Source organism: Staurois parvus, unplaced genomic scaffold (genome assembly GCF_062004578.1).
Source record: "Staurois parvus isolate SC_StPar_1 unplaced genomic scaffold, SC_StPar_1.0 ptg001930l, whole genome shotgun sequence".
NCBI lineage: Eukaryota > Metazoa > Chordata > Amphibia > Anura > Ranidae > Staurois > Staurois parvus.
This window is the reverse complement of record NW_028319726.1, coordinates 67,282-211,460: the sequence shown is the minus strand read 5'-3', so window position 1 is coordinate 211,460 and position 144,179 is coordinate 67,282. Positions and strand designations below refer to the sequence as shown.

The following is a 144,179-nucleotide window of genomic DNA, read 5'->3' as shown; positions in this document are numbered from 1 at the left end:
TCAAACTATATCATGCAGCCATATTAAATGGTACAAGTAAATGCCTGTTGCATTGAAAATGTGGTTGACCTGAGGGAGAAAAGGAAAACCAATGCAGACACTAAATCTAAGTACTGTCCACAGACATGTTCCCTGGACGGATTACTGCTACATAGTGGAACCCAGCTCGCCCAGAGGGATAGCACCTACCAGGAGCACACAGGGGGACTCCTAGTGGAAGAGACCACCAGCCTCATACCAAACAAAGGGAGGACCACCCACTATCAGATGACATCTGGATTTTTTTTATACACAAAAGCGCATTTAATATGCGCGTCTGGTGAGTGCGCATTGCCTTATCACTACCACAGGGATACCCGACTCCTATGTCACCTGAGCACTTTAATCCTCATATTAATTTCCTGGACTATTTCTTCGTTTTTGAACTTATATTTATTTATATAGGATCAACCTTCATTCCAATACATATATTTGTTTTTAATACCGAGCGCTGCACTTTATATGTACAATATTTACAACCCGTCCATAAATTTACAGACATTTGCCAGCCCTGCCTCCAATGTAGAGGGATCAGTCATGGGGCAGCTAATAAAATCTGCGAGGTCAATTTTTTTTAGGTATGATAAATTACACTTTTACAGATTTCACTTTCAGCTCCAAATTTGTTTTGTAAGGTGAATTAGTTCACACAATTGTATTTCAACTGTGTATTCAGCAGTTCCCATATAATTTACCCGGTAAATGAAGAGTAACCCTCTTGTTTTTGGATTTGAGAATATTTGAGTGCTTTCTGTTTTAGGAGGCAATGCTGTACTCATAGATTGAATAAACTCAAAACTTTTTTTGCAAATAACCTTATAGACTTATCTTATAAAATAAAAAAAAAAACACCAGTTGGTAGAAAAAACATTTTTATTTAGAAAAAATAAAGAATTTAATATGTGCATGATTACAAAAAAAAAACAACACTGATAAAAAATACAAACTTACATTTTTTTTGGTTGCACAGAAAATGGAAATTAGCACTGAAATACGTGGTACCCTATACAGGGTGTGGGATTTTCAAGGGTCTTTTATTCTGATTTCCTAGGTCTGTCTGGCAGAGGGGAGATTAACACGGTCAGAATACACTGATCAGCATTGCAGGCTATAGCTTCAGTGGTGATCAAGTGGGGAAAATTTTGACAAAGCAGATCGGTAGATCGAGTTCTGTGCAACCACAGTGCCATACGTAGATCGAAATTTAGCTGGTTCCTTCTAAACTGGCCAAATTTCGATCTATGTATGGCCAGCTTTAGTTTTGTCCAGTAAATGCCACTATATCTCCAGAACCACTCCAGAGAGTCCAGTGTTATCTCCAGAACCATTTTCTCCTTGGTTATTTCTTAACAGTCCTGTGTCATCTCCAGAAGTTCCTCCTTGGTCCTTAAAAAATCAGTCCTGTGTCATCTCCAACACCAGCTCCCTGGTCTCCTCCTCCCACGCAGGACTTTTCCAGGACTTCCCCATCCTCTAGAACTCACTACCCCAATCCATCAGACTGTCACCTACCCTCCTCACCTTCAGGCGCACCCTGAAAACCCATCTCTTCAGGGAAGCCTACCCCACCCTCACCTAACAGCCGATCTCCTCCACTCCTCCTACCACTCCATCCCCCACAGCCACTTCCTCCTGTACCTCTATCCCCTCCCTCCTAGATTGTAAGCTCGAAAGAGCAGGGCCCTCGAACCCCTCCTGTATTGTATTGTTACTGTCTTGTCTCATGTTCTGTCCCACTATAATGTACAGCGCTGAGCAAACGTTTTGCGCTATTTAAATACTGTATAATAATAATAATCATCTCCAGAAGCCTCTCCTTGCTCCTTAAAAAAAATTAGTCCCGTGTCCCCCCCCACCCTCTCCAAAGTCCTAGGTGTCACCCTGGAGTCAAACCTGTCCTTCCTACCCCAATCCATCAGACTGTCACCTACCCTCCTCACCTTCAGGCGCACCCTGAAAACCCATCTCTTCAGGGAAGCCTACCCCACCCTCACCTAACAGCTGATCTCCTCCACTCTTCCCACCACTCCATCCCCCACAGCCATCTCCTCCTGTACCTCTATCCCCTCCCTCCTAGATTGTAAGCTTGAAAGAGCAGGGTCCTCGAACCCCTCATGTATTGTATTGTTACTGTATTGTCTCATGTTCTGTCCCCCACTATAATGTACAGCGCTGAGCAAACGTTTTGGCGCTATATAAATACTGTATAATAATAATCTCCAGAAGCCTCTCCTTGGTCCTTCAAAAAATCAGTCCCATGTCCCCCCCCCCTTCCTCTTTATCACGACCAACAACGCCACCATCAATCCCACCCCACAAGCCAAAGTCCTAGGTGTCACCCTGGACTCAAACCTGTCCTTCCTACCCCAATCCATCAGACTGTCACCTACCCTCCTCACCTTCAGGCGCACCCTGAAAACCCATCTCTTCAGGGAAGCCTACCCCACCCTCACCTAACAGCCGATCTCCTCCCACCACTCCATCCCCCACAGCTATCCCCTCCCTCCTAGATTGTAAACTCGAAAAAGCAGGACCCTCGAACCCCTCGTGTATTGTATTGTTACTGTATTGTCTCATGTTCTGTCCCCCACTATAATGTACAGCGCTGAGCAAACGTTTTGGCGCTATATAAATACTGTATATAATCATCTCCAGAAGCCTCTCCTTGGTCCTTAAAAAAAACTAGTCCCGTGTCCCACGCCCCCCCCCCCCCACCCTCTCCATCACAACCAACAACGCCACCATCAATCCCACCCCGCAAGCCAAAGTCCTAGGTGTCACCCTGGACTCAAACCTGTCCTTCCTACCCCAATCCATCAGACTGTCACCTACCCTCCTCACCTTCAGGCGCACCCTGAAAACCCATCTCTTCAGGGAAGCCTACCCCACCCTCACCTAACAGCCGATCTCCTCCCACCACTCCATCCCCCACAGCTTTTCCTCCTGTACCTCTATCCCCTCCCTCCTAGATTGTAAACTCGAAAGAGCAGGACCCTCGAACCCCTCGTGTATTGTTTTGTTACTGTCTTGTCTCATGTTCTGTCCCCCACTATAATGTACAGCGCTGAGCAAACCTTTTGGCGCTATATAAATACTGTATAATAATAATAATTATCTCCAGAAGCCTCTCCTTGGTCCTTAAAAAAATCAGTTCTGTGTCATCTCCATCACCAGCTCCCTGGTCTCCTCCTCCCACGCAGGACTTTTCCCATCCTCTGGAACTCACTACCCTAATCCATCAGACTGTCACCTATCCTCCTCACCTTCAGGCGCACCCTGAAAACCCACCTCTTCAGGGAAGCCTACCCCAACCTCAACTAACAGCCGATCTCCTCCACTCCTCCCACCACTCCATCCCCCACAGCTATCCCCTCCCTCCTAGATTGTAAGCTCGAAAGAGCAGGGTCCTCGAACCCCTTGTGTATTGTTTTGTTACTGTCTTGTCTCATGTTCTGTCCCCCACTATAATGTACAGCGCTGAGCAAACGTTTTGGCGCTATATAAATACTGTATAATAATAATCTCCAGAAGCCTCTCCTTGCTCCTTAAAAAAAATTAGTCCCGTGTCCCACGCCCCCCCCCACCCTCTCCATCACAACCAACAACGCCACCATCAATCCCACCCCGCAAGCCAAAGTCCTAGGTGTCACCCTGGACTCAAACCTGTCCTTCCTGCCCCAATCCATCAGACTGTCACCTACCCTCCTCACCTTCAGGCGCACCCTGAAAACCCATCTCTTCAGGGAAGCCTACCCCACCCTCACCTAACAGCCGATCTCCTCCACTCTTCCTACCACTCCACCCCCCACAGCCATCTCCTTCTGTACCTCTATCCCCTCCCTCCTAGATTGTAAACTCGAAAGAGCAGGGCCCTCGAACCCCTCGTGTATTGTATTGTTACTGTATTGTCTCATGTTCTGTCCCCCACTATAATGTACAGCGCTGAGCAAGCGTTTTGGCGCTATATAAATACTGTATAATAATAATCTCCAGAAGCCTCTCCTTGGTCCTTAAAAAAATCAGTCCTATGTCCCCCCCCCTTCCTCTTTATCACAACCAACAACGCCACCATCAATCCCACCCCACAAGCCAAAGTCCTAGGTGTCACCCTGGACTCAAACCTGTCCTTCCTACCCCAATCCATCAGACTGTCACCTACCCTCCTCACCTTCAGGAGCACCCTGAAAGCCCATCTCTTCAGGGAAGCCTACCCCACCCTCACCTAACAGCCGATCTCCTCCACTCCTCCTACCACTCCATCCTCACAGCCACTTCCTCCTTTACCACTATCCCCTCCCTCCTAGATTGTAAGCTCCAAGGAGCAGGGCCCTCGAACCCCTCGTGTATTGTATTGTTACTGTATTGTCTCATGTTCTGTCCCCCACTATAATGTACAGCGCTGAGCAAGCATTTTGGCGCTATATAAATACTGTATAATAATAATCTCCAGAAGCCTCTCCTTGGTCCTTAAAAAAAATTAGTCCTGTGTCCCGCTCCCCCCCCCCTTCCTTTCTATCACGACCAACAACGCCACCATCAATCCCACCCCGCAAGTCAAAGTCCTGGGTGTCACCCTGGACTCAAACCTTTCCTCCTACCCCAATCCATCAGACTGTCACCTACCCTCCTCACCTTCAGCTGCACCCTGAAAACCCATCTCTTCAGGGAAGCCTACCCCACCCTCACCTAACAGCCGATCTCCTCCACTCCTCCTACCACTCCATCCCCCACAGCCACTTCCTCCTGTACCTCTATCCCCTCCCTCCTAGATTGTAAACTCGAAAGAGCAGGGTCCTCGAACCCCTCGTGTATTGTATTGTTACTGTATTGTCTCATGTTCTGTCCCCCACTATAATGTACAGCGCTGAGCAAGCGTTTTGGCGCTATATAAATACTGTATAATAATAATCTCCAGAAGCCTCTCCTTGGTCCTTAAAAATCAGTCCCGTGTCATCTCCAGAAGCCTCTCCTTGGTCCTTTCCAATCAGTCCAACATCTCCAGAACCATGTTCTTCTATGACTTCATTATTGGTACCTTATAGTAGAGAAAAAAACGTTATTAATTTGGATGGAAAATCCTTGTTACACACACACACACACGTTTTCATGTTCGGTAATAAAATTGAAATGCTGCAGTCATCTTCTTTACAGCAAATCCACAGGAGGAACTGTTTCTGGTACTGAATAATGGGCAAAGGAGGCCACCGGTTGCTGATCTGTAAAATGCTACAGCACTACAACGCTTTAATCAATAGAAAACTAAGCTTAATGGCCTACAGGACCAACTGGACATCAACTTGAGGCGAGGAGTGCAGGAAAGGAGAAGGGAAATCTTAATTGTTTTAGTTCCATCTATTGGATGTCCTCGTCAACCCAACCAGTCAAAAGGTTACTTTCCATGGTCATCTTACATTTAATGATGGGTGTATGTTTGAGTCAAATGTTAGTTCGACTCAAAGATTGGCCATTCATGAGAGAGAGAGAGAGAGAGAGAGAGAGAGAAAGGGAAGAGAAAGAGAGAGGAGGAGAGGGAAGAGAGAGAGAGGAGGAGAGGGAAGAGAGAGAGAGGAGGAGAGGGAAGAGAGAGAGAGAGGAGGAGGGGGAAGAGAGGGGGGAGAGAGAGAGAGGAGGAGAGGGAGAGAGGGAAGGGGAGGGACAGAATATTAAGATGACGGAAGACTCTGGATATCATATTGCCGATTGAGTTAAAAATACACAGTTGAGAAAATTAAAAAAAATATATATTTTTTTTTTCTACAACTTCCACTAAAATGAAATATGGTTGCTAGAAGAAACACGCAGACTTATCCAATGAAGAGTGCATGGAGAAGTGTGCCGAGTGCAGTACACCCATAGGGGGCGATTTATTAAAAGTGGAGAGAGGAAAGTCTGGGGCGGCTCTGCATAGGGACCAATCAGCTTCCAGGTTTTATTACCAAAGCTTAATTGGAAAATCTGATGTTAGAAGTGGATTGGCTGTCATGCACAGCTGCGCCAGATTCGGAGTGCTCCAGTTTTAGTAAATCTCCCCCAAAATAAACCAATCAGAGCTCACTTTACTGCAGTCACATGAATGAATGGGGGATCATCTGCCAAGGAGGCTTTTCAGACAGGCTGCACAGTGCCCATGTGTATGAAGTGGGACAGGAACAATTATTTGAAGAGCTATATGTAATGTGCCATGGAGGCTGGGTTTCAGAATCTGTGCATGCGTAGAAACGGTAAGGTCCTCTGTCAGAGCCCCATGACATGCCTACACATGCGTGGGGGAGGGGATCCAGCACATGCCAAGATACTCTAGCAGAGACCTGCAGGGCATCTACACTTGAGCTGGATCTCCCATCAAGGTGGAAGTGCTAAGAGCAGAGTGGACCCATGGGATCTTCACCTACAAGAAGACAAGGCTGGATTCCATGGACTACCAAATACTTTTTTTTATATTTTCATACAAAAACAATTTATAGGGATTTTAATTTTTATACAGGATATCTAGGGTGGGGTTCCTCTGCTAGCAACAGTTCTGGAGATGCATGCCTTTGTGTAACTTACCGGGATCTGTTAGGTCAGTCATTACTAGCGCATATGATGGGTGTGTCCACGGGAGAGTCCACTAGAACCCTCTCCTCCTTCCAGTCTGTTTTATCTCCAGAATTATGTTCTTCCATGATTTCAATATGGACACCTTATAGTAGAGAAAAAAACTTGTTATTAATTTGGGAAGAAAATCCTTGTTACACACACACACACGTTTTCATGTTCGGTAATAAAACTGAAAGATGCTGCAGTCATCTTCTTTACAGCAGCTCCACAGGAGGAACGGTTTCTGGTACTGAATAATGGGCAAAAAGGAGGCCACCGGTTCCCGATCTGTAAAATTCTACAGCACTACACCGCTTTAATCAATAGAAAAGTAAGCTTAACGGTCTACAGGACCAACTGGACATCAACTTGAGGCGAGGAGTGCAGGAAAGGAGAAGGGAAATCTTAATTGTTTTAGTTCCATCTATTGGATGTCCTCGTCAACTCAACCAGTCAAAAGGTTACTTTCCATGGTCATCTTACATTTAAAGATGGGCTGTATGTTTGAGTCGAATATTATTTCGACTCAAAGATTGGCCGTTCATAAGAGAGAGAGAGAGAAAGGGAAGAGAAAGAGAGAGGGGGGAAGAGAAAGAGAAAGGGAAGAGAGAGAGGAGGAGAGGGAAGAGAGGGGGGGAGAGAGAGAGGAGGAGAGGGAAAGAGAGGGAGAGAGGGAAAAAGAGAGGGGGGAAGAAAGAGGGAAAGGGAGAGAGGGAAGAGAGAGGAGGAGAGGGAAGAGAGGGAGAGAGGAAAAGAGGGAGAGAGAGATAGAGAGAGATCTTCACCTGCAAGAAGAATCTGCGCATGTGTAGAAACGGCAAGGTCCTCTGTCAGAGCCCCATGACATGTCTACACATGCGTGGGGGGGGGGATCCAGCACATGCCAAGATACTCTGGCAGAGACCCGCAGGGCATCTACACTTGAGCTGGATCTCCCATCAAGGTGGAAGTGCTAGGAGCAGAGTGGACCCATGGGATCTTCACCTGCAAGAAGACAAGGCTGGATTCCATGAACTACCAAGTACTTTTTTTATATTTTCATACAGAAACAATTAATAGGGATTTTAATTTTTACACAGGATACCTAGGGTGGGGCATGCATGCCTTTGTGTAACTTACCAGGATCTGTTAGGTCACAGTCATTACTAGTGCATGATGGGTTTTTCCAGGGGAGATGCTGAAAGGGAAGGACAGAATATTAAGATAACAGAAGACTCTGGATATCCCATTCATATTGCCGGTGAGTTAAAAATACACAGTTGAGAAAATTAAAAAAAATTTTTTTTTTTTTTTTCTACAACTTTCACTAAAATGAAATATGGTTGCTAGAAGAAACACGCAGACTTATCCAATGAAGAGTGCATGGAGAAGTGTTCCGAGTGCAGTACACCCATAGGGGGCGATTTACTAAAAGTGGAGAGTCTGGGGCGGCTCTGCATAGGGACCAATCAGCTTCCAGGTTTTATTACCAAAGCTTAATTGGAAAATCTGATGTTAGAAGCTGATTGGCTGTCATGCACAGCTGCACCAGATTCGGAGTGCTCCAGTTTTAGCAAATCTCCCCCAAAATAAACCAATCAGAGCTCACTTTACTGCAGTCACATGAATGAATGGGGGGGATCATCTGCCAAGGAGTTCAGACAGGCTGCACAGTGCCCACGTGTATGAAGGGGGACAGGAACACTTCTTTGAAGAGTGATATGTAATGTGCCAGGGAGGCTGGGATACAATACATGGGGGATTTTTTTTTAAAATGGCCAATGAAGGGGGAACTATCCCTTTAAATTGTAAACAGTTTAAGAAGTCTTAAGGGTGGAGTAACAGCCACAGGTGACACAAAATAGACAAATCTGCATTCTATAACTTCTACAATTAAAGAACTAAAGGCATTTTTTAAAAAACAGCTTGAATTAAACAAAAAAAAAAAAATTGGCAGTGCTCAAATATACCATAACTTCTACAATTAAAGTAGAACTAAAGGCATTTTTTTTAAAAAACTGCTTGGATTAAACAAAAAAAATTAAAAATAAAATTAAAGATTGGCGGTGCTCAAATATACCATAAACAATTAATTAAAGTAGAACTAAAGGCATTTTTTTAAAAGACAGTGCAAATTAAATGAAAAAAAAAAAAAAGAAAAAATTGGCAGTGCTCAAATATACCATAAACAATGTGCCAGGGAGGCTGGGATACAATACATGGGGGATTTTTTTGAAAATGGCCAATGAAGGGGGAACTATCCCTTTAAATTGGAAACAGTTTAAGAAGTCTTAAGGGCGGAGTAACATAGCCCCAGTTGACACAAAATAGACAAATCTGCATTTTATAACTTCTACAATTAAAGTAGAACTAAAGGCAATTAAAAAAAAAAACAGCTTGAATTAAATGAAAAAAAAGTTAAAGTAGAACTAAAGGCATTAAAAAAAAAAAAAAGAAAAAAAAAAGGCAGTGCTCAAATATACCATAAACATATTTGTAGCCTTATATCAAATGAAGCTCACTTGTATAATTTTATATATAAATGAGGTTCACATGATATAAGGTTACATACACATTTATGAAATATTTGAGGGCTGCATTATTATTTTTTTTCTAGGGATAAAAACCTGACAGGGGTTCTAATCCCTCTCCAAAAGAGTTTTGCCATTAATTATACTTAAAAAAAACAGCAAAAGTGTGTATGCCCGTTTAAAACATCTCTGCTTTTTAAAAAAAAAAAAAAAAAAAAGAATAAAAAAAAGAAGAAATATGAACTACACAGGATTATAGTAACTTCAATGTAATTAAAATCCCCACAATTATATGTGAGAGAGAATTTTATTAATATTACATTGCAATACGTATCTATATAGAGAGAAGTAAAAAAAAAAACAGATCAAAGTGAGAGATAAAATAGGGAATACAGAAGAATCCAAATTCACCATTTCATTTGCTACGCTGTGAACAATAATACAGAATAGATGGATGAGAAGTGGATTTACCTGGCCGACATAGAACTTGAGAGATGCAGCACAAAATGATGAGCAGAATGACCTTCATCCTGATGGCAAGCTGTGAGCAGGGGCGGACTGACCATTTGGAAACTCGGCCCCATGAGATGTCCCTGGTACCTTTTTCATAGGCTTTTTTGAGCTTGGGGAAGGACACAGGGGCCCCATGATCCTCTATTGCCCGGGGCCCCATGAGTTGTCAGTCCGCCCCTGGCTGTGAGTTCAGGTAATGGGTATGAGAGCAGAAGGTGATGAGGGTCTTTATATAGGACAGACCACCTCTGCATTATCTGGGTGGATTTACAGAAAACAATGAAGTCTCCTCCCTGATATTTGCATTTAGATAGCAAACCCTAATGTAAAAAAAAAAAAAAGGTTGTTTTACAATTTGGGGCCCCATGTCTGTGTGTGGGGGAGGGGGTGGGGGGAAGGGGGGCTGATATTACTTTCTGTTGAAACCAACTTTATTTTTACTTTATCACAAGTGTAATAAAAGCGCCACACCCTTAATACTTTAAAGCAGCAATTCCACCTCAAAGAAACCAAATAAATTTCTTAGTGCTATAACTTAAATCAAGGAATGCGCTAAAACCACAAACTATTCCTAATTTAGTGTAGAAACATTAGTGCAAAAGATATATATATCTATTATCAATTAATATCAAAAAATATCAAAATTATGTGCAAAACATAAGTAATTTAAATAATTAAATTTGTGAATATAAAAAAAAAAAAAAAAAAAATGTCCAATTCTGAATTTCTTCAAATGTCCAAACAAATCCTTTCCAAATTCAGGTGCTCTCAAAGAAATTGTGCCAAAATCCACCACCAAAAGTAAAGTTGGGTAACTCACCAGAGCTCCATGCTGATCAATCTCTAGATCAGCAAAAAACGCTCGTGACTTAATTTTCTCCACAAACGTCAGCATGGCTTACTGGATGCTGACGTTTGTGGAGAAAATTAAGTCACGAGCGCTGTAGTGAGTGTACGGGGAACAGGAGACTGTTATACCATTTGCTGTTTTATGCTGTTATACTGGTGTCGGTGAAGACACCCTTTTTGTGAGTGTAAATCTTTATTAAATTGTTGGATACTTTTATAAAAAAACTGGCTGCACCATGATTTTTCTCTTTCATTCCCAAACATGACCTCGTGGAGAGATATAAAAAGAGAGAGTGATATAATGCTCCTGGAACCATTATATTGAGTGGTGGATACCTACCTTATGGATGATTGTGTAGCTATTGATCATCACACCTGAGAAGTTGATTCATTGCATCTGCTCCCAGAGCAAAAAGCGTTTTTTGCTGATCTAGAGATTGATCAGCATGGAGCTCTGGTGAGTTACCCAACTTTACTTTTGGTGGTGGATTTTGGCACAATTTCTTTGAGAGCACCTGAATTTGGAAAGGATTTGTTTGGACATTTGAAGAAATTCAGAATTGGACATTTTTTTTTTTTTATATTCACAAATTTAATTATTTAAATTACTTATGTTTTGCACATAATTTTGATATTTTTTGATATTAATTGATAATAGATATATATATCTTTTGCACTAATGTTTCTACACTAAATTAGGAATAGTTTGTGGTTTTAGCGCATTCCTTGATTTAAGTTTATTTTTACTTTATTGATATACTTTATTTTTTCAAAATAAAGTAGAAAATAATGAAATATTTTAAAATCTGCTGATTCTGACCATATAAAAATGTAAAAGACAGGGCACATTTATAAGTTTTTTTTTTAATAATAATGCATAACAATGCAAAATTTGCCTTTTTTATTTTATTTTAGAAATGATTAAAAAAACTATTTTCTGTTAATTTTGGCCATTTAAAAATGTAAAAGACAAGGCACTGTGGGTTTATTTTTCTAAAATATTAGATTTTATTTACATAAAAATGAAATCCATTTTTTTAAATGTAAAACAAATTGTGAAAATTATAAAAAAAACTAATTTCTGTTGATTTTGACCTCATAAAAAAATGTAAAAAAAAAGCACGGTGTTTTTATAAATAATTGTATTAATTTGTCTGGAATAAAACAATATTGCCCGCTTTTTTCAAGTTATGAGGAAAACATAATAGAGTACAAGGGTGGACTGACCATTCGGATACTCGGGCATTGCCCGAGGGCCCAGGGTCAGTAGGGGGCCCCATGAGATGCCCCTGGTACCTTTTTCATAGGCTTTTTTGAGTTTGGGCAAGGACACAGGGGCCCCACGATCCCCTATTACCCGGGGGCCCCATGAGTTGTCAATCCGCCCCTGATAGAGTATTATATTTTATATACAAAGCTTTTTGCCTTTTCCATGACTTTAAATTATATACTTTATTTATAAATTTTTTTTAGAAATGAGAAAAATTTTAAAAAATTATGAAAATAAAAACAGTTTTCTGCTGATTTTGACCACATAAAAATGTAAAAGGTAAAGCACAGTGTTTTTTTCTTAATTTCTTTTTTTTAATTTTGACTGGAATAAAACAATATGAAATTTGCCTGTTTTTTTTTTTTAATTTGTGGGAAAAACATATTTTATTATTATTATTACAGGTGCTTATATAGCGCTGTCACCTTACACAGCTCTTTACACACTCATATATATATATATTGTACTTTCACATCAGTCTCTAACCCTCAAGGAGCGTACAATCTAAGGTCCCTACCTCACAGTCATACCTGCCTTAATTATTTATTTTATTTTTTTCAGGTACTTATATAGCGCCATCAATTTACGCCGCGCTTTACATATATATTGTACATTCACATCAGTCCCTAACCCTCAAGGGGTGTACAATCTATGGTCCCTAAATCACATTCATACATACACATACTAGGGACAATTTGGACAAGATCCAATTAACCTTCCAGCATGTCTTTTGCAGTGTGGGAGGAAACCGGAGTACCCAGAGGAAACCCACACAGACACAGGGAGAACATGCAAACTCCAGGCAGGTGGTGCCGTGGTTGGGATATGAACCAAGGACCCTAGTACTACCAGGCAGTAGTGCTAACTATTTAGCCACTGTGCTATGTATTCGGTAGCTTTGCACATGTATGGCCAAATCTAAGATCAGCCAACCAAGAATATGAGTTAGTCTAGGGGTGTCAAGCTGGCGGCCCTCCAGATGTTGCAAAACTACAAGTCCCATCATGCCTCTGACTTTGGGAGCCATGCTTGCATCTGTCAATCTTGCAATGCCTCATAGGACTGGTAGTTTGGGTAGTTTGGTAGTTACATAAGGGGGGATATGATCTCCATGTATAATACATAAAGGGGATATGATTACCATGTATAATACATAAGGGGGGATATGATCTCCATGTATAATACATAAGGGGGGATATGATCTCCATGTATAATACATAAGGGGGGATATGATCTCCATGTATAATACATAAGGGGGGATATGATCTCCATGTATAATACATAAGGGGGGATATGATCTCCATGTATAATACATAAGGGGGAGGATATGATCTCCATGTATGATACATAAGGGGGGTATGATCTCCATGTGTAATACATAAGGGGGATATGATCACCATGTATAATACATAAGGGGGGATATGATCACCATGTATAATACATAAGGGGGGATATGATCTCCATGTATAATACATAAGGGGGGATATGATCTCCATGTATAATACATATGGGGGGATATGATCTCCATGTATAATACATAAGGGGGAGGATATGATCTCCATGTATAATACATAAGGGGGATATGATCTCCATGTATATTACGTAAGGGGGGATATGATCACCATGTATAATACATAAGGGGGGATATGTTCTCCATGTATGATACATAAGGGGGGTATGATCTCCATGTGTAATACATAAGGGGGATATGATCACCATGTATAATACCTAAGGGGGGATATGATCACCATGTATAATACATAGGGGGGGGGTATGATCTCCATGTATAATACGTAAGGGGGATATGATCTCCATGTATGATACATAAGGGGGATATGATCTCCATGTATAATACATAAGGGGGGATATGATCTCCATGTATAATACATAAGGGGGGATATGATCTCCATGTATAATACATAAGGGGGGATATGATCTCCATGTATAATACATAAGGGGGGATATGATCTCCATGTATAATATGTAAGGGGGGATATGATCTCCATTTATAATGCATAAGGGGTGGATATGATCACCATGTATAATACATAAGGGGGGATATGATCTCTATGTATAATACATAAGGGGGGATATGATCTCCATGTATAATACATAAGGGGGGATATGATCTCCATGTATAATACATAAGGGGGATATGATCTCCATGTATAATACATAAGGGGGGATATGATCTCCATGTATAATACATAAGGGGGATATGATCTCCATGTATAATACATAAGGGGGATATGATCACCATGTATAATACATAAGGGGGGATATGATCTCCATGTATAATACATAAGGGGGGATATGATCTCCATGTATAATACGTAAGGGGGATATGATCTCCATGTATAATACATAAGGGGGATATGATCACCATGTATAATACATAAGGGGGGATATGATCTCCATGTATAATACATAAGGGGGGATATGATCTCCATGTATAATACATAAGGGGGGGATATGATCTCCATGTATAATACATAAGGGGGATATGATCACCATGTATAATACATAAGGGGGGATATGATCTCCATGTATAATATGTAAGGGGGGATATGATCTCCATTTATAATGCATAAGGGGTGGATATGATCACCATCTATAATACATAAGGGGGGATATGATCTCTATGTATAATACATAAGGGGGGATATGATCTCCATGTATAATACATAAGGGGGGATATGATCTCCATGTATAATACATAAGGGGGATATGATCTCCATGTATAATACATAAGGGGGGATATGATCTCCATGTATAATACATAAGGGGGATATGATCTCCATGTATAATACATAAGGGGGATATGATCACCATGTATAATACATAAGGGGGGATATGATCTCCATGTATAATACATAAGGGGGGATATGATCTCCATGTATAATACGTAAGGGGGATATGATCTCCATGTATAATACAGAAGGGGGATATGATCACCATGTATAATACATAAGGGGGGATATGATCTCCATGTATAATACATAAGGGGGGATATGATCTCCATGTATAATACATAAGGGGGGGATATGATCTCCATGTATAATACATAAGGGGGATATGATCACCATGTATAATACATAAGGGGGGATATGATCTCCATGTATAATACGTAAGGGGGATATGATCTCCATGTATAACACGTAAGGGGGGGGGGATATGATCTCCATGTATAATACATAAGGGGGGATATGATCTTCATTTATAATACATAAGGGGGATATGATCTCCATGTATAATACATAAGGGGGGATATGATCCCCATGTATAGTACATAAGAGGGGATATGATCTCCATGTATAATACATAAGGGGGATATGATCTCCATGTATAATACATAAGGGGGGGATATGATCTCCATGTATAATACATAAGGGGGGATATGATCTTCATTTATAATACATAAGGGGGATATGATCTTCATTTATAATACATAAGGGGGGATATGATCTCCATGTATAATACATAAGGGGGGATATGATCTCCATGTATAATACATAAGGGGGATATGATCTCCATGTATAATACATAAGGGGGATATGATCTCCATGTATAATACATAAGGGGGATATGATCTCCATGTATAATACATAAGGGGGGATATGATCTCCATGTATAATACATAAGGGGGGATATGATCCCCATGTATAATACATAAGGGGGGATATGATCACCATGTATAATACATAAGGGGGGGATATGATCTCCATGTATAATACATAAGGGGGGGATATGATCACCATGTATAATACATAAGGGGGGGATATGATCACCATGTATAATACATAAGGGGGATATGATCTCCATGTATAATACATAAGGGGGGATATGATCCCCATGTATAATACATAAGAGGGGATATGATCTCCATGTATAATACATAAGGGGGGGATATGATCACCATGTATAATACATAAGGGGGGGATATGATCACCATGTATAATACATAAGGGGGATATGATCTCCATGTATAATACATAAGGGGGGATATGATCCCCATGTATAATACATAAGAGGGGATATGATCTCCATGTATAATACATAAGGGGGGGATATGATCTCCATGTATAATACATAAGGGGGGATATGATCACCATGTATAATACATAAGGGGGGGATATGATCACCATGTATAATACATAAGGGGGATATGATCTCCATGTATAATACATAAGGGGGGATATGATCTCCATGTATAATACATAAGGGGGATATGATCTCCATGTATAATACATAAGGGGGGATATGATCACCATGTATAATACATAAGGGGGGATATGATCTCCATGTATAATACATAAGGGGGGGTATGATCTCCATGTATAATACATAAGGGGGGGATATGATCTCCATGTATAATACATAAGGGGGGGATATGATCTCCATGTATAATACATAAGGGGGGGGATATGATCACCATGTATAATACATAAGAGGGGATATGATCTCCATGTATACTACATAAGGGGGGATATGATCTCCATGTATAATACATAAGGGGGATATGATCTCCATGTATAATACATAAGGGGGGATATGATCTCCATGTATAATACATAAGGGGGATATGATCTCCATGTATAATACATAAGGGGGGGATATGATCTCCGTGTATAAATACATCAGTGGTTCATATAGTGAACTCGGTGTAGAGTTATTCCCCCTGAGGTCATCACAGAGGACAAGGGGGCATTCTTTACATCTGGAGGAAAAGAAATTTAATCTCCAAACATTGAAAGGTTTCTTCACAGTAAGAGCTGTGAAAATGTGGAATAGACTACCTCAAGAGTTGATTTTGGCCAGCTCAGTGGATTGCTTTAAAAAAGTCCTGGATTCTTTCTTGGATACACAGAATATAACTGGATTTAACATTTATAGGTAAAGTTGATTGAAGGAATATCTGATTGCCTCTCGGGGGATCAGGAAGGAGTTTTTTCCCCTGCAGGAGCAAATTGGGTAATGCTTTGCTGGGTTTGTTTTTACCTTCCTCTGGATCAACTGGGTAAAAGGTTATCATTTTTCTTCTTCCCTTTTATGTTTGAACCAGAAGTACTTTTTTCAGCCAGACTAACTATGTAACTACAATATTTTGCCAAAAGTCGTAGTCGGCCTGCCTTTCCATGCACCTGAACTTTAATGGCCCCCCAGTCTTAGTCTGTAGGGTTCAATATTGAGTTGGCCCCGCCCTTTGCAGCTATAACAGCTTCAGCTCTTCTGGGAAGGCCGTCCACAAGGTTTAGGAGGGTGTCTATGGGAAGGTTGGACCATTCTTCCAGAAGCACATTTGTCAGGTCAGGCACTGATGTCGGGGGAGGAGACCTGGCTCACAGTCTCCGCTCTAATTCATCCCAAAGGTGTTCTATGGGGTTGAGGTCAGGACTCTGTGCAGGACAGTCAAGTTCCTCCACCCCAAACTGGCTCCCCATGTCTTTATGGACCTTGCTTTGTGCACTGGGGGGGCAGTCATGTTGGAACAGGAAGGGGCCATCCCCAAACTCTTCCCACAAAGTTGGGAGCATGAAATTGTCCAAAATGTCTTGGTATGCTGACACCTTAAAATTTCCCTTCACTGGAACTAGGGGGCCAAGCCCAAGCCCTGAAAACAACCCCACACCATAATCCCCCCTCCACCAAACTTTACACTTGGCACAATGCAGTCAGGCAAGTACCATTCTCCTTGCAAACGCCAAACCCAGACACGGCCATCAGATTGCCAGACAGAGAAGTGTGATTGGTCACTCCAGAGAACATGTCTCCACTGCTTTAGAGTCCAGTGGCGGCATGCTTTACACCACGGCATCCGATGCTTTGCATTGCACTTGGTGATGTAAGGCTTGGATGCAGCTGCTCGGCCATGGAAACCCATTCCATGGAGCTCTCTACACACTGTTGTTGGGCTCATCTGAAGGTCACACAAGTTTGGAGGTCTTTAGCTACTGACTCTGCAGACAGTTGGTGACTTCTGCGCACTGTGCGCTTCAGCATGCGCTGACCCCGCCCTGTCATGTGACGTGGCCTACCACTTGGTGGCTGAGTTGCTGTTGTTCTCAGTTGCTTCCACTTTGTTATAATCCCACTAACAGTTGAGCGTGGAATATTTAGTAGGAGGGAAATGTCACGGTTGGAATTATTGCACAGGTGACCACCTATCACGGGACCACGCTTGGAGTCACTGAGCTCCTGAGAGCGACCCATTCTTTCACCAATGTTTGTAGAAGCAGTCTGCATGCCTAGGTGATGATTTTATACAGCTGTGGCTATGGAGGTGATTGGAACACTTGAATCCAATGATTTGGAGGGTGGGGCCAATACTTTTGGCAATATAGTGTATAAATGCTGCCAAATATGACTTTTTTTGCTTTCTTTTCTTTTTCTAGAAGTTATAACATGTTGGAAACCATTTCTAGCAATAAGCCCTTCATCGGCCTACAAATCTGTGTTTTTTGGCTTGATGAAGAGGTCTGTGTTTTGGCCTGATGATGGGCTTATTGCTCATAACTGTGGCCAACATGTTTTGAAACTCTTTGGGATTTAGGATAACATTTTATAAGATGCAAGCCATTCTCAGATATACTGCTAAATATTGAGCCTGAAAGGCAGAGCTGTTCACCTTCTCACCCTCTCTCCTTAAAAAGATATAAATGAATATTACAAAATATTTGATAAAATATATTAATGTAAAAATATATATATATCTGTACAGTTTGTAGTTGGATAGAAGTCTCTACTCACTGCACTTATCTTTTAGAGTCTCCAGTCTACAAATAATGGGCTTTGTCTTCAGGGCAGTTTCTGCAATCAGGTCCTGTTTATATGATAATGAATTAGCACATCAATAGGTTGGCATTAAAGGGAAAAGAACAATATAGTGATGTTTACAATAGATAGGTCTGATAAACTGCCACTCCGTTTACATAAGATAGCAGACAACCCAAACTTTTGAACCTACATTCTGTGTGTCTATCAAAAACTCAGATAATGTAAGTGGAACCATACAAAGGAGCACTAATGATGGCCAATCAACCCATACACTGCTCTGATCTACAGTGCCTTGGTAAAGTATTATTACCCCTTGACGTGTTTGTCATGTTACAACCAAGAAGGTCAATGTATTGTACTGGGATTTGTGGTGATAGACTAGGGGTCTCCAAACCTTTCAAACAAAGGGCCAGTATACTGTTCTTCAGACTTTAGGAGGGCCGGATTAGGAGGATAGAAAATGTCCTGGTCCCAGCATCAGTGAGAATAAAGATGGCCTCTGGGTTGTTGGTCAGTAGGATTAGTGCCCCACCATTGGTATTAGAGGGAAGAATAGTGCCCCAAGGGCCAGACAAAGGGTAGCAAGGGGCCACATCTGGTTGTCAGGCCGCAGTTTGGAGACCCCCGTGATAGACCAACACAAAGTGGCACATAGTTGTGAAGTGGAAGGAAAACGAGAAATGGTTTCCAACATGTTTTACAAATAATAAATCATTATATGTGTGCCCATAGATATTATAGGACAGTTTTGGATGTGTCAGGAGACAATGCAAGGTCTACCGTCCACCAATATTATGGTTTCCATTGCAGATCTACTGTCCACCCAATATGACGGTTTCCATTGCAGATCCACCGTCCACCCAATATGACGGTTTCCATTGCAGATCTACTGTCCACCCAATATGACGGTATCCATTGCAGATCTACTGTCCACCCAATATGACGGTATCCATTGCAGATCTACCGTCCACCCGATATGACGGTATCCATTGCAGATCTACCGTCTACCCAATATGACGGTTTCTATTGCAGATCTACTGTCCACCCAATATGACGATTTCCATTGCAGATCTACCGTCTACCCAATATGACGGTTTCTATTGCAGATCTACTGTCCACCCAATATGATGGTTTAGATTGTAGATCTACTGTCCACCCAATATGACAGTTTCCATTGCAGATCTACTGTCCACCCAATATGACGGTTTCCATTGCAGGTCTACCGTCCACCCAATATGATGGTTTCCATATGCAGATCTACTGTCCACCCAATATGACGGTTTCTATTGCAGATCTACTGTCCACCCAATATGACGGTTTCTATTGCAGATCTACTGTCCACCCAATATGACGGTTTCTATTGCAGATCTATTGTCTACCAAATATGACGGTTTCCATTGCAGATCTACCGTCCACCCAATATGACGGTTTCCATTGCAGATCTACCGTCCACCCAATATGATGGTTTCCATTGACAGATCTACTGTCCACCCAATATGACGGTTTCCATATGCAGATCTACTGTCCACCCAATATGACGGTTTCCATTGCAGATCTACTATCCACCCAATATGACGGTTTCCATTGACAGATCTACTGTCCACCCAATATGATGGTTTCCATATGCAGATCTACTGTCCACCCAATATGACGGTTTCTATTGCAGATCTACTGTCCACCCAATATGACGGTTTCCATTGCAAGCGTGACATCATTGGTATCATTGGGAGGAACTGTGCCCCTTTGTTGGTGTCAGAGGATAAAATATTGCACCAAGGGCCAAATAAAAGCAAGCAAAGGGCCCCGGACCAAATCCAGCCTCCGGACCACAGTTTGGAGACCGCTGTTATACATCATTGGTGTCCTACTGAGACATCTCAGCCCCTCTATACCCACCGCCTTGACTATTCAGCAACATCTATGTGTTTTTAGTCGCTGCGTCTTTTGGAAAGAGTCTGGAACTTTCTTCCCCGCAACGGATTGCATTTTTGGTGTGATAGACTTCAATGGCACCTCACCAATAATGCCAGTGTTGTGTTTTGTGTTTTTTTTTACCAATAGTAAAGTATTGAGTGTGACGCTGATGCGACTTTGATGCAACTTTACACTCTCGGGTACTCAAGTTGCGCCCATACAAAGCCGCATCAAAATTGCACCCATCCAAAGTCACTCTCGTCCAAAGTCGCATCAAAGTCACATCCATCCAAAGTTGCATCAAAGTTGCAAAGTTTTTTTCTTTGAACAAAATCAAAGGCAAAATACCTGAAAAACACGTGTTCAAAATACGCCGGAAAACCACACCAATGGCATCATACACAGGCGTGAACCTCGCGTGGAAGACAATTCCTTTTTGTAGTCAATCATTATTTCCCCGGGATTGCACACATGGGTGATATAAAGTATCCAGCGTGCTGGAAGATTTCTGTGAATTAGATTTCATTGCTTCTTATTTTATCATTTTTTAAATGAATTTATTTATTTCAGGTCCTTATATATCACCAATTTATGCCGCGCTTTACTTATATATTGTACATTCACATCAGCCGACTTCTGACTTAGATTCTTCAGTCTAGGTTCACACTTGTGCGGTGTGGGAGACGGCATGAGATTTGTATGGGAATCGCACGGCATGAGATTTGCGCAGGAATCGCACGGCATGAGATTTGCCCGGGAATCGCACGGCATGAGATTTGCCCGGGAATTGCATGGCATGAGATTTGCACGGGAATCGCACGGCATGAGATTTGCACGGGAATCGCACGGCATGAGATTTGCACGGGAATCACACGGCATTAGATTTGCACGGGAATCGCACAGCATGAGATTTGCATAGGAATCGCACAACATGAGATTTGCACGGGAATCGCATGGCATGAGATTTGTCCGAGAATCGCACGGCATGAGATTTGCATAGGAATCGCACGGCATGAGATTTGCATAGGAATCGCACGGCATGAGATTTGCCCGGGAATTGCATGGCATGAGATTTGCACGGGAATCGCACGGTATGGGATTTCTGCGGGAATCGGCCGGCATGGGATTTGCTCGAGAACCGCACGGCATGGGATTTGTACGGGAATCGCACGGCATGAGATTTGAGCGGGAACCGCACGGCATGGGATTTGCGCGGGAACCGCACGGCATGAGATTTGCACGGGAACCGCACGGCATGAGATTTGCGCGGGAACCGCGCGGCATGAGATTTGCACGGGAATCGCGCGCCATGAGTTTTGCCCGGGAACCGCACAGCATGAGATTTGCCCGGGAATCGCACAGCATGAGATTTGTATGGGAACTCACTGGAACTGCAATCACTGATGTGAACTATGACACTGACAACCATACAGCCTACTTTCTGTGCGCTGAAGCAACTGAAACGCATGTCGTGTGAACTGGCCCTCAATGTGAACGCAATCTGGCACTACCTAAGTGAAGGTAAATCTAAGCCCGGGATCACATATATGCAATGCAGTATATCGCATGTGATGAACACAGGAACCGCACCGCATTCCTGTGCCAATCACATGCTATTTGTGTGCGGTGCGGTCGGAGTCGTACATTTTGTATGGCTCTAATCGCACCAAAAACATGCACGATCCTTTTTTTGGGTCCGCACTAGAATCGGATGGCGAGGGTATTCACACTCATGCGATCCGATTCTGCACATCGCACCTCGTTTTGCGCACCGCTTTCAGGGTGTTGTTAATGTAACATACACACCCGCTGCGGTTCACATGAATGGGGTGCGATTCTGATGCGGAGCGGAATTCACACAGAAAACACTGAGAATTCCTCACCACATCAGTGTGAACCCGGGCTGAAGGAAATTGGACAGGAAAATTGTATAACGTACGGCCAGCTTGAGGTTGGTGATAGATGAACAGAGGACTTGCCGAGGAAGATGAAAAGTTAGGCACCTCTACCCGTTTTCGAACCTGATGGCACCCGGTGCGATGCAGCATGTGACACATCATGGGAATGATGGATGGGCTTTGAATCCCTGGACCTCCATAAGTAATAACCAGCATTTCCATCGACCAGAAGGCCTCATCCCTGCCCCCTACACAAGCCCCACATGGCCTAATCCTTGGCCCACCATCAGACTGGCTCCTTCCATTAGAGCGGAGTCGGGATGTCTGGGGCCCCTCAAGGACAATATATCAAGGCGGGGTCCTGTAGAGCTTCACAAACACACAATTAGCACTTTTTTTTGCATATGCAAGCCATTGATTGTGCAGAAACCAGCATTTCCAGCTATCAGAGGTGCCTGTCCCTCCAGCCTGGGACAATGGGACAAGGACTTTTCCAGCAGTCACAGCATTAGCACTTTTTGTATATGGATGACACTGAGTTTGTTTTTGGAATGCTAATCAATGGATTCACTTCAAATGTTCCTTTTGTCCCTCAGCTGTATGACTGCCAATTAGGTGATAAGATTAGGAACTGGCTTCTCTTTATTACTATAGACCCACGCGCTCCTGCACCTCCCGTTCCCATGCCACCTTCCTCACCCTCCTCCTTCTCCTAAGCACCGGTGACATCTCCCCGAACCCTGGCCCCCCATCTCCCCACTCCCCCTCCCGGCACCCCCCAACTCACGCCAACCACCGCAACCCGTTCAATCTCATATCTGTCCCCCTCCTCCCCACATCCACCCCTCCCCTCGCGGTTGCACTCCTGAATGCCCGCTCGGTTTGCAACAAGCTCACCGCCATCCACGACCTCTTTGTCTCCCACTCCCTCAACCTCCTAGCAGTCACCGAAACCTGGATCCAAGCCACTGACTCCACCTCCCCTGCTGCCCTCTCCTATGGAGGTCTCGTCTGGACCCATTCACCTAGACCGAGCGGGCGCAGAGGCGGAGGGGTCGGTATGCTCCTATCACCGCTGAGCACCTTTCCAGGTCCTCCCTAACCCCCCTCCCTATCCTTCTCCTTTGAGGCCCACTACATCCGGCTCTTCTCTCCCACCGCCCTAAGGATTGTGGTAATCTATCGGCCTCCTGGTTCCGCAACCCCCTTCTGGCTTCCCTTCTTCCTCTCCTCCGAGCTACCGACCATCATCCTAGGCGACTTCAATATCCCGATCAACGCCAACAGCCCGGCGACTTCCCAACTCCTCCTTCTAACCTCCTCCTTCGCGCTCACACAGCACACACAGTCCTCCACCCACTCCAATGGAAACACCCTGGACCTCGTTTTCTCCCACCTCTGCACCCCCCACGACTTCACTAACACCCCCTTCCCCCTCTCTGACCACCACCTCATCACATTCTCCATCTCTCCCTCCCTCAACTCCCCCCTCCCCCGAAGCGTCTAGCCATCACCCGCAACCTCCGCAATCTGAACCTGACCCATCTCCACCCGGCAGCTGACCGTCTGTATGACAGTATCCTCCCTCTGTCATGCCCTGACCTGGCCACTACTGCATACAATGACTCGCTGTCAGCTGCCCTTGACTCCCTGGCACCCCTAACCACATGTAGCATTAGACCCCGACCGCTTCAACCCTGGCAAAACGACCACACAAAATGCCTCAAACGACGCAGTCGTGCGCTGGAGCGCTTATGACACAAAACCCGATCCCCTCGCTCGTTCTCCCTCTATAAAGCCGCCTACCTCGCCTACACCACCTCCCTCCACGCCGCCAAGCAAGCCTATTTCATAACCCTTATCCACACCCTCTCCACCTATCCTCGCCGGCTCTTCTCCACTTTCAAATCCCTGCTCTCTCCCCTCCCACCTCCACCCAGTACCTCACTCACAGCCCACGAGATTGCCAATCACTTCCAAAACAAGATTGACGCAATCCGTAAGGACATTGTCAACTCACAATCCACCTCTCCACCCAGCCTCCCGCCCTCCTTCAACCCCTCAACCGTCCCCTCCCCCGACCTCATAGTCGCACTACCCCCCACTATACCCACACCCCATCACCTCCCCAACACTCCGCTCCTTCAGCCCAGCTACCCCTGAGGAGGTCTCTAAGGTCTTCACTGAAGCCTGCCTCACCACCTGCCCCCTGGACCCTATCCCCTCACAGCTCCTCCAGTCACCCCCCCTCCATCATTCGCTCCCTCACCCACATCTTCAATCTCTCCCTCTCCACCGGCACCTTCCCCTCCCCTCTAAAGCACGCACACATCACCTCCATACTCAAAAAACCCTCCCTTGACCCCACTAACCTTAACAACCTTAGACCCATCTCCCTGCTGCCTTTCACGTCCAGGCTCCTTGAGCGCCTGGCCTACAATTGCCTAAGCACCCACCTCACAGATAACAACCTCCTTGACCCCCTACAGTCTGGCTTCCGTCCCCTACACTCCACCGAAACCGCCCTACTTAAAATCACCAATGTCCTGCTAACCGCCAAAGCTAATGGCCACTATTCTATCCTCCTGCTCCTCGACCTCTCCGCGGCCTTCGACACTGTTGACCACCCTCTCCTCCTTGCCAAACTGCACTCCCTTGGCATCAAGGACGCTGCTCTCTCCTGGTTCTCCTCCTACCTTTCCCAACGGTCCTTCAGCGTCACCTACAACACTGCCACCTCCCCCTCCCTCCCCCTCTCTGTCGGGGTTCCCCAAGGCTCTGTCCTCGGGCCCCTCCTCTTCTCCATCTACACCTCCTCCCTTGGCAAACTTATTCACTCCCACGGCTTCAATTACCACCTCTATGCCGACGACACCCAAATTTAGCTCTCCACCCCCCACCTCACCCCCTCAGTCTCTGCCCGCATCGCCCACCTCCTAAACGACATATCAGACTGAATGTCGCTCCATTTCCTCAAACTTAACCTATCCAAAACCGAGCTCCTGGTCTTCCCCCCACCCCGCGCTTCCCCCCCATCCTCTCCATCACTACTAACAACACCACCATCTCTCCCACCCCACACGCCAAAATCCTGGGTTTCACCCTGGACTCCCACCTCTCCTTCCTACCCCACATCCAACTGCTATCTAGATCTTGCAGGCTCCACCTCCGCAACATCTCCAAGATACGCACATTCCTCACCCCAGACACCACCAAACAACTCGTACACTCCCTCATCATCTCACGCCTGGACTATGGCAATTCCCTTCTCACCGGCCTACCCAAACAAACGCTATCCCCACTCCAGTCGATCCTAAACTCAGCGGCTAGGCTCATCCACCTCACCAACCGCTCCACATCTGCCTCCCCCCTCTGCCAATCCCTTCATTGGCTCCCGATTGCCCAACGCATCAAATTCAAACTGCTAACTCTGACCTACAAAGCCCTTCACAATGCCGCCCCGAACTACATAACTGACCTGATACCCAAATACTACCCTACCCGTGCCCTCCGCTCCTCACAGGACCTCGTGCTCTCTAGCTCCCTGGTCTCCTCCCACGCCAGATTGCAGGACTTCTCTAGGACTTCCCCCATCCTCTGGAACTCCCTACCCCAATCCATCAGACTGTCACCTACCCTCCTCACCTTCAGGCGCACCCTGAAAACCCTCCTCTTCAGGGAAGCCTACCCCAACCTCACCTAACACCTGACCTCACCTAACAACTAACCTCCTCCACTCCTCCCACCACTCCATCCCCCACAGCCATTTCCTCCTGTGCCACCTTCCCCTCCCTCCTAGATTGTAAGCTCGAAAGAGCAGGGCCCTCGAACCCCTCGTGTATTGTATTGTTACTGTCTTGTCTCATGTTCTGTCCCCCACTATAATGTACAGCGCTGAGCATACCCTTTGGCGCTATATAAATACTGTATAATAATAATAATACTATCATTATCATTCTGCAGGATTTATATAGAGACAATACAGCAACAATACAGTTCAATACAAGAGGGTTCCCACATGGAAGAGAAATATATTTGAAATATATTATAAAAATATTCTTACAAAATATATTGCTATACCTTTGAAGTGCTACAATTTTGGCCATATTCAATAAATATATATGTATACTTATTTATATTTCAGGTACTTATATATTGCTGTCAATTTACGCAGCGCTTTACATATATATTGTACATTCACATCAGTCCCTAACCCTCAAGGGGTGTACAATCTAAGGTACCTAACTCACATTCATACATACACATACTAGGGCCATCTTAGACAGGATCCAACTCACCTACCAGCATGTCTTTGGAGTGTGGGAGGAAACCAGCATACCCAGAGGAAACCTACGCAGGCACAGGCAGAACATGCAAACTCCAGGCAGATGGTGCCGTGGTTGGGATTTAAACCAACGACCCAAGTACTGCCAGGCGGAAGTGCTAACCATTTAACCACTGTGCTCCCCATATACAGTTGCAAGAAAACGTATGTGAACCCCTTGGGATTACGTGGAGTTTTGCATGAATTGGGCATAAAATGTGCTCTGAACGTCATCTAATTCACAACAATGGAAGAACACAGTCTGCTGAACATAATACTACACAAACATTAGATGTTGCCATGGTTTAATTGCACATAACATGTAAACATTCACAGTGCAGGGAGGAAAAAGTATGTGAACCCTTGGACTTAATAACTGGTTGACCCTCCTTTGGCAGCAATAACCTCAACCAAACGTTTCCTGTAGTTGCAGATCAGACCTGCACAACGATCTGGAGTCATTTTGGACCACTCCTCTTCACAAAACTGTTTCAGTGTAGCAATATTCTTGGGATGTCTGGTGTGAATCGCTCTCTTAAGGTCATGCCACAGCATTTCAATCGGGTTGAGGTCAGGACTCTGACTGGGCCACTCCAGAAGGCATATTCTGTGCTGTTGCAGCCATTGTTTTGTTGAATTACTTGTATGCTTTGGGTCATTGTCCTGTTGCATCACCCATCCTCTGCGGAGCTTCAGTTGGCGGACAGATGATCGTACGGTTTCCTGCAAAATGTCTTGATAAACTCTGGAATTCATTTTCCCATCAATGACAACAATCCGTCCAGGCCCTGAGGCAGCAAAGCAGCCCCAAACCATGATGCTCCCTCCGCCATGTTTCACAGTGGGGATGAGGTTTGATGTTGGTGTGCTGTGCCTTTTTTTCTCCACACATAGTGTTGTGTGTTCTTCCCAAACAACTCAATCTTGGTTTCATCTGTCCACAGTATATTTTGCCAGTAGTGCTGTGGAACATCCAGGTGCTCTTTTGCAAACTTCAAACGTGCTGCAATATTCTTTTTGGACAGCAATGGCTTCCTCCGTGGTGTCCTCCCATGTACTCCATTCTTGTTTAATGTTTTCCTTATTGTAGATGTGTCAACAAAAATGTTAGCATGTGCCAGAGATTTCTGTAGGTCTTTAGCTGACACTCTGGGATTCTTCTTTACCTCATGCAGCATTCTGCGCTGTGCTATTGCAGTCATTTTTACAGGACGACCACGCCTAGGGAGAGTAGCAACAGTGCTAAACTTTCTCCATTTGTAGACAGTCTGTCTTACCGTGGACACATGAACATCAAGGCTTTTGGAGATACTTTTGTAACCCTTTCCAGCTTCATGCAAGTCAACAATTCTTGATCGTAGGTCTTCTGAGAGCTCTTTTCTGCGAGGCATGGTTCACATCAGACAGTGCTTCTTGAAACCAGTAAACCCAAAACAGGTGTGTGTTTTTTAAGGGCAGGACAGCTGTCAGCAACACATCCAATATCATCACACTGATTGGAGTCAAGGTTGGCTCACTCCTGGCTCCAATTAGCTCTGGGAGAAGTCATTAAGCTAGGGCCTCACATACTTTTTCCTCCCTGCACTGTGAATGTTTACATGTTATGTGCAATTAAACCATGGCAACATCTAATGTTTGTGTAGTATTATGTTCAGCAGACTGTGTTCTTCTATTGTTGTGACTTAGATGACGTTCAGAACACATTTTATGCCCAATTCATGCAAAACTCCACGTAATCCCAAGGGGTTCACATACTTTTTCTTGCAACTGTATACACGCACACACATATATATATATATCTATATACACACACACACCAAAAAATTAACCGTTTATAAAAGCTTTTATCATCAACACCATAAAGCAGAAGTCGCCCACAAGGTGGAGCTGTGACTCCAGATGATTGAATTACATTATAACTATTTGTTTCTGTAAATTACAATAAATACTGAAAATAGTATTCCCGTCTAATTCCTGCTCTTGTATCCACCCAAAAATATTTTTTTAGTTCTAGATGGAGCAGGGAATGATGAGAACGGTTGGGTTTTTCTTGCCATCTGCACCGCCGCTGGGGGGGATCATCCTATTTGTCCTGCAGTCTAAAACTTCAAAGCTGTCACTGAAACAAAAATGCGAGGGGAAATCTTCCAATGGGTTCACCTGTTCTGGTGAGGACGAGTTTTTCTGCCCAAAAGCTCCTCTCCAGAATGCAATTTTGGTGCATTCAGATTTCTGCCCTAAATGCCCCGCCTCTAAACCCCTATGTGAAAAGTGGATGGGAACTGATGAAAAATGGATGGGAACTGATCCATTTTTTTCTTGGAAAAAAATGTGACTGAACTGATTAAAAAAACGGAATGCCAGTGTGAAAGGGGCCTAAAGCAGTGTGCATGGACACAGAGGAGAAGACTGTTTAGCTTCTAGGAGCTTAAAAAAACATTAGTGTGCATGGAGCCTTAGGGCTCATGTACACTGCAACTGATAAACTCACGTTCAGGAGCTTTTCTGCATTTTTTTTTCAGCAGCCCCTGAACTCTCCCTAATGTTTTCCTATGTGTCCATGTACAGGTGAAACTAAAAAAATTTGAATATGGTGCAAAAGTTCATTTATTTCAGTGCAGCAACATAAAAGATGAAACTAATATATGAGACTCATTACATGCAAAGCAAGATAGTTCAAGCCGTGATTTGTCATCATTGTGATGATTATGGCTTACAGCTCATGAAAACCCCAAATCCACAATCTCAGAAAATGAGAATATTACATGCAATCAATAAAACAAGGATTGTACATAGAACAATATCGCACCTCTGAAAAGTAGAAGCATGCATATGTACTCAGTACTTGGTTTGGGCCCCTTTTGCAGCAATTACTGCCTCAATGCGGCGTGGCATGGAAGTTATCAGCCTGTGGCACTGCTGAGGTGTTATGGAAGACCAGGATGCTTCAATAGCGGCCTTCAGCTCTTCTGCATTGTTCGGTCTCATGTCTCTCATCTTTCTCTTGGCAATGCCCCATAGATTCTCTATGGGGTTCAGGGCAGTTTGCTGGCCAATCAAGCACAGTAATCCCACGGTCATTGAACCAGGTTTTGGTGCTTTTGGCAGTGTGGGCGGTGCCTGCTGGAAAATGAAGTCAGCATCCCCATAAAGCTCGTCTGCAGGAAGGAAGCATGAAGTGCTCCAAAATCTCCTGGTAGACGGCTGTGTTGACCCTGGACTTAATGAAGCACAGTGGACCAACACCAGCAGATGATATGGCTCCCCAAATCAACACAGACTGTGGAAACTTCACACTGGACTTCAAGCATCTTGCAGTGTGTGCCTCTCCATTCTTCCTCCATACTCGGGGTCCTTGTGCCTCTCCATTCTTCCTCCATACTCGGGGTCCTTGGGCCTCTCCATTCTTCCTCCATACTTGGGGTCCTTGTGCCTCTCCATTCTTCCTCCATACTGCAGGTCTTTGTGCCTCTCCATTCTTTCTCCATACTCGGGGTCCTTGGGCCTTTCCATTCTTCCTCCATACTCGGAGTCCTTGGGCCTCTCCATTCTTCCTCCATACTTGGGGTCCTTGGTTTCCAAATGAGATGCAAAAGTTGCTCTTATCAGAAAAGAGGACTTTGGACCACTAAGCAACAAATCAGGTCTGTTTTTCTTTAGCCCAGGTAAGACATTTCTGACGTTGTTAGTTGTTCAGGAGCGGCTTGACAAGAGGAATACGACATTTGAAACCCATGTCCAGGATTCGTCTGTGTGTGGTGGCTCTTGATGCACTGACTCCAGCCTCAGTCCACTCCTTGTGAAAGTCCCCAACAATTTTGAATGGCCTTTTCCTGACAATCCTCTCCAGGCTGTGGTTTGGGCCCCTTTTGCAGCAATTACTGCCTCAATGCGGCGTGGCATGGAAGTTATCAGCCTGTGGCACTGCTGAGGTGTTATGGAAGACCAGGATGCTTCAATAGCGGCCTTCAGCTCTTCTGCATTGTTCGGTCTCATGTCTCTCATCTTTCTCTTGGCAATGCCCCATAGATTCTCTATGGGGTTCAGGGCAGTTTGCTGGCCAATCAAGCACAGTAATCCCACGGTCATTGAACCAGGTTTTGGTGCTTTTGGCAGTGTGGGCGGTGCCAAGTCCTGCTGGAAAATGAAGTCAGCATCCCCATAAAGCTCGTCTGCAGGAAGGAAGCATGAAGTGCTCCAAAATCTCCTGGTAGATGGCTGTGTTGACCCTGGACTTAATGAAGCACAGTGGACCAACACCAGCAGATGATATGGCTCCCCAAATCAACACAGACTGTGGAAACTTCACACTGGACTTCAAGCATCTTGCAGTGTGTGCCTCTCCATTCTTCCTCCATACTCAGGGTCCTTGGGCCTCTCCATTCTTCCTCCATACTCGGGGTCCTTGGGCCTCTCCATTCTTCCTCCATGCTTGGGGTCCTTGGGCCTCTCCATTCTTCCTCCATACTCGGGGTCCTTGTGCCTCTCCATTCTTCCTCCATACTCGGGGTCCTTGTGCCTCTCCATTCTTCCTCCATACTCGGGGTCCTTGTGCCTCTCCATTCTTCCTCCATACTCGGGGTCCTTGGGCCTCTCCATTCTTCCTCCATACTTGGGGTCCTTGTGCCTCTCCATTCTTCCTCCATACTCCAGGTCTTTGTGCCTCTCCATTCTTTCTCCATACTCGGGGTCCTTGGGCCTTTCCATTCTTCCTCCATACTCGGAGTCCTTGGGCCTCTCCATTCTTCCTCCATACTTGGGGTCCTTGGTTTCCAAATGAGATGCAAAAGTTGCTCTTATCAGAAAAGAGGACTTTGGACCACTAAGCAACAAATCAGGTCTGTTTTTCTTTAGCCCAGGTAAGACATTTCTGACGTTGTTAGTTGTTCAGGAGCGGCTTGACAAGAGGAATACGACATTTGAAACCCATGTCCAGGATTCGTCTGTGTGTGGTGGCTCTTGATGCACTGACTCCAGCCTCAGTCCACTCCTTGTGAAAGTCCCCAACAATTTTGAATGGCCTTTTCCTGACAATCCTCTCCAGGCTGTGGTCATCCCTGCTGCTTGTGCACCTTTTTCTTCCACACTTTTCCCTTCCACATAACTTTCTATTAATGTGCTTTGATACAACACTTTGGGAACATCCAACTGCTTTTGTAATTACCTTTTGAGGCTTTCCCTCCTTATGGAGGGTGTCAATGATGGTGTCAGGTCAGCAGTCTTTCCCATGATTGTGATTCCTACTGAACCAGACTGAGAGACCATTTAAAGGCTCAGGAACCCTTTGCAGGTGTTATGGCTTAATTAGCTGATTAGAGTGGGACACTTTGAGCCGAGAATATTGCACCTTTTCACAATATTCTCATTTTCTGAGATTGTGGATTTGGGGTTTTCATGAGCTGTAAGCCATAATCATCACAATTGTGACAAATCACGGCTTGAACTATCTTGCTTTGCATGGAATGAGTCTCATATATTAGTTTCACCTTTTAAGTTGCTGCACTGAAGTAAATGAACTTTTGCACCATATTCTAATTTTTTGAGTTTCACCTGTATATGTAAAAATATATGTTAAAATGACTTTTTTTATATGTTAAAAAAAAATCTGAAGAATCTATTACATGTACAATACATATAAAAAAGTCATTTTAACATATATTTTTACATATATTTGTAATGCATTCCAAAGATGTAGATTTGTATTTTTAAAGACATACAGTGTATTTGAAATGTATTTTTGAAAATATTTTTCATATATTTTGTAATAAAACCCCATTTCAACATGCAGCGTGTGTATATATGTATGTATACATATGTATTTTTTTTTTATTTAAAAAAATATTTTTCAGATATTTTGTAATATATAAAAAATGCATTTCAACATGCAGTATATATATTGAATATGGACAAAATTGTAGTATTTCAAATATATGTCAATATATTTGGGAAGGATATTTTTAAAATATGTTTCAAATATATTTTTCTTCCATGTTGGTTAGCTCAGGCATGCAGACAGGAGGGTGTGCTTAGAGGAAAAAGTCCCTCCTTCAGTTGATAGAGAAGTCCTTTCTCCCTTCCACCTGATGAAAGAGAAAAAATGCCCATGAAGACTCCTGGGATGTAGGACATCATTTTGGATTAGGCCAGATACCGTGGAAGTAACTGAGGAAATGTAAAAACAATTTACTAATCTAGCAGCATAAGGATTTAAAACAGTTCATGTTGATGCAGCAAGTTTCGTTCTGCTTTAAGGTGTTGGAAGACTGCTGAGTCTTGGCCTGTAGAGTTTGCATCCTATGTTGGGTCATCTGTTTGAGACGTTTCTTTTACTAATGTTCAGGTCTTTGTGTTCCTTTCTACACCGCAGTGCATATACCAAGTTATTTCTCATGTGGTGGGGATGGAATATCTTCCCAATGCTCATTAGAACCGAAGACGTGACTCAGAGAAGCTGCAAAATATCTTTAACATTACACAATTCCAGCTAAATGTGACTATATCCTGTATAATAATGACCATCTATTACTAGCTATACTTTTGGCTGCTTTTTTTTTGTTCCAGTTTAATAATAATATCCTGTTCAGGTTTTAAAAATTCAGTATTTGACAACCTCAGCAGTTTCTGCTAACCTGAAATAAAATACGGATGAGGTCACAGTTCCATTTTTGTGGTATTACTCCAAGGACATTAGCCAGTTTGTGGTTGATGACTGCAGCTTTGAAGAACGATGGTGGACATCTGTGTCGTAGTAGGTTTGGTAAGATTGAACACGGTCCTTTTGGATTTAATGGATCTCACAGGAGCTTCCAAAACAAATCCAGCCCTGCAGTAGGCAGTCTCAGTGCTGCCATACTGTAAGTATAATGGAGTACCTGATTTTTTAGTAATGGGCGTTGCCGGTCTATTAAGGAACTGTAAAGTTTTATATCCTCCCGGTGCACTATACAGTAAGGCAGGGATCCCCAAACTTTCTAAACATAGGGCCAGTTTATTGTTCTTCAGGCTTTAGGGAGGCCAGACTATGACCATTTGGAGTAGAAAACACCCTGCCATCAGTGGGAGTAAACAATGCCCCATCATTGGTTTTAGTGGGAGGAATAGTGTCCCATTGTTGGTATCTGGTGCCCCATCTGTATCTGTATGAGGAATGGTGCCCCATCATTGGTGTCTGTGCATGGAACGGTGCCCCAAGGTCCTGATAAAGGCAAGCAAAGGATCAAAGTCAGCCCATGGGGTGCAGTTTGGAGACCAGTGCAATAAGGGAAAATGTGGGGCTCCAAAAGCACGAGGGCATAGGGCAAATGTCAACACTTGCCTCCTTGTCCACCCTTACCAACTGCATAGAGAGCTGGGAGGAAGTGAGCACTGCGCTGGTGCTCTATACATAGGGCAGTAATACAAAAATTATTATAAAAGTAACAAAAATCATTTTTATGAAGAGTAACCATTTATACTGACAACCTGGGAGCACAGCATTTCTAAAGAAGTTTTTAAGGCTTTTAAGTTTATTAGGTGTCTGTCACACTCACATTTTCTCCAATCCAGCACTGAGTCTCCTCACTTCTCGGCACGTCTGAGTTTCACCTGGGATGCCAACACTGTGGCCAATCAGAAGACAGTTCTCCTTGTTAGAGCCATTTGGTTTTGAATTGTGCAGCAATGTGTGGCTTGGTTGAGTCCTCTGCTGCCGTACGTTTTCCTGTCCTCCATGTCTGCCTCCTGTATTGTGTCCTCCATATTTCTTCAGCATCCAGTGTGCCCCATGTCTTCAGTGATCCCTAAGCATACTGTGTCTCCAACGTTATATTTTATTTTGTATTAGCTGAAATTCGTTACTATTGTAATTCAGAAATCTGGACACATCTGAATCTCCGAATAATGAAAATTTTGTCAGAAGTTCGAATTTAGATTTTGAACATCTATTTTCTTTTCTATTCTATTTCTTTTTTTTCTATTCTATTCTTTTGTCTATTCTATTTTATTCTATTCTATTGTATTTTTTTCTTTTATTTCCCATTATATTTTGTTCTATTCTATTCAGCAGCCAAAGTAGGAAGCATCATCTTCTTTCACTTTTATACCGTACTGTATTTATTGCAATGTCATTTTCTAATTCAAATGCATTTTTTAATTTGGATAATTCGTTTCGTCATATTTTATTTTAGATTAGTTGAAATTCGTTACTGTTGTGATGCAGAAATTTGGATACATCTGAATCTCTGAATAATGAAAATTTTGTCTGAATTTCAATTTGTAACTAAACGAAACGCACTTGTCTATTGACCTGAATTGACAAGGTGGAGGTGTCTCTGGTAAATGGTGGGTGAAACCTTCAGTTACCTGCAGAGCTGGAAGCACCAATGACACTCAGCCATGTATGTAACAGCCGGTGGGAGGAAAAGCTGTCAACCTGGACCAGAATGAATCCTTCTCCTATCTGTATCTATTTCACTTAGCATATCCCTAGGAAGCCTAGCTCTGAACGAAGCCTCATATCCAGTAACTGGACTTGTGCCTGTAGGATTTGTAAATGTGAGCCATTCCCCGGTGAGGTCCTTGTCCCCCCCTGCTAAGTACATTGCTCATCTACTTTCCATCTGCTGTCTGCAAAACATTTCCCAGCTTAGCCTCTGGAAAAAAGCTGCAGATATATCACAGGAGGAACATGTGAAGAGATGCCAAGGATTAGTCATGGAAATATCTCCTTCAGGTTTACCAAATGACGTTAGGAGTAGATGAGCCAGACAGGGTTCTCCTGAACTCCAGCTATAAAGAAGGACCTCAAACAAAAGCCAGCTTCGGCTCCACATGTTATGTTCTGGTATGTTAACACGCTCAGTATTGCCTCACTTAATGTGGAACTATAGGCAACATTGAAAATGACATACGACACAGCTTGGCACCAGAATATATACAGCACAGTTGGTTGTCTGCATCCTCCATAACATAATTTTATTACCTTTTTGATCCTGCCAGTAGAACTGATATTTTTTCCACTTCCTCTAAGAGATAATGTTGTGTCCCTCAGGTTTAGCAAGGGGAAGCTAGTCAGGTTTTTAGGTGGAGGCTGAATAGCAGCCTGGGATGGTCAGCTAGGTTATTTTAGGTCAGGGCTGAGGGCTTTGCAGGTCAGTTCCTTGATACCTCCCCCTGCTCTAGAAGCTTGAGAAGTTTCTAGAAGGCAGTGGGAGAGGGGGAGGAGGGGCTGATCTGCATGTTTGAGGTTTCTTGATCAATCCCCAAGCAGGAGACTTGGCATGGGGTCAGGACAGCCCTTAAATATGAGAGAGCCTGGTCAACAGGAGGAGCAGTGTCAGGTGGAAGATAGAGTAAAGGCTGGAGTATGGAGCCTGGGTGGGGCCTACCTATGGGCTGGTGGTGGATAAAGGTATCTCCCCTGTACCTTTGTCTTCCTGGAATGACAGCCTGAACAGCAGGAAAGGAGCCAGGCCAGCGAAAAACCTGAAGGCAGCCAACTACCCATTGAGCTATCAGGAAGAAGAGTGTGAGTAACCGTACACCCCCTGGGCTGGATAAGGGAAGAGGGCAGTCAGGTAGAGAACCCAGCAAGCTCTTCATCTGGGACTGTTTCTTAAGTTGGCATTTTCTGGTTCCTCTTGCTCAGGGAAACCCTCAGGCAGCTCAGTGAAGAGGATTCATCTGAGGAGGAGGGTTCTGAGGAGGTACATCAAAGAGCTCTTTAAAGGAGAGACTTTTTGTCCACGGACTTGTACATAGTTGCTAAGGAGTTTGTCTTCAAGTTTGCTGTTCCACTGGGAATCCCGTACACCCCTCAACCCCATCCAAGTTCAAAACCCCTTAATAAAATCACAAAACCAAGTTCAAGGACTGTTTACTGACTCCAGTGTGCGGGTGTGGAAGAAAATGAGTGTTGCCTGGCTGTGGGAGCATGAAATTGCCCAAATTGTCTTTGCAGCTGATGCCTTAAGAGTTCCCTTCACTAGAACTAGGGATCCAAGTCTGAGAAACAACCCCACACCATATTCCCCCCTCCACCAAACTTTACATTTGGCACAATGCAGTCAGGCAAGTACCGTTCTCCTGGCAACCGCCAAACCCTGACATGTCCAGAAGCGTGACTGGTCACTCCAGAGAACACGTCTTCATTGCTCTAGAGTCCAGTGGCGGCATGCTTTACACCACGGCATCCGACGCTTTGCATTGCACTTGGTGATGTAAGGCTTGGATGCAGCTGCTCGGCCATGGAAACCCATTCCATGAAGCTCTCTATGCACTGTTGTTGTGGCCACACCAAGTTTGGAGATCTTTAGCTATTGACTCTGCAGACAGTTGGTGACTTCTGTATACTGCACACTGTGCGCTTCAGCATGCGCTGACCCCACTCTGTCATGTTACGTGGCCTACCACTTGTGGCTGAGTTGCTGTTGTTCCCAGTTGCTTCCACTTTGTTATAATCCCACTAACAGTTGAGCGTGGAATATTTAGTAGCCAGGAAATGTCACGGATGGACTTATTGCACAGGTGGCCACCTATCACGGGACCACGCTTGGAGTCACTGAGCTCCTGAGAGCGACCCATTCTTTCACCAATGTTTGTAGAAGCCGTCTGCATGCCTAGGTGATGATTTTATATGACTGTGGCCATGGAGGGGATTGAATCCAATGATTAGGAGAGCTGGCCCAATACTTTTGGTGTGTGTATCTCCCTCTCTCTCTATATAATTTTATTATATTTATAAATTTTTTTATCATTATTATATTTTATATGTATTCTATGTTCTATATGTATTGTCTGGCCCAATACTTTCGGCAATATAGTGTACATTCAGCACTGGCGGTGCCAGAACTGCGTTCTCTTTTACGTCTTCAGGGCTAATAATATCTCAAATCTTATTCAAATAATGCCACAAATATTGTTCCGATTTTTTTTTAATAAATACTCTTTCTCTATAAACAATTTAAAAAACAAACAAATTCTATCCTTTTGGATGAACAGATGCTGTTCCCTCAGTCCCATCCAATCCATTATTCACAGTGTTCTCTGTTGGCCTCCACCTGTGCGATCTCCTGCGAGCTTAGTAAATAGGTGTCGATGAAAATGAAGAGCTCGTCCGATGTTGTGGGTTGCCGGTAACGTTCGCGATCCACACCGTACTTGTCCAGCAGAACCATATTGAAATAGGACTTTGTGATACGCAGAGCCTGCCTGCAAGCAGAAAACAAAATGATTTGAGAAGGATGGAAAATACTGTATGATAGTACATAGGTCTAATACAACACTGATCATCAACATTTTTTATACAAATATTTACAAAATGATTGAAAATACTATATGCATACTGTTAGCAGCTTTGCCTTCCAGTGCTGTTTCGAATCCCAATCAGGACACTATGGGGTGTATTGCATAGCAATTTATCTGGTGAAAGTGCATGTACATCCGTTCTGCGTGATGGGGAAAAACGAATGTCATTAGGCTATTTCCTGTGCTGGTTGAATGTTTTTCATTAATTGAAAATACAGCATTTGGCCACTAGTGCCAAAAATGATTTTTTTCTAAGATAAATTTATAGGATACTTAAAGCCATCTAGTATCCAAATGCTGTATTTTCCATTTTAAATCAACGAAAATTTTTGACCGGCACAGACAGTAGCTCAGTATGAATGGCTCCGTTCATACAGAACAAATGTACATACACTTTCATTGGGTGAATTGCTATGCAAATGTTTCATAAATATTCAGCATGGGGTTTACACGTTCTCCCTGTGCTTGCATGGGTTTCCTCTGGGCATACCAGTTTCTTCCCACACTTTAAAGACATGATGGTAGGTTGGTTGACTGCTGTCTAAATTGGTTCTAGTATGGGACTATAAAGACCTTAGACCACATGTGTCAAACTCAAGGCCTGTGGGCCGAATTCACCCCGCCAGGTCCTTGCACCTCTCCTGCAGCTACGGCAACCTCCTTGTCTCAGTCACAGTAGAGAGGAGGGCAGTACTCCTTCACAAAATCCTGCGCTTCTCTGTGCAGCTGCAGAGAGGCTCATCCCTGCCCCTCCACCCCACTCCAGCAGTTGGCAGCAGAGAGGAGGTCAGAACTCCCCCTACAGATCCTGCACCTCTCTGTGCAGCTGCAGTACTTCCTCTCCTCCCCTGGTATCAGCATTCAGCAGATTTCGGCAGGTGACTCTAGTCCTCCCCTGATCTTCCTCCAGACCCGGCACTTTCTGCTTCCCAGCTCTGCAAACCAGCTTCTTCCCAGCAGCAACACAAGGTAAGGGGGTGCACTGTGATATAGGTGAAGGTGGGGGGACTCTTGACATTTGATGTAAGGGGGGGCAGGGGTGGACTGACAACTCATGGGGCCCCCCGGGCAATAGGGGATCATGGGGCCCCTGTATCCTCGCCCACACTCAAACCACACCCAAAAAAGCCTATGAAAGGTACCAGGGGCATCTCATGGGGCCCCTTACTGACCCCGGGCCCTCGGGCAGTGCCCGAGTTTCTGAATGGTCAGTCCGCCCCTGGGGGGGGAGGGGTGCTTTGGACATCTTGTCTTACAGATACGACCAGCCCCTTGAGGGCAACCATAATGCTGATTCGTCCTGTGATGAAATTGAGTTTGAAACCCCTGCCTTAGACTGTATGCTCCTTGAGGGCAGGGACAATATGTAAAAAGCACTCCATAAATTAATAGTGATATATAAATACCTGTAATAATACAACAAGGATTGCTCACATAATTCTTACGTCAGTAGCACCTTCCCCATGTCTACTAATTCATCCACTGGGTATGTTGTCTGATTACTTCTACCAGGGCCGGGCCGAGGGGAGGCAGAAGAGGCAGTTGCCTTGGGAGCCTCGGGAGAAGGGGGCACCAAAAAAACAGCCTATTCTGCTGATGTAGTTCACAGCTCATGGAAGAGGACACACTTTGATCTTCCTGCCTTGGGTGCTAAAGGACCTTATTCCAGCACTGGTGGCTGCCAAATGGGTCGTTCCTCCAGCTAATGCAGTGCGAAGTATTACATGTCAACTGCAATGGCTGGAATGGATCAATCAGTGTATAGTGTAAATATAGGTAAATACTCCTGTATAAATAAAATATAATTTATTTGATAAAGAAGAGCTTTAAAATGGGGACAAAGATACCTTAGTTGTTCAATGAGATCCACCGAGAGTTGCTGAGACCTGACCCGTCCCACTTCCCTTGGCTCCTCTCCAACCAGCTCCACCACTACGACATGTCTCTGATCCAGGCCGCAACTCGCCCCCTAGGATTAAATACATGACACTGAGGAAACGGTAATGTCTCAGTTCTCTGGCTGGACACTTGATGTCAAAGTTGCTATGCTATGAGCTCAGATTTGGAAAACCTTCTTCAAGATTTAATCAGAATTTAGACCATGAAACAAAGTAATGTAACTTTGTAAACTAGGGTGAAATGACACATTTTATCATTTTTATAATAATTTTTTCATCCGGGACCACTGGTTTCTACTATGCTGGTGGATTTCTGGTGACTAGCATTAAAGAGGACCTGTAATAGCAAAGCTGTGCCTGAAAAAGACACATAGAGGGAATAGGACTAGTCACCAATATTACCTGTGATCTCCCTGCAGCTGAACTTTTACCATTACGGACTTACCATGTCTTGTCATGTGTTGTGAAAGAGATCATTTTATTCGATGAGGACGGCTTTGCTTCCTCAGGTTGGAGCTCCCCCAGTGACTGGTGAGCTAATATTCAAGAATCAGCAGGAAAGGTAAAGGAAGGACAGATCCACAGAATAGATGAAAGAGAAGCAGGGAGATCCTTGCGCTGCAGGTCTCCCAGGTACAGCTTCCTCTCCGGCAAGGAGGACAGTGAACAACACAGTGGTGACATCACCCAACTTGGTGAGCGTTGCAGTCAGAGGCAGCAGTGCTTTGGATGATCTCACACTGTAGATATAATCATGAGGCTACAGAGCAAGAGTGCCTTGGCACAGGAAGGGCTCTGCTATTTCTCAGGCTTTGCTTCCTCAGGTTGGAGCTCCCCCAGTGACTGCTGAGCTAATATTCAAGAATCAGCAGGAAAGGTAAAGGAAGCACAGATCCACAGAATAGAGGAAAGAGAAGCAGGGAGATCCTTGCACTGCAGGTCTCCCAGGTACAGCTTCCTCTCCGGCAAGAAGGACAGTGAGCAACACAGTGGTGACATCACCCAACTTGGTGAGCTTTGCAGTCAGAGGCAGCAGTGCTTTGGATGATCTCACACTGTAGATATAATCATGAGGCTACAGAGCAAGAGTGCCTTGGCACAGGAAGGGCTCTGCTATTTCTCAGGCTTTGCTTCCTCAGGTTGGAGCTCCGCCAGTGACTGGTGAGCTAATATTCAAGAATCAGCAGGAAAGGTAAAGGAAGCACAGATCCACAGAATAGAGGAAAGAGAAGCAGGGAGATCCTTGCACTGCAGGTCTCCCAGGTACAGCTTCCTCTCCGGCAAGGAGGACAGTGAGCAACACAGTGGTGACATCACCCAACTTGGTGAGCTTTGCAGTCAGAGGCAGCAGTGCTTTGGATGATCTCACACTGTAGATATAATCATGAGGCTACAGAGCAAGAGTGCCTTGGCACAGGAAGGGCTCTGCTATTTCTCAGGCTTTGCTTCCTCAGGTTGGAGCTCCGCCAGTGACTGGTGAGCTAATATTCAAGAATCAGCAGGAAAGGTAAAGGAAGCACAGATCCACAGAATAGAGGAAAGAGAAGCAGGGAGATCCTTGCACTGCAGGTCTCCCAGGTACAGCTTCCTCTCCGGCAAGGAGGACAGTGAGCAACACAGTGGTGACATCACCCAACTTGGTGAGCTTTGCAGTCAGAGGCAGCAGTGTTTTGGATGATCTCACACTGTAGATATAATCATGAGGCTACAGAGCAAGAGTGCCTTGGCACAGGAAGGGCTCTGCTATTTTTCAGGAGGAATTCAAGACAAAAAAGGTAGCATTTTCAGAATATTGCTTAGAGATACTTAACATCCCTAGATGTTCCCTATAAAACAGCAGATCTTTACTTTTTGAGATTAGGTCCACTATAGAGATTACCAATACTGATTACAGCTACTGGTCCACCATTTATGGCAAAGTTATTAGGAACTGTGGCAGGTACAGAAACATAATGGCACAATTGTACAGGACTGCCGATGGCACCAGGAATCCATTCATGTCTCTGTTGTTTGGTACACAGTCTGATCTCGGATAGATAAGCATTAGCGATTCTCAAAGGACTAGCAAAGACAATAATTAAATCACAGCTCATGGCTTTTTAATAATACTATGTAATACCTACATTTTAGCATGCAAAGTTTACCTACCTGCAGAGCTGTGCTCTGGAGTCGGTAGTATCGGTCAGAGGAGCTGGGAGCAGAGATTATCAGCAGTCGCTGCTTCTCAAAGAACTGATCCACAAACGCGCCAGCTGAATTCAAATTGACATTGATCTGCATAGCTGGAAAAAGACAGGTTGTACATTATGCAGGCATGGTACAGCTCTCCACAGTTATCAAAAGCTGGCTACAAAATATTGTTGTAGAAGCACTGAGCCTTTTGTAAGTTTAAATTCTGATGATCCACAAGGCAACCTAGGCAGGAGCCCATTGACAACCTTCATACACCTGCAGTAAGCCAGGAGGATGAGCTATTGGGCCAAACTTTGCACCAGCTTGTCACTGCACAATGGATGATTCACTTTTAGGCAGTTTGTATCTGGTGGGGTAGACCCTACCAATACAGACAATTCAAATTGAATGGCTTCTCTGGTGTGTGGTGGGGTGGACTATACCAGTATAAACCGTTCAAATTGAATGGCTTCTCTGGTGTCTGACTGGGTGGACCATACCAATACAGACAGTTCAAATTGGATGGCTTATCTGGTGTCTGATGGGGTGCACCATACCAATACAGAGAGTTCAAATTTAATGGCTTCTCTGGTGTGTGACGGGGTGCACCATACCAATACAGACAGTTCAAATTGAATAGCTTATCTGGTGTCTGATGGGGTGGATTATACCAGTATAAACTGTTCAAATTGGATGGCTTCTCTGGTGTCTGATGGGATGCACCATACCAATACAGACAGTTCAAATTGAATAGCTTCTCTGGTGTCTGAAAGGGTGGACTATAACAATACAGACAATTCAAATTGAATGGCTTCTCTGGTGTCTGATGGGGTGGACTATACCAATATAAACTGTTCAAATTGAATGGCTTCTCTGGGTCTGACTGGGTGGACCATACCAATACAGACAGTTCAAATTGGATGGCTTATCTGGTGTCTGATGGGGTGCACCATACCAATATAGACAGTTCAAACTTATTGGCTTCTCTGGTGTCCGAAAGGGTGGACCATACCAATACAGACAGTTCAAATTGAATGGCTTCTGTGGTGTGTGACGGGGTTGACTATACCAATATAAACTGTTCAAATTGAATGGCTTCCCTGGTTTCTGACGGGGTGCAACATACCAATACAGACAGTTCAAATTGAATAGCTTCTCTGGTGTTTGTTAGGGTGGACCATACCAATACAGACAGTTCAAAATGGATGGCTTCTCTGGTGTCTGATAGGGTGGACCATACCAATACAGACAGTTCAAAATGGATGGCTTCTCTGGTGTCTGAGTGGGTGAACCATACCAGTACTGACAATTCAAATTGAATGGCTTTTCTGGTAACTGATGGGCAGACTATAACAGTACAAATTGTTCAAATTGGATGGCTTCTCTTGTGTCTGAGGTGGTGGACCCTACCAATACAGAAAGTTCAAATTGAATGGCTTCTGCAATGTCTGACGGGGCGGACTTTACCAGTATAAACTGTTAAAATTGGATGGCTTCTCTGGTGTCTGATGGGGTGGACCATACCAATACAGACAGTTCAAGTTGGATGGCTTCTCTTGTTTCTGATGGGGTGGACCATACCAATAAATACAGTTCAAATTGGATGGCTTCTCTGGTGTCTGACAGGGTGGACCATACCAATAAATACAGTTCAAATTGGATGGCTTCTCTGGTGTCTGACAGGGTGGACTATACCAGTAAAAACTGTTCAGATTGGATGGTTTCTCTGCTGCCTGCTGGGCTGAACCATACCAGTACAGACAGTTCAAACTAGATGGCTTCTTTGTTCTCATTTTTATCCTCACGTCACTCAAAGGGATCGGGGGCAAAGCTGCTACCTTACCTAGAGTTCCATTCTAGGTAAGGTAGTGAAATTGGTATGCTTGGTGGTAAGCGGAGGTTCTCTTTGCTTTCCATCTCATCCAATCAGAAAATGCATTACATTCATTGAGGAAATGCAAAGCATTCTCTGAATAGTACCCATGCCCAGCGGCCAATCTCCTTTATTCAAAAGGCAACAGGGAAGCTGCTCAGCACGGGACTCGGAATCAAGTGTATATAACCGGTGTAGTGATGTTCAGCTTCCAGAGGGCTCCCACAGTTATGGTATATGCAAAGTTGCATTGGTCTGAGTTGGACCAACCTAACTACGTAAAAATATCCATACCTGGAATTCATCGTTAACCCCCGGTTCATATCTATGTGGCCGTGCGGGCCGCATTTTGCATGGGCACGAGAGCACATTCATTTGAATGGACTCCTGTGGCCGTGACACGCAGGGAAGAAGTCCCGGCATTTCTTTGGAAAACTCAGCTCGCACGGGAACCTCGGTTCCAAGTAGGGTTGCGTTTTCCAGTGTGGGTGGCGTGCCATTAGAACTAATGGCACCCGCCCACAGGTCCACATTCCTCTGTGAGGGTGGTGCGACTGCATGGATTTTCGTGCGGATCTGCAGCGGCACCACCCGCACAGATGTGAACTTAGGTTAACTCTAAGATAATCAAATGAAGGTCCTGAAAATGAAACTTTGCTAATAATATTCCACAGGTTTAACCCCTCTCCTACAGGACACCTATACCCCCTTCCTGCCTACAGGACACCTATACCCCCTTCCTGCCTACAGGGCACTTCTACCCCCTTCCTGCCTACAGGGCACTTCTACCCCCTTCCTGCCTACAGAGCACTTATACCCCCTTCCTGCCTACAGGGCACTTATACCCCCTTCCTGCCCAGGACAATTTCCAGCTTTCAGCGCTGTCACACTTTGAATGACAATTGCGCGGTCATGCAACACTGTACCCATATGACATTTTTATAATTTTTTTGTGACAGATAGAGCTTTCTTTTGGTGGTATTTAATCACCTCGGGTTTTTTTATTTTTTCTTAAACCAAAAACCACTGAAAATTTTGGAAAAAAATGTTTTTCTTAGTTTTTGATATAAAATTTTGTAAATAAGTGATTTTTCTCCTTCACTGATGTGCGCTAATGAGGCTGCACTGATGGGCACTGATAGGTTGCACTGATGCACACTGATAGGTGGCACTGATGAGGAGGCACTGGTAGGTGGCACTGATGGGCATTGACAGGCATCACTAACGGGCACTGAAACGGGCAGCACTGACACATGGCACTGATATATGGCACTGATAGGCAGCACTGATAGGTGGCACTGACTGGCACTGATAGGCGGCACTGACTGGCACTGATAGGTGGCACTGATTGGCAGCACTGATTGGCATTGATAGGTGGCACTGACTGGCACTGATGGGTGACACTGAAAGGCAGCTCAGATGGGCACTGATATGTGGCATTGATGTGCACTGGTAGGCACTGATATGTGGCACTGAGTGGCACTGATGGGCACTGGCACAAGGCACTGACAGGTGGCACTGCTGGGGCTACACTGATCATCAGTGCCCTGATGATCAGTGTAGATGTCCCCTCCGCGGAAAGCCGATTACCGGCTCTCCTCTCCTCTGTCAGTGTGACAGCTCGAGAGGAGAGAAATGCCGATAACCGGCATTTCCCTGTTTACATGTGATCAGCTGTGATTGGACACAGCTGATCACATGACCAAGCCAACATCTTCGGCTCTTTCCATAGATCGGTGATCCGCTGTGTCCGAGGGACACAGCACATCACCGATCGTCGCGCTGCACGCTCCCTGAGCCGCGCATGCGCAGTGAGAATGGGAGGACGTCATATGACGTCGTCCCAGAAGGAGAGAACCACCTTGCGCCCGTCATATTACTATATGGCGGGTGGGAGGTGGTTAAGGCCAGTTTAGAAATTTAGGGGACTAATTAGATTACTTGTGACAACAGAATAAATAGGCAATCCTTGAATTTTGGGCAGGATCATTAGGTATTTTTTGCATTTATTGAACAGTTATAACAAAATATTTCAATAGTTTCTAAAACAGAAAATTGGCAATAGCATTACAATGTTTTACACACCAAATTCTTGTGGCAATATTGTACGCCATATATTGGATGGAAAAAGAACAACTAATAAAAGCTCTAAGTGCACGGCTTTGAAAAGTGTTTTTATCTTATCTGAACTGCTCTATAAACATTGGCGCTAATCCCTCCGAAAGCCGTGATAATAGGAAACATGGAAGGGGAGCGCTACGCCGAGTGTGCCATTACTGCGGCCTCCTGGGGGATTAGGTGGACAGCTGGAGGAGCACTTCATCTATGAATTACATTGTTGGCTGAAGGACCACAATTCGTTAACCGCTATTCTAGCTCAGCATTTAATTCCCAGAAATCCCTGCAGATGACAGCACCTCCTGGAGAAGGACATGGGCTTTTCCTGTAGGTGCTGCAATTTCATCATTGCTACAAATCAGTGATCTTTGAGGGTTACAAATTGTGACTTCCACCCTGAACCAGGTGATACTTTGGTTTTGGTCTGTTAACCACTTGCCCTCCAGAAGATTTACCCCCCTTCCTGACCAGGCGGCGCTGTGTTACTTTGACAATTGCATAGTCATGCAACACAGCACCCAAATGAATTTACTAAATCTTTGTTAAAAAAAATCCCAATACGTATAAATTAATTGGTTTGCGTGAAAGTTATAGCGTGTACAAATGGCGGTATATACAGTATCTCCCAGTTGTTTTTGAAACCGTTGCAAAGCAGGAATAAGAAACATAGAGATCTGTTAGTAAAAGCAGCACACATTATACATATGACACATTGTTGGGCACACATTTAACCCTTTGATCGCCCTAGATGTCAACCCCTTCCCAGCCAGTGTCAATGGTACAGTGTATAATATTATCATTCATCACTTTATTAAAGTCACGGGTGATGTCAGTGGCAGTTAGCCAGCCCCCCCCAGTGTTAGCTAGTGTCAAATTGCCTGCCACACTATCACAGTCCCATCATAAATCACTGATCACCACCATATTGGGAGCAGGACATATACAGTATCTCCCAAAAGTGAGTCCACCCCTCACATTTTTGTAAATATTTGATTCTCTCTTTTTATGTGACAACACTGAAGAAATGACACTACAATGTGACGTAGTCAGTGTACAGTTTGTATAACATGTAAATTTGCTGTCCCCTCAAAATAACTCAACACACCGCCATTAATGTTTAAACCGCTGGCAACAAAAGTGAGGCCACCCCTAAGTGACAAGGTCCAAATTGGGCCCAATTAGCCATTTTCCCTCCCCGGTGTCATGTGACTCATTAGTGTTACAAGGTCTCAGGTGTGAATGGGGAGCAGGTGTGTTACATTTGGTGTTATCGCTCTCACTCTCTCATACTGGTCACTGGAAGTTCAACATGGCACCTCATGGCAAAGAACTCTCACGAGGATCTGAAAAAAAGAATTGTTGCTCTACATACAGATGGCCTAGCCTATAAGAAGATTGCCAAGACTCTGAAACTGAGCTGCAGCACGGTGGCCAAGACCATACAGCGGTTTAACAGGACAGGTTCCACTCAGAACAGTCCTCGCCATGGTCCACCAAAGAAATTGAGAGCCCGGGGTCAGCGTCATATCCAGAGGTCGTCTTTGGGAAATAGACATATGAGTGCTGCCAGCATTGCTGCAGAGATTGAAGGGGTGGGGGGGTCAGCCTGTCAGTGCTCAGACCATACGCCGCACACTGCATCAAATTGGTCTGCATGGCTGTCGTCCCAGAAGGAAGCCTCTTCTAAAGATGATGCACAAGAAAGCCTGCAAACAGTTTGCTGAAGACAAGCAGACTAAGGACATGGATTACTGGAACCATGTCCTGTGGTCTGATGACACCAAGAGCAACTGAGTTGGTTTAGATGGTGTCAAGCGTGAGTGGCGGCAACCAGGTGAGGAGTGCAAAGACAAGTGTGTTTTGCCTACAGCCAAGCATGGTGGTGGGAGTGTCATGGTCTGGGGCTGCATGAGTGTTGCCAACACGGGGAGCTACAGTTCATTGAGGGAACCATGAATGCCAACATGTACTGTGACCAGGGGCAGACTGACCATTTGGAAACTCGGGCACTGCCCGAGGGCCCGAGGTCAGTAGGGGGCCCCATGAGATGCCCCTGGTACCTTTTTCATAGGCTTTTTTGAGTTTGGGCAAGGACACAGGGGCCCCATGATCCCCTATTGCCCGGGGGCCCCATGAGTTGTCAGTCCGCCCCTGACTGTGACATACTGAAGCAGAGCATGATCCCCTCCCTTCAGAGACTGGGCTGCAGGGCAGTATTCCAACATGATAACGACCCCAAACACACCTCCAAGACCACCACTGCCTTGCTAAAGAAGCTGAGGGTAACGGTGATGGACTGGCCAAGCATGTCTCCAGACCTAAACCCTATTGAGCATCTGTGGGACATCCTCAAACGGAAGGTGGAGGAGCGCAAGGTCTCTAATATCCACCAGCTCTGTGCTGTCATCATGGAGGAGAGGAGAGGACTCCAGGGGCAAACTTTGAAGCTCTGGTGACCTCCATGCCCAAGAGAGTTAAGGCAGTGCTGGAGAATAATGGTGGCCACACAAAATATTGACACTTTGGGCCCGATTTGGACCTTGTCACTTAGGGGTGGACTCATTTTTGTTGCCAGCCGTTTAGACATCAATGGCTGTGTATTGAGTTATTTTGAGGGGACAGCAAATTTACATGTTATACAAACTGTACACTGACTACGTCACATTGTAGCAAAGTGTCATTTCTGTAGTGTTTTCACATGAAAAGATAGAATAAAATATTTGCAAAAATGTGAGGGGTGGACTCACTTCTGGGAGATATTATCTGATCCTCCCCTTCTTCTACTGTCCCCAATCCATCTGCTGATAGAATGGAGACTTGGGGGCAAACTGCACATGCTCAGTTTGGTGTGTATTGTTAGAGATTTTTTTTTATCTTTGGGACTGTGCATGTGATCAGCACAGGGCCAATCAGCACTGTTCAGACAGAGGGTCAGGGGTCACGCAGCCTCATAGGACAATCAGATTAGAATGAAAGCTCCTCCTACAAGATTAACTGCTGTGCATTTGCATTTTCATAATGTGTGTACTGTGGGAGACCGGAGAATGCAGGGTCCAGGGAGACCGGATTTAGTGAATGCAGGGTCCGGATATAGTGAATGCAGGGTCCGGGGAGACCGGATATAGTGAATGCAGGGTCCGGGGAGACCAGATATAGTGAGTGCAGGGTCCCGGGAGAGCAGATATAGTGAATGCAGGGTCCGGGGAGACCGGATATAGTGAATGCAGGGTCCTTGGAGACCGGATATAGTGAATGCAGGGTCCGGGGAGACCGGATATAGTGAATGCAGGGTCTGGGGAGAGCGGATATTGTGAATGCAGGGTCCTTGGAGACCGGATATAGTGAATGCAGGGTCCGGGGAGACCAGATATAGTGAATGCAGGGTCCGGGAAGAGCGGATATAGTGAATGCAGGGTCCGGGGAGACTGGATATAGTGAATGCAGGGTCCGGGGAGAGCGGATATAGTGAATGCAGGGTCCTTGGAGACCGGATATAGTGAATGCAGGGTCCGGGGAGACCAGATATAGTGAATGCAGGGTCCGGGAAGAGCGGATATAGTGAATGCAGGGTCCGGGGAGAGCGGATATAGTGAATGCAGGGTCCTTGGAGACCGGATATAGTGAATGCAGGGTCCGGGGAGAGCGGATATAGTGAATGCGGGGTCCGGGGAGAGCGGATATAGTGAATGCAGGGTCCTTGGAGACTGGATATAGTGAATGCAGGGTCCGGGGAGACCGGATATAGTAAATGCAGGGTCCAGGGAGACCAGATATAATGAATGCAGGGTCCGGGGAGACCGGATATACTAAATGCAGGGTCTGGGGAGAGCAGATATACTGAATGCAGGGTCCGGGGAGAGCGGATATAGTGAATGCAGGGTCCGGGGAGACCAGATATAGTGAATGCGGGGTCCAGGGAGAGCGGATATAGTGAATGTAGGGTCCGGGGAGAGCGGATATAGTGAATGCAGGGTCCAGGGAGAGCTAATATAGTGAATGCAGGGTCCTAGGTTTAGTACCCCTATAGGTGTGAGGGAGATGGTAAGGGATAGGTGATAGTTGGGGAGGAAGGTATGGGTACTTACAGTCACATTTATACACTCAATCTCCTGTTCTCAGATGTGGTGCTAGGGGTCTAACAGACTTTCCATTCTTCCAGTTCACAAGCCTTGCAACCCTCTTGGGATTACGGGTGCTCCTTCATGTGCTGCACTACAAAACAACAAAAAGAGGGTGCACCAGCCGCTCTTCTTCACAGCCCTTGCCCATCGAAACGCATAAACCCTTTTGAGCGGCGCCATTAGGCTTCACATTGGACATTCTGTGCATGGTAGCCAATCAGCATCTGGCTTAATTTTCTTCAATCAAGCTTTGGCAGTAAAACCTGGAAGCTGATTGGTTTCTATGCAGAGCGCCACCAGATTTTGCACTCTCCAGTTTTAGTAACTCAACCCCAGTGTAAGGCGCTAGGCCGGTGCGCCCTCATTTTGCTGTTTTGTAGTACAGTCAAATTTAGCCCTTTTTTTGCACCCCTTAAAGGTCCATTGCTGGGTTCCTGAAAAGTAAAGTTCCCCCTAAAGGAGAATAGAGCTGCAGAAGGCATACAACTTCGACCAACAGTTGCATAGAGTACTTACGGGTACAAGTAGCTGGAACTCCTGCCCACTGCCCGCTGAACTGGCACACCCGGAGCGCCGGCCCCTGCCGTTCATAGCTCCCCTCGCAGTGATACTCGCAGTTGGCTCCATAATTATTTCCAGCACCACTACAGGTAATGTAGGCATGGAGCGGAGGACTGAGCACCGGGCATCTCTTTACTGTGGGACAAAGAAAGCCACCGAAATGAATATGACAATCTTCTTCACAATCATTTTATGACATTTTTGTAAGGCCCCTTTCACACGGGCGTTCCGTATGTCCGTTCTTCATCTATCTGTTTACGGATAAAAATCAGACCCCCATGTATTTCTATGGACTAGCAGATGTAAACAGATGATCACCTGTTTACATCCGTTATTGTCCGCATCCGATAACATCTGTTTTTTTAATGGAAGAAATCCCTATTTTTCTTCTGTAAGAAAGAAACGGAACAGATGAAAAACGGATGTAAACGGACATACGGTATGTTTTTGCATTGATAAATGATGTAAAAAAATGGATATAAACTGATGAAAAATGGATGTAAACAGATGAAAAACTGATGTAAACTGATGAAAAACAGGAGTAAACGGATGAAAAACAGATGTAAACGGATGAAAACTGATGTAAACTAATGAAAACTGATGTCATTTAATGAAAAACGGATGTGAACAGACATACGGTATGTTTTGGCATTGATAAATGGTGTAAAAAACTAATGTAAACTGATGAAAAATGGATGTAAATGGATGTAAGCTGATGAAAAATGAATGTAAACGGATTAAAAAATGGATGAAAAACGGATGTAAACAGATGAAAAATGGGTGTAAACTAATGAAAAATTTATGTAAACGGATGAAAAACAGATGTAAACGGATGAAAACTGATGTAAACTAATGAACACCGGATGTAAACTAATGAAAACTGATGTAAATTAATGAAAAACGGATGTGAACAGATTAAAAAACGGATGAAAAATGGATGTAAACGGATGAAAAAGGATGTAAACGGATTACAAATGGATATAAACGGATGTAAACTGATAAAAAACTGATGTAAACTGATTAAAAAGTGATGTGAACTGATCTGTTTTTTTCTTGGAAAAAACGTGACTGAACTGATGAAAAAAAACTAAACGCCGGTGTGAAAGGACCTTAACTAGTATTATAGACAAGCACACTGAGATATATAGCTGTACCCATATGCAGGTCATCAGGTGAAAACAGGGGGGAGATAGCCAAGGACCATATCTAATATTTGGTAAGCTGCAATGTATTACATTAGTGGTTTGGGGTTTAATACAGCATTCATTTTGATACACCGCTCATATTATGCCCCACCCCTATCACGTATGCACCCCTAATATTAAACCCCACCCCTATCACTTATACACGCCTCAAAATAAGCCCAACCCCTATCATTTATACACCACTCATGTCAAGCCCCACCCCTATGACTTATACACCCCTCATATTAAGCCCCACCCCTATGACTTATACACCCTCATATTAAGCCCCAACCCTAATATACACCCCTCATATTAAGCTCCTCCCCTATGACTTATACACCCCTCATATTAAGCCCCACCCCCATGATTTATACACCCCTCATATTAAGCCCCACCCCTATGACTTATACACCCCTCATATTAAGCCCCACCCCCATGATTTATACACCCCTCATATTAAGCCCCACCCCTATGACTTATACACCCCACATATTAAGCTCCATCCCTATCACTTATACATTCCTCATATAAAGCCCCACCCCTATGACTTATACACCCCTCATATTAAGCCCCAGCCCTATGACTTATACACCCCTCATATTAAGCCCCACCCCTATGACTTATACACCCCTCATATTAAGCCCTACCCCTATCACATATACACCCCTCATATTAGGTCCCATCCCTATGACTTATACACCCCTCATATTAGGCCCCATCCCTATCACTTATACACCCCACATATTAAGCCCCACCCTATCACTTATACATTCCTCATATTAAGCCCCACCCCTATGACTTATACACCCTTCATATTAAGCCCCACCCTATCACTTATACATCCCTCATACTAAGCCCCACCCCTATGATTTATACACCCCTCAAAATAAACGCAACCCCTATCACTTATACACCCCTCATATTAAGCCCCACCCCTATGACTTATACACCCCTCATATTAAGCCCCACCCTATCACTTATACATTCATCATATTAAGCCCCACCCCTATGACTTATACACCCCTCATATTAAGCCCCACCCCATCACTTATAAATTCCTCATATTAAGCCCCACCCCTATCACTTATGCACCCCTCTTATTAAGTCCCACCTCTATCACTTATCAATCCCTCATTTTAAGCTCCACCCCTATCACTTATATACCCCTTAAAATAAGCCCCACCCCTATCACATATACACACCCCTCATCTTAGGCCCCACCCCCATCGCTTATACGCCCCTTGCTAAAGCAGCATTTAAAGTAAATGTGTAAAACAACCAATTCAGTTTAAAATAGAAATGAAAGGCAAAACATTTATGTATACTGAACATATGAAAAACATAGAAATATCTTTTTTTCTCTTTTTTTAATAAGTGATCACCCTCCATTCTCAGCTGCATAAGTAACTTAGAGAGCTAGGGGAGGAGAAACAGCGGGATGCTGATCTTCCCAGTGAATGGAGATGCAGGGGGGGCATGTCAGCACAATCTGCTCATTGGAGGAGAGCAGGCTGAGTTCACAGCACAAGTAGAGAACTGACCACGCTGTGCTCTCTTGCCTACCGTGGTCAGTTTTTGATAGGACAGCAGGAACACCAGGGATTTCACACAAAGGAAGCAATACAAAGAACAGGAGACTTCTTTATACAAGTACAGCAGGCACATATCAGGGATGGGAGAGGTTGGGTTTTCACCCATTCACAGAACTCTTTAAGTTTTGCAATCAGAGGATTAGCAAGACAAGAAGATAAGCATCCCCTTCACATAGAAGTGGACAGTGTGAAACTATGCCCTTGTCTCTGTTCAAATGGGGAAAAAAAATCACCCGTCCCTGGGTGGGCTTGAACCACCAACCTTTCGGTTAACAGCCGAACGCGCTAACCAATTGCGCCACAGAGACCTGTGGACTCTGAGGCCAGTACTTTGCTTCTTGTTCACAAAGCTCGGTGTCACCATGGTCCTATTTATTGACAAGATTTGGGTGGAATATGCAATTATTTCTATTCATTCTTAAAACTATTAACAAAATGTTATCATTGTACCTGCAGTGGTTTAAAATATGTTGCCGGGTATAAAATGACATTTACTACAGAGGATGTTAGATATTGCACTTAGTGACGCACGTGGGAAACTGTTGGTGCAATATAAAGCCTGAATAATAAGAATCATCACAAATATTAGATTGTGAGCTCTAAGGAGCACGGCCCTCTGCATCCTCCTGTGTTTGTACTGTAATTGTACTGTCATTGTACTGTAATTGTACTGTCTGCCCTTATGTTGTAGAGTGATGCGTAAGCTGTAGGCGCTATATAAACCCTGTATAATAATAATAATATCCCAATTACATCACCAATCTTGTCTCCAAATATCACCCAAACCGTACTCTCTACTCCACGCACGATCTCCTGCTCTCTAGCTCCCTTGTCTCCTCCTCCCATGCTCATCTCCAGGACTTCTCTAGAGCTTCCCCCATCCTCTGGAACTCTCTACCCCAATCTATCAGACTATCGCCTACTCTGCTCACTTTTAGGCGATCTCTGAAAACCTCTCTCTTCAGGGAAGCCTATCCTGCCCTCAGCTAATAATAGAATCTTCTATTCCTCCTATCAGCCCATCCCCCACAGTTATTACCTTTTGTACCACCAGCCCCTCCCACTTAGATTGTAAGCTCCCAGGATCAGGCCCTCCTCACCCTCTTGTATTGAACTGTATTGTTGCTGTATTATCTCCCGTTATATTGTAAAGCGCTGAGCAAACTGTTGGCGTTATATAAATCCTGTATAATAATAATAATAATAATAATATAAACTAAAGATTTGAGTAATTATTCTTAGGTATATTAAAGCCAAAGATTAGGTAAAGTTTACATATACCCAGTGAAGTGACTGGCCTCAGGTGATACACAGACATCAAACAAATCGTCCTACATACGTTGTACCTGTTTATCTGCAGCCATCTCTCCTTTACATCCATTCAAAGGGCAGAATTTATGCAGCTTGTCTGAGGTTTCATAAAACAGGGGGCAAGAAGCTGATGTTACACTCTGCAGAGCTCAGTGAGGGGAGCTCTGAGCGATGATTGGAGGGAAGGGACACACCCCCCTTTACGCATCACACAGGAACAGAGCTGAGGCTGTCAATCATCCAGAATGCAGGGGGCAAGCAATCAAATCTGCAGCCAGTAAAGCCCTGAACAGCCAGTCCAAAGCAATCACAGGCTGCTCAACGGATTGCAGGAGACCCACGAGAACTACATTTGCCTAACCTAACTAGCAACTTATGTAGGAAAGTGCAATTCCCTGTAATAGCTGTTTTATTGTGTAAGAAATCAATGCAGAACTTCAAACTGGGCAGTAAAATGAGATATACGTTATAATGTACATCGGGGGTCCTGAACCAGAACTCATGGAGGTCCAACCAGTGAAGTTTTCTTCTAACAGAAGTCCGAACCGCATTTGTTTTTCAGCCCTCTCCTCCTGTATATCACAAGCCCTATACGTCAGTGTCCTCAGTCCCCCCCCCCCCCCCCCCATATACATCACAGTCCCCAACTTCACATCAGTTTTATTATTATTTTACAGGATCTATATATTATTATTATCATTATACAGGATTTATATATTATTATTATACAGGATTTATATATTATTATTATTATTATTATACAGGATTTATATATTATTATTATTATTAATATTATACAGGATTTATATATTATTATTATTATTATACAGGATTTATATATTATTATTATTATACAGGATTTATATATTATTATTATTATTATTATACAGGATTTATATATTATATATTATTATTGTACAGGATTTATATATTATTATTATTATTATACAGGATTTATATATTATTATTATTATTGTACAGGATTTATATATTATTATTATCATTATACAGGATTTATATATTATTATTATTATTGTACAGGATTTATATATTATTATTATTATTATACAGGATTTATATATTATTATTATTATACAGGATATATATGGCGCCAACAGTTTGCTCAGCGCTTTACAATATAAAGGGAGACAATACAGCAACAATACAGTTCAATACAAGAGGAATAGGAGGGCCCTGATCCTGGGGACTTACAATCTAAGAGCCTTCACAGTAGTGTTCTCATGCCCCCTGCACATCACCCCCACCCACCCCTTTACGGTACACCCCCATTAGTTTCAACAGTCCTCAATCCCCCTTCAAATCATAACCCCCCCCACCCCACACTACTGTCCTCTGCCCCCTTCACATCTTCCCCCCACAGTACTGTCCTCTATCCCTTCACATCACCCTGTAAGGGAATTGAGATGGCTGGCAAATAGACGTACGCATGTGCACAGAAATGCGCGATCGCGCACACGCACGGTGAAGATTGGCACCAGACTGACTATTTAAAAGGTGCCTCTGCTTGTGCTGAGTGCTGACTGGTCTTCAGCTGTTCCCCGTTTCCTGCTTGTTCCTGTGTGATTTCCTTGTTGCTGACCTGGCTTGTTCCTGACCTGACTCAGATTACTCTCCTGCTTGATACTTGTTCCTGACTTCGGCTCTGCTCCTGACTTTGGCTTGCTTGTGATTTGGTACCTCGCTGTCCGCCCGTTGATGACACTGCTCCTGGCCCCCATCCCAGCTTCCTGCCTTGCTCTGGTGCACACCTGGCGATCTACCATATCAGCTCTGCATATCACTACTGATCCTGAATCGGAGGTTCATCAGTCTTCCAAAGTCTCCAACTGCAAGAGCTGCAAACAACATCTGCTGGCGCTCTTGTCCCTCTGGTCCCTAGACACCCTCTGTTCCACTTCCAGTGGGGTCAGTGCTAGTGACACAAGTGAGGTTGACCCAGGGGCGGACTGACCATTTGGAAACTCGGGGACTGCCCGAGGGCCTGGGGTCAGTAGGGGGCCCCATGAGATGAGATTTTCATAGGCTTTTTTGACTTTGGGCAAGGACACAGGGGCCCCATGATCCCCTATTGCCCGGGGCCCCATGAGTTGTCAGTCCGCCCCTGGGCCGACCTCGTCATTTCAGTCTCCAATCAGGTATGTGACACACCCCCAGCAGAACTGTGCCCCTTCCCATCCCCCCACAACCGTACCCCCTTTACATATCCCTACCGACAGCATTGCCCCCCCCCATACATCTCTCCCAACAGCCCTGCCCCACCCCCTCACATCACAAATCTCCCCCCCCAACAGTAGCGTTCTCTGCTCTTTTTACATCAACCCCCCTCCCCTTTGCACACACAGCACTGCCCCTTCACACCCCACTCCAGTAGTTTACTCTGTCTTCCTCACATCAACTCTACCCCCCACTTCACATCCCTGCCCCTTCACCCCCCCACCACAACACTGCCCCCCTTAACATCCACAGCAATGCCCCCCTCCTTGCATTACAAATTCCCCCCCAACATTAGTGTTCTCTACCCTCCTCACATCAACCCCACCCCTCGCTTCACATCCCTACCCCAGAGTACTGTCCCCCGCCCTCTGCCCCTTCACCCCCCCCCCCCCACCATAACACTGCCCCCTCCCTTTACATCTCCCTCTCAACAGCAATGCCCTCCTCCTTGCATCACAAATCCCCCCCACCCAACAGTAGTGTTCTCTGCCCTCCTCAGATCAAACCCCCCCACTTCACATCTGTACACCATACTGTCCTCTGCCCCTTCACACACTGCCCCCCCCCTTTACATCTCCCCTCCAGAGCAATGCCCCCCTCCTAGCATCACAAATTCCCCCCCCCCAACAGTAGTGTTCTCTGCCCTCCTCACATCAACCCCACCCAGGGGCGGACTGACCATTTGGAAACTCGGGCACTGCCCGAGGGCCCGGGGTCAGTAGGGGGCCCCATGAGATGCCCCTGGTACCTTTTTCATAGGCTTTTTTGAGTTTGGGCAAGGACACAGGGGCCCCATGAACTCCTATATCCCGGGGGCCCCATGAGTTGTCAGTCCGCCTCTGACCCCACCCCCCACTTCACATCCCTACCCCACAGTACTGTCCTCTGCCCCTTCACACCCCCCCCCCCACCACAACACGGCCCCTCCTTTACATCTCCCCCTCCACAGCAATGCCCCCCTTCTTGCATCACAAATCCCCCCCTCTGTGTTCTCTGCCCTCCTCACGTCAACTCCCCACCCCCCATACTACTGGCATTGTGATGAATTTCTATCCTTTCTGCTCTATTACCTTCAAAAAACTATGTGTCCCCCTCCCTCCATTACTATGGCTGAATCTTACCTTGCACTTTTATTACAAATTTGCAGCTTGCCCGGTTGTGCGCCCGATCATAGGCGGTGTAGCGGATGATATGTTCCCCTTCTGGGAATTCAGAGCCGGGTTCTGGGCCTCGGCGAAGGACTCTGGAAATATAAAACAACATTAACCCCAAGGAATAAACAGAGCGTCGTTTTTAAATAGCAGCCCAGAAATCCCCATTTACCTACCTGTCGTATGGAGATAGTAAGATAGTTAATGGTTTGATCTGACAGAAAGATCTGTGGGTTTACAGAATACATGTGATGGTGTCAGACATAATAATATAAGAATGATGCCACCAGCTATGAGTTGCATGTGTGTATTCAGTGGCGTATTTACCACAAGGCAAACAAGGCATTTGCCTAGGGTGGCATTTTTCAGGGGGCAGCACTGCCCCCCAGAAGAAGGAACACATGCCACATGGGGACCAAGTGGGATCCAAGAGAGGCTTTAAGCTGCTTGATGGCATATGCAGAACCCGACTCTTGTTCCCGGGGATTTCCGGAGCTCTTGCTCTTGTCGGGGGGGGGGGAGGCAGTGGTAGTGGAAGGCTCTCTCGTTGTCCAGGGGGGAAGGAGGTGGTGTTGGTTGGTATCAGGTTCTCCATTTTGGGGGGGTGGGGGGTTCCTGGTTGGTGTTATGCTCTCTACGTGCTTGGGGGGGGGTGTTGTTGGTCGGTGTCAGGCTCTCTCCTTTGGGGGGTTGTTGGTCAGTGTTATGCTCTCTCTATGCTTGGGGGGGGGGGGGGTTGTTGGTCAGTGTTATGCTCTCTCTATGCCTAGGGCAGTACAAAACCTAAATACACCACTGTGTGTATTGTTCATGATTGCCATTTGGGAAAATAGACAGCCAGAAAGATTGCTTGTCTGATGGAAGCTATTGTAGATCTACCCTGCCAAGGACCGCTGGGTTTTTTGGGTCCCATTAAGCTCTACACAGGCAGACAACATGCATTTTCCACACTTTCATCCAAAGTCAGTAAACAGCCCATGAGCTTGGTTTTGGTTGTTTTATTAGAGGTTAATAACTTTGACGGGGTCTAGGGATATATGGGATGCCCAATGGAACTGTACAACTTTGGAGGACAAACGTCTTAGCAAAAAGGACAACAAATCTGTGCACGGTCTTAGTAAGGAGCATTTGGTCCCCTTAGTGAACCTCCTCAGACCCCAGGTAAACATTTCCTCATCCACCTGGCTTTTCTTGAGAATGTCCCTGAGCAAGGGATTCCAAGACGTACAAATTAAGTAGTCCCAGGGAGACCTAGTTGGGAATTGTACCTGGCCACCCTCTCCGTTCTTTGGCCCAGGGGGTGTAGAAGTACTCACACTGTCCTTTTCCTGTAGCTTAATGGGTTGCAACTGCTTTCAGGCCTTACACTGAGCTGGCTCCTTCTCTGCTGACAGTTTCCTAGACTGTGGGACAGTGGAGGTCCTTCTGTCCAGCTTCAGCCTGTAGGCAGGCCCCCCTCATCTGGGGCCCCCTCCCAGGCTCTACACCAGCAGCAGCTTCCTCACTCCATCTTCCCCCCAACTCAAACAACAACCCCTGCTGATCAGGCTCTCCCATATTTAAGGATTGTCCTAGCCACCATGCCAGGCCTCCTGCCTGGGAATTGGCCAAGTTCCCTCAAACATGCAAATCCACGCCTCTTTCCCTCCTCCGCCCCTCATCTAGAAACTACAAGCAGTTTCTAAAAGGGTGGGAGGGTTTCAGAAGCCCTGACATGTAGAGCCTCTGAGACTAACCTGAAGTGACTTTGCTGACTCACTCCCAGGCTTCTAGCAAGCCTCTAACTAAACACAAAAATCCTACGTAAACTGGAGGGTGCTACACTATCAAAAATTGTAATTTACAGTATCTCCCAGAAGTGAGTCCACCCCTCATATTTTTGTAAATATTTGATTCTATCTTTTCATGTGACAACACTGAAGAAATGACACTTTGCTACAATGTGACGTAGTCAGTGTACAGCTTGTATAACATGTAAATTTGCTGTACCCTCAAAATAACTCAACACACAGCCATTAATGTCTAAACCGCTGGCAACAATAGTGAGTCCAACCCTAAGTGACAAGGTCCAAATTGGGCCCAATTAGCCATTTTCCCTCCCTGGTGTCATGTGACTCATTAGTGTTACAAGGTCTCAGGTGTGAATGGGGAGCAGGTGTGTTAAATTTGGTGTTATTGTTCTCACTCTCTCTACTGCTCACTGGAAGTTCAACATGCCACCTCATGGCAAAGAACTCTCTGAGGATCTGAAATAAAGAATTGTTGCTCTATATAAAGATGGCCTAGGCTATAAGAAGATTGCCAAGACCCTGAAACTGAGCTGCACCACGATGGCCAAGACCATACAGCTGTTTAACAGGACAGGTTCCACTCAGAACAGGCCTCGCCATGGTCCACCAAAGAAGTTAAGTACCCGTGGTCAGCGTCATATCCAGAGGTTGTCTTTGGGAAATAGACATATGAGTGCTGCCAGCATTGCTGCAGAGGGTGAAAGGGTGGGGGGGGTCAGCCTGTCAGTGCTCAGACCATACGCCGCACACTGCATCAGATTGGTCTGCATGGCTGTTGTCCCAGAAGGAAGCCTCTTCTAAACAAGCACAAGAAAGCCCACAAACAGTTTGCTGAAGACAAGCAGACTAAGGACATGGATTACTGGAACCACGTCCTGTGGTCTGATGACACCAAGATCAACTGATTTGGTTCAGATGGTGTCAAGCGTGTGTGGCGGCAACCAGGTGAGGAGTACAAAGACAAGTGTGTCTTGCTTACAGTCAAGCATGGTGGTGGGAGTGTCATGGTCTGGGGCTGCATGAGTGCTGCCGGCACTGGGGAGCTACAGTTGATTGAGGGAACCATGAATGCCAACATGTACTGTGAAATGCTGAAGCGTGGCATGAGCCCCTCCCTTCGGAGACTGGGCCGCAGGGCAGTATTCCAACATGATAACGACCCCAAACACACCTCCAAGATGACCACTGCCTTGCTAAAGAAGCTGAGGTAAAGTTGATGGACTGGCCAAGCATGCCTCCAGACCTAAACCCTATTGAGCATCTGTGGGGCATCCTCAAACGAAAGGTGGAGGAGCGTAAGGTCTCTAACATCTACCAGCTCCGTGATGTCGTCATGGAGGAGTGGAAGAGGACTCCAGTGGCAACCTGTGAAGCTCTGGTGAACTCCATGCCCAAGAGGGTTAAGGCAGTGCTGGAAAATAATGGCAGCCACACAAAATATTGACACTTTGGGCCCAATTTGCACATTGTCAATTAGGGGTGGACTCACTTTTGTTACCAGCGGCTTAGACATTAATGGCGGTGTGTTGAGTTATTTTGAGGGGACAGCAAATTTACACTGTTATACAAGCTGTACACTGACTACGTCACATTGTAGCAAAGTGTAATTTCTTCAGTGTTGTCACATGAAAAGATAGAATCAAATATTTACAAAAATGTGAGGGGTGGACTCACTTCTGGGAGACTGTATATGTCCTGCTCCCAATATGGCGGTGATCAGTGATTTATGATGGGACTGTGATAGTGTGGCAGGCAATTTGACACTAACTGACACAGGGGGGGCTGGCTAACTACCACTGACATCACCCGTGACTTTAATACAGTGATGAGTGATAATATTATACACTGTACCATTGACACTGGTTGGGAAGGGGTTGAAATTTAGGGCGATCAAAGGGTTAAATGTGTGCCTAACAATGTGTCATGTGTATAATGTGTGCTGCTTTTACTAACAGATCTCTATGTTTCTTATTCCTCCTTTGCAACGGTTTCAAAAACATGTCAAACCATCAAATGACTGGTGTCATAACTGATCACATGTACGGCACCATGGCAGTTGCAGATCAGAGAGAAGCTAAAATGGCATGCTCCTTACAGTGGTGGTCAGAATGTCACTCTCAGCCCTGGTTCACACATATGAGATTCTGGATGCATTGTTAAATTATTTCAGATGAGACAGTAATATTTATCAGCCACATGAAGACTATTCCTGGTTGTTGATTCTGAACTAGAAATGCGAATTGAAAGAGCTGATCACACTGGCCTCTCCTCTACTTCAGTGTAGGAGCCAGACCTCTGTAGTGAGATCCTAATTCAGCATACCATTGTCTAGGTGTGAATTCCCATTCACCTTTTGTTTAGATCACCCAGCTAGCTAACCTAATTAACTTACTGTTTAGAGTGTTAAGTTTATTTCTGTATATAGCTATGTTCAGACAGACATCTAGTCTTGTATGGTCGGCTGTGGTGTCTGTTGTCAGTGTTGTCGGTGTTCGGACGGGGAAGTGGTATTCTAATGGAAGTACTCAAGCGCAGCCTGGGTCGGTTCCGTTACAACAGTCAAACCCAGACATGTCCATCGGATTGTCAAATAGAGAAGTGTGATTGGTCACTCCAGAGAACATGTTTCCACTGCTCTAGTGGCAGCGTGCTTTACACCACGGCATCCGAAGCTTTGCATTGTACTTGGTGATGTAAGGCTTGGATGCAGCTGCTCGGCCATGGAAACCCATTCCATGAAGCTCTCTACGCACTGTTGTTGTGCTAATCTGAAGGCCACACCAAGTTTGGAGTGTGACGATCGTACGTCAGACCCCCACCCTTCTCACCAAACTCGTGACCAAAGGACTAGCCAGTCTGAAACCACAATGCCACAAACCCTGCACAACAATTTTCCAGCTAATGAACCACAAATCGATGTACCGGCAGCCTGGGAGCAATTGTTACTGGGTCAGGTTAATTACGCAATTAACCCTTCACACTGCCACCACCTCCTTTTTGTACAGAGAAAGAGGAAACTCGGTAATATCAGCAATAACACTATGATGGTTAGATAATCGTCTGTACACCACTGTCACCACAGACAGGTTATACAGAGGTTTAAACACACATAGTAGCGCTCTTCAGCGGCAGGAATTCGTAAGTTGCATTAACGAGCTATAGAAACAGTTCAATACTTTCAGAAAGAAAGATTTATTTCCAAAGGGTCAAAAGGGTGCAATAAAAATATTTACAGAAAAAAGATGTAACCAATATATATATAAATATACAGAGAACAATAGCACAGCAAAGAGGTAACAGAAAGGAGGTTAAAGGGTTAAAGTACTTGCCAATCAGCCTTGGTTTAAGCAGATCAAGTTTAGGAGCACCGTCTCCCAAGTTGGTTCTGATGTTAAATGGGAGAATTCTTCAACTTCCACTCTTAGGCCTGACAGCTTATTTTGTTGTCCCCCAGCAGGGGGTGTCTCTGAAGCCAAAGACCAATGCCTCATTTGGGGAGGGGTTGTCTGGGCGGAGACCCAAACTAGAACCAAAATCTTTCCTATTTTGGCAAATAACTTTTCCTAGGCACAAGTACCATTCCACCTGCTGGTAGATTAATATGCAGACGCATCTGAAGAACGGTTAGATATGAAATATAAAATACAGACTTGAATGGTTCAAGAGATGTAATTTTCTGCTTTCCTATATATTCCAGCCAAGGAGAGTGACATATCAAACTGTTTGTCTTCTCGTGGCCAATCTGAAGATATGCCTGGTTTTTATGTAAGTCTCTCATATTCCAAGATATTAGACATAGGGGAAAAATGGATTTAAAAGTGTTATCTAGTTTCTTACTCATCTGGAATGTCTTTGAACTCAGGGGAATGCTTGGGTTATCCTTTTACGAGGTGCCAGATTGCTCAGCTTCTTAGACCGCCCGGCACTCAGCTCAGAGATGTTTTTTGCCCTGGCCTGCCTGTGACACTTCCAACACACACACCGACCAAATGTCACTGTGGCTTTCAGAGAGGGAGGGGATGATCCAAGAAGGGGAGAAGGATCTACAAGATGGAGGGTTTGGAGCAAAATGGTCGAACCGCGTCCATCTCTGTGGGCACACTTGCTACATGGAGGTCTTTAGCTATTGACTCTGCAGACAGTTGGCGACTTCTGCGCACTGTGCGCTTCAGCATGCGCTGACCCTGCTCTGACGTGGCCTACCACTTGGTGGCTGAGTGGCTGTTGTTCCCAGTTGCTTCCACTTTGTTATAATCCCACTAACAGTTGAGCGTGGAATATTTAGTAGCCAGGAAATATCACGGATGGACTTATTGCACAGGTGACAACCTATCACGGGACCACGCTTGGAGTCACTGAGCTCCTGATAGCGACCCATTCTTTCACAGATTTTTGTAGAAGCAGTCTGTATGCCTAGGGGCTTGATTTTATACACCTGTGGCCATTAGAACATCTGAACCCAATGATTTGGAGGGCGGGCCCAATACTTTTGGCATTATAGTGTATGTATACATATACCGTACAGTATATATATATATATATATTGCATATATTGTATATAAAAAACCTCCATATACAAAACCCTACACCCACAGTTGATCCAGAGGAAGGCAAATAAACAATAAAACATGGTCCAACACCAAATAACAAAGTAATAGTGTAGTGTAGTTCTATTCTTGTTTTGATTGTCGGTTCCTACCTTGTGATAGCTCCATCAGCCGTATCCTTAACCAATGGGCTTCCCCAGTACACCACAGCCGTCAGCTTTCCTGGCTCAGCCACTTTTGTTCGGGAAGGTGGACACTGAATTTTAGGTGGATCCACATCTGATGGAACACAAATAAACAGTGGCATAACTACGGTAGAACCTTCAGGTCCCCGGTAAAACAAACCATGAACGCCCCCTGATCCCTGGCCAGGGCCTTTCTTTCCGAGCCTGGTGGTGCAGTACCAGGGCTCAGTTGCAAGTGTGACCTTTGTGACCCTGGTAGGTCCACCACTGGTGTCATTATTTTTTATTATCTTATTTTTTTTTACTATTTTCATACCATTTTTTTTACAATATCATTTTTGAATTATCTTTTACAATTTTTTTTAGGAGCCCCGTTAGGGGGCTTTGGTGGAATATCAGGGGTCTAAACAGACACCTGATGTTCCACCTTTGGGACAGATAAAGGAGATTGAGGACATGGCCCTCAATCTCCATCTCTGCAGCCTCAGCTGCTTAATGAACAGGAATACCTCTGTACAGAGCTTCCCCTCCATTCATAAACTGAAGCGTAGTAAACACAAGTTTAGTCAGACTCAAAAAGTGAAGAGCATCTAGAAATGTTAATTGCACATAAGCAGTACTCTGAAAAATGTTTTTGTTCCATCTGAAAATTTTTTGTGTGTCTGTAGTGTTAGAATTAGGTCACTGTTGTCTCTGACTGCTAGTCTAGATGTCATTACAGTGCTGCTCACTGTTCTCCTTGTTGGAGGTTGAAGTAAAATTGTGCTAGATTCAACTTCTGTATCTTATTGAAGAGTTAAGCTGCCTGTGGATGGTGCCAAGTCAGCAGATGACCATACTGTCTGGACAGACTGGGTCTAAGGAGGTAAGTCAATGCATAAACATATGAAACAGAACAACAATTCCCACTCTACAAGCTGGCTCCACTTTTAGAAACACCAATTTTGCTACATCCTTGAAATTGTCCAAAAAGAGGGACCATTCAAGCTACCAAGTTTATAAAACTTCTATACAAATCTGCAGGTGATTTACAGTGTTTTGTGTAGGATGCAAATCATCAACAAATGTAGTGCTTTGTACTAACCTTACTAGGCATGGCCAGATCTTGGGGTGGGGGTGGGGTACAGGAGTGGGATATACCCCCCCAGATTTTACTTTTAATTTACTCCCCCCAAGCCAACCCTAACCTGCCACCATACTACCATAATCTGACACTAATCTGATACTTTACCACTCTAGTTTGACACTATACTGATCTTGTGTGGGGAGGAAATCCTCTGCTGCCTGTGCCCAGGCTGTGTGCAGTGCAGGGATGGGAGAAGGAGCTGTACCCTGTCCTCTGGCCTGCCAGCAGTGACCCCTATCCTCTGCCCTTCCAGCAGTGACCCCTGTCCTCTACCCTTCCAGCAGTGACCCCTCTCCTCTGCCCTTCCAGCAGTAACCCCTGTCCTCTGCCCTTCCAGCAGCGACCTCATTCCTCTGCCCTTCCAGCAGCGACCCCTGTCCTCTGCCCTTCCAGCAGCGACCCCTGTCCTCTGCCCTTCCAGCAGCGACCCCTGTCCTCTGCCCTTCCAGCAGTGACCCCTGTCCTCTGCCCTTCCAGCAGTGACCCCTGTCCTCTGCCCTTCCAGCAGTGACCCCTATCCTCTGCCCTTCCAGCAGTGACCCCTGTCCTCTGCCCTTCCAGCAGTGACCCCTGTCCTCTGCCCTTCCAGCAGTGACCCCTCTCCTCTGCCCTTCCAGCAGTGACCCCTGTCCTCAGCCCTTCCAGCAGCGACCTCAGTCCTCTGCCCTTCCAGCAGCGACCCCTGTCCTCTGCCCTTCCAGCAGTGACCCCTGTCCTCTGCCCTTCCAGCAGCGACGCCTGTCCTCTGCCCTGCTAGCAGTGACCCCGTCCTCTGCCCTTCCAGCAGTGACCCCTGTCCTCTGCCCTTCCAGCAGTGACCCCTGTCCTCTGCCCTTCCAGCAGCGACCCCTGTCCTCTGCCCTTCCAGCAGCGACCCCTGTCCTCTGCCCTTCCAACAGTGACCCCTGTCCTCTGCCCTTCCAGCAGCGACCCCTGTCCTCTGCCCTGCCAGCAGTGACCCCTGTCCTCTGCCCTGCCATCAGTGACCCCTGTCCTCTGCCCTTCCAGCAGTGACCCCTGTCCTCTGCCCTGCCAGCAGTGACCCCTGTCCTCTGCCCTGCCATCAGTGACCCCTGTCCTCTTCCCTTCCAGCAGTGACCCCTGTCCTCTGCCCTTCCAGCAGTGACCCCTGTCCTCTGCCCTGCCAGCAGTGACCCCTGTCCTCTGCCCTGCCATCAGTGACCCCTGTCCTCTTCCCTTCCAGCAGTGACCCCTGTCCTCTTCCCTTCCAGCAGTGACCCCTGTCCTCTGCCCTGCCATCAGTGACCCCTGTCCTCTACCCTTCCAGCAGTGACCCCTGTCCTCTGCCCTGCCATCAGTGACCCCTGTCCTCTGCCCTGCCATCAGTGACCCCTGTCCTCTGCCCTGCTGACCTCCCATCCTCTGCCCCACTGACATTTTTTACTGCACCCCCACATCAGACAAGCTAGGGTCCCTAACATCACCAAAACCACCCACATTTGATTCAGCATATGGAATGTTGCAAAAGACTGTCAAAGACTTGATACAGGTGTAGTTGGAGGCTACAAACATTCTGCAAGAGACCGTGAAATACTGGTGACCAGGGGCAGACTGACTATTTAGGCACTCAGGCACTGCCCGAGTTCCCGGGGTCAATAGGGGGCCCCATGAGATGCCCCTGGTGCCTTTCATAGGCTTTTTTGGGTGTGGGTGAGGACACAGGGGCCCCATGAATTCCTATTGCCCGGGGGCCCCAAGAGTTGTCAGTCTGCCCCTGCCGGTAACATGTTGGATGAGACTACTAGAGATCACTGCCATTATATTCCTTTTACAAATCAATGTCCCTGGTACTATTACTGATATCTGCAACTCCAAATACACAAAAAATACCAAAGGATGTCAGGTTGACCTGCAGGACCAAGTCCTTCAGTTGTGTTCAACCCTTCCTTTTATGAAAAGCCCACAAAAGCCAAGCAGGTTCCATAGTGTAGCGGTTATCACGTCTGCTTTACACGCAGAAGGTCCTGGGTTCGAGCCCCAGTGGAACCATTTTGCAATAGAAGATCAGACACTGACTTTCCGAAATTCAGAGTTTGGAACGTCCCCCGCACAACACAATGGAAAACCATAGAGCCTTTACAGTGGAAGTGAACTGAAAAATGTAAAATTTTCTATATTGTAAGGTAGCAGTAGGCAACCTTTGAGCGGTAGAGATCTACCTAGGCAACATGGTAGCGATCAAACATCACTGGGGTGCGTCATCATTATTTTTTTTAAGGAGTTAGCTAGCAAGCCCCCAATAAAAAGTAAGGACAAGGAAAAAACTTAGAAAAATATAATAAAAATAATGTCCCTGTAAAATTATAAACTTAGCCTATCTTTAAAGTTAGCTTCAGCGACTCCCACAAGTCTGATACAGGAGTCCATTATTATTATTATACAGTATTTATAAAGCGCCAATAGTTCGCTCAGCGCTGTACATTACAAAGGGGGACAGAACATGTGATAGAACAATACCAATACAATGCAAAACATGAGGGGATTGAGGGCCCTGCTCCTTGGAGCTTACAATCTAGGAGGGAGGGGATGGTGGCACAGGAGGAGATAGCTGTGGGGGATGGAGTGGTAGGAAGAGTGGAGGAGGTCGGCAAGTTAGCAGGGGGTGGGGTAGGCTTCCCTGAAGAGATGGGTTTTCAGGGTGCGCCTAAAGGAGAGGAGAGTAGGTGATAATCTGATGGGTTGGGGCAGGGAGTTCCAGAGGATGGGTGACACCCTGGAGAAGTCCTGGAGGCGGGCATGGGAGGAGGAGACCAGGGAACTAGAGAGAAGGAGGTCTTGTGAGGAGCGGAGTGTGCGCGCTGGGTGGTACTTGGATATTATGAAGGCATAACCACTGGAACTGACTTGCTCAACTATTTTCAGGCCTTGAAGGCCTTGCTGTCTGCTTTGAGTTCTGGCCAGTGTAAGTAGTATGTAGGGCAGTGTATAGGGGTCAGTAGGGTGTACACACCCATATGGAAGAAACATATATTTGAAATATATTTTAAAAATATTCTTCCCAAATATATTGACATATATTTGAAATGGTACAATTTTGGCCATAATCAATATATTTCAATAAATATAAATAAATAAATAAAAATTATATATATATATATACACACACACACACACACACACACATACATATATATATATATATATATATATATATATATATATATATATATTATGCTGAAATGCGTTTTTATTCAAAAATAGATGAAAAATATTTTTAAAAATACATTTCAAATATACTGTATGTCTTTAAAAATACAAATCTACATTTTTGGAATGCATTTACAAATATATGTTAAAATGACTTTCTTATGTTAAAAAAAATCTGAAGAATATATTTTGTAATTAATAAAAAACGCATTTTAACATGCATTATATATAATTACTGACGCGTTTTGGGTGTCTAAACGCTCCCCTCCTCTGCCCCAGTCATTGGAGCACACCTAGAGAAGATACATTCTACCTGAAGATTTACCTACACAGACAGGTTCTCCTCCGCTCCACAGCCCATCCTCCATACACACTCGATTGCGGTCGCCTTCTATCTGATAGCCCAGAGAGCATGAATAATCACAGCGGGATCCCTCGTTAATCCCAGCTGAACATTGGTATGACCCGTTGGGTATCGCTGGTAGAACATGGCATTGGATCCCTAAAACAGAAAGAGAAGTAATAATCGACAATGGCAAGCACAATGTAGTAGTCCGCACTACATACTGTACAGCAGGGGCGCTCAACTTTTTGAAGAGCGAGGGCTACTTAAGTGATTTAGTAACCGGTCGTGGGCCACAATGAAATAAAGGACAGCATGTGTAAGCACAGCCATACAAAGCAGCATGACGATCGCACGTCAGACCCCCGCCCTTCTCACCAAACTCGTGACCGAAGGACTAGCCAATCTGAAACCGCGTTGTCACATGCGTAACAATGCCACACACCCTGCACAACGATTTTCCAGCTAATGGACCACAAATCGATGTACCGGCAGCCTGGGAGCGATTGTTACTGGGTCAGGTTAATTACGCAATTAACCCTTCACACTGCCACCACCTCCTTTTTGTACAGAGAAAGAGGAAACTCGGCAATATCAGCAATAACACTATGATGGTTAGATAATCGTCTGTACACCTCTGTCACCACAGACAGGTTATACAGAGGGTTAGGTTAAACACACATAGTAGCGCCGGGTGCCAGCGGGGAATCTCCGGCTGGGACCTGGTGATCAACAGCCGTGGCCACCAATGGCGGCGCGGGTAGGGCGGCACGCGCACACCTCCTACCCAGAAACACAAAATCACGTATATATACGTGATTTTGCGCAGCCCTGCCGCTCTGTAGTTCTGCTATAGGGCGGACAGGAAGCGGTTATCAATTTGTTCATGCAAAATGCAAGGGTTCAAAGAAAGTCAGAAACCACATACAACCTATCTTTCCTATTTACCAATCATCTCACTGTAGTCACTTACTCCTGCAGTAAGCGTATCCAGACCAACGTCGACTTTGCAAGCAGCGCACTGAGCTCTGACCAATAAGACGGAAGCCCTGGTCACATGACAGACTGCAACGCGTTCCAAGAGTGCTGCGGTAGCCCGGCCCTCGGGGAGAATAACACGCCGCTTCTCCATCTTGGATTTTCAGGTCGTGACACCAGCGAGGAACTTAAAAACAGACAAGAAGAATTGTTAAGTAAGTACTGTGTATCTGTCATTGCATGATGGGGCTGGGGACTCAATCCTCAAAGCTTCAAGCTGAACTCTGGGAAAAGCAAATATCATCTAAATGTAGTGATGGGTCGAACACCCCCCTGTTTGGTTCGTGGTCGAACATTCGAACCTAATGAAAATTCGACAGCACACTAATCAGATGGTATAGTATACTATTTTTATATTGTTTTACTATTGTATTTTTAAAAAAATTAATAAAAGATATAATAAAAAAACAAAAAAAAGTTTAACAGCAAACTTTGAACGGGGACAATTCACTAAGCGGTATGTGGTAAGATACTAAAATCTGTCATGAGTTCCATTCTGAAGTCATGCGGTATTTTACTAGTGAGACATTGTTCATGTTTCAGTGGGGTTCCCCGCTGACAGCTGAATATCAAAAGAATTAAAAGAAAAAAAATTAAAATAACATGGGGGTCCCCCCCAAGATCCATACCAGACCCTTATCCGAGCATGCAGGTCAGGAAAGGGGGGGACAATACCAGGCCACATACCATCAACATGGGGGGGTGCCTTGGAGCAGATTCCCCCCTAAAAGCACATTGTTCCCATGTTGATGGGGACAAGAGCCTCTTCCCCACAACCGTAGCCCGTGGTTGTGGGGGTCTGCGAGCGGTGCTTATTGGAATCTGGAAGATCCTGGCTACCCCCCATCCCCCCATGTGAATGAGTATGTTGTTCATGGTACAGCCGGTGACCCCTCTATTGATATAAAGATCTATATAGAGGAATCAGGACCTCCTTCCTCCTCATGGTGACCCCTCTAGTGATATAAAGATCTATATAGAGGAATCAGGACCTCCTTCCTCCTGCCGGTGACCCCACTAGTGATATAAAGATCTATACAGGGGAATCAGGACCTCATTCCTCCTGGTGATCCCTCTAGTGATATAAAGATCTATACAGAGGAATCAGGACCCCCTTCCTCCCGCTGGTGATCCCTCTAGTGATATAAAGATCTATACAGAGGAATCAGGACCTCCTTCCTCCTGCTGGTGACCCCTTTAGTGATATAAAGATCTATACAGAGGAATCGGGACCTCCTTCCTCCTGCTGGTGACCCCTCTAGTGATATAAAGATCTATACAGAGGAATCAGGATCTCCTTCCTCCTGCTGGTGACCCCTCTAGTGATATAAAGATCTATACAGAGGATTCAGGACCTCCTTCCTCCTGCTGGTGACCCCTTTAGTGATATAAAGATCTATACAGAGGATTCAGGACCTCCTTCCTCCTGCTGGTGACCCCTCTAGTGATATAAAGATCTATACTGGGGAATCAGGACCTCCTTCCTCCTGCCGGTGACCCCTCTAGTGATATATAGATCTATATAGAGGAATCAGGACCTCCTTCCTCCTGCTGGTGACCCCTCTAGTGATATAAAGATCTATATAGAGGAATCAGGACCTCCTTCCTCCTGCCGGGGACCCCTCTAGTGATATAAAGATCTATATAGAGGAATCAAGACCTCCTTCCTCCTGCCGGGGACCCCTCTAGTGATATAAAGATCTATATAGAGGAATCAGGACCTCCTTCCTCCTGCTGGTGATCCCTCTAGTGATATAAAGATCTATATAGAGGAATCAGGACCTCCTTCCTCCTGCCGGGGACCCCTCTAGTGATATAAAGATCTATATAGAGGAATCAGGACCTCCTTCCTCCCTCCTGTTGGTGATCACTCCTGGTGACAAATAAGGATTTATAGAGCCAAAATAGGACCTCCTTTTTCTGGTTGTGGACCCCTTTGTTGCAGAGTTTCTTAACCTGGAGTCAATGGTAGTCAATGGATGGGTTTCAGGGGATTTGTGAGGGTCAGATGAAAAAAACCATATATATATATACATACACAGCCCAATCCCCCCACCTTGTCCCAATCAATGGTTTCCCATTGAAAGAAACTAAATAAAAAGTGTCCTGCCACTGCTTATAGCGCCGACCACTGAGCATCTTTTGACTCATTGGCTCATGCTTACCATTTAATTTGTATCATCATTATAATAGGAATGAGTTTTTTCATAAGTTTGTTCACTGTATTCAAACTTTGTATATGTCATATATGTATGAACCAATCAAATTTCGATACAATAAAGTACATACATTCATTGCATGCAGAGTTGTGTTTATGTGAATATTTCTGGGGAGGGGGTACATAGCTTTTTCAGATTCTTAAAGTGGTGCGCAACTCAAAAAAGGTTAAGAAATACTGATTTAGTGATAATTAATGTTCCCTATAGGGGAAAAAAAAGAAGCCTGGAGAATGCGGGCATCGATCCCGCTACCTCTCGCATGCTAAGCGAGCGCTCTACCATCTGAGCTAATTCCCCTCCTTGACCTTTATTTGGCTGCCAGCTTTTTTAGACAGACCCTTACACCAGCTTTTTTTAAAAAAAAAAAAATCAAGTATTTTTAAATGTTTATTTGTTATGTTCTTTTTTTCCCCATGAATGATTTTTTTATTCACTTAAAATGTGCTTTTAAACTTGCTAGAAAATTGGATAGAAAATCACTCAGAAGCAGAATCAATTTGCTAGCACATCCCCCCTCCCTCTAGGCACATCATCAGCTTCTTTAGCAAAAACAGATCTTGGCTGAACGTATACTTTAACCCCTCGCCTACCGGGCACTTCTACCCCCTTCCTGCCTACCGGGCACTTCTACCCCCTTTCTGCCTACAGGGCACTTCTACCCCCTTCCTGCCTACAGGGCACTTCTACCCCCTTCCTGCCTACAGGGCACTTCTACCCCCTTCCTGCCTACAGGGCACTTCTACCCCCTTCCTGCCTACAGGGCACTTCTACCCCCTTCCTGCCTACCGGGCACTTCTACCCCCTTCCTGCCTACCGGGCACTTCTACCCCCTTCCTGCCTACCGGGCACTTATACCCCCTTCCTGCCTACTGGGCACTTATACCCCCTTCCTGCCTACAGGGCACTTCTACCCCCTTCCTGCCTACCGGGCACTTATACCCCCTTCCTGCCTACAGGGCACTTATACCCCCTTCCTGCCTACAGGGCACTTATACCCCCTTCCTGCCTACCGGGCACTTATACCCCCTTCCTGCCTACAGGGCACTTATACCCCCTTCCTGCCTACAGGGCACTTATACCCCCTACCTGCCCAGGCCAATTTCCAGCTTTCAGCGCTGTCGCACTTTGAATGACAATTGCGCGGTCATGCAACACTGTACCCATATGAAATTTTTATCATTTTTTTGAGACAGATAGAGCTTTCTTTTGGTGGTATTTAATCACCTCTGGGATTTTTATTTTTCTTAAACAAACCAAAAACCACTGAAAATTTTGAAAAAAAAATGTTTTTTTTAGTTTTTGTTATACAATTTTGTAAATAAGTGATTTTTCTCCTTCACTGATGTGCGCTAATGAGGCTGCGGTGATGGGCACTGATAGGCTGCACTGATGGACTCTGATAGGTGGCACTGATGGGCACTGATGAGGAGGCACTGGTAGGTTGCACTGATGGGCATTGACAGGCATCACTGATGGGCACTGAAAGGCAGCACTGATACATGACACTGATATATGATGCTGATAGGCGGCACTGATAGGCAGCACTGACTGGCACTGATAGGCGGCACTCACTGGCACTGTTAGGCAGCACTGACTGGCACTGTTAGGCGGCACTGACTGGCACTGATAGGCGGCACTGACTGGCACTGATAGGCGACACTGATGCGCACTGATAGGCGACACTGACTGGCACTGATTGGCAGCACTGATAGGTGGCACTGACTGGCACTGATGGGTGACATTGAAAGGCAGCTCAGATAGGCACTGATATGTGGCATTGATGTTCACTGGTACGCACTGATATGTGGCATTGATGTGGCACTGATGGGCACTGGCACGTAGCACTGATGAGCACTGACTGCTGACGCTGATGGACACTGACAGGTGGCACTTCTGGGGCCACACTGATCACCAGGGCACACTGATCATCAGTGCCCTGATGATCAGTGCACATGTCCCCTCCATGGAAAGCCGATTACCGGCTCTCCTCTCTTCTCGAGCTGTCAGCGTGACAGCTCGAGAGGAGAGAAATGCAGATAACCGGCATTTCCGTGTTTACATGTGATCAGCTGTGATTGGACACAGCTGATCATATGACCGAGCCGACATCTTCGGCTCTTTCCGTGATCCGCTGTGTCCGAGGGACACAGCGCACTGGAGATCGCCGAGCTGCGCGCTCCCTGAGCCGCGCATGCGCGTTGAGAATGGAAGGACGTCATACGACGTTCTATCAGAACGAGAGAACCACCTTGCTCCATAATTGTACTATATGGCGGGCGGAAGGTGGTTAAAGTGGTTCTAAAGCCAGAATGTTTTTTTTTTCATCTTTATGCATTCTATGCATTAAGGTAAAAAAAAAAACAACCTTCCACTAGTTGTTCCCCCCAGCCTCCCTAAACTTACCTTTGTCCTGCATCTCTTCCTTCCTTTAGGATCAGAGCCATTGGCTCCTACTGCTGTCAACCAAATGCTGTTGAGGATGGGGTGGGGCTGAGCTACGCTGTGTGTGTCAATAGACACATATGGCCCGGCTTGGAAGTGAGCCCGCAGCCGCACCATCGTAGGAGGAGGCTTCCTATGAGGACGCACCGAGAAGAGGAGAAGCCAAGAATCCTGGTAGGGGACCCCAGAAGAAGAAGTTCTAAGTCTCTCTGTGCACAGAGCAGATAAGTATAATGTTTGTTATTTTAATAAAAATATACACAGTGCATTCAGAAAGTATTCAGATCCCCTTTTTTCAGTGTTGTTATGTTGTAGCCTGTTACTACAGTTTGAGTTCATTTTTTCCTCATTATCTTCACTCAGCACCTCATAATGACAAAGTGAAAACAGAATCATAGAAACGTTTGCAAATGTATGAAAAAGGAAAAACTCAAATCTCACATTGGCATAAGTATTCAGACCCTTTACAACAACACTTGACATTTAGCTCAGGTGCTTCCCATCTCTCTTGATCATCGCTGAGATGGTTCTACACCTTGATTGGAGGCCACCTGTGGTAAATGAAATGGACTGGACATGATTTGATAAGGCACACTCCTCTCTATAAAAGGCCTCACAGCTGACAGTGCATACTGTATCAGAACAAAAGTAATGAGATCAAAGGAACAAAGCTCAGAGACAGGAATTTTGCAAGGCACAGATCTGGGGAAGGCTTAAAAACATGACTGCTGCACTAAAGGTTCCCAAGAGCACAGTGGCCTCCATAATTCTCAAATTGAAGACGTTTGGTACAACCAGGACTCTTCCAAGAGCTGGTCACCCAGCCAAACTGAGCAATCAGAGGAGAAGGGCCTTAATAAGAGAGGTGGCCAAAAACCTGATGGTCACTCTGACTGAGTTCCAGTAGAGCCATTGGCTCCCATTGCTGTCAATCAAATGTTGTTGAGGACGAGGACGAGATCCTGTGTGGACACGAGACAAAGTTCCAGAAGGACAACCATCACTGCAGCCCTCCATCAATCTGGGTTTCACAGGCAGAGGGGCAAGGTGGAAGCCTTTCCTCAGTTTGGAGTTTGCAAAAAAGCACCTGAAGGACTCAGACTGTGAGGAACAAGATTCTCTGGTCTGATGTAACCAAGATTAAAATGTTTGGCCTCAATTCTAAACATTATGTCTGGAGGAAGACAGTCATCGCTCATCACCTGCCTAATACCATACCAAAAGTGAAGCATGTTGGTGGCAGCATCAAGCTGTAGGTTCCCAAGAGCACAGTGGCCTCCATAATTCTCAAATGGAAGAAGTTTGGCACAACCAGGACTCTTCCAAGAGCTGGTCGCCCAGCCAAACTGAGCAATCAGAGGAGAAGGGCCTTAGTAAGAGAGGTGGCCAAAAACCCGATAGTCACTCTGACTGAGTTCCAGTAGAGCCATTGGCTCCCACTGCTGTCAATCAAATGTTGTTGAGGACTGGGGAAGAGATCCTCTGTGGACACGAGACAAAGTTCCAGAAGGACAACCATCAAATGGAAGAAGTTTGGCACAACCAGGACTCTTCCAAGAGCTGGTCGCCCAGCCAAACTGAGCAATCAGAGGAGAAGAGCCTTAGTAAGAGAGGTGGCCAAAAACCTGATGGTCACTCTGACTGAGTTCCAGTAGAGCCATTGGCTCCCATTGCTGTCAATCAAATGTTGTTGAGGACAGGGACGAGATCCTGTGTGGACACGAGACAAAGTTCCAGAAGGACAACCATCACTGCAGCCCTATATCAATCTGGGTTTCAAAGGCAGAGTGGCAAGGTGGAAGCCTTTCCTCAGTTTGGAGTTTGCAAAAAAGCACCTGAAGGACCTGTGAGGAACAAGATTCTCTGGTCTGATGAAACCAAGATTAAAATGTTTGGCCTCAATTCTAAACATTATGTCTGGAGGAAGACAGTCATCGCTCATCACCTGCCCAATACCATACCAAAAGTGAAGCATGGTGGTGGCAGCATCATGCTGTGGGGGACTGGGAAGACTGGTCAGGGTTGACAGAAAGCTGAATGAAGCAAAGTACAGAGATATCCTCAATGACTACCTATTCTCGCAGGACCTCAAACTGGGCCAAAGATTCACCTTCCAACATGACAACAACCATAAGGACACAGCCAATACAACACAGGAGTGGCTAAGGGACAACTCTGTGGATGTCCTAGAGTAGCCCAGCCACAGCCCTGACTTGAACCCTATTGGACATCTCTGGAGAAACCTGAAAATGGCTGTCCACCGACGGCCCCTTTCCAACCTGACTGAGCTGGACAAGATTTGCAAAGAAGAATGGCAGAAAATCCCGCAATCCAGGCGTGCAGAGCTTGTGACTTCATACTCAAAAAAGTAGCAATTGCTGCCAAAAGTGCTTCAATAAAGTACTGAGTAAAGGGTCTGAATACTTATGCCAATGTGATAGTTCAGATTTTTATTTTTAATAAATTCACAGACATTTCTAAAATCCTGTTCACACTTTGTCATTATGGGGTACTGAGTGTAGAATAAGGAGAAAAAAATGAATTTAAACAACTGTAGTATCTGGCAGAAACATAACACTGAAAAAAGGGGTCTGAATACTTTCTGAAATGCACTGTATATGCCTGTACAATCATTTTAACCCCTCACCTACAGGGCACCTATACCCCCTTCCTGCCCAGGCCAATTTCCAGCTTTCAGTGCTGTCACATTTTGAAAGACAATTGCGCGGTCATGCAACACTGTACCCATATGAAATTTTTATCATTTTTTTGAGACAGATAGAGCTTTATTTTGGTGGTATTTAATCGCCACTGTGTTTTTTATTTTTTTCTAAACAAACCAAAAACCACTGAAAATTTTGAAAAAAAAAAGTTTTTGTTATAAAAATTTGTAAATAAGTGATTTTTTTCCCCTCACTGATGTGCGCTAATGAGGCTGCAGTGATGGGCACTGATAGGTGGCTCTGAAGGGCACTGATGAGGAGGCATTGGTAGGTGGCACTGATGGGCATTGACAGGCATCACTGATGGGCACTGAAAGGCAGCACTCATATATGGCACTGATAGGCAGCACTGACTGGCACTGATAGGCAGCACTGACGGGCACTGATAGGTGGCACTGACTGGCACTGATTGGCAGCACTGATAGGTAGCACTGATAGGCATTGATAGATGGCACTGACTGGCACTGATGGGTAGCTCAGATGGGCACTGATATGTGGCATTGATGTGCACTAGTAGGCACTGATGTGAAGCATTGATGTGCACTGGTAGGCACTGATATAAAGCATTGATGTGCACTGGTAGGCACTGATATGAAGCATTGATGTGCACTGGTAGGCACTGATATAAAGCATTGATGTGCACTGGTAGGCACTGATATGAAGCATTGATGTGCACTGGTAGGCACTGATATGAAGCATTGATGTGCACTGGTAGGCACTGATATGAAGCATTGATGTGGCATTGATGAGCACTGACAGCTGGCACTGATGGACACTGACAGGTGGCACTGCTGGGACTACACTGATCATCAGAGCACACTGATCATCAGTGCCCTGATGATCAGTGTGGATGTCCCCTCTGAGTAAAGCCGATTACCGGCTCTCCTCTCCTCTCCTCTCGAGTTGTCAGCGTGAGGAGAGGAATGCTGATAAACCGGCATTTCCCAATTTACATGTGATCAGCTGTGATTGGACTCAGCTGATCACATGACCGAGCCGACATCTTCGGCTCTTTCCATTGATCGGTGATCCGCTGTGTCCGAGGGACACAGCACATCACCGATCGCCAGGCTGCGCGCTCCCGGAGCCGCGCATGCGCGGTTAGAATGGGAGGACGTCATATGACCCCCTCCCAGAACGAGAGAACCGCCTTGCGCCCGTCAATACCTTATATGGCGTGTGGGAGGCGGTTAAAGTCAACCGCTCATACAGCAAAGTACCAGTGTGAGAAGTTTTAGATTGAAGCTGACACTCTCTGATCTTTGGGCTACACAGTAACCTTTTTGGCCTAAATCTGTTTCTGTTGGGGAAGACAACTTCCATCTGAGACTTTTCACACAGGCATTTTCTCTGAGACACATTCCCTTGAAACAAAAAAATTAATAACATATGAAAATGAACAAAGCAGGATCTGACTAAGAGCTTACAGCCCAGGAATTCAGAGGGGAAGGAGCCTCTCCTTTATTGCTGTGAGTCAGAAAAGTGAATGTACAGCGCCTTCAAAAAGTCTCCCCCCCCTTGAAATGTTCCCCATGCTGTCATGTTACAACCAGAACCGTCAATGTATTTTATTGGGATTTGATGTGATAAACCAACACAAAGTGGCACATAATTGTGAAGTGGAAGGAAAATGAGAAATGGGATTCAAAACGTCTTACAAATAAATCTGTGAAAAGTGTGGCGTACATTTGTATTCAGCCCCCCGGAGTCAATACTTTGTAGGACCCCCTTTGGCTGCAATTTCAGCTGCAAGTCTTTTTGGGGACGTCTTTCCCAGCTTTGCACATCTAGAGAGGGACATTTCTGCTCATTCTTCTTTGCAGAATCGCTCAAGCTCTGTCTCCGTCTGGGAACAGCAATTCTCAAGTCTTGCCACAGATTCTCCATTGGATTTGGGTCTGGACTGTGACTGGGCCATTCTAACACATGAATATGATTTGATCTAAACCATTCCATTGTAGCTCTGACTGGATGTTTCGGGTCGTTGTCCTGCTGGAAGGTGAACCTCCGCCCCGGTCTCAAGTCTTTTGCAGACTCTAACAAGTTTTCTTCTAAGATTGCCCTGTATTTGGCTCCATCCATCTCCCCATCAACTCTGACCAGCTTCCCTGTCCCTGCTGAAGAACAGCATCCCCACAACATGATGCTGCCACCACCATGTTTCACGGTGGGGATGGTGTGTTCAGGGTGATGTACAGTGTTAGTTTTTTCTACAGAGAAAAATCCCAATTGCATGGAAGTCGGTGTTTGCTGGTGAATATTGTGGGGTGCAGGGGCGGACCATTTGGAAACTCTGGCACTGCCCGAGGGCCCGGGGTCAGTAGAGGGCCCCATGAGATGCCCCTGGTACCTTTTTCATTGGCTTTTTTGAGTTTGGGCAAGGACACAGGGGCCCCATGATCCCCTATTGCCCGGGGACCCCATGAATTGTCAGTCCGCCCCTGGTAGGGTGTATGGGCCGACATACATGGCCAATGCAACAGTTAGCACCTCTTACCAAGATAATCTGGCTGTCGGGCTGGCGGGCGCTGCTCAACGTAAACTTCATTGTTGTAGCTTTCATCCGAGGCATATCCCGAGCCTGTAATAAAATATACAAGGCGTTAATCCCAGTTGGATTTTGTGTCGCCCTGGGGAGGGATGAACTAGGATCATTACTCATTTATATATTGTCATCATTAACCCCTTCACGCCGGCACCTCCCGGCCCTTTAAGAGTTTCAGAAGCCTGGAGGCGGGGCAGGATTTAGGGTCATGTGACGCGTCACGGCGGTCACATGATCGGGAAAGGTCCCAATCGAAAGAGGAGATCGGGACCTTTCCGTGAGTACCGGACATGTGTGCTGGGAGCGAGCAGGGCATGCGCTCTCGGCACATATTGCCTTTTTTAATAGAACGCAAATGTGCGGCCGCTCAGCATCTAGGCCCAGAAGCCGGGAGGCCGCACATTTGCGTTCGGCCGGCGTGACGAGGTTAATGATGGGCTGAAACTTCCACCCTGTTCGGTTCGCAGTCGAACATTCGAATTTAAGAACAAGTCCGACCACGAACTTTGACCCGGGACAATTCACTAAGCGGTATCTTGGCATTCAGGTAACATTAAAGTCGCATCAACGTAGTGCAGGAACCCTATTCAAAATCATTGCTTAGGTTTGAACAACTTCCATTGAAATACGGTTTATTAGTAGTGAAAATATTCTTTCATGTGTCAGCTGTCAGCGGGGTCACCGACTGACAGATGACTGTCGATAAAATTCCTGGCAATTAAAAATTTTGCAAAAAAAAAAAAATGGCGTGGGGTCTTTTTTCGGGTTGGCGTTGGATCTACTTCGGGGGATATTTTTTAAATTTTTGTTTTTAATAAAGGGCTTGTCAAAGACTGTCTCCTGTCTTTTTTACACTACACTTTTTTATTTTGTGAATGGGTAGCCTTTACCATGTACCCCATATTCATTCACACGGGGGGAGGGATCTGCGGGCCCCCTTGTTTACTCGGTATGTTTTTTGGGAAGGGTCAGGGACTTTTTTAAACACAAAACGTTGCATTTTGGTTCAATGGACTTCAATGGAGACACTGTAGAAATGCATTTAGTGCGTTTTTAATGCGTTTCTGACACGTTTTTGATGCATTTTGCGTTTTAATCTGCCCAGCAACAAGTTGGAAAAAAAGTGCAAACTGCAAAAAAAATACAGACGCAAAAACGCAAAATGGGAGAGGGGAGAGAGGAAGTGGAGGGCTGAAATTACAAAATGCAGAACTCAGTGGGGAGAGCTCTGAGAGCTGATTGGAGGGGAGGGACACCACCAACCCCCCCTTCACACAGCTCACAGGAACAGAGCTGAGCCTGACAGTCACAGGCTGTGTGCTGGAGTTCCCTCCCTTTTCACCTCTTTTTTCTTGGTGTCAGGAAAACCTGTCGAAAGAGACTCATGAAGATAGCAGAGGAAGGAGGCAGTAGACAGAAATGACACTTAGTGCTCTGGAGTGAGATAAATACACACTATAGAGGGATATGCTCTGTTCATATTTCCTGTCTGAGGTTTACAACCACTTTAAGGCAGAAGGGGCGGAGGGTGTCCTTTTATGGTTTAGTGGTTTTTTAACGTCACCACACAATGTTCAGAAGTTCATAATTTATAAAGCATGTCTGAACTTTCAGAAAGCAGGGAGTGGAGAGCTGAAATGAAAAAAGGCAGAGCTCAGTGAGGAGCTGATTGGACGGGAGGGACACCACCCACACCCCCTTCACACAGCTCACAGGAACAAAGCTGAGGCTGTCAGTCACAGGCTGTGTGCTGGAGTTCCCTACCCTGTCACCTTTTTATCTCTTGGTGTCAGGAAAACTTGTCAGAAGTGAGTCATGTAGATAGCAGAGGAAAGAGGCAGCGGACAGAAATGACACTTAGTGCTCTGAACTGAGACAAATACACACTCTAGCTTAAAAAGGAAGTTAAGACCGACCCAAACCTCTACCTCCCTGGGTTCATTTGTGTATTCTGTCTGCTCCGAGAGTGTCACTGAGGGCCTGGATATCCCTTCACAGTCCTGCCTTATCCTCTGTCAAGAAAGATCTCAAATCACTTTTATACCTGGAAAAATTGGATACCCTGATCCAAAATTTTGGCCCCACCAAACGTTTTTTCACACGTTGGAGGGTTTTTATCGAACATAAGTTTTCCCAGCGGGAAATCAATCAACTTATGGTTACATTCCAATACACTGCCTGGTATGCTAAATCCAACCTGGCTAACACCCTAGGTCACTTGAAGGTCTCGGACCCCACATCTACTATAATGGGAAATGATTCCCCCCCTTCCTGGGGACTTTCTCTTACAGCTGTCGTGGCAAATGGAGTAGAAGTCGATAGTCCAAGCTTCTATCCCTATCCCTCCTGGATTCTCATTACGTATCTCTGTCCTGAATATTGGGAATCTGTCTGATGTAGAAGCATTCTTGACCATGTGAAGTTTTCTTTCTGTTACCATGACCCTAGTATGTGCCACTTTGGGACGGAGTTGAGGTCTCCAGTCCTGAATTCGGCTTTCCTCTGTATATGTCTGCATATGATGTGTCTCACTTGTGAACAGGGGCGGACTGACCATTTGGAAACTCGGGCACTGCCCGAGGGCCCGGGGTCAGTAGGGGGCCCCATGAGATGCCCCAGGTACCTTTTTCATAGGCTTTTTTGAGTTTGGGCAAGGACACAGGGGCCCTATGATCCCCTATTGCCCGGGGGCCCCATGAGTTGTCAGTCCGCCCCTGCTTGTGAATTTCAAGCTTTCCTCTGACCAGGGGCGGACTGACCATTTGGAAACTCGGGCACTGCCTGAGGGCCCGGGATCAGTAGGGGGCCCCATGAGATGCCCCTGGTACCTTTTTAATAGGCTTTTTTGAGTTTGGGTAAGGACACAGGGGCCCCATGATCCCCTATTGCCCGGGGGCCCCATGAGTTGTCAGTCCGCCCCTGCCTCTGACTATTTGTCTTGAAGTGTACATTCCACTTAGTCAACCTCCCTAGCGGTCTGATTATGTCCATATTTCTGTGCTGAAAGCGGTACATTTTTTTGCATGGAAATATGTAGTTTTTTTATTGTAGGCTGTAATTTTTAGGAATAACTCACTGAAATCTGTCCGAACAAGAGTCTAGTAAACATCCCGGGGATGATAAAATTTGAAACACGAAATCATAAATTATAATTTAATAAATAATCATAAAAATAATAATATAATAATAAAATAATTCAATAATATAATCAAACCAAAAACACTGAAATTTGAAATAGAGCGCCAAGTTCGCACATCGCTGAGCAAAGTCGCAGAATCGTTTTCAGTGTCTGATGACAAATTTCCCCCACGAATCATTATCACTCAATTCTGCAAGTGGTTCTGATTTACTATCGCTGTTCTCTAGCCGGTCTAAAACCGCTTTTGACGTAAAGGGACGCTTTTTGGACGCCATGGATGTTTCTCAGTTTCCAGGCAGAAAGAACAGTAAAAATGCAGGCAGGGCGCCGGACAAAGCACTCGGGACAAAATGTATGTGAAATGGTTTGATACAGGAATGTTATACTATGTCAAATTCATTTATTAGAAAATGACAGTTTCTAAAAAATTTTAAATTTGCTGCCGTTCCGGCCCCCATACGTCACAAAGCTTGCAGGGACCGGAACACGGAAGCCAGATACCGGCATCGGCCGGAGGAGCTGGCCGGGGATGCTGCAGGGGATGCATCGTGGGAGCAAAGGACAAGGTGAGCGCTGCAGGGAATCCCGCAGCAACGCCGCATGGTAAGCCCGAGTGTAGCTCGGGGTTACCGCTTGTGGTACTGAAACTTTACCCCGAGCTACACTCAGGAATACCGCCAGGGAGGTTAACCTACTGATTTTTTTTTTTTGATTTTTTTTTATTCATTTGTTGCATTTGTCTCCTGCCTGGTTCCCTTTTATCAAGATTTTGTATTATATTTTCTTTTGTAATTTTGTGAAGAGAAAAATTGACAATCTGAATAAAGATAATTTAACCAGTTGCCGCCTGGCCTATAGCCAGATGGCGGCCGGGCGAACAGCTTGTCCCTCTGGGTGGACGCCATATGGAGTCCTTTCAGGAACGCACTTTGCGTATACCCGCAGGGCCGCGCTGCGGCGCGATCTGTCACTGGCCGTTTACCTCGGACAGGGTCAGTGATAGATCTGTGTACCGGCCCCGTTGCCAGTACCATGTGACCTGCTGTGACCAATCACAACAGGTCACATGACAGTTGTATACAATGGAGGGCTTCCTTTCATGCCATCTATTGTATACAAGTGTGTCTGCACAAAAAGCCTATGAAAAAGGTACCAGGGGCATATCATGAGGCCCCCTACTGACCCCGGGCCCTCGGGCACTGCCCAAGTTTCCAAATGGTCAGTCCGCCCCTGGTCCGCAGGACAACTATTAGTCTGCACTCCACAAATCTGGCCTTTATGGAGGAGTGACAAGAAGAAAGCCATTGTTGGAAGAAAGCCATAAGAAGTCCCGTTTGTAGTTTTCGAGAGGCCATGCGGGGGACACAGCAAACGTGGAAGAAGGTGCTCTGGTCAGAGGAGACCAAAATGGAACTTTTGTGTCTGCAGTCTCTGGTCATCTCCTGTACCATGTCCGCAGTCTCTGGTCATCTCCTGTACTATGTCCGCAGTCTCTGGTCATCTCCTGTACTGTCCGCAGTCTCTGTCATCTCCTGTACTATGTCCGCAGTCTCTGGTCATCTCCTGTACTATGTCCGCAGTCTCTGGTCATCTCCTGTACTGTGTCCGCAGTCTCTGGTCATCTCCTGTACTGTGTCTGCAGTCTCTGGTCATCTCCTGTACTGTGTCCGCAGTCTCTGGTCATCTCCTGTACTGTGTCTGCAGTCTCTGGTCATCTCCTGTACTATGTCCGCAGTCTCTGTCATCTCCTGTACTATATCTGCAGTCTCTGGTCATCTCCTGTACTGTGTCCGCAGTCTCTGTCATCTCCTGTACTGTGTCCGCAGTCTCTGGTCATCTCCTGTACTATATCTGCAGTCCATTGGTTCAGAATTTTTTTTTCTTGTTTTCCTCCTCTAAAGGAGCGAAAAATACGGTATATTTGAAATACTACAATTTTGGCCATATTCAATATATTTCAAAATATATTTCAATAAGTAAATATATATATTTTTTTTAATTACAAAATATATGAAAAATATTTTTAAAAGTACATTTCAAATATACTGTATTTCTTTCAAAATACAAATCTACATTTTTGGAATGCATTTACAAATATATGTAAAAATATGTCAAAATAACTTTTTTATATGTAAAAAAATAATCTGCAGAATATATTTTAAAAAAAAATATTTTTAAAAATATATTTTTAAAAAATATATTCAGATTTGTTTGGAAATGTATTTCAACATGCAGTATGTGTGTGTGTGTGTATATATATATAAATATATTTTTAAAAATATTGAATTATTGAATATGGCCAAAATTGTAGTATTTCAAATATATTTTTCTTCCATGTCGGGGAGAGGATGGTTTGGGTGATATATGGAGACAAGATTGGTGATGTAATTTGGGGAAGAGTTTTACCCTAGGTTCACATCTTTCCAGGGGCGGACTGTCAACTCATGGGGCCCCCGGGCAATAGGGGATCATGGGGCCCATGTGTCCTTGCCCAAACTCAAAAAAGCCTATGAAAAAGGTACCAGGGGCATCTCATGGGGCCCCCTACTGACCCCGGGCCCTCGGGCAGTGCCGGAGTTTACAAATGGTCAGTCCGCTCCTACATCTGTGTGGGTGGTGCTGCTGCAGATCCGCACGAAAATCTGTGCAGCCGCACCACCTGCACAGAGGAATGTGGACCCGCGGGCAGGTGTCATTAGTTCTAATGGCACGCCGCTTGCACTGGAAAACACAACCGTACTGGGAAATGAATGGGCTCTCGTGTCTGCGCAAAACGCAGCCCGCACGGCCACATATATGTGAACCAGGGGTTTAAAGTTCTTTGAGTTATTTGCCATTTGCATGTGTACATTGAACTTTGGATAGACAGAGGGGTACTTCTGCTGTTGTGATGGCAGCCATTAGTTTTGGTGAGTTTTGAATCCACAGGGAGATGGTTGTGGACTTCTTTATTGGAAGCCAGATCACATTTTGGTTGGCGGACTGATACTTTTAAGCTTTTTTCACTTGGCTAAATGGACTGTTATTTTATTTTATTCTATACATTGAATTTTGATTTTTTGTGATACATTGTAAGCAGATACCGAAATTGTTTAATTGGTGCTGCACTTTTACTTTTGAGCCTTGAGAGAAGACCAGAATTATTTCATGGTCATAGTATATATAGGATAGTAGCGGTCAGGGGCGGACTGACAACTCATGGGGCCCCCGGGCAATAGGGGATCATGGGGCCCCTGTGTCCTTGCCCAAACTTAAAAAAGCCTTTGAAAAAGGTACCAGGGGCATCTCATGGGGCCCGCTACTGATCCCGGGCCCTCAGGCAGTGCCCGAGTTTCCAAATGGTCAGTCCGCCTCTGGTCAGAGGAAAGCTTGTCATTTACAAGTGAGACACATCATATGCAGACATATACAGAGGAAAGCCGAATTCAGGACTGGAGACCTCAACTCCGTCCCAAAGTGGCACATACTAGGGTCATGGTAACAGAAAGAAAACTTCACATGGTCAAGAATGCATCTACATCAGACGGATTCCCAATATTCAGGACAAAGATACGTACTGACCCCGGGCCCTCAGGCAGTGCCCGAGTTTCCAAATGATCAGTCCACCCCTGGTAGTGGTGGATCTCCACTGAAGCTCCCATTACAATGCGCAGAGAACAAAAAGTCTTCATTCTTGTGGTTTCAAGCTACCAATTGACAAAAATCAAGTACATTTGGAAAAAATTACAACCGGCATGCAGCAAATTCACAACATGCATTCCTCCCCCAACCTCCTCGTGCACAATGGGTGGAAATCCTTTCACAATTTATGCGAGTATCAGTCTGGCTCAGAAAAGTACCATATTCTTCGCATGACGTATTTAAATGAGAAGCAGCCAGCGGCTAAATGTAAAATACAATGTGTGCGCAAATCCTGAGTCATAGTTGCAAAGCTTATCTGAACACCATTTGAATGTGAGATGAATGGCTGCTGAGATAAAGTCAGTTACAGGATAAACCACCCACCATAATTGAGTGGCGCATAGGCAGGAAGACAACAAGCCTGTATTATAACTAAATATGAATGCCTCCATGTACATATATGCCAACAAACTGCTCAAAACATTAGAACACAGAGCTATAATATTTACACCCAAACCCTAACTCCAGACAAATCTTTTTATGTTGTGTAAAGAAGGTTAGAAGTCCTGTAAACGTTTCTCTTGTTGTCACCTTTGTTTATCCTTATGTTCTCAGACAGGGAAAAGCAACAAGTTCACTTAAACTCCCTATTGGTCTGATTATGTCAGTATTTCTGTGCTCAAAGCGGTAAATTTTTTTGCATGTAAATATGTATTTTTTTTATTGTAGGTCTGTAATTTTTAGGAATAACTCACTGAAATCTGTCCGAATAAGAGTCTAGTAAACATCCCGGATATGATAAAATTTGAAACACGAAATCATAAATTATAATGTAATAAATAATCATAAAAAATAATAATATAATAATAATAAATTTAATTCAATAATATAATCAAACCAAAAACACTGGAATTTGAAATAGAGCGCCAAGTTCGCACATCGCTGAGCAAAGTCGCAGAATCGTTTTCAGTGTCTGATGAGGAATTTCCCCCACGAATCATTATCACTCAATTCTGCAAGTGGTTCTGATTTACTATCGCTGTTCTCTAGCCGGTCTAAAACCGCTTTTGACCTAAAGGGACGCTTTTTGGACGCCATGGATGTTTCTCAGTTTTCAGGCAGAAAGAACGGTAAAAATGCAGGCAGGGCGCCGGACAAAGCACTCGGGACAAAATGTATGTGAAATGGTTTGATACAGGAATGTTATACTATGTGATTTTAGTGTATTGAGTGAATGTCACTTTTTTACATTTTTGAAATTTCCCGCCAGTTCCATCTCCCGTACGTCCCAACGCTCGCAGGGAACGAAACCCGGAAGACAGATGCCGGCATCGGCTGGAGGACATGGCCGGGGACACTGCAGGGGGGACATCGCGGGAGCGCAGGACAAGGTAAGTGCTGGAGAGATCCCGGAGCAACGCTGCAGTGTATTCCCGAGTGTAGCTCGGGGTTACTGCTTGTAGTACTGAAACTTTACCCCGAGCTACACTCGGGAATACCGCCAGGGGGGTTAAATCAGGGGTCTCCAAATTTTTGAAATAAAGGGCCAGTTTACTGCCCTTCAGTCTTTACAGGGGCAGGACTGTGGTCAATGGGAATAGAAAATGCCCTGGGCTTGGTTTACTAAATGGGAGTAAAACAAATTGCATAATTGGTGTCAGTGGAAAGAATAATACCCCATAATTGGTGTCAGTGGGAGGAATAAGGAATAGTGCCCGATCATTGGTATCAGTGGGAGGAATAATACCCAATAATTGCATTCAGTGGGAGGAATAGTGTCCCATAACTGGTGTCAGTGGAAGGAAAAGTACCCCATAATTGGTGTCAGTGTGAGGAATAATACCCCATAATTAGTGTCAGTGGGAGGCATAATACCTCATAATTGGTGTCAGTGGGAGGAATAGTGACCCATAACTGGTGTCAGTGGAAGGAATAATACCCCATAATTGGTGTCATTGGGAGGAATAATGTCCGATCATTGGAGTCAGTGGAAGGAATAATGCCCCATGACTGGTGCCAATGAAAGGAATAGTGTCCCATAATTGATGTCAGTGGGGAGAATAATACCTCATAATTGGTGTCACTGGGAGGAACAGTGCCCCATAATTAGTGTCAGTGGAAAAAAAGTGCCCTATAATTGGTGTCAGTGGGAGGAATAGTGCCCCAGGACTGGTGTCAGTGGAAGGAATAATACCCCATAATTGGTGTCAGTGGGAGGAATAATACCTCATAATTGGCTTCAGCTGGAGGAATAGCATCCCCATAATTATTCTCAGTGGAAGGAATAGTGCCTCATAATTGGTGTCAGTGGAAGGAATAGTGCCCCATCATTGGTGTCAGTGGGGGGAATAGTGCCCTGTCTTTGGTGTCAGTGGGGAGAATAGTGCCCTGTCTCTGGTGTCAGTGGAAGGGATAGTGCCCCAAGGGCCGGATAAAGGCAAGCAAAGGGCCACATCTGGCCCACGGGCTGTGGTTTGGGGACCCCTGGCTTAAATGCTGGCTGTCTCTGCTGACCTTCCTTTTGATTCCTGTTTACACAGAACTTTTATATAATTTTCCAACAGAACCAATAGACTGATTTCCTATGCAATATGTTTTTACCCAATGCAATATATAAACAAAGCCTTAAACATTGTATAATGCCTTGTGAAAAAAAAACCACTTGGAGAATGCGGGCATCGATCCCGCTACCTCTCGCATGCTAAGCGAGCGCTCTACCATCTGAGCTAATTCCCCTGATGGAAATGCTTGTTTAGGAACAAAAACAGGATGCCGACTGGTAATTTGCTCAGAATTCCACCACAAAGTTTAGGGCAAGGAGGTCCGACCTGCAGCCCCAGATGCATATGAGTATGACCCAATTCCAAACTGAAGACTTATGTAAAAATATTGGATTTTTTAGGATTTCTTTTTTAAAAATCACATTCAGACATGCTGCCGAAAAAAGTTTCAACACTTTCCCTTTACTGGACTTTTTATAAGTTTTATCTTCCCAAAGAAAAATTTCCCACTCTTCACAATCACGCCTCAGTCTAGACTCACACCTAAGCGTTTTGCAGAAATGCAGTACAGTCCATTTAACATGATTGCCAATGGGGCACATTCATATCTCCAGGTTTTCACCCGGTACGTTTTGGAAAGGGTCAGGGACTTTTTTACACGCAAAATGTTGCATTTTTGGTTCAAAAGACTTCAAAGGAAACGTGTTTTTGCTGCGTTTTTTATTATTATTATACTACACAGGATTTATATAGCGCCGACAGTTTGCTCAGCGCTGTTTCCGATAGATATGAAGGAGTTGTTTGTGCACTAAAAGAACTGGAATTGGAACTGGAATAGCGGGCATCAATCCTGCTACCTCTTGCGTGCTAAGCAAGCGCTCTACCATCGGAGCTAATTCCCCTACAGCCTGGCTTCCCAAAGGTCACGTGGGGGATCATACTGATGACGTCCCTTATTTATGCCATTTCTTTTAGGGGGAAGGTGTGTTGGTGAGTGGATGTTTGTGGCTTGTAGAAATGAATGATGAGTAGCATGAGCAAGGGAGTGGGCATTGACGGATGGGGATTAGGGAGAGGGTTGTGGTGATTGATTGACCAGCACTCTGACCACTTAGCAGCCAAGACCAGAGCTTCCCGTAACTGCAACTTTTCCTGCACAGCTTACATGTTACAAGAAGTAGAGAAGCCACCGATCTGCTAGGAGAATGAAGGGGGAACGGCTGTTTTTATCACACTCAGGTTTTGGGCTTTCCTATCTCATCACTATGGTGAGTCCAGTTCTCCTGAAATGAGTCCCTCAACCCTGTGGTGGTGTAAGGCCGGCCATAGATGAGCCAAAAACCAAACATTCTGTTGACTGAAAAATGAAAATGGCGCATACCATTGTGCCATCATTTGTTTTGTTTGCTTTTCTAGAAAAACCCCCACAAAACTCCAGCACGTTGGATCCGGCACTTTCGATGGCGGCATGAAATACGCGTGTTGCAGCTGGCACACTAATGATGCAAAAAACAAACCATCTGATAATGGGAAAGAATTGTCATTCTGATTTTGTCTTGTCTATGGCCTGCTTAAGCCCTGGGAAAATGTTATCTTCTCTGACCATGTGGACAGCTTGGGTGCAATCCTGGACACTGACCTATTGGTTGATAACAGGTATCCTACCAGATCTTCCTTCCAGCATCTTTAGAACATGCAAGAATCAGACATCTGATTCCAGATGAATCCATGCATTGGGGTCATCCAGTATGGATCTCTGTAACTCTGTCTACTATGATCTTCCTAATAAAGAATGACATATTTTGTAGGTGATGTGGAATCATTTCGACCAAATGGTTGTTGCATTCCAAAAAAACGACCTGCAGAATGCGGGCATTGATCCCGCTACCTCTCACATGCTAAGCGAGCGCTCTACCATTTGAGCTAATTCCCCTAAGTGTAGCTCTTTGCAAGGGTCTGAAGTGGGACAGCTACTGGTCAAGTCATCTGATACACCTTCATTGCCCTCCCCCCACTTGTCTGTTTGCCAAGAAAGTGCATTTCTAGAGTTTTCACTGAAAGCAGCCATAAGATATATACGAAGTCCCCATGCAAAGCTAAATTGTCCTGTTGGGTTTACTTACAAAACAGATCCTAAGCAGTTGGGCATTTAAAGAGTACAGGAGAATGCGGGCATCAAGCGCTACCTCTGAGCACTCCAGCATTTGAGCTGATTCCCGTGTGCTAGAAAGTGCTTCGATGGGGCACATGAGGGATCCATACTATTGAAATCCCTTTTGGTGGAAGGTGTAGTGGTGAAAGGTGGTTTGCGATTTGTCAAAGTGGAGGGTGGGTAGCACTGGAGGTGGAGGCGGGTGTGGGTGGCTGTTAGGTCACATTGACACCTTTGAATGGACACAACAGCATTTCCATGGAAGACCCTGAGTGGGGGTATCCGATGATTATCTGTGAGAGGCAGAGCCACTGACAGAGTATAGTGTGACAATGCCCTAAGTTTTCCATGGTGGTCTAGTGGTTAGGATTCGGCGCTCTCACCGCCGCGGCCTGGGTTCGATTCCCGGTCAGGGAACATTGCTTTTCCATCCATAATTGGCTTGGGAAACACTCTCTCTCCATCCACTCTACAGGAAGCACCTTCTCTGGATCTACTGTCTCAGAGGTACAATCTCCACCTCCATTGACTGGAGGCAGCCTCTCTAGATCCGTTATCCAAGGAAACATCTTCTCAGGATTCATTGTCCCGGGAGCACCTTTTCTGGATCCATTGTGCGGCAAGCACAATCTATGGACCCATTATCTCGGATCAAGAACCTTCTCCAGATCCAATGTCGGGAAAGCACCCCTCATTGGATTCTTTCTCAGGGAAGGGCCCTTTCTTTATCTTTGGTCTAGAAAGCACCCTCTCCAGATCCATTGCCTGGGAAGCTCCCTCTCTGGATCCATTCTCTAGAAAGCGTTCACTGAATCCATTGTCCAGGAAGCAACCCCCCTCTGGATGCATTGTCTGGGAAGCGACTTTATGTATCCATTGTCTGGGAAGCCACCTCTTTCAAACCATTGTCTAGGAAGCGCCCTCTTTGGATCCATTGTTCCAAGAAGCATATTCTTTGAATCCACTGTCAGTGAAGAACCCTCTCCAACAGCTACTGTGTGGGAAGCATGCTCTATGGATCCATTGTCAAGAAAGCAGCTTCTCTGGATTCGTTGTTCAGAAGGCACCCTCTCCAACATCCATTGTGTGGGAATCAGCCTCTTTAGATCCAGTGTTCAGGAAGCGCCCTACCTGGATCTTTTGTCCAGGAAACACCCTCTCTGGATCCATTCTCTGGAAAGCATTCTCTGGATCCATTGTCCAGGATGCACCCCCTCTTTGGATTCATTGTCTTTATGCTGCACTTCATATATATACAGTCCATTCACATCAGTCCCTGCCCTCAAGGGGCGTACAATCTGAGGGCCATAACTCACATTCACATGTCCATACTAGGGCCAGTTTAGACAGGAGCCAATCAACCTACCTGCATGTTCTTGGAGCATGGGAGGAAAGCCAAGTACCCGGAGGAAAGCCATGCAGCTGCAGGGAGAACATGTAAACTCCAGGCAGATAAAACCATGGCATTAGAGGCATTTTGTGTTCCAACATCTGGCAGCATATTTGACGCATTTTTTCATACATTCGTGTGCATGAGCCCTAAGGTGTAAGGTGGGGGAGCAGAGGAGGGTGTACCTGGGAGGAGCAGGCGAGAAGACAAAGCACACTTGACCTTTTTTCTTTTCAAACAGAATAGCAATTATCCCCAGTTGGCAATGGTTTCCGATAGATATGAAGGAGTTGTTTGTGCACTAAAAGAACTGGAATAGCGGGCATCAATCCCGCTACCTCTTGCATGCTAAGCAAGCGCTCTACCATCGGAGCTAATTCCCCTACAGACTGGCTTCCTAAACGTCACGTGGGGGATCATACTGATGACGCCCCTTATTTATGCCATTTCTTTTAGGGGGAAGGTGTGTTGGTGAGTGGATGTTTGTGGCTTGTAGAAATGAATGATGAGTAGCATGAGCAAGGGAGTGGGCATTGGCGGATGGGGATTAGGGAGAGGGTTGTGGTGATTGATTGACCAGCACTCTGACCACTTAGCAGCCAAGACCAGAGCTTCCCGTAACTGCAACTTTGCCTGCACAGCTTACATGTTACAAGAAGTAGAAAAGCCACCGATCTGCTAGCAGAATGAAGGGGGAACGGCTGTTTTTATCGCACTCAGGTTTTGGGCTTTCCTATCTTATCACTATGGTGAGTCCAGTTCTCCTGAAATGAGTCCCTCAACCCTGTGGTGGTGTAAGGCCGGCCATAGATGAGCCAAAAACCAAACATTCTGTTGATTGAAAAATGAAAATGGCGCATACCATTGTGCCATCATTTGTTTCGTTTTCTTTTCTAAAAAAATCCCACAAAACTCCAGCACGTTGGATCCGGCACTTTTGACGGCGGCATGAAATACGCGTGTTGCAGCTGGCACACTAATGATGCAAAAAACAAACCATCTGATAATGGGAAAGAATTGTCATTCTGATTTTGTCTTGTCTATGGCCTGCTTAAGTCCTGGGAAAATGTTATCTTCTCTGACCATGTGGACAGCTTGGGTGCAATCCTGGACACTGACCTATTGGTTGATAACAGGTATCCTACCAGGTCCTCCTTCTACCATCTTTAGAACATGCAAGAATCAGACATCTGATTCCAGATGAATCCATGCATTGGGGTCATCCAGTATGGATCTCTGTAACTCTGTCTACTATGATCTTCCTAATAAAGAATGACATATTTTGTAGGTGATGTGGAATAATTTCGACCAAATGGTTGTTGCATTCCAAAAAAACGACCTGGAGAATGCGGGCATTGATCCCGCTACCTCTCACATGCTAAGCGAGCGCTCTACCATTTGAGCTAATTCCCCTATGCATAACTTTTGTCAAGGGTCTGAAGTGGGACAGCTACTGGTCAAGTCATCTGATACACCTTCATTGCCCTCCCCCCACTTGTCTGTTTGCCAAGAAAGTGCATTTCTAGAGTTTTCACTGAAAGCAGCCATAAGATATATACGAAGTCCCCATGCAAAGCTAAATTGTCCTGTTGGGTTTACTTACAAAACAGATCCTAAGCAGTTGGGCATTTAAAGAGTACAGGAGAATGCGGGCATCAAGCGCTACCTCTGAGCACTCCAGCATTTGAGCTGATTCCCGTGTGCTAGAAAGTGCTTCGATGGGGCACATGAGGGATCCATACTATTGAAATCCCTTTTGGTGGAAGGTGTAGTGGTGAAAGGTGGTTTGCGATTTGTCAAAGTGGAGGGTGGGTAGCACTGGAGGTGGAGGCGGGTGTGGGTGGCTGTTAGGTCACATTGACACCTTTGAATGGACATAGCAGCATTTCCATGGAAGACCCTGAGTGGGGGTATCCGATGATTATCTGTGAGAGGCAGAGCCACTGACAGAGTATAGTGTGACAATGCCCTAAGTTTTCCCTGGTGGTCTAGTGGTTAGGATTCGGCGCTCTCACCGCCGCGGCCCGGGTTCGATTCCCGGTCAGGGAACATTGCTTTTCCATCCATAATTGGCTTGGGAAACACTCTCTCTCCATCCACTCTACAGGAAGCACCTTCTCTGGATCTACTGTCTCAGAGGTACAATCTCCACCTCCATTGACTGGAGGCAGCCTCTCTAGATCCGTTATCCAAGGAAACATCTTCTCAGGATTCATTGTCCCGGGAGCACCTTTTCTGGATCCATTGTGCGGCAAGCACAATCTATGGACCCATTATCTCGGATCAAGAACCTTCTCCAGATCCAATGTCGGGAAAGCACCCCTCATTGGATTCTTTCTCAGGGAAGGGCCCTTTCTTTATCTTTGGTCTAGAAAGCACCCTCTCCAGATCCATTGCCTGGGAAGCTCCCTCTCTGGATCCATTCTCTAGAAAGCGTTCACTGAATCCATTGTCCAGGAAGCAACCCCCCTCTGGATGCATTGTCTGGGAAGCGACTTTATATATCCATTGTCTGGGAAGCCACCTCTTTCAAACCATTGTCTAGGAAGCGCCCTCTTTGGATCCATTGTTCCAAGAAGCATATTCTTTGAATCCACTGTCAGTGAAGAACCCTCTCCAACAGCTACTGTGTGGGAAGCATGCTCTATGGATCCATTGTCAAGAAAGCAGCTTCTCTGGATTCGTTGTTCAGAAGGCACCCTCTCCAACATCCATTGTGTGGGAATCAGCCTCTTTAGATCCAGTGTTCAGGAAGCGCCCTACCTGGATCTTTTGTCCAGGAAACACCCTCTCTGGATCCATTCTCTGGAAAGCATTCTCTGGATCCATTGTCCAGGATGCACCCCCTCTTTGGATTCATTGTCTTTATGCTGCACTTCATATATATACAGTCCATTCACATCAGTCCCTGCCCTCAAGGGGCGTACAATCTGAGGGCCATAACTCACATTCACATGTCCATACTAGGGCCAGTTTAGACAGGAGCCAATCAACCTACCTGCATGTTCTTGGAGCATGGGAGGAAAGCCAAGTACCCGGAGGAAAGCCATGCAGCTGCAGGGAGAACATGTAAACTCCAGGCAGATAAAACCATGGCATTAGAGGCATTTTGTGTTCCAACATCTGGCAGCATATTTGACGCATTTTTTCATACATTCGTGTGCATGAGCCCTAAGGTGTAAGGTGGGGGAGCAGAGGAGGGTGTACCTGGGAGGAGCAGGCGAGAAGACAAAGCACACTTGACCTTTTTTCTTTTCAAACAGAATAGCAATTATCCCCAGTTGGCAATGGTTTCCGATAGATATGAAGGAGTTGTTTGTGCACTAAAAGAACTGGAATAGCGGGCATCAATCCCGCTACCTCTTGCATGCTAAGCAAGCGCTCTACCATCGGAGCTAATTCCCCTACAGACTGGCTTCCTAAACGTCACGTGGGGGATCATACTGATGACGCCCCTTATTTATGCCATTTCTTTTAGGGGGAAGGTGTGTTGGTGAGTGGATGTTTGTGGCTTGTAGAAATGAATGATGAGTAGCATGAGCAAGGGAGTGGGCATTGGCGGATGGGGATTAGGGAGAGGGTTGTGGTGATTGATTGACCAGCACTCTGACCACTTAGCAGCCAAGACCAGAGCTTCCTGTAACTGCAACTTTGCCTGCACAGCTTACATGTTACAAGAAGTAGAAAAGCCACCGATCTGCTAGCAGAATGAAGGGGGAACGGCTGTTTTTCTCGCACTCAGGTTTTGGGCTTTCCTATCTTATCACTATGGTGAGTCCAGTTCTCCTGAAATGAGTCCCTCAACCCTGTGGTGGTGTAAGGCCTGCCATAGATGAGCCAAAAACCAAACATTCTGTTGATTGAAAAATGAAAATGGCGCATACCATTGTGCCATCATTTGTTTCGTTTTCTTTTCTAAAAAAATCCCACAAAACTCCAGCACGTTGGATCCGGCACTTTTGACGGCGGCATGAAATACGCGTGTTGCAGCTGGCACACTAATGATGCAAAAAACAAACCATCTGATAAAGGGAAAGAATTGTCATTCTGATTTTGTCTTGTCTATGGCCTGCTTAAGTCCTGGGAAAATGTTATCTTCTCTGACCATGTGGACAGCTTGGGTGCAATCCTGGACACTGACCTATTGGTTGATAACAGGTATCCTACCAGGTCCTCCTTCTACCATCTTTAGAACATGCAAGAATCAGACATCTGATTCCAGATGAATCCATGCATTGGGGTCATCCAGTATGGATCTCTGTAACTCTGTCTACTATGATCTTCCTAATAAAGAATGACATATTTTGTAGGTGATGTGGAATAATTTCGACCAAATGGTTGTTGCATTCCAAAAAAACGACCTGGAGAATGCAGGCATTGATCCCGCTACCTCTCACATGCTAAGCGAGCGCTCTACCATTTGAGCTAATTCCCCTATGCATAACTCTTGTCAATGGTATGAAGTGGGACAGCTACTGGTCAAGTCATCTGATACACCTTCATTGCCCTCCCCCCACTTGTCTGTTTGCCAAGAAAGTGCATTTCTAGAGTTTTCACTGAAAGCAGCCATAAGATATATACGAAGTCCCCATGCAAAGCTAAATTGTCCTGTTGGGTTTACTTACAAAACAGATCCTAAGCAGTTGGGCATTTAAAGAGTACAGGAGAATGCGGGCATCAAGCGCTACCTCTGAGCACTCCAGCATTTGAGCTGATTCCCCTGTGCTAGAAAGTGCTTCGATGGGGCACATGAGGGATCCATACTATTGAAATCCCTTTTGGTGGAAGGTGTAGTGGTGAAAGGTGGTTTGCAAATTGTCAAAGTGGAGGGTGGGTAGCACTGGAGGTGGAGGCGGGTGTGGGTGGCTGTTAGGCCACATTGACACCTTTGAATGGACACAACAGCATTTCCATGGAAGACCCTGAGTGGGGGTATCCGATGATTATCTGTGAGAGGCAGAGCCACTGACAGAGTATAGTTTGACAATGCCCTAAGTTTTCCCTGGTGGTCTAGTGGTTAGGATTCGGCGCTCTCACCGCCGCGGCCCGGGTTCGATTCCCAGTCAGGGAACATTGCTTTTCCTTCCATAATTGGCTTGGGAAACGCTCTCTCTCCATCCACTCTACAGGAAGCACCTTCTCTGGATCTACTGTCTCAGAAGTACAATCTCCACCTCCATTGACTGGAGGCAGCCTCTCTAGATCCGTTATCCAAGGAAACATCTTCTCAGGATTCATTGTCCCGGGAGCACCTTTTCTGGATCCATTGTGCGGCAAGCACAATCTATGGACCCATTATCTCGGATCAAGAACCTTCTCCAGATCCAATGTCGAGAAAGCACCCCTCATTGGATTCTTTCTCAGGGAAGGGCCCTTTCTTTATCTTTGGTCTAGAAAGCACCCTCTCCAGATCCATTGCCTGGGAAGCTCCCTCTCTGGATCCATTCTCTAGAAAGCGTTCACTGAATCCATTGTCCAGGAAGCAACCCCCCTCTGGATGCATTGTCTGGGAAGCAACTTTATGTATCCATTGTCTGGGAAGCCACCTCTTTCAAACCATTGTCTAGGAAGCGCCCTCTTTGGATCCATTGTTCCAAGAAGCATATTCTTTGAATCCACTGTCAGTGAAGAACCCTCTCCAACAGCTACTGTGTGGGAAGCATGCTCTATGGATCCATTGTCAAGAAAGCAGCTTCTCTGGATTCGTTGTTCAGAAGGCACCCTCTCCAACATCCATTGTGTGGGAATCAGCCTCTTTGGATCCATTGTTCAGGAAGCGCCCTACCTGGATCTTTTGTCCAGGAAACACCCTCTCTGGATCCATTCTCTGGAAAGCATTCTCTGGATCCATTGTCCAGGATGCACCCCCTCTTTGGATTCATTGTCTTTATGCTGCACTTCATATATATACTGTCCATTCACATCAGTCCCTGCCCTCAAGGGGAGTACAATCTGAGGGCCCTAACTCACATTCACATGTCCATACTAGGGCCAATTTAGACAGGAGCCAATCAACCTACCTGCATGTTCTTGGAGCATGGGAGGAAAGCCAAGTACCCGGAGGAAAGCCATGCAGCCGCAGGGAGAACATGCAAACTCCAGGCAGATAAAACCATGGCATTAGAGGCATTTTGTGTTCCAACTTCTGGCAGCATATTTGACGCATTTTTTCATACATTCGTGTGCATGAGCCCTAAGGTGTAAGGTGGGGGAGCAGAGGAGGGTGTACCTGGGAGGAGCAGGCGAGAAGACAAAGCACACTTGACCTTTTTTCTTTTCAAACAGAATAGCAATTATCCCCAGTTGGCAATGGTTTCCGATAGATATGAAGGAGTTGTTTGTGCACTAAAAGAACTGGAATAGCGGGCATCAATCCCACTACCTCTTGCATGCTAAGCAAGCGCTCTACCATCGGAGCTAATTCCCCTACAGCCTGGCTTCCCAAAGGTCACGTGGGGGATCATACTGATGACGTCCCTTATTTATGCCATTTCTTTTAGGGGGAAGGTGTGTTGGTGAGTGGATGTTTGTGGCTTGTAGAAATGAATGATGAGTAGCATGAGCAAGGGAGTGGGCATTGATGGATGGGGATTAGGGAGAGGGTTGTGGTGATTGATTGACAAGCACTCTGACCACTTAGCAGCCAAGACCAGAGCTTCCCGTAACTGCAACTTTGCCTGCACAGCTTACATGTTACAAGAAGTAGAAAAGCCACCGATCTGCTAGCAGAATGAACGGGGAACGGCTGTTTTTATCGCACTCAGGTTTTGGGCTTTCCTATCTTATCACTATGGTGAGTCCAGTTCTCCTGAAATGAGTCCCTCAACCCTGTGGTGGTGTAAGGCCGGCCATAGATGAGCCAAAAACCAAACATTCTGTTGATTGAAAAATGAAAATGGCGCATACCATTGTGCCATCATTTGTTTCGTTTTCTTTTCTAAAAAAATCCCACAAAACTCCAGCACGTTGGATCCGGCACTTTTGACGGCGGCATGAAATACGCGTGTTGCAGCTGGCACACTATTGATGCAAAAAACAAACCATCTGATAATGGGAAAGAATTGTCATTCTGATTTTGTCTTGTCTATGGCCTGCTTAAGTCCTGGGAAAATGTTATCTTCTCTGACCATGTGGACAGCTTGGGTGCAATCCTGGACACTGACCTATTGGTTGATAACAGGTATCCTACCAGGTCCTCCTTCTACCATCTTTAGAACATGCAAGAATCAGACATCTGATTCCAGATGAATCCATGCATTGGGGTCATCCAGTATGGATCTCTGTAACTCTGTCTACTATGATCTTCCTAATAAAGAATGACATATTTTGTAGGTGATGTGGAATAATTTCGACCAAATGGTTGTTGCATTCCAAAAAAACGACCTGGAGAATGCGGGCATTGATCCCGCTACCTCTCACATGCTAAGCGAGCGCTCTACCATTTGAGCTAATTCCCCTATGCATAACTCTTGTCAAGGGTCTGAAGTGGGACAGCTACTGGTCAAGTCATCTGATACACCTTCATTGCCCTCCCCCCACTTGTCTGTTTGCCAAGAAAGTGCATTTCTAGAGTTTTCACTGAAAGCAGCCATAAGATATATACGAAGTCCCCATGCAAAGCTAAATTGTCCTGTTGGGTTTACTTACAAAACAGATCCTAAGCAGTTGGGCATTTAAAGAGTACAGGAGAATGCGGGCATCAAGCGCTACCTCTGAGCACTCCAGCATTTGAGCTGATTCCCCTGTGCTAGAAAGTGCTTCAATGGGGCACACGAGGGATCCATACTATTGAAATCCCTTTTGGTGGAAGGTGTAGTGGTGAAAGGTGGTTTGCGATTTGTCAAAGTGGAGGGTGGGTAGCACTGGAGGTGGAGGCGGGTGTGGGTGGCTGTTAGGCCACATTGACACCTTTGAATGGACACAACAGCATTTCCATGGAAGACCCTGAGTGGGGGTATCCGATGATTATCTGTGAGAGGCAGAGCCACTGACAGAGTATAGTTTGACAATGCCCTAAGTTTTCCCTGGTGGTCTAGTGGTTAGGATTCGGCGCTCTCACCGCCGCGGCCCGGGTTCGATTCCCGGTCAGGGAACATTGCTTTTCCTTCCATAATTGGCTTGGGAAACGCTCTCTCTCCATCCACTCTACAGGAAGCACCTTCTCTGGATCTACTGTCTCAGAAGTACAATCTCCACCTCCATTGACTGGAGGCAGCCTCTCTAGATCCGTTATCCAAGGAAACATCTTCTCAGGATTCATTGTCCCGGGAGCACCTTTTCTGGATCCATTGTGCGGCAAGCACAATATTATGGACCCATTATCTCGGATCAAGAACCTTCTCCAGATCCAATGTCGAGAAAGCACCCCTCATTGGATTCTTTCTCAGGGAAGGGCCCTTTCTTTATCTTTGGTCTAGAAAGCACCCTCTCCAGATCCATTGCCTGGGAAGCTCCCTCTCTGGATCCATTCTCTAGAAAGCGTTCACTGAATCCATTGTCCAGGAAGCAACCCCCCTCTGGATGCATTGTCTGGGAAGCAACTTTATGTATCCATTGTCTGGGAAGCCACCTCTTTCAAACCATTGTCTAGGAAGCGCCCTCTTTGGATCCATTGTTCCAAGAAGCATATTCTTTGAATCCACTGTCAGTGAAGAACCCTCTCCAACAGCTACTGTGTGGGAAGCATGCTCTATGGATCCATTGTCAAGAAAGCAGCTTCTCTGGATTCGTTGTTCAGAAGGCACCCTCTCCAACATCCATTGTGTGGGAATCAGCCTCTTTGGATCCATTGTTCAGGAAGCGCCCTACCTGGATCTTTTGTCCAGGAAACACCCTCTCTGGATCCATTCTCTGGAAAGCATTCTCTGGATCCATTGTCCAGGATGCACCCCCTCTTTGGATTCATTGTCTTTATGCTGCATTTCATATATATACTGTCCATTCACATCAGTCCCTGCCCTCAAGGGGCGTACAATCTAAGGGCCGTAACTCACATTCACATGTCCATACTTGGGCCAGTTTAGACAGGAGCCAATCAACCTACCTGCATGTTCTTGGAGCATGGGAGGAAAGCCAAGTACCCGGAGGAAAGCCATGCAGCTGCAGGGAGAACATGTAAACTCCAGGCAGATAAAACCATGGCATTAGAGGCATTTTGTGTTCCAACATCTGGCAGCATATTTGACGCATTTTTTCATACATTCGTGTGCATGAGCCCTAAGGTGTAAGGTGGGGGAGCAGAGGAGGGTGTACCTGGGAGGAGCAGGCGAGAAGACAAAGCACACTTGACCTTTTTTCTTTTCAAACAGAATAGCAATTATCCCCAGTTGGCAATGGTTTCCGATAGATATGAAGGAGTTGTTTGTGCACTAAAAGAACTGGAATAGCGGGCATCAATCCCGCTACCTTTTGCATGCTAAGCAAGCGCTCTGTAATCGGAGCTAACTCCCCTACAGCCTGGCTTCCCAAAGGTCACGTGGGGGATCATACTGATGACGCCCCTTATTTATGCCATTTCTTTTAGGGGGAAGGTGTGTTGGTGAGTGGATGTTTGTGGCTTGTAGAAATGAATGATGAGTAGCATGAGCAAGGGAGTGGGCATTGGCGGATGGGGATTAGGGAGAGGGTTGTGGTGATTGATTGACCAGCACTCTGACCACTTAGCAGCCAAGACCAGAGCTTCCCGTAACTGCAACTTTGCCTGCACAGCTTACATGTTACAAGAAGTAGAAAAGCCACCGATCTGCTAGCAGAATGAAGGGGGAACGGCTGTTTTTATCGCACTCAGGTTTTGGGCTTTCCTATCTTATCACTATGGTGAGTCCAGTTCTCCTGAAATGAGTCCCTCAACCCTGTGGTGGTGTAAGGCCGGCCATAGATGAGCCAAAAACCAAACATTCTGTTGATTGAAAAATGAAAATGGCGCATACCATTGTGCCATCATTTGTTTCGTTTTCTTTTCTAAAAAAATCCCACAAAACTCCAGCACGTTGGATCCGGCACTTTTGACGGCGGCATGAAATACGCGTGTTGCAGCTGGCACACTAATGATGCAAAAAACAAACCATCTGATAATGGGAAAGAATTGTCATTCTGATTTTGTCTTGTCTATGGCCTGCTTAAGTCCTGGGAAAATGTTATCTTCTCTGACCATGTGGACAGCTTGGGTGCAATCCTGGACACTGACCTATTGGTTGATAACAGGTATCCTACCAGGTCCTCCTTCTACCATCTTTAGAACATGCAAGAATCAGACATCTGATTCCAGATGAATCCATGCATTGGGGTCATCCAGTATGGATCTCTGTAACTCTGTCTACTATGATCTTCCTAATAAAGAATGACATATTTTGTAGGTGATGTGGAATAATTTCGACCAAATGGTTGTTGCATTCCAAAAAAGTGACCTGGAGAATGCGGGCATTGATCCCGCTACCTCTCACATGCTAAGCGAGCGCTCTACCATTTGAGCTAATTCCCCTACACATATCTCTTGGCAAGGGTCTGAAGTGGGACAGCTACTGGTCAAGTCATCTGATACACCTTCATTGCCCTCCCCCCACTTGTCTGTTTGCCAAGAAAGTGCATTTCTAGAGTTTTCACTGAAAGCAGCCATAAGATATATACGAAGTCCCCATGCAAAGCTAAATTGTCCTGTTGGGTTTACTTTCAAAACAGATCCTAAGCAGTTGGGCATTTAAAGAGTACAGGAGAATGCGGGCATCAAGCGCTACCTCTGAGCACTCCAGCATTTGAGCTGATTCCCGTGTGCTAGAAAGTGCTTCAATGGGGCACATGAGGGATCCATACTATTGAAATCCCTTTTGGTGGAAGGTGTAGTGGTGAAAGGTGGTTTGCAAATTGTCAAAGTGGAGGGTGGGTAGCACTGGAGGTGGAGGCGGGTGTGGGTGGCTGTTAGGCCACATTGACACCTTTGAATGGACACAACAGCATTTCCATGGAAGACCCTGAGTGGGGGTATCCGATGATTATCTGTGAGAGGCAGAGCCACTGACAGAGTATAGTTTGACAATGCCCTAAGTTTTCCCTGGTGGTCTAGTGGTTAGGATTCGGCGCTCTCACCGCCGCGGCCCGGGTTCGATTCCCGGTCAGGGAACATTGCTTTTCCTTCCATAATTGGCTTGGGAAACGCTCTCTCTCCATCCACTCTACAGGAAGCACCTTGATGACGTCCCTTATCTATGCCATTTCTTTTAGGGGGAAGGTGTATTGGTGAGTGGATGTTTGTGGCTTGTAGAAATGAATGATGAGTAGCATGAGCAAGGGAGTGGGCATTGGCGGATGGGGATTAGGGAGAGGGTTGTGGTGATTGATTGACCAGCACTCTGACCACTTAGCAGCCAAGACCAGAGATTCCCGTAACTGCAACTTTTCCTGCACAGCTTACATGTTACAAGAAGTAGAAAAGCCACCGATCTTCTAGCAGAATTAAGGGGGAACGGCTGTTTTTATTGCACTCAGGTTTTGGGCTTTCCTATCTTATCACTAAGGTGAGTCCAGTTCTCCTGAAATGAGTCCCTCAACCCTGTGGTGGTGTAAGGCCGGCCATAGATGAGCCAAAAACCAAACATTCTGTTGATTGAAAAATGAAAATGGCGCATACCATTGTGCCATCATTTGTTTCTTTTTCTTTTCTAAAAAAACCCACAAAACTCCGGTACGTTGGATCAGGCACTTTTGACGGTGGCATGAAATACGCGTGTTGCAGCTGGCACACTAATGATGCAAAAAACAAACTTCTGATAATGGGAAAGAATTGTCATTCTGATTTTGTCTTGTCTATGGCCTGCTTAAGTCCTGGGAAAATGTTATCTTCTCTGACCATGTGGACAGCTTGGGTACAATCCTGGACACTGACCTATTGGTTGATAACAGGTATCCTACCAGGTCCTTCTTCCAGCATCTTTAGAACATGCAAGATGAATCCATGCATTGGGGTCATCCAGTATGGATCTCTGTAACTCTCTCTACTATGATCTTCCTGATAAAGAATGACATATTTTGTAGGTGATGTGGAATAATTTCGACCAAATGGTTGTTGCATTCCAAAAAAAATGCACTTGGAGAATGCGGGCATTGATCCCGCTACCTCTCACATGCTAAGCGAGCGCTCTACCATTTGAGCTAATTCCCCTATGCATATCTCTTAGCAAGCGTCTGAAGTGGGACAGCTACTGGTCAAGTCATGTGATAGACCTTCATTGCCCTCCCCCCACTTGTCTGTTTGCCAAGAAAGTGCATTTCTAGAGTTTTCACTGAAAGCAGCCATAAGATATATACGAAGTCCCCATGCAAACCTAAATTGTCCTGTTGGGTTTACTTACAAAACAGATCCTAAGCAGTTGGGCATTTAAAGAGTACAGGAGAATGCGGGCATCAAGCGCTACCTCTGAGCACTCCAGCATTTGAGCTGATTCCCCTGTGCTAGAAAGTGCTTCAATGGGGCACACGAGGGATCCATACTATTGAAATCCCTTTTGGTGGAAGGTGTAGTGGTGAAAGGTGGTTTGCGATTTGTCAAAGTGGAGGGTGGGTAGCAGTGGAGGTGGAGGCGGGTGTGGGTGGGTGTTAGGCCACATCGACACCTTTGAATGGACACAACAGCATTTACATGGAAGATCCTGAGTGGGGGTATCCGATGATTATCTGTGAGAGGCAGACCCACTGACAGAATATAGTTTGAAAAGCCCCTCAGTTTTCCCTGGTGGTCTAGTGGTTAGGATTCGGCGCTCTCACCGCCGCGGCCCGGGTTCGATTCCCAGTCAGGGAACATTGCTTTTCCTTCCATAATTGGCTTGGGAAACACTCTAACATCCACTCTACAGGAAGCACCTTCTCTGGATCTACTGTCTCAGAAGTACAATCTCCACCTCCATTGACTGGAGGCAGCCTCTCTAGATCCGTTATCCAAGGAAACATCTTCTCTGGATTCATTGTCCCGGGAGCATCTTTTCTGGATCCATTGTGCGGCAAGCACAATCTATGGACCCATTATCTGGGATCAAGAACCTTCTCCAGATCCCATGTCTGGGAAGCACCCCTCATTGCATCTTTGTCAGGGAAGGGCCCTTTCTTTATCTTTGGTCTAGAAAGCACCCTCTCCAGATCCATTGCCTGGGAAGCTCCCTCTCTGGATCCATTCTCTAGAAAGCATTCACTGAATCCATTGTCCAGGAAGCAACCCCCCTCTGGATGCATTATCTGGGAAGCAACTCTATGTATCCATTGTCTGGGAAGCAACCTCTTTGAAACCATTGTCTAGGAAGCGCCCTCTTTGGATCCATTGTCCCAAGAAGCATATTCTTTGAATCCACTGTCAGTGAAGAACCCTCTCCATCAGCCACTGTGTGGGAAGCATGCTCTATGGATCCATTGTCAAGAAAGCAGCTTCTCTGGATTCGTTGTTCAGAAGGCACCATCTCCAACATCCACTCTGTGGATGCCCCCCCTCTATGGATCCATTGTTTGGGAAGCACCCTCTCTGGTCTACTGTCTGGGAAGCACTCTCTCTGGATCCATTGTCCAGGAAGCACCCTCTCTGGATCCAATGTCTGAGAAGCACCTCTTTGAAACCATTGTCTAGGAAGCACCCTCTTTGGATCTATTGTCTGAGAAGCATATTGTTTGAATCCATTGTCTTGGAATCCTACTCTGTGGATCCATTGTCTGGGAAGCTTAGTCTCTGGATCCATTATCTGGGACTCACACTCTTACAATTCGTACATCTAAGAAACACCCTCTTTCAATCCATTGTCTAGGAAGCAATGTCTTTGGATCTATTGTCTGAGAAGCATATTGTTTGAATCCATTGTCTTGGAATCCTACTCTGTGGATCCATTGTCTGGGAAGCATAGTCTCTGGATCCATTATCTGGGACTCACCCTCTTACAATTCGTACATCTAAGAAACACCCTCTTTCAATCCATTGTCTAGGAAGCAATGTCTTTGGATCTATTTTCAGAGAAGCACATTCTTTGAATATATTGTCTGGGTTCCCCATCTCCTTTATCTTTTTTCCAGGAAGCATACTCTCTGGATTCATTGTTCAGGAAGCACCAACTCTGGATCTGTTGTCTGATATGCAAGCACTCTAAATCCATTGTTTAGAAAGCATTCTCTCTGGATCCATTGTCCCGGAAGCACCCTCTCTGGATTCATTGTATGGCAAGCAGCCTTTTTGGATCCATTACCTGAGAAACATATTCTTTGAATTCATTGTCTGGGAAGCACCCTCTCCTCGATCCAATGTCTAAGAAGCACCCTATCCTCGATCCAATGTCTGGGAAGCACCCTATCCTCGATCCAATGTCTGGGAAGCACCCTATCCTTGATCCAATGTCTGGGAAGCACCCTCTCCACGATCCAATGTCTGGGAAGCACCCTCTCCTCGATCCAATGTCTGAGAAGCACCCTCTCCTCGATCCAATGTCTGGGAAGCACCCTCTCCTCGATCCAATGTCTGGGAAGCACCCTCTCCTCGATCCAATGTCTGGGAAGCACCCTCTCCTCGATCCAATGTCTGAGAAGCACCCTATCCTCGATCCAATGTCTGGGAAGTACCCTATCCTCCATCCAATGTCTGGGAAGCACCCTATCCTCGATCCAATGTCTGGGAAGCACCCTATCCTCGATCCAATGTCTGTGAAACACCCTCTCCTCGATCTAATGTCTGGGAAGCACCCTATCCTTGATCCAATGTCTGGGAAGCACCCTATCCTCCATCCAATGTCTGGGAAGCACCCTCTCCTCCATCCAATCTCTGTGAAACACCCTCTCCTCCATCCAATGTCTGGGAAGCACCCTATCCTCCATCCAATGTCTGGGAAGCACCCTCTCCTCCATCCAATGTCTAAGAAGCACCCTATCCTCGATCCAATGTCTGTGAAGCACCCTCTCCTCCATCCAATGTCTGGGAAGCACCCTCTCCTCCATCCAATGTCTGGGAAGCACCCTATCCTCCATCCAATGTCTGGGAAGCACCCTCTCCTCCATCCAATGTCTGGGAAGCACCCTCTCCTCCATCCAATGTCTGGGAAGCAACCTCTATGAAGCAGGCCCAAGACACATCAATTCACAAAGGATTACAGTAATATTTGACAAATCCTTCTCCTCAAAGATCCCAGCACCAATTTGATAATCACTTCTTCCCAGGGAGAAATGCATTGTACAAATATTATTATATTAATATCCTTATTAGGCTAACAAGAAAAACATTTGTCTTGTGAAGCTGGCTGGCATGTAATAAAATGAAACACTTCAATACTACAGGGACTGACAAGAATGTTCAGCTTTTGAATAACACTTTAAATTTTGCTTCATGCAAAGGGCTTCAAGTCTGGATGACACATAGAAGAACAATTCAAACAATCAATGGACCTAAACAAAAGTCTTAACTCGTTCATAGCTTCTCTCTGCAGGAACAAGGCTACCAATATTTTTTAGAGTGCTTTCGATGTCCTTTGGACAATATATATTGCAGCTTACCATAGGTGTAATATCTGCATTTGTTTTATTTTTTCAGGCTAAAACCATTTTCTGAGAGTACAGAAAATACCTGTTGAACTCTCATGGAATACAGCATCCTTGTAACTTCCTACAAACTAAAGTAATATCTCAAACAATGTTACCAGCCATCTGAGTTCTCTTCTGCTTTCCTGATTTGGACTACAGAACATCTCTCCCTATGTGCAGCGCACCACCTAAAAAGCTGATGATTAACTTAGTCCTTTCCCCTCTGTCAGAGCCCCCACAGCCACTTACACAGCATTTATTTCACTGGCTCAAAGTAATAGTCTAGGGATGTCTTTTTAGGTTTTATTGGAACATAAAACTTGAAAAGGGATGAGGGGAGCATGGGATACCCCAGAGAACTGAACAACTTGCGGACTGCTTAGCTATCTTGCTGAACTGCACCAAAAGAAAACGTCCATCTGAATCTCTATGCTGATGGTGACTAGGACTCCTCCCAGAGACCAACATTACACACAGTCCCTGACTTTCCAGCACTGGGGTCTTTTACTCACACAGCCATGGGATCATCAGTGACCTCTTTCTGAAATCCACCAGGCTCTTCTCTTAACTATTGCCAGTGAGCTTCCCCAGACCAAACTTGATTCCAGTACTTAAGTTGGAAATAGGCCCCCCAGCTAAGCCTAAGTGGGACCTCAATGTCTTCACAAAAGCTTTTCTAGCACTCCTGCCCCAGGGGCAGAGCACAGGGGTCTCCTCCAGCAGGACTGGACCCAAGAACACTGCAGACCTTATACTATTGGCACTCCAACCACCTACTGGGCACACCTTCCCAGGGATTGTCTGGAGTCCCATAAATATTCAGGCTGTCTGTTAAGGACCGACTGGCAGTAGCCTCTAGTGACCCACAGGCCGGAATCCCTCAGGGCGTGGAATCTAAGCCTCAGTCTGCGGTTTCACCAGAGCCCCTAATGGTGGAGATGGACTTAAAGCAGCCTGAGACCAGGTCTCAACCCCCGAGTTCAACCAGCTGTGGTAGAGGTGGATTTGCCAGTGGTAGGTAACAAGTGAGAGCCAGATGTGAAGAGGTAGTGTGTAACGTAGTCAGACAGGCCAGGTCGGTATCAGCAGAGGCAGATGGTACAGATCAGCAGGCAAAAAGATAAATGGGTCACAGGCCAGGTTCAGCAACAGGAGGTCAGGTAAATAGGAGAAAGCAGAAGAATGGTCAGACAAGCCAGGGATCAGGGCAGGAGAGAGTCACGATAATCCGGGTCAGGCAGGTTCGGCAACAAAGGCAATCTCAGGTACTAAGAACAGGAACACAGGAATAAGACCATACGGCAATGTGAGCATTGCAAGAGCTGGTTTAAATAGCCCACCCGGCGCTGACAGGTGCGCCTGGGTCCTAGTGCCTGCCTCCCTCTATGTCTTGTCGGGATCCTACGCATGTGCAGATTCATGCGTCGTGGCGATCTTCTCATTCCCTGACACTGTCTGCTCTGTTCTTCCTCAGTCTTTGATTCTAGAATCCTCTAAAAGACAGGGGTGAGTAATCAAAGCAGCAGCCAGCAAGACAATAAGCAGGCCTAAGCAATCAATGCCTGCTCCACTGATTACAGAGCAGCCAGCTAAATTTATCTAGCAGCCTACACTGCACTGGACGACTTTTGATGGGATATACATGGGGGACTGTTTCTGAAGTACTTCTGATTTGTTGACTGTTTGGATTGTATACATTCTTTTATGGCTAAAGATATGAGTCTATTGCAGGGTTAGACTATTTTATGCCATAGGCAAGACCAGCTGCTTGCACCCCTCCTACATGCACCCCCCCCCCAGGGCTCCATTCACCCCCAGCATCCATCCTGCTCCACAGCAAAGAAGAGGTGATTCCTATACAAAGCACATTGTGTGACTATGGAGCTGACAACCGGCCTCCCTTCACACCAGATGTGTACCGAGATTACCTCCCATCACCTGACCTCCCTGTATAACTCCACTATGGTGGAGGGAGTCCTGTGACCAGTCAATGATCCCAATAGCAATGTGGAGGGTCAGTTGTTCCCCATGGCAATCCCCCCTCCAATACTCACCATCCTTGGATCCTCTCTGCTGCCACAAACGGAACTACATTGCATGTCAGGAGGAACCCGCCCCGACCCCTCCCACCACACTTCAGATCTTCTGAGACCCCACCTCCACACCCCTCGAACACCACCCAGACCCAGACCCTACTCTCCAAAGTCTTGACAAGATGAGGTCACGTGATCACCGGTGTAGCAGGAAGATCAGTATCCCATGAAAATATGTATTCCATGCAGCAATAGGATATAGATCTACAGCTACACCGGGGAATCGGGAGGTGGGGCTCAGTTGTCCTGGGGTCACCAGCAGGCTGCTGTCATCCAACTCACCTGGGGAGGGGGTGGGAAAAATTCCAAAGCACAACCGGTGTCCACCTGTGGGAAGAGCGACAACAGGCTGGAAGCCGGCAGAGAGTAAGGAAACCAGTGGCTGTGCTCTATGCGGCTGCCTAGTTCGCCTAGCGGTAGCGCCAGCCCTGGTCTATTGATGCATTTACTATTGGATGGTTGGATTCGCCTGTAGACCAGTAAGGATTTAAAACTCTGTATGAACAAGTTGTTCATTATTTTTGATGTTCTCTACTGTTGGCATGAGAAATTATAGGATTTGTTTTGAAAGTTAATATTTCTGGATTGAGATCTTATGGTCCATTGGATGTTTCCACCTGGAATTGAGAATCTTTATTCCAGCAAACCGTACAAGAACTCTGTGATTTGATACTACTGAGTTCTTCTTTACAGATACTGTTCACATGTTCTCCTGATAAAGAACTCAATAGTATAAAATCACAGAGTTCTTGTACGGTTTGCTGGAATAAAGATTCTCAATTCCAGGTGGGAAAATCCAATGGACCATAAGATCTCAATCCAGAAATATTAACCTTCAAAACGAATCCTATAATTTCCCACGTTAACAGTAGAGAACATCAAAAACAATGAACAACTTGTTCACACAGAGTGTTTAATCCTTACTGGTCTACAGGCGAATCCAACCATCCAATAGTAAATGCATCAATAGACCAGGGCTGGCGCTACCACTAGGCGAACTAGGCAGCTGCACAGAGCTCAGCCACAGGCATCGACAGAGATGTCTAAAGTATTCAAAATGCATTGAGCTGATATGTGGATGTTAAAAAAGACCTGTGAATTCTACATCACAAATATTGGATATGGTGCTATATATCATTTTAATTTTTGTACAATAAACTTTTATTAACCTCCCTGGCGGTATGATTCTTTCCGATTTTTTGTGCTGAAAGCGGTACCATTTTTTTGCATGGAAATATGTAGTTTTTTTATTGTAGGCTGTAATTTTTAGGAATAACTCACTGAAATCTGTCCGTACAAGAGTCTATTAAACATCCCAGGTATGATAAAACTTGAAACACGAAATCATAAATTATAATTTAATAAATAATCATAACAAATAATAATATAATAATAATAAATTTAATTCAATAATATAATCAAACCAAAAACACTGAAATTTGAAATACAGAGGCAAATTCGCACATCGCTGAGCAAAGTCGCAAAATCGTTTTCAGTGTCTGATGACGAATTTCCCCCACGAATCATTATCACTCAATTCTGCAAGTGGTCCTGATTTACTATCGCTGTTCTAAAACCGCTTTTGACGTAAAGGGACGCTTTTTGGACACCATGGACTTTTCTAAGTTTCCAGGCAGAAAGAACAGACAAAATGCAGGCAGGGCACAGGACAAAGCACTCGGGACTCGGGAAAAAGCAATGACAGCAAAAATGTCATTTTTTAAAATTTCCCGCCGGTTCCGCCGCCCGTACGTTCCGACGTCACAGGGACCAGAACACGGAAGCCAGATGCCGGCATCTGCCGGAAGAGATGGATGGGGACGCTGCAGGGGACCCATCGTGGGAGCGAAGGACAAGGTAAGTGCTGCAGGGACCCCCAGAGAACGCTGCATGGTAAGCCCGAGTGTAGCTTGGGGTTACCGCTCTTGGTATTGAAATTTTACCCCGAGCTACACTCGGGAATACCGCTAAGGAGGTTAAACTCTTCAGTTCTCTGCGGCTGGCTTTCTCCACCAGGATTTCATCAGGCTCAAGCCCAGGGGCGGACTGACCATTTGGAAACTCGGGCACTGCCCGAGGGCCCGGGGTCAGTAGAGGGCCTCATGAGATGCCCCTGGTACCTTTTTCATAGGTTTTTTTGAGTTTGGGCAAGGACACAGGGGCCCCATGATCCCCTACTGCCCGGGGGGCCCCATGAGTTGTCAGTCCGCCCCTGCTCAAGCCATAGGGTTCGCCTAGAGGTTGCTAGTGGTTTTTTGAGCTGTGAACAACTTCTGCCTTTCAGATAAATGACTGCTGATGACCAATGTACTAGGGGTGTAGAACCACCCAATCTCTTTTATCTGAAAGCCGACAGCTGGCTTGTGAGATATTGTGTTTTTAAAACCTCTGGACGCTCTCGAAGTCGGCGACAAGACCCCATACACACGATCAGAAAATCGTAGAAATAATGCCGCTTTCAAAGCGTTCGTACAATAATATGATCACTAGTACACAGCAATCATCCGAAATTACTGGAAGGGACAAGCACGAAAATGTTTGTCATAAGATACCAGATCGTATGATTTGGCGAGTTTTTGAAGTTGTATTTTTTTTGTCATAATTTTTCGGAAAATGAAAAAATTAAAAAAATTAATTTCACTATTTTTTTTTTACATACTGTCACCAGTGCAGTACAGCATCATCATATAACTGGCATGGCGGTAAACAGTATGACTGGTGACAGTATGAAAAAAAAAAATTTTTTTTTTTAAATTTTTTTTATTATTTTTTATTAAATTTTTTTTCTTTTTTTTAAGATTGTTTCTTCATATTTCACTATGACCAAAGTAGTACAATGTTACCATAGTAACATTGTACTACTTTGGGGAAGTGATCAGTATTTTTGTTTTTTTACACAATTTGCTTATAAGCAAACATTTACCTGAATGACATCAATTCATTCAGGGTTTTTTTTTTTTTTTGTGCTTAGCTGTGATTTGGCCACGGCTAATCACATGACAGGTGCATGTGTTTAGCTGTGACCATTCACAGCTAGACATTAGTATATAATGGATGGCATGAATGAAGCCATCCATTCACGCCAATCCATGTGATTGGTCACAGCAGGTCGCAACGGGGCCGATACTCAGATCTGTCACCGGCCGTGTCCGAGGTACACGGCCGGTGACAGATCGCGCCGCTGCGCCGCTCTGCAGGAGCGCAATCTGCGCATGTGCGGGAGGACGCCATATGGCGTCCACCTGGAACCCTGATGACATTTGCCGCCTGCCATTCGGCCATAGGGCGGGCGGCAAATGGTTAAAAGACAACATCCAGCATGTATCACCTTGTAATGTTAGGTTATTGCCGAATAAATAGGTCCATAACAGAATTGTAAAAATTGCTCTGGTCCATAGGGGTGAACGGGTATGAAGGGCAAAGTGATTAAAGCAGGCCATGAGACAAGACAAAAAACGAACATTTTGAATCGTTCGTTTTTCGCATCATTAGTGTGCCGGCTGCGACACGCGGTTTTTGTGCCGCAATTTAAAGTGCTTGATCAGACATGCTGTATATTTTTTTATTTTTAGAAAAATTAAACAAATTGATAGCACAGTCGTACAATGTATTTTATTTTTTCGAATTGACGGACTATTTGGTTTTGGCATCCTCTATGGCCTGCCTTAGAATAAGCAGGTTTACCAGCTTTTGTTTGGCCCGGTTGGAAATTTCCTCAATCATTAGCTATCTCTGCAGGGTGTCAGTAGCAAGAGAACATACAGGGACTGTCACAGGGAGCCATGTGGACGCTGCAGTCACCTATACATAGCTCATCGGCCATACCTCCTGCTGGGAGTCATGTGACCGAGCTTTGAGATCAGCACTGATGCTGAACGCAATGAGAAAAATGTGTTAGGAAGTAGCACTGCGCAGTGTACATCTACATTATCACTTTGGTGGACAAGGGAAATGTGCAAATGTGAACGGTAGAGGATTATAAAAGATATATGCTATAAAAAGCGATATTCCCTGACCGGGAATCGAACCCGGGCCGCGGCGGTGAGAGCGCCGAATCCTAACCACTAGACCACCAGGGAAAGCTGAAGGTTTGCTTGAAAACATCAAATATATTGTGACAAGTATAGTATGACAATTTTCACACAGTTCCATTAGTCCGGTTTGGACCAAGGTACATACACTAAATTGCCAAAGGTTTGGGGGCGCCCCTCAAAATCATTGGATTCAGATGTTCCAATCACCTCCATGGCCACAGCTGTATAAAATCATCACCTAGGCATGCAGACTGCTTCTACAAACATTGGTGAAAGAATGGGTCGCTCTCAGGAGCTCAGTGACTCCAAGCGTGGTCCCGTGATAGGTGGTCACCTGTGCAATAAGATCATCCGTGACATTTCCTGGCTACTAAATATTCCACGCTCAACTGTTAGTGGGATTATAACAAAGTGGAAGCGACTGGGAACAACAGCAACTCAGCCACCAAGCGGTAGGCCACGTCACATGACAGAGCGGGGTCAGCACATGCTGAAGCGCACAGAGTGCAGAAGTCGCCAACTGTCTGCAGAGTCAATAGCTAAAGACCTCCAAACTTGGTGTGGCCTTCAGATTAGCCCAACAACAGTGTGTAGAGAACTTCATGGAATGGGTTTCTATGGCCGAGCAGCTGCATCCAAGCCTTACATCACCAAGTGCAATGCAAAGCACTGGATGCACTGGTGTAAAGCACGCCACCACTGGACTCTAGAGCAGTGGAGACATGTTCTCTGCAGTGACCAATCATGCTTCTCTATCTGGCAATCCAATGGACGTGTCTGGGTTCGGCGGTTGCCAGGAGAACGATGCTTGCCTGACTGCATTGTGCCAAGTGTAAAGTTTGGTGGAGGGGGGATTATGGTGTGGGGTTGTTTTTCATGGGTTGGGCTTGGCCCCCTAGTTCCAGTAAAGGGAACTCTCAAGGCATCAGCATACCAAGATATTTTGGACAATTTCATGCTCCCAATTTTGTGGAAACAGTTTAAGGATGGTCCCTTCCTGTTCCAACATGATTGCGCACCAGTGCACAAAGCAAGGTCCATAAAGACATGGAGGAGCGAGTTTGGGGTGGAGAAACTTGACTGGCCTGCACAGAGTCCTGACCTCAACCCCATAGAACACCTTTTGGGATGAATTAGAGCGGAGACTGCGAGCCAGGCCTCCTCCCCCGACATCAGTGCCTGACCTGACAAATGTGCTTCTGGAAGAATGGTCCAACCTTCCCATAGACACCCTCCTAAACCTCATGGACGGCCTTCCCAGAAGAGTTGAAGCTGTTATAGGTGCAAAGGGCGGGGCCAACTCAATATTGAATCCTACGGACTGAGACTGGGGGGCCATTAAAGTTCATGTGCGTGGAAAGGCCGGCCAACCAATACTTTTGGCATGGGCACCAATCAGAGAACACTTAGCATATTCTTAATGAATGCAAAATGTTTTCTGTTCGGACAAGGTGGAGATCGCAATGCCTCTTCACCTCCCCAACCAGAGAACACTTTGCATTCATTGAGTAAATGCAAAATGTTCCCTTAATGGCACTCATGTCAAGCAAGCGACCTCCAGTTATCAGTAAGCAGGAGGGCAGCCGCTCGGCACACAACCCAGAAGCTAGTGGAGTTCACTGTAGTTGTCTTGCCTACTAACGTGATTTACAGCTTTCACGTGAATCTCACAGGTACGGCATGTATGGCCAGCTGGTTGGGGAATTATGTAAAAATTGCCATACCTAATTTTCAGCTTTAATTTCAGCGCATGAGTCTCAGTGCCGAATATTTTATCAAATTCTCAATACGAATAACTTTATTTGCACGTTTACATACAGAAAAGCCACTTACTGACACAAGTGAATGCAAACCCCTAACAATTAATTTCTCTTATCTGCTCCCTTTTGGTCTGTTAAATGTACATCTGAAAGTATTTTTATATCTGTTTATTAAGTGCAAACAAAATACCTGTCGACTTGTCAGAAATTGAGTTCTGTCCTGTGTCCAGTGCACACTTCCTGTGCTATGTCAATGAGTCTAATTAGCCCTCCCAGTTCTTTCTAAGGACTACATATCCCATGGCACCTTACTGCCTGCAAACACTGATTCCTGTACTGACTCCAACTCCTGAAACTCCTCCTCTCAGATCCTCTGCAGTTCAGAGGGCAGGCTCTGTGAAATGTGTGACACGGCAGTGTCTACTCACAGGACATTGTGACTATGTGTCATGGAATTCAAGGAAGAATTTATAGCAGTAGGCTAGAAATAATTACATTGCAATGTGGAAGATAATATGTGATTTGAAATTTTGACCACGTTGGCCCCTAAATCTGGTCACACTGAGTTAGGTTTTTTGTCTTCAGCCTACAGATTCCTGTAGATGGATGAATTTCTCACTCCAGCAGGGGCGGACTGACCATTTGGAAACTCGGGCACTGTCCGAGGGCCTGGGGTCAGTAGGGGGCCCCATGAGATGCCCCTGGTACCTTTTTCATAGGCTTTTTTGAGTTTGGGCAAGGATACAGGGGCCACATGATCCCCTATTGCCCGGGGGCCCCATGAGTTGTCAGTCCGTCCCTGCACTCCGGCTATTGCATTCTGACAGCCAGTACCAGCAGCCCTTAGAATATCTGAACAGTGGCTTCATCCAATCCAATTTTCGACACCCTTTAGGTAGAAGGGTGTCGAAAAGGGCACCTATATAATGGAATTTAGCCCATTCATCAGGAACCAGTCACTATTCGCATAGTGCAGGGGTCTGGAAATTTTTTAAACAAAGGGACAGTTTACTGTCCATAAGGCTGTTGGTGGGCTGGATCATGGCCACTTGGAGTAGAAAATGTCCTGGCATTAGTGAGAGTAAACAATGAACCATCTTTAGTATCAGGTGGAAGAGTATTTGGTGTTAGTACGGGGAATAGTGCTGCATCCTTGTTGTCAGTGGAAGGAATAGTGCCCCATTGTTGTTAGTGGCAAAAATTATGCCCCACTGTAGAGGTCAGTGGGGGGGAATATTGCCCTAAGGGCCGGATAAAGGCAAGGAAAGGGCCTCATCTGGCCACAGGGCCACAGTTTGGAGACCACTGGCATAGTGTATGGTCAGCTTAAGCCACTAGAGAACATAATAGTGATGTAGGGGACTGTAGAGAGAACTAAAATGTGTGGTGAGGAGACACAGCCATATGGCATACCCAACAGCATTGCATAAAAGTAATTTTTCAAACTTTAGCTTCATATGAAAGTAAAGATCAGATGAATGGGTGGCAGGGCTGGAGTCCATAAAAACTCTCATATTGCAGGTTTTGTTTTTTCAGTTTTCAATCACAAACCTGACCCTCTACCTTAAACCCACCCCATAAACGTAACCCTCAACCTCAACCCAACCCATAAACCTAACTCCTTAACTTTAACCCAACCCATAAACCTAACCCTCAAACCAACCCATAAACCTTATCCCTTAAAATCAATCCAACTCATAAACTTAACCCTCAACATCAATCCAACTCAAACCTAATCCCTTAACATCAACCAACTCCATAAATGTAACATTCAACCTCAATCTAACCCCTTAATATCAACCACCCACCCCATAAACTCAATCCTCAACCCAAGCCATAAACTCAGCCCTCAATCTCAATTCAACACATAAACCTAACCCCTTAAACTCAATCCACTAAATAAACGTAACCCTCAACCTCAATCCAACTCATAAACCTAATCCGTTAACTTCCACCCACCCCCCCAACTTAACCCTGAACCTTTTAACTTCAACCCATCGCATAAACTTATCCCTGAATCTCAACCCAACCCAACCCATAAACCAAAACCCATAGCCTCAACCCATCCCATAGACTTATCCCTCAACTTCAGCCCAACCTATAAACCTAACCCCTTAACCCAAACTCATCCAATAAACTTAACCTCAAACCCAACCGACAAACCCAATCCCTTAACCTCAACCCTATCCATAAACCTAATACCTTAACCTCAACCCTATCCATAAACCTAACACCTTAACCTCAACCCTATCCATAAACCTAACACCTTAACCTCAACCCTATCCATAAACCTAACACCTTAACCCCAACACATCCAATAAACTTAACCTCAACCCAACCGACAAACCTAACACCTTAACTTCAACCCTATCCATAAAGCTAAACCCTTAACCTCAACCCATCCCATAGACTTATCCCTCAACTTCAGCCCAACCTATAAACCTAACCCCTTAACCCAAACTCATCCAATAAACTTAACTTCAAACATAACCAACAAACCCAATCCCTTAACCTCAACCCTATCCATAAACCTTATCCCTTAAAATCAATCCAACTGATAAACTTAACCCTCAACATCAATCCAACTCAAACCTAATCCCTTAACATCAACCAACTCCATAAATTTAACATTCAACCTCAACCTAACCCCTTAATATCAACCACCCACCCCATAAACTCAGTCCTCAATCTCAATTCCACACATAAACCTAACTCCTTAAACTCAATCCACTAAATAAACTTAACCCCCAAACCTCAATCCAACTCATAAACCTAATCCCTTAACTTCCACCCCCCCCCCCAACGTAACCCTGAACCTCTTAACTTCAACCCATTGCATAAACTTATCCCTGAATCTCAGCCCAACCCATAAACCAAAACCCTTAACCTCAACCCATCCCATAAACTTATCCCTCGACTTCAGCCCAACCTATAAACCTAACCCCTTAACCCAAACTCATCCAATAAACTTAACCTCAAACCCAACCGACAAACCCAATCCCTTAACCTCAACCCTATCCATAAACCCAATCCCTTAACCTCAACCCTATCCATAAACCCAATCCCTTAACCTCAACCCTATCCATAAACCCAATCCCTTAACCTCAACCCTATCCATAAACCCAATCCGTTAACCTCAACCCTATCCATAAACCTAATACCTTAACCTCAACCCTATCCATAAACCTAATACCTTAACCTCAACCCTATCCATAAACCTAACACCTCAACTTCAACCCTATCCATAAACCTAACACCTTAACCTCAACCCTATCCATAAACCTAACCCCTTAACCCCAACACATCCAATAACCTTAACCTCAACCCAACTGACAAACCTAACACCTTAACTTCAACCCTATCCATAAACCTAAACCCTTAACCTCAACCCATCCCATAGACTTATGCCGCAACTTCAGCCCAACCTATAAACCTAACCCCTTAACCCAAACTCATCCAATAAACTTAACCTCAACCACAACCAACAAACCCAATCCCTTAACCTCAACCCTATCCATAAACCTAACACCTTAACCTCAACCCTATCCATAAACCTAACACCTCAACTTCAACCCTATCCATAATCCTAACATCTTAACTTCAGCCCATCCCACAAACTTAACCCTCAACCCAACCCATAAATATAACCCAACCCATTAACTAAAACCTCGACCTAACACAAAAACGTAATCTTTAACCCTGCCCTAAACCTAACCCTTAAGCAGAATATAACCTCTGTCACTTGAAGCATTTGACAAAAACATTACATGTCTAATTTTTAAGATACCTCTTTTTCCTTTAAAAATTAGTATAAAAGCAAGTTTCCTGTGTCTTGTCCCAGAATTCAAATTGGTGGAAGGAATGTTTCCATGTGTGAAAACTGCAAATGGATTCAACATCAATAAAATATTGAAACAGTGGAAAGTTAAAAGGAAAATAATTTACCTTCGTTATACACGGCTGCCACCATTTTTAGGAGTGTGAGTGCTAGAAGCATTATTGACTGTTCCATCATCGCGGCCGTCCTTCACACTGATATTTTATTTCCAGAAATAATCAGAATCTTCCCGGCAGACAGCGGCACCTACGGAGGAAATGGTTTTCACAGCTGAAATCAGCACAATGAATAATTTGTTTCGGTCAGGGAAAGGAAATATTTTTTGCGAGGATAATCCGAAGAGAACGCTGAAGTACATGTTGAATTTTACGAGACAGCTGAGTGTATCCTACAGAATGATTGGTCATATTGGGTTCGTCTTAAGGGCAAGGTGCTTTAAAGCAAAGTCATTTGTTCATGTAGGGCAAATCAACAGATTTGATTTAAAAAATAACTATAGGAAGAACTTTTATTTTTTCATTTTGGATAATGGAGTGTTATAACCCCTGTCAGTTTCTTTTTTTGCCATCCCATTGGGGAGATTTGTCTTCACTTCTGGTCCAATAGCCAAAACAGGAAGCAAGAAGAAATTCTTGCAAATTACGGGAATGACTTTTATAACAGAAAAAACTTTTTTTTTCAATAATTTCTCATTTATTTAACAAGAAATAAAAAAAAAAGTGATTAAATATCACCAAAGGAAAGCTCTAATTGTGTGAACAAAATGATCAAAATGTAGTTTGGGTACAGTGTTGCATGACCGCGTAATTGTCATTCAAACTTTGAGAGCGCTGAAAGCTGAAAACTGGCCTGGGCAGGAAGGGGGTAAAAGTGCCCGCTATTGAAGTGGTTAACACCCATGAGGGTGTCCATGAGGGTTCTGTGCCAATGCATGCTCCCATTCACAGACAGCTCCCAGTCCTGGCAGGACAGGCTCCCGTTCATGTGAGCACTGTAACAGCCAATCACAAAGATCACATGCCCCGGGAAAAGTGCCCCCCCCCCCCCTTGCATAAAAACCTATAAAGAGGCCACTGGGAAGGGGCAGGAAAGGGTTAAGTGAAAGAAAAAAGAAAAATAAACATATGTTTTTAGTTGAACTCTTTACCAGCTGTTTCCATTTAACAAAAAACCTCAAGGCTATTGGCCGGTGACTCAGCGCAAGAGGTCGGGACACGGCGTCCTGCCAGACAGCTTATCATTCCTTATGTAATGCTGCAACATTGTTTTATGGGAATGCTCATTGTAGAGTAGTTTTACATTCTACGCTGCACCCCTGTGAGTGTTGTATTTATAAATACTAGTAGAATGTAATCACAAATGCAAATATTATTATTATTATACAGGATTTATATATTATTATTATTATACAGGATTTATATGGCGCCAACAGTTTGCTCAGCACTTTACAATATAAAGGGAGACAATACAGCAACAATACAGTTCAATACAAGAGGGATAGGAGGGCACACCGCAATACCAAACTGCGGATTCTAAAAACAGCAAAATCCTCTCTTGTATTAGGAGAGGTATAGACTCCAGAGAGAGATATCATTCCCCCTCCCCCCCCCCGCTACAAATCATTAGTAAGACCTCATCTGGAATATGACATTCAGTTTTGGGCACCAATTCACAAAAAAGAACATTGGGGAACTGGAGAAAGTACAGAGAAAGGCAACCAAACTGATAAGAGGCATGGAGGAGCTCAGCTATGAGGAAAGATTAGAGGAACTGAATGTATTCTCTCTTGAGAAGAGGAGATTAAGGGGGGATATGATCACTATGTATAATACATAAGGGGGGATATGATCACCATGTATAATACATAAGGGGGGATATGATCACCATGTATAATACATAAGGGGATATGATCTCCATGTATAATACATAAGGGAGGATATGATCTCCATGTATAATACATAAGGGGGATATGATCTCCATGTATAATACATAAGGGGGATATGATCTCCATGTATAATACATAAGGGGGGGATATGATCTCCATGTATAATACATAAGGGGGATATGATCTCCATGTATAATACATAAGGGGGATATGATCTCCATGTATAATACATAAGGGGGGATATGATCTCCATGTATAATACATAAGGAGGGATATGATCTCCATGTATAATACATAAGGGGGGATATGATCACCATGTATAATACATAAGGGGGATATGATCTCCATGTATAATACATAAGGGGGATATGATCTCCATGTATAATACATAAGGGGGATATGATCTCCATGTATAATACATAAGGGGGATATGATCTCCATGTATAATACATAAGGGGGGGATATGATCTCCATGTATAATACATAAGGGGGATATGATCTCCATGTATAATACATAAGGGGGATATGATCTCCATGTATAATACATAAGGGGGGATATGATCTCCATGTATAATACATAAGGAGGGATATGATCTCCATGTATAATACATAAGGGGGGGGTATGATCTCCATGTATAATACATAAGGGGGGATATGATCACCATGTATAATACATAAGGGGGGATATGATCATCATGTATAATACATAAGGGGGATATGATCTCCATGTATAATACATAAGGGGGGATATGATCACCATGTATAATACATAAGGGGGAATATGATCTCCATGTATAATACATAAGGGGGGATATGATCTCCATGTATAATACATAAGGGGGATATGATCTCCATGTATAATACATAAGGGGGGATATGATCATCATGTATAATACATAAGGGGGGATATGATCATCATGTATAATACATAAGGGGGGATATAATCTCCATGTATAATAAAGGGGGATATGATCTCCATGTATAATACATAAGGGGGATATGATCTCCATGTATAATACATAAGGGGGATATGATCTCCATGTATAATACATAAGGGGGATATGATCTCCATGTATAATACATAAGGGGGGGATATGATCTCCATGTATAATACATAAGGGGGATATGATCTCCATGTATAATACATAAGGGGGATATGATCTCCATGTATAATACATAAGGGGGGATATGATCTCCATGTATAATACATAAGGAGGGATATGATCTCCATGTATAATACATAAGGGGGGATATGATCACCATGTATAATACATAAGGGGATATGATCTCCATGTATAATACATAAGGGGGATATGATCTCCATGTATAATACATAAGGGGGATATGATCTCCATGTATAATACATAAGGGGGGATATGATCTCCATGTATAATACATAAGGGGGATATGATCTCCATGTATAATACATAAGGGGGATATGATCTCCATGTATAATACATAAGGGGGGATATGATCTCCATGTATAATACATAAGGGGGGGGTATGATCTCCATGTATAATACATAAGGGGGGATATGATCACCATGTATAATACATAAGAGGGGATATGATCTCCATGTATAATACATAAGGGGGGATATGATCACCATGTATAATACATAAGGGGGATATGATCACCATGTATAATACATAAGGGGGGATATGATCTCCATGTATAATACATAAGGGGGATATGATCTCCATGTATAATACATAAGGGGGGATATGATCTCCATGTATAATACATAAGGGGGGATATGATCAACATGTATAATACATAAGGGGGGATATGATCATCATGTATAATACATAAGGGGGATATGATCTCCATGTATAATACATAAGGGGGGATATGATCACCATGTATAATACATAAGGGGGAATATGATCTCCATGTATAATACATAAGGGGGGATATGATCTCCATGTATAATACATAAGGGGGATATGATCTCCATGTATAATACATAAGGGGGGATATGATCATCATGTATAATACATAAGGGGGGATATGATCATCATGTATAATACATAAGGGGGGATATAATCTCCATGTATAATAAAGGGGGATATGATCTCCATGTATAATACATAAGGGGGGATATGATCACCATGTATAATACATAAGGGGGGATATGATCACCATGTATAATACATAAGGGGGGATATGATCTCCATGTATAATACATAAGGGGGGATATGATCAACATGTATAATACATAAGGGGGATATGATCAACATGTATAATACATAAGGGGGGATATGATCTCCATGTATAATACATAAGGGGGGATATGATCAACATGTATAATACATAAGGGGGATATGATCTCCATGTATAATACATAAGGGGGGATATGATCACCATGTATAATACATAAGGGGGGGATATGATCTCCATGTATAATACATAAGGGGGGATATGATCAACATGTATAATACATAAGGGGGGATATGATCACCATGTATAATACATAAGGGGGGGGATATGATCACCATGTATAATACATAAGGGGGATATGATCACCATGTATAATACATAAGGGGGATATGATCTCCATGTATAATACATAAGGGGGAATATGATCAGCATGTATAATACATAAGGGGGGATATGCTCTCCATGTATAATACATAAGGGGGGATATGATCTCCATGTATAATACATAAGGGGGATATGATCTCCATGTATAATACATAAGGGGGGATATGATCTCCAGGTATAATACATAAGGGGGATATGATCACCATGTATAATACATAAGGGGGGGGGGATATGATCACCATGTATAATACATAAGGGGGATATGATCACCATGTATAATACATGAGGGGGGATATGATCACCATGTATAATACGTAAAGGGGATATGATCTCCATGTATAATACATAAGGGGGGATATGATCTCCATGTATAATACATCAGAGGGAAACGATCTCCATGTATAATACATAAGGGGGGATATGATCACCATGTATAATACATAAGGGGGATATGATCTCCATGTATAATGCATAAGGGGGGATATGATCACCATGTATAATACATAAGGGGGGATATGATCTCCATGTATAATACATAAGGGGGGATATGATCTCCATGTATAATACATAAGAGGGGATATGATCTCCATGTATAATACATAAGGGGGGATATGATCACCATGTATAATACATGAGGGGGATATGATCTCTATGTATAATACATAAGGGGGGGGATATGATCTCCATGTACAATACATAAGGGGGGATATGATCTGCATGTATAATACATAAGGGGGGATATGATCTCCATGTATAATACATAAGGGGGGATATGATCTCCATGTATAATACATAAGGGGGGATATGATCTCCAGGTATAATACATAAGGGGGATATGATCACCATGTATAATACATGAGGGGGATATGATCTCTATGTATAATACATAAGGGGGGGGGGGATATGATCTCCATGTACAATACATAAGGGGGGATATGATCTGCATGTATAATACATAAGGGGGGATATGATCTCCATGTATAATACATAAGGGGGATATGATCTGCATGTATAATACATAAGGGGGGATATGATCTCCATGTATAATACATAAGGGGGGATGTGAACTTCATGTATAATACATAAGGGGGGATATGATCTCCATGTATAAAACATAAGGGGGGATATGATCTCCATATATAATACATAAGGGGGGATATGATCTCCATATATAATACATAAGGGGGGATATGATCTCCATGTATAATACATTAGGGGGGATATGATCTCCATATATAATACATAAGGGGGGATATGATCACCATGTATAATACACAAGGGGGGGATATGATCTCCATGTATAATACATCAGAGGGATACGATCTCCATGTATAATACATAAGGGGGGATATGATCACCATGTATAATACATAAGGGGGGGATATGATCTCCATGTATAATACATAAGGGGGGATATGATCTCCATGTATAATACATAAGGGGGGATATGATCTGCATGTATAATACATAAGGGGGGATATGATCTCCATGTATAATACATAAGGGGGGATGTGAACTTCATGTATAATACATAAGGGTTGATATGATCTCCATGTATAAAACATAAGGGGGGATATGATCTCCATATATAATACATAAGGGGGGATATGATCTCCATATATAATACATAAGGGGGGATATGATCTCCATGTATAATACATTAGGGGGGATATGATCTCCATATATAATACATAAGGGGGGATATGATCACCATGTATAATACACAAGGGGGGGATATGATCTCCATGTATAATACATAAGGGGGGATATGATCTCCATGTATAATACATAAGGGGGGATATGATCTCCATGTATAATACATAAGGGGGGATATTATCTCCATGTATAATACATAAGGGGGATATGATCTTCATGTATAATACATAAGGGGGGATATGATCTCCATGTATAATACATAAGGGGGGATATGATCTCCATGTATAATACATAAGGGGGGATATGATCTCCATGTATAATACATAAGGGGGGATATGATCTCCATGTATAATACATAAGGGGGGATATGATCTCCATGTATAATACATAAGGGGGGATATGATCTCCATGTATAATACATAAGGGGGGATATTATCTCCATGTATAATACATAAGGGGGATATGATCTCCATGTATAATACATAAGGGGGGATATGATCTCCATGTATAATACATAAGGGGGGATATGATCTCCATGTATAATACATAAGGGGGAGATATGATCTCCATGTATAATACATAAGGGGGGATATGATCACCATGTATAATACATAACGGGGGATATGATCTCCATGTATAATACATAAGGGGGTATATGATCTCCATGTACAATACATAAGGGGGATATATGATCTCCATGTATAATACATAAGGGGGGATATGATCTCCATGTATAATACATAAGGGGGGGTATGATCTCCATGTATAATACATAAGGGGGATATGATCCGCATGTATAATACATAAGTGGGGATATGATCTCCATGTATAATACATAAGGGGGGATATGATCTCCATGTATAATACATAAGGGAGATATCATCTCCATGTATAATACATAAGGGGGATATGATCTCCGTGTATAATATATAAGGGGGGATATGATCTCCATGTATAATACATAAGGGGGGATATGATCTCCATGTATAATACATAAGGGGGGGATATGATCTCCATGTATAATACATAAGGGGGGATATGATCTCCATGTATAATACATAAGGGGATATATGATCTCCATGTACAATACATAAGGGGGATATGATCTCCATGTATAATATATAAGGGGGGGGATATGATCTCCATGTATAATACATAAGGGGGATATGATCCGCATGTATAATACATAAGTGGGGATATGATCTCCATGTATAATACATAAGGGGGGATATGATCTCCATGTATAATACATAAGGGGGATATCATCTCCATGTATAATACATAAGGGGGATATGATCTCCATGTATAATACATAAGGGGGATATGATCTCCATGTATAATACATAAGGGGGGATATGATCTCCATGTATAATACATAAGGGGGGGATATGATCTCCATGTATAATACATAAGGGGGGGTATGATCTCCATGTATAATACATAAGGGGGATATGATCTGCATGTATAATACATAAGTGGGGATATGATCTCCATGTATAATACATAAGGGGGATATGATCTCCATGTATAATACATAAGGGGGGGATATGATCTCCATGTATAATACATAAGGAGGGATATGATCTCCATGTATAATACATAAGGGGGATATCATCTCCATGTATAATACATAAGGGGGATATGATCTCCATGTATAATATATAAGGGGGGGATATGATCTCCATGTATAATACATAAGGGGGGATATGATCTCCATGTATAATACATAAGGGGGGATATGATCTCCATGTATAATACATAAGGGGGATATGATCAACATGTATAATACATAAGGGGGGGATATGATCTCCATGTATAATACATAAGGGGGGATATGATCTCCATGTATAATACATAAGGGGGGATATGATCTCCATGTATAATACATAAGGGGGGATATGATCTCCATGTATAATACATAAGGGGGGATATGATCACCATGTATAATACATAAGGGGGATATGCTCTCCATGTATAATACATAAGGGGGGATATGATCTCCATGTATAATACATAAGGGGGGATATGATCTCCATGTATAATACATATGGGGGGATATGATCTCCATGTATAATACATAAGGGGGGATATGATCTCCATGTATAATACATAAGGGGGGATATGATCTCCATGTATAATACATAAGGGGGATATGATCTCCATGTATAATACATAAGGGGGGATATGATCTCCATGTATAATACATAAGGGGGGATATGATCTCCATGTATAATACATAAGGGGGAATATGATCTCCATGTATAATACATAAGGGGGGGGGGATATGATCTCCATGTATAATACATAAGGGGGGGATATGATCTCCATGTATGATACATAAGGGGGGGATATGATCTCCATGTATGATACATAAGGGGGGGATATGATCTTCGTATATAAATACATCAGCGGTTCATATAGTGAACTCCGTGTAGACCTTTAACATGAAACATATACCCAACGTGAACTGTCGTACATGTTTTAAACAAGTAGAGCTTTGCAAAGCCTGCACCACTTTTTTTTTGCACCAAAACATGTTATTTTTTTTACCATGTGGTTTGAAAACCACTAACACCCACTTCCAGCTTCCTTCAGAAAGATAAATATAACGTGGTCTACTGGCTCTGGTGCCATTGTATGCTGGGATCAGATCCAAGAGCGGCACCGGTTTATTCTCAGACATCAAATATTGCTGTGTAGAGACAAGCAGTGATTGCCATCAGAGTTTCCCTGAACATAGTGAGACCTGCCATGACTCTCAAATACTGTGCAAGTGACTAGGACTACACTTTCCTGCAGATTGGCTACTATGCCTGTTAGAGGGACTTCACCCCACCTGTGCTTTTTTTTTCTTGCCCCTCTTTCCTGGGTTATCCCCAAAGCCCATACTCACATCTTCAGCATTTCCAGTGTTATCCTGCTGTAAACCTCAAAAAGGCCACCACTTGGGTCCCATGCCGCCATCTTTTTCACTTATGTCATCAAGAGGCTGGATGTCTTTTTCGGTTTCTTGCAGACAGTCCACTGATGACATGCTGCTGTACATGCACAGTGTGTTTTAGGTTGTCCCATAGCCTCCAAGGATGTAGAACATGACTATCATAGGAGACCTTGGGCAGCTGGGGACATCATTCTTCTCTAGATGAGAAAGACGGATGCTGTGCTTAAAAAAAAAAAAAAAAAAAGTATTGCCCCCTTCTAAAATTGGTGATTTTCTTTAACCACTTCCAGACCGGACACTTTTACCCCCTTCCTGACCAGGGCAATTTTCAGCTTTCAGCGCTATCACACTTTGACAATTGCACGGTCATGCAACACTGTACCCAAATGAATTTTTTACCATTTTTTTGAGACAGATAAAGCTTTGTTTTGGTGGTTTTTATTCACCGCTGGGATTTTTATTTTTTTTGCTATAAAAATGAAAAAGTCCAAAAATTTTGAAAAAAAGTGTTTTTTTTATAAAATTTTGCAAATAAATAATATTTCATTATAAATCTTTGCCAAAATTTATTCCGTTATCTTTTTAGTAAAAAAAAAAAATCCAAATTAGTTTATAACCAAAAATTATAATTTTTAAAAATTTTTTTTTACATTTTTATTTTATTTTTTTATATTATTATTTTTTATTTATTTTTTTTTTTTACATACTGTCACCCTAGCAGTACAGTGTCACCATATAGGATGTAAAAGCAATCATTTCTCTTTCTCTCTGTGTGCATTCTTGCACTCATTGAGAAGTACTGAGTGAGCTGTGATTGGTCACAGCTTGTCACATGGTACAAGGCTGTTGTGAATAGCCTTGTACCATGTGACCTCTGTGATCATTCACAGATTTCACACGTAGTAAGCAATGATGTCACAAGTGACATCTTGCTTACTACTCTGCATGTGATCACTGATTGGCCAATCAGTGATCACATGATCGGGACCTCGTACAGAGGTCCCGTCCGACGATCGGTGTTTCACTGTGTCCGGAGGACACAGCGGGCACCGGATCGCGGTGCTGCGCGCTCCCAGGGAGCGCGCACAAGCAGGGTTCGGGGAGGCCATTTATAAACGGCCACCCGACCCTGCACTGCCACCATCTGGCCGTTTATATGCAACGGCCGGTTGGGAAGTGGTTAAAGGAGGGGATAACGAGCTATCAGGGGCGGAATGACCATTTGGAAACTCGGGCACTGCCCGAAGGCTCGGCGTCAGTAGGGGGCCCCATGAGATGCCCCTGGTACCTTTTTCATAGGCTTTTTTGAGTTTGGGCAAGGACACAGGGGCCCCATGATCCCCTATTGCCTGGGGGCCCCATGAGTTGTCAGTCCACCCCTGCAAGCTATTTTCTTCAAGAAGAGAAAGGGAGAAAACAATCCCCTTTGAATTGGGCAAAATTGAAAGTTTCTATTTCTTCAACATTTTGAAAGAAAATCATGAAACTCTAACCAAATTCTGCCATTTTGGTAAAATGATTTGGCTTCAATGGAGAAATCAAGGTGGTTGATGGTGGTTTTTAAGGATGCCACAGGCTTTAAATCACTTCTAAAGGTGATGGAAGCACATCTCCTGGACCTATCAAAGGACAGCCCCTCATTAACCTCATAACACTATAAAGAAAAAAAAAAAACACTGAAAAAAGTAAAATGAAAATTTAGGCCACAATACCTACATTAATAACATTAAAAAACACAAAAGTGTAAGAAAAACACAAAGACTAGAAACTATCACACATAGAAAAAGCTGATCTGCTTTCCTGCTGGATCTGCTGTCTAATTCAGCCATTCTCAACCAGGGTTTCGTGGAACCATAAGGCTCCTGCAGAGGTTGCTAGGGGTTCCTTTATCTATGACTTCTACTTGATGGTTCCTGTCTAGTTCCAGGACCAATGCCACTTGGCAGACCCAGCAGCATAACACCAATGATCTTTTTTAACTATAGGTATGGGGGACATATCTGACCACCACTGTATGGGAGCATTCTTCCTACTCACCATCAATGTAAGCCCCAGTGAGAAAATCCAACAAAGTTTATTATTTCAATGTAAACTACATGACATCACAGCTCAACAGGCAGGGAAAACAATGTTATGTGTTTCACACTTAAAGCGCTTACTCATTTTTCCGTTGGCCTCCAATGTAGGGAACATTCCTCCCACTGACCAGCAATGTAAGGAGCATTCTTCCCACTGCTCACCAATGTAAGGAGCAGTCTTTCCCCTGACCACCAATATAAGGGGCATTCTTCCCATTGACCTCCAATGTAGGAAACATTCTTCCCACTGACCAGCAATGTAAGGTATATTCTTCCCCTTGACCCCGAATGTAAGGAGCATTCTTCCCCTTGACCCCCAATGTAAGGAGCGTTCTTCCCACTGACCTCCAATGTAAGGAGCATTCTTCCCACTGACCACCAATGTAATGAGTAGTCTTCCCCTTGACTACCAATGTAAGGGGCATTCTTCCCACTGACCACCAATGTAAGGAGCATTCTTCCCACTGACCACCAATATAAGGGGCAGTCTTCCCACTGACCACCAATGTAGGGGGCGTTCTTCGCACTGACCACCAATGTAGGGTACATTCTTCTCACTGACCACCAATGTAAGGTACATTCTTCTCACTGACCACCAATTTAAGGGGCATTCTTCTCACTGACTACCAATGTAAGAGGCATTCTTCCCACTGACCACCAATGTAAGACGTATTCTTTCCACTGACCTCCAATGTAAGGGGCATTCTTCCCACTGACCACCAATGTAAGACATATTCTTCCCACTGACCACCAATGTAAAGAGCATTCTTCCCACTGACCACCAATGTAAGGAGCATTCTTCCAACTGACCCCCAATGTAAGGAACATTCTTCCCCCTGACCCCCAATGTAAGGGGCATTCTTCCCACTGACCACCAATGTAAGGGACATTCTTCCCACTGACCACCAATGTAAGGGACATTCTTCCCACTGACCACCCATGTAAGGAGCATTCTTGCCACTGACCACCAATGTAAGGAGCATTCTTCCCACTGACCACCAATGTAAGGAGCATTCTTGCCACTGACCACCAATATAAGGAGCATTCTTCTCAATGAACTCCAATGTAAGGGGCATTCTCCCCATCGGCTACCAATGTAATACTTCTGAACCTCTCCTTTTCCCCCTTGCACCTCCATTTGTTTGGAACCAGCAGGGCACGTTAGTTGCGGCCATGTACACTGCTCTATGCCTCTACAAATCCCACAGTTCATAATTTGTAGTCCATCTTGGGAGCGAGCAAGAGCAGGTGGGACCAGGGGGACCCTGGAGAAGGGACGTAGCCACCCTCTAACAGGAAGTCAGATCACAGCAGCAAAAAAAAAAAAAAAAAGAAAAAAAGAATTTAGAGATTTGGAGATGACTGAGATGGAGAGCACAGAAGGGCCTTTTTTTTAGTTACATACTGGAATAGAATTTTTTTTCTAGCCAGAGTTTAGTGTCACTTCAACCACTTCTTGACTGTGCTATAGCCGAATGACAGCTACAGCGCGATCAGAGGGCGTCATATGACATCCTCCCAGAACACACCCCCAGCGCATCCCTAGCGGCACGCACCCAGCGCTCTCTGTGATCACTGTGTCTTCTGGACACAGCTGATCACATGACATGGTAAAAGGCCAATCACAGAGGTCTTTTACCAAGTAATTAGCTGTGTCCAATCACAGATGATCACTGTGTAAATACACTTGGTTGTTGGCAGTACTTTCCTCACATTGTCACAGCATTAGGAAAGTACTGCCGATAACTGGCAACTGTCGAAGGAGACATCTGCACTGATAAGCATGGCACTGATTATCAGAGCGCTGATTATCAGTGCAGCTCCAAAAGTGCCCATCAGTGCTGCCAATCTGTGCCCATCAGTACTGCCTATCAGTGCCCATCAGTGCTACCTATCAGTACCCATCATTGCTGCCTATCAGTGCCCATCAGTGCTGTATATCAGTGCTGCCTCATCAGTGCCACCTCATCAATGCCACCTCATCAGTTCAGCCTATCAGTGCCCAATCAGTACTGCCTATCAGTGCCCATCAGTGCTATCTATCAGTACCCATCATTGCTGCCTATCAGTGCCCATCAGTGCTGTATATCAGTGCTGCCTCATCAGTGCCCATCAGTGCTGTCTATCAGTGCCCATCATTGAAGCCTATCAGTGCCGCATATCAGTGCTGCCTCATCAGTTCAGCCTATCAGTGCCCAATCAGTGTTGCCTCATCAGTGCCCATCAGTGCTGCCTCATCAGTGCCCATCAGTACTGCCTATCAGTGCAGCCTCATCAGTGCCCATCAGTGCTGTCTATCAGTGCCCATCATTGAAGCCTATCAGTGCCGCATATCAGTGCTGCCTCATCAGTGCCACCTCATCAATGCCACCTCATCAGTTCAGCCTATCAGTGCCCTATCAGTGCTGCCTCATCAGTGCCCATCAGTGCTGCCTCATCAGTGCCCATCAGTGCTGCCTATCAGTGCATCTTCATCAGTGCCCATCAGTGCTGCCTCATCAGTGCCCATCAGTGCTGTCTATCTGTACCCAACATTGCCACCTATGAGTGCCCATCAGTGCCGCATATCAGTGCTGCCTCATCAGTGCCACCTCATCAATTCCCACCAGTTCCGCCTCATCAGAGCAGCCTCATCAGTTCAGCCTATCGCTGCCTATCAGTGCTGCCTCATTAGCACCCATCAGTGCTGCCTCATCAATGCCCATCAGTGCTGCCTATCAGTGCAGCCTCACCAACGCACATCAGTGAAGGAGAAAAATTACCTGTTTGCTAAATTTTATAATAGAAACAAAGAACCTTTTTTTTTCTTCAAAATGTTAAGTTTTTTTCATTTATAGTGTGAAAAATAAAACACCCAGCGGTAATTAAACAGCACCAAAAGAAAGCTCTAATAGTGTGAAAAAATGATACAATTTCCATATGGGAACAAAGTTGCATGACCGCGCAATTGTCATTCAAAGTGCGACAGCGCTGAAAACTGAAAATTAGCCTGGGCAGGAAGGGGGTGAAAGTGTCCTGTAGGCGAGGGGTTAAAGTTCAGCTTGTATGAACATTTCTAACGTGTTCGCTAGTACCACCATCCACAGACATGTTACAAGTAGTTATAAAACATGCATGGATTGTTTGGCGGACCCCTCGTAGCTTCGTGAGCCCCCCGCCACCTTCTCTTACCGGCTTTTCTAGAGTCCAGAAAGTTGAGTTCAGCCCCAGAGAGTCAGAGGAGCGCTGCGAGCGAGCGTATCAACTGAGCTCCTAGTCCAGATGTTCGCACGTCTGGATCCTGGCAGACGGGTTCTTCTTCTATAGAGTCATACTAGAAAAGTGGGGAGGACTGGAGGACTGAAGGACTGGGGGTTGGAGGACTGAAGGACTGGTGGTTGGAGGACTGGGGGTTGGAGGACTGAAGGACTGGGGGTTGGAGGACTGAAGGACTGGGGGTTGGAGGAGGAGATGGACGTTTGCCAAACAGTAGCTTGGCTCTGTCATTTTGGTGATATGCAAAAGCATCATTGAGCAGAGCCGGCCAAAGGCTCCACTCCCCTTCATGTTGTGCCGCCTTCTCCTACTGACACTCATTGAAAGAATGTCCTACAGGAGTCCTAGCAAGAAAGATTCTCCTAAACCTGAGAGCATGTGGTTCAGAATTTCTATCAGGCAATTGTTAGGTTTTTTTTTTTTATTATTGCAAGTACAATGTTCCTGGGTCCAGTCCTGCTGGAGGACAACCCTGGGGCACAATTTTGGAAGGACACGAGAGTCGGACGCCCTTCAGCATCCCGCAATGCCGTGCCCGTCTCTGACAAGGATCCGGGAACGAGAGTCAGACGCCCTTCAGCATTCAGCAACGCCGTGCCTGTCTCTGACAAGGATCTAGGAACGAGAGTCGGACGCCCTTCAGCGTCCCGCAATGCTGTGCCCTTCTCTGACAACGATCCAGGAACGAGAGTCGGACGCCCTTCAGCATCCCGCAACGCCCTGCCCGTCTCTGACAACGATCCAGGAACGAGAGTCGGCTGAAGGCAGCATCCTGCAATGCCGTGCCCGTCTCTGACAACGATCCAAGAACGAGAGTCGGACGCCCTTCAGCATTCAGCAACGCCGTGCCTGTCTCTGACAAGGATCCAAGAACGAGAGTCGGACACCCTTCAGCATTCAGCAACGCCGTGCCCGTCTCTGACAAGGATCCAGGAACGAGAGTCGGATGCCCTTCAGCGTCCCGCAATGCTGTGCCATTCTCTGACAAGGATCCAGGAACGAGAGTCGGATGCCCTTCAGCGTCCCGCAATGCTGTGCCATTCTCTGACAACGATCCAGGAACGAGAGTCCGACGCCCTCCAGCATCCCGCAATGCCGTGCCCGTCTCTGACAACGATCCGGGAACGAGAGTCGGACACCCTTCAGTATCCCGCAACGCCGTGCCTGTCTCTGACAACGATCCGGGAACGAGAGTCAGACGCCCTTCAGCATCCCGCAATGCCGTGCCGTCTCTGACAACGATCCAGGAACGAGAGTCAGACGCCCTTCAGCATCCCGCAATGCCGTGCTCGTCTCTGACAACGATCCAGGAACGAGAGTCAGACGTCCTTCAGCATTCAGCAACGCCGTGCCCGTCTCTGACAACAATCCGGGAACGAGAGTCGGACACCCTTCAGTATCCCGCAACGCCGTGCCTGTCTCTGACAACGATCCGGGAACGAGAGTTGGACACCCTTCAGTTTCGCGCAACGCCGTGCCTGTCTCTGACAACGATCCAAGAATGAGAGTCGGACGCCCTTCAGCATCCCGCAATGGCGTGCCCGTCTCTGACAACGATCCAGGAACGAGAGTCGGACGCCCTTCAGCATCCTGCAATGCCGTGCCCGTCTCTGACAACGATCCAGGAACGAGAGTCGGACGCCCTTCAGCATCCCGCAATGCCGTGCCCGTCTCTGACAACGATCCAGGAACGAGAGTTGGACGCCCTTCAGCATCCCGTAATGCTGTGCCTCACCCGCTCCCCATCCTCAGTCACTGGCTGCCACGTGTGTCACTTCTGATGGGGGGGGTGCGCCGCACCCCTGAAAAATGCCGCCCTAGGCAAATGCCTTGTGGTAAATACGCCCCTGACCCTAACATGCAACTTTGGTCACATAAAGATTCCTGCACTACTTTGATTAGACTTTGATGCTACTAGAGTGCCAGAGACTGTAAAGTCGCATCAAAATTGTTCAGAACTGCACTGGAACTCAGTAAAATGCATAAAAAATGCACCAGAATGCACAAAAACGCCCACAAACTTCACTAGAGCACACGTTTAAATTGAAGAAAAAGCGAGGGGAAAAAATAAACTTAAATGCATCAAAAATGCACTGGAACACGTCAAAAACACATCAAAAACGCATCATAAATGCGTCAAAAACGTGCATGCAAAAATGCATCCGAAACACATCTGGACTGCGTTTCTATAGTGTGAACCGGCCCTTAGGGCCAGTTCGCACTGCACGCATTTCAGTTGCTTTTGTCTGGCTGCAGAAAAAAAAGTAGAACATGCTGCATTTTTTTATGAGCAGAACTGTACTGGAATGCGGTAAAACGCATTAAAAACGCATCGGAATGCACATGTCCCTATTTGAACTGAAGAAAAAGAGAGGGGAAAAAATTAACTGGAATGCATCAAATACACTTAAAAAATGCATCAAAAATGTGCAAGCAAAAACACGCAAACGCATCTGGACTGCGTTTCTAAAATTTGAACCAGCCCTTAGGCTGGTTCGCACTCCGTGCGTTTCAGTTGCTTTTTTTCTGCATTCAAAACGCACAGAAAGTAGGTGATATGGTGGTCAATGTCATAGCTCACATCAGTGCAGGGGCGGACTGACCACTTGGAAACTCGGGCACTGCCCGAGGGCCTGGGGTCAGTAGGGGGCCCCATGAGATGCCCCTGGTACCTTTTTCATAGTCTTTTTTGAGTTTGGGCAAGGACACAGGGGCCCCGTGATCCCCTATTGCCCGGGGGCCCCATCAGTTGTCAGCCTGCCCCTGATCCTGTGGACTGTGGTTCTATAGTGTGAACCGCCCCTCAATCCACATTATATTCTAACAACTGGTTATACATAAATCATCTAGGCCCCCCCCCCCCCTTGATTTCCCTCTGAAAATGCTGTCCTGAGAGTCCATGCTTACAATGGTAAAATTCAGCTGAACCTCCCACAGGTCTCTGTGGCGCAATTGGTTAGCGCGTTCGGCTGTTAACCGAAAGGTTGGTGGTTCAAGCCCACCCAGGGACGGGTGATTTTTTTTTTCCCCCCTTATCAGAGAGAAGCATATTTCCCCAAATATCACTTTTTCTCACCTATTTTCAACTCGGCGTGGTTTATTTTTCAGTGCATTGAGGCTTTTCGCTGCCGGAGCTGGTTTTTTTTTTTCTGCGTACACGTGTAAATATGCACATTTCAAATCCTCATACACACAGACGCCCTGTTCTTGTTGCTAGGCAAATTTAAAATGCAAGACGCATCAAAGACGTGGGAAAAATGCATTTGCATTGTTTTTGCAGTGCGTTTTGCTGTGCGTATTGTGTTTTTTGCACACGCGTTTTTTACAGGTTTTTGACACTTCTTTGCTGCATTTTGAAGGTTCTTGTTGCTGGACAAAATTTAACCCCTCGCCTACTGGGCACTTCTACCCCCTTCCTGCCTACTGGGCACTTCTACCCCCTTCCTGCCTACTGGGCACTTATACCCCCTTCCTGCCTACTGGGCACTTATACCCCCTTCCTGCCTACAGGGCACTTATACCCCCTTCCTGCCTACAGGACACTTATACCCCCTTCCTGCCTACCGGACACTTATACCCCCTTCCTGCCTACCGGACACTTCTACCCCCTTCCTGCCTACCGGGCACTTCTACCCCCTTCCTGCCTACCGGGCACTTCTACCCCCTTCCTGCCTACAGGACACTTCTACCCCCTTCCTGCCTACAGGGCACTTCTACCCCCTTCCTGCCTACAGGACACTTCTACCCCCTTCCTGCCTACAGGGCACTTCTACCCCCTTCCTACCTACCGGGCACTTCTACCCCCTTCCTGCCTACCGGGCACTTCTACCCCCTTCCTGCCTACCGGGCACTTACACCCCCTTCCTGTCCAGGCCAATTTCCAGCTTTCAGTGCTCTCACACTTTGAATGACAATTGCGCGGTCATGCAACACTGTACCCATATGAAATTGTTATCATTTTTTGTGACAGATAGAGCTTTATTTTGGTGGTATTTAATCACCTCGGGGATTTTTATTTTTTCTTAAACCAAAAACCACTGAAAATTTTGAAAAAAAAAAAGGTTTTTCTTAATTTTTGTTATAAAATTTTGTAAATAAGTGATTTTTCTCCTTCACTGATGTGCGCTAATGAGGCTGCAGCGATGGGCACTGATAGGCTGCACTGATGGACACTGATAGGTGGCACTGATGGGCACTGATAGGCTGCACTGATGGGCACTGATGAGGAGGCACTGGTAGGTGGCACTGATGGGCATTGACAGGCATCACTGATGGGAACTGAAAGGCAGCACTCATATATGGCACTGATAGGCGGCACTGACTGGCACTGTTAGGTGGCACTGATAGGCAGCACTGACTGGCACTGATAGGCAGCACTGACTGGCACTGTTAGGTGGCACTGACTGGCACTGTTAGGTGGCACTGACTGGCACTGATGGGCAGCATTGACTGGCACTGATAGGCGGCACTGACTGGCACTGATAGGTGGCACTGATTGGCAGCACTGATAGGTGGCACTGACTAGCACTGATGGTTGATACTGAAAAGCAACTCAGATGGGCACTGAAATGTGGCACTGATGGGCACTGGCAGGTGGCATGGATGAGCACTGAGAGCTGGCACTGATGAACACTGACAGGTGGCACTGCTGGGGCTACACTGATGATCAGTGTACATGTCCCCTCTGAGTAAAGCCGATTACCGGCTCTCCTCTCCTCTGTCAGTGTGACAGCTTGTGGGGAGAGAAATGCCGATAACCGGCATTTACCTATTTACATGTGAACAGCTGTGATTGGACACAGCTGATCACATGACCGAGCCGACATCTTTGGCTCTTTCCTTGGATCGGTGGGACACAGCGCACCGCCGATCGCCGCGCTGCGCGCTCCGGGAGCCACGCATGCGCGGTTAGAATGGGAGGACATCAAATGACGTCCTCCCAGAACGAGAGAACCGCCTTGCGTTCGTCATATTACTATATGGCGGGCGGGAGGCGGTTAAAATGCAAAACGCATTTGCCTTTGCTTTGTTTCTGCAGTACGTTTTGCGCTGCGCATTGCTTTTTTTGGCACATGCTTTTCTGCAGCGTTTCCATTTAAGTCTATAGAACCCAAAACGCAAGTCCCTGACCCTTTCCAAAAAAAACGCACCAGGTGAAAACGCGGAGAGGTGAACGTGTCCCATAGGAAATCATATTACATGGACTGTACTGCATTTCTGCAAAAAGCTGCGTAAAATGATTAGGTGTGAACCGAGGGTTAAAGATGATCGGGAACAGATTTATATCAAATATGATGTTAAACCAATGTGTGGGCATTAAAAAAAAAGAAAAGAAAGAAAAAAAAAAGAACCTGGAGAATGCGGGCATCGATTCCCCTACCTCTCGCATGCTAAGCGAGCGCTCTACCATTTGAGCTAATCCCCCTCCTTATAGGACATATGAAAGTTTGGAAGGGGGATCCCTACCTGGGACTTGTACAGGACAATGTGTTGGAAGACATATTTTTAATTTGCTTTCTTTTGGTTAAATATACCATTTTATTTATTAATATTATTATTATATTTCAGGTACTTATATAGCGGCATCAATTTACGCAGCGCTTTGTATATATATTGTACATTCACATCAGTCCCTAACCCTCAAGGGGTGTACAATCCAGGGGCGGACTAACAACTCATGGGGCCCCCGGGCAATAGGGGATCATGGGGCCCCTGTGTCCTTGCCTACACTCAAAAAAGCCTATGAAAAAGGTACCAGGGGCATCTCATGGGGCCTCCTACTGACCCCGGGCCCTCGGGCAATGCCCGAGTTTCCAAATGGTCAGTCTGCCCCTGGTACAATCTATTGAAAGCATTTTGGTATAAATGCTCAGCAAAAACACATAAAAAACTCAGCAAAAACACAGCAAAAACACAGCAAAAACTCAGCAAAAACACATCAAAAACACAGCAAAAACATCAAAAACAGCAAAAACGCAGCAAAAACACAGCAAAATCACAGCAAAAACACAGCAAACACGCAGCAAAAACTCAGCAAAAACACAGCAAACACGCAGCAAAAACTCAGCAAAAACACAGCAAACATGCAGCAAAAACACATCAAAAACAGCAAACACGCAACAAAAACTCAGCAAAAACACAGAAAAACTCAGCAAAAACACAGCAAACGCAGCAAAAACACAGCAAAAACACATCAAAAACTCAGCAAAAACACATCAAAAACATCAAAAACCCAGCAAAAACACAGAAAAAACTCAGCAAAAACACATCAAAAACATCAAAAACCCAGCAAAAACACAGAAAAAACTCAGCAAAAACACAGCAAACACGCAGCAAAAACTCAGTAAAAACACAGCAAACGCGCAGCAAAAACTCAGCAAAAACACAGCAAACGCAGCAAAAACTCAGCAAAAACACAGCAAACACGCAGCAAAAACTCAGCAAAAACACAGCAAACGCAGCAAAAACACATCAAAAACACATCAAAAACACAGCAAAAACTCAGCAAAAACGCAGTACATGCAAAACTCTTTAAAAACTCATGTTCAAAAATGCACCTCCAAACACACTGAAAAAAAACGCATCCATTGCAACACGCGTAGATGGGAACCTGGCTTAACACTGCAGTTTGCATAACCTTTCCAAATGTCGCACTAAATTAAAGACGACTATTTAAGAAGGTTTATAAAACAATACCAAAATGATTCCGAGCATCGAAGAGTTAACCACACAAACCTTTTTTTTTTTAAATCTTGCGTCAATGGGCGGAGAATCTGATGTCATAATGGCGAGTCCACACTGCGACAAACAAAGCATCCTGTCAGCAGGAGAGCGGTGTGAGTCAGAGCGGGGAATTAGCTCAAATGGTAGAGCGCTCGCTTAGCATGCGAGAGGTAGAGGGATCGATGCCCGCATTCTCCAGGTTTTTATTTTTCATTTTTATTTTTTAATTCGTGTTTCACTTATAGTGCTCTGTTACCGACATACAGGGATTCATTTTAAGGAAAAACAACATCCAATTTCCAAATTAGAGGTTTTTTTTTAAGCTCAAAAGCGCTGGATAAATAATGCTGGTAATAGCCGTTTTTAGGAGTGTTTTCAGAAGCATTTAGGAACATTAGCCTTTTATTAGCGTTTTTACAGCACATGTAGAGGAATACAATTAAAAAGCTAGAAAAAAGCTGTTTTTTAGTAGCGTTTAGCAATATTTTTTCCACTGGAACTCTACAAAAACGATATTTTTTCTGTTCCTAGATGCTGAAGCTCAAAAAATGCTAATAGCCTAAAGTATGGTCATATTTATAATTAGTATATTACTATTATATTATTATTATTACACTATTACTAACATACATTGATTAATTTTAGGAAAAAGAGTAACAACGTCCCATTTCTAAATATGGTATGTGAGTGTCTGTGTATATAACTAATTTTTTTTTAATTATTATTATTATTTAATTTTTCTTTTTTTTTTTTTATACACACACATGCAGACATTCGGATGACAGTTTTTAATGATAATTAGAAATGTTATGGTTTTTTTTCATCATATATATATAGTTTTATACTTTGCTGTGCCGTATATTCTGCTTGTATATAGCAGCAAGAGGGGCGGGCTGACAACTCATGGGGCCCCCAGGCAATAGGGGATCATGGGGCCCCTGTGTCCTTGCCCAAACTCAAAAAAGCCTATGAAAAAGGTACCAGGGGCATCTCATGGGGCCCCCTACTGACCCCGGGCCCTTGGGCAGTGCCCGAGTTTCCAAATGGTCAGTCTACCCCTGGCAGCAGGCTTACTTTTTTCTGCACTGTCAAAAAAAAAATATATATATATATTCAAAACATTTCCGCACTATATTATATTATAGTAATAAAGTGCAAAAACATTTTGAAGACCCCTTGTATATGCATATATAATTGTTTTTATTAATATTATTTTTATTTATTTTTATTTATATTTATACACACATACGCACACATGCATACATTCGGATACCAGTTTTTTTAATGATAATTAGAAATGTTATGGTTTTTTTTTTATCATATATATATATATATACTCAAAACGTTTCTGCACTTTATTATATTATAGTAAAAAAAAGTGCAAACAAATTTTGAAGACTGTTTGTATATGTATATATAATTTTTTTTTTTCTAAGTATTATTTATTTATTTATTTTTCTTTATACACACACATATGCACACATGCACACATTTGGGTTTTTTTCATTATATATATATATATATATATATATATATATATATATATATATAAAATGTTATACTTTGCTGTGCCATATATTCTGCTTGTATATAGCAGCAAGCTTATATTTTTTCTGCACTGTCAAAAAAAAAAAAAAATATATATATATATATATATAAAAATATATATATATATATATATATATATATATATATATATATATATATATATATATATATATATATATATCAGGGGCGAACTGACATGGGCACTCATGGGGCCCCCTGCTGACCCCGGGCCAAAAAAAAAAAAATATATATATATATATAAATATATATATATATATATATATATATATATATATCAGGGGCGAACTGACATAGGCACTCATGGGGCCCCCTACTGACCCCGGGCCCTCGGGCAGTGCCTGAGTTTCCAAATGGTCAGTCCACCCGATATATATATATATATATATATATATATATTTACATATATATATTTTTTTTTGTTAGACATACAAATATATATATATATATTTACATATATATATATATTTATATATATATATTTTTTTTTTGTTAGACATACAAATGTCCTGTGTATAACAATCTTCAAATCACGTTGAGATATAAAAAAATTATAGCTTTTAATTTCATGTAATTTAACTTTTTACCAATAATGTAAATCAAAATCTAACACACGCCACAAGCAGTCTCCGGTACAAATCATCAATGTATCAAAACAAAACGTATAGCAATGTACATAAAACATACTGACATGGAGAATCTTTTCTTTTTGGCTCTCAGAGGCTGTTCAGACTTTCAGTTGTCAGGATGGCCGAGCGGTCTAAGGCGCCAGACTCAAGAGTTGCTCTCTTCCCAACAGTTGGGTGTTCTGGTCTCCGAATGGAGGCGTGGGTTCAAATCCCACTTCTGACAATACTTTTTTTTCCTCCAAAGGTATTTAATTTCAAAGCTACAATTTATTAAACGGATACAATTTATTTATATACTTTAAATACTATTTAAAAATAAAATAGCAAAACAAGACAATCATTACAATCATGTCCTCTTTATGAGTCATGTTTCTGCTCGTCTTTTTATTTGTTCCATTTACACAAACCACATTTCTTCTTTAGTACATGAACCTTTTGTTTTTTTCACGAAATACTTCATTAAGAAATAATTTAAAAATTAAATATTTACAAAGAAATGTAAAAAAATAAACAGCTATCATCAAAAGTGTTAAATGCTTAGGAACTT

At 44.7% G+C, this 144,179-nt stretch overlaps 1 protein-coding gene and 13 non-coding genes across 14 annotated transcripts; 9 read left to right on the top strand and 5 right to left on the bottom strand.

The window, feature by feature from the left end:
* Nucleotides 1-37,564: 37,564 nt before the first annotated feature.
* SRPX2 (sushi repeat containing protein X-linked 2) lies at nucleotides 37,565-134,847 on the bottom strand. The gene is made up of 11 exons (XM_089664516.1): nucleotides 134,631-134,847; nucleotides 120,462-120,600; nucleotides 80,248-80,331; nucleotides 70,302-70,493; nucleotides 69,311-69,487; nucleotides 64,659-64,785; nucleotides 58,140-58,261; nucleotides 50,652-50,831; nucleotides 42,000-42,133; nucleotides 39,801-39,922; nucleotides 37,565-37,857 (listed from the first exon to the last, which is right to left on the bottom strand). Exons 2-11 carry the CDS (start codon nucleotides 120,529-120,531, stop codon nucleotides 37,677-37,679), a joined length of 1,389 nt encoding a protein of 462 aa, XP_089520642.1. The 5' UTR covers nucleotides 120,532-120,600; nucleotides 134,631-134,847; the 3' UTR covers nucleotides 37,565-37,676.
* Nucleotides 53,707-53,780, bottom strand: TRNAN-GUU (transfer RNA asparagine (anticodon GUU)). Its single transcript has one exon. It is a non-coding gene; the product is annotated as a tRNA-Asn (tRNA).
* On the top strand, nucleotides 67,755-67,827 carry TRNAV-UAC (transfer RNA valine (anticodon UAC)). Its single transcript has one exon. It is a non-coding gene; the product is annotated as a tRNA-Val (tRNA).
* On the bottom strand, nucleotides 72,810-72,882 carry TRNAA-AGC (transfer RNA alanine (anticodon AGC)). Its single transcript has one exon. It is a non-coding gene; the product is annotated as a tRNA-Ala (tRNA).
* TRNAA-AGC (transfer RNA alanine (anticodon AGC)) lies at nucleotides 89,719-89,791 on the bottom strand. Its single transcript has one exon. It is a non-coding gene; the product is annotated as a tRNA-Ala (tRNA).
* TRNAE-CUC (transfer RNA glutamic acid (anticodon CUC)) lies at nucleotides 92,054-92,125 on the top strand. The gene has a single exon. It is a non-coding gene; the product is annotated as a tRNA-Glu (tRNA).
* Nucleotides 95,076-95,147, top strand: TRNAE-CUC (transfer RNA glutamic acid (anticodon CUC)). Its single transcript has one exon. It is a non-coding gene; the product is annotated as a tRNA-Glu (tRNA).
* On the top strand, nucleotides 98,098-98,169 carry TRNAE-CUC (transfer RNA glutamic acid (anticodon CUC)). Its single transcript has one exon. It is a non-coding gene; the product is annotated as a tRNA-Glu (tRNA).
* Nucleotides 101,120-101,191, top strand: TRNAE-CUC (transfer RNA glutamic acid (anticodon CUC)). The gene has a single exon. It is a non-coding gene; the product is annotated as a tRNA-Glu (tRNA).
* TRNAE-CUC (transfer RNA glutamic acid (anticodon CUC)) lies at nucleotides 104,143-104,214 on the top strand. The gene has a single exon. It is a non-coding gene; the product is annotated as a tRNA-Glu (tRNA).
* TRNAE-CUC (transfer RNA glutamic acid (anticodon CUC)) lies at nucleotides 105,817-105,888 on the top strand. The gene has a single exon. It is a non-coding gene; the product is annotated as a tRNA-Glu (tRNA).
* Nucleotides 114,730-114,801, bottom strand: TRNAE-CUC (transfer RNA glutamic acid (anticodon CUC)). The gene has a single exon. It is a non-coding gene; the product is annotated as a tRNA-Glu (tRNA).
* Nucleotides 134,848-137,651: 2,804 nt separating the features above from the next.
* Nucleotides 137,652-137,725, top strand: TRNAN-GUU (transfer RNA asparagine (anticodon GUU)). The gene has a single exon. It is a non-coding gene; the product is annotated as a tRNA-Asn (tRNA).
* Nucleotides 137,726-143,744: 6,019 nt separating this feature from the next.
* TRNAL-CAA (transfer RNA leucine (anticodon CAA)) lies at nucleotides 143,745-143,855 on the top strand. The gene is made up of 2 exons: nucleotides 143,745-143,782; nucleotides 143,810-143,855. It is a non-coding gene; the product is annotated as a tRNA-Leu (tRNA).
* Nucleotides 143,856-144,179: the final 324 nt, after the last annotated feature.

Excerpts from the sequence above, each read along its gene's own strand:
- SRPX2 (XM_089664516.1), bottom strand. The coding sequence starts at position 120,531 with ATGATGGAACAGTCAATAATGCTTCTAGCACTCACACTCCTAAAAATG. Across the intron at positions 70,494-80,247 it reads CCGACAGCCAGATTATCTTG|TTCCTCGCTGGTGTCACGAC; the intron begins GTAAGAGGTGCT and ends TCTGTTTTTAAG. Across the intron at positions 58,262-64,658 it reads GCTGATGGAGCTATCACAAG|AGTCCTTCGCCGAGGCCCAG; the intron begins GTAGGAACCGAC and ends TTATATTTCCAG.